This window comes from Coptis chinensis, chromosome 2 (assembly GCF_015680905.1).
Source record: "Coptis chinensis isolate HL-2020 chromosome 2, ASM1568090v1, whole genome shotgun sequence".
NCBI classification, from domain to species: domain Eukaryota; kingdom Viridiplantae; phylum Streptophyta; class Magnoliopsida; order Ranunculales; family Ranunculaceae; genus Coptis; species Coptis chinensis.
The window spans coordinates 40,017,162-40,161,340 of NC_141457.1; the positions used below are offsets into that span (position 1 = coordinate 40,017,162).

Below are 144,179 nucleotides of genomic sequence, written 5' to 3' on the forward strand. Positions count from 1 at the left end.
TCTCTCTCTTTAGTTTAGTATAGTTTAAGTAATTAGGGTTTATAATTGTAGCCTCCATAAAACCTCCATTAAAATACCTTCAAGTATAGATTTGTTGATGACAGTCACATGAATCAAAGCTAAATTCCCATTATAGGGAGTTTGAATGAAGCTTTGAGAGGACTTGATTTGTTAGTATAGATTTGTTGTTTAGGGTTTTAAGTTTATGTTTTTCTTGACTTAGAGATAAGAATAGTTTAACTTAAACTAGAGAATAGTGAGTTTGTCATAAGAATGGGAACAAGCTTCTCTCATGCTAATTAGTTTATGACTAGAGATAGTATAAAGTAATTAGGGATCATTAAAGGTCTAGTCTTTATATTTTAACCTTGTGTGAGAATATCTAGACTAGGGTTTTCTATACAAATCTATGCTAGCATGTTAATAAATTAAAAGTGGATTTTAATCTCTCTCTAGTTTTCTCCATATTTGATTCATCTATAAATAATTACTTTAGTTAATATTAGTATAAGATCAATTGATAGTATTATCTCATAGTATAAATTCACATCCATAATTATTGCTCTCACCATTGTTTTCTTGTGTTTGATTAATTGGATTATATTTAGTCTTGACAGATTAAGAGTGGAACGATTTCGTACTCTATATATTGCATAAATATATATGTGAGAGTAGAATAATTGATAATGTAAGAATAAAGTTAGAGAAATCTAGTAGGATTTTTACGTTTATCAGTACCAAAGTGCGGCATGGTCAGTATATACGATGGTTGAAGATCTGACCAGGTAAGGGCGAAACTTATCCAAAGCATAGACAACAGCTAGGAACTCTTTCTAAGTTATCATGTAATTATGATGAGCATCATTAAGAGTTTTACTAGCGTAGTAAATGAACACTTGTTTGTCATCACGTCGTTGGCCTAGTACGGCGCCAATAGCAAAGTCGCTAGCGTCACACATCAGTTCGAATGGTTGAAACTAATCAGGGGGTTGAATGATAGGAGCAGTAGTTAGGGCAATTTTTATAGTTTCAAAAGCTTGTTTGCAATTGAAATTAAAGTTGAAGACCGCATCCTTAAGCAGGAGATTGGTTAAGGGTTGAGCAACTTTAGAAAAATCCGGAATGAATCGCCTGTAAAACCCGGCGTGGCCTAAAAAGGCATGGATATCGCAAACTATTCGGGGGATAGGTAGAGAAGCAATTTTAACAATTTTAGCTTTATCAACCTCTATCCCGTCTTTCGAAATAACATGACCTAGAACAATTCCTTTGGTAACCATGAAATGACATTTCTCCCAATTAAGTACTAGATTTTTCTCTTCACAACGCGTTAACACTTTAGAAAGGTTAGATAGGCAGTCGTCAAAGGAGTTTCCATAAATGGAAAAGTCGTCCATGAAGACTTCCATATAACGTTCCACCATATCACTGAAAATGTGAAGCATGCAGAATTGGAAAGTACCAGGGGCATTGCAAAGACCAAAAGGCATTCGTTTGTATGCAAAAGTTCCAAAAGGACATGTGAAAGTTGTCTTTTCTTGATCAGCTGGATCGATGACATTTTGGAAGTAGCCGGAATAGCCGTCAAGAAATAGTAGTAAGCATGACCGGCTAAACGTTCCAGTGTCTAATCAACGAATGGAAGAGGGAAGTGATCTTTACATGTTACGGCATTAAGTTTGCGATAGTCAATGCAAATTCTCCATTTCATTGGAATGTGAGTGGAGATGCATTCATCATTTTCATTTCACACAACTGTAATACTGGACTTCATTGGAACAATGTGGACAGGACTAACCCAAACACTATCAAAGATAGGGTATATGATACCTGCATCAAGTAAACGTAAAACTTCCTCCCTCACCACCTCTTTCATGGTGGGGTTAAGGTGACGTTGTGGTTCCCATGATGTCTTTGTGCCATCATCTATATGTATGCGATGCGTACATACACTAGGGTGTATTCCTTTGATATCATCTAAGGACCAACCGATAGCAGAGCGGTGTTCACAAATGACATGAATCAAACACAGTTCTTCGTCGGTAGTCAAGTGGGAAGAAATTATTATAGGGTGACTACCATCAGGATCAAGATGCACGTACTTCAAACCAGAAGGTAGAGGTTTTAAATTCGGAGTTGGAGGATTGGGGATCAAGAATTTGTGAGGGGCCGCCTCTTCAATGGAAAAGAGCAAGTCAGGTTGTTCTGAATCGGTTGGTAACGCAATAGTAGGGTCAAATAGTGGTACTGACTCTAATAATGCGTGGACATCCTTAACGTACGAGTCATCGTCAAACTCAGGATTATCAAAAGAAAGAAATTGGTATACCTCATCTGCGGGAAAAGAGTTTGTGAAATATTCCTGTGCCAGACTATCAACCATGCTAATTTTACCCTCAATGTCAGGATCAGGAAGTTGTTTCATTAAGTTGAACACATTGACTTCTACAAAAAGGTTCCCGAAAACATTGTAATTGAACCATCCCGACAATTGATGAGAGCGTTAGCAGTTGCAAGAAATGGACGTCCCAAAATGATAGGAATAGAGTCACAAGAAACTTCGATATCTAGAATGACAAAATTAACTGGGTAGTAAAAATCTTGGACCTTGACTAGGACGTTTTCTACTATACCCTTTGGGTACTTGATGGAGTGATCCACGAGTTACAGGGCAATTGTAACGCCCGTATTTAAAATACGTAATTATATATTTATTTATTTATTTATTTAAAATTCGCTGGATTGGATTTGGGATATGTGGGCCTGGTTTCTAGGCCCGAGTCTGTGTTGGGCTTGGGTTTCAAACCCAAGTATATAATCACATTGTTCTAGAGAATAGGGTTTTTAGAGAATAAAATAATAAAAATGGAGGCAGAGATAAAAGTTGGATTGCTGGAGGGTGGAGCGCGACGGTTCGGACGATGAGGGATTCGTCTGGTTTTAATACAGGTGAGTAGTTTAGTTTTTCTAGTTCACGGCTACACAGAGATAGCTTCACTGTCCAAAAGTTTTTTCGCGCAGTATGTTTTTCTGTTTTATTGATTCTGCAGTTATTCTATAGTATGCTGCGGCCTCGTCGAATTGTTAAAAATGGTTCATTGTTGGTTTATTGTTTTGGTTGGACTACTGCTGAAACTTTGTTAAGTGTGTTAATGGCATCATCAAGCCAAAAGAAGGAAAATCGTCCTCTATATTATCTCTTTTTTTTCTGAACCTTTACAATGTTTAATACGGTGGTTGGGATGTCGATTTGGGCTTGTTGGTTTACTGGGCTGATGGAAGCTTTGAATAACTGTGTTAATGGCGCCGGTGGTTGGGCTGTTTTTGGGTTTAATTAGAGTGTGGGGCTTTTACCTAGACTACTGTATAGTTGATTGTAGTGTGTGGGGTTGTCGAATGAAGGTTGTCAAAGCTCGGAGAGGAGCATTAATGGTGGCGCGAATTCGAGATTTAGTTTTGAGAAAAAAAAATATATTAAATGATGTGAGGGTTTCGGTTTTGATAATGTTGTGGGGGTTTTTCCCCTGAGCATTTTCGAGTAGATTGGGAGGAGTGGCGATCGGTATTGGCGGTGGCCGAATCGGTGGTGGCTGGTGGAGGAAGAAGCCTGAAGAAGACGACCTGGTGGTCTCTCCTGGGCTTGGGCTTGGGCCGAAATGGTTAAGTTTTGGTTGGGCCAAAACTCTATTAGTTGTGTTGGGGCCGGGCAGAAATGTTTGAGTTTTGTTTGGGCCAAAGATCTAACTTTAGTGATTGGGCCGGATTCATTTCTTTTAATTTTGTTTGGGCCTTTTCCAATTAGTTTTCTTTGGGCCGGTTTCTAATTTATGTGGGATGGTCCTTATGTCCCCAATTGGGTCAGGTGGAATAAATAAGTTGGTTTTAGACTTTTGGGTTATAAGGTTTGGGTTTGGGCTTGGCTAGGGGGTCCGAACCATGACCTTAACCATGACCTTAGCCATGAGCCCATGAGCCATGCACCTTTGACCTTAGCCATGAGCCATGGCTATGACCATGAACTTGTTGAACATGGAAACGACAGTTTGACTTTGACAATGATGTGTTTGACTTTGACAATGACGTGTTGACTTTGACTTTGACCGTTGATCGTTGACTGTGGAATGTTGACTTTTTTTCTAGTTTTTCACATATTTGATTTTATGGACAATTGTAATAATAAAATATTGTCAAGATTGTATAACCTTGTTTGTCATTATCTAATTAAGATTTGACGTAAGTAGTGTGGAAAGCATATAAACATTGGCACGTAACAAGAGGGGAATTCTGATAATAAGAATTTGATATATATGTTTTTATGAGTATTAAACTACATACGGACTTAGATTCATGGACTTTAGATTTTTGTTGATTTGATTGTGGACTGTGGACTATTTAATTATGCTACATTTTATGTTGTAAACTGTATGGACAAATCAAATGCTAAAATGATGTGGAAGCTTATATAAATTTGGTTGTCATTATCTAATTAGGATTTGACGTTGATATTGGGACATTATATAATATGTTGGGATATATATATATTAAATGCAATAGTTGTGGAGAAATAAATGTATAGACACTCCATTATTTTTATCTGTGAGATGCTACTAGGAGGTAGTAGAGTATTTGTGGATATTTCCCACGGGAGTGTGGCATAGTGCAATAATATATTGGCACGTGAAAGAATAAAAGTTGTTATGAGATGAATTGAGATATTTCTAAATATTGTGGCTTAGTGCAATAAGGTATTTGACCTGCACGTGATATAATAGAATTGTTATGAGTCATAAATGTATGACACCTGAATAAATTACGTAACGAAAATCCTAGAACCTAGCTACCACAACTCATGTGAGCGTGTGCAATTTGATTGTCCCTTATATAGGGTGTATATATAAGATGTTGATTGACCCATGTGTTGGGCAATCGTAGCCGAATGGTGGCTTGATTATTCCGTTCACAAAATTAGAACGAGACGCGCGATATTTTATGCCGTATAATGGCAGTACTTACATAATGGCTTTCGTGTGAGGGTTACCTGGTGTGCGGCATCCCGCTCAGGGTAGTTACGCACGGAGTGGTTCATTATGTAAGGGGAGGCATGTGGATGTACATGTTCGGCGTTGGGAAGCGATTGTGGTAGCCAGGGAAACTAGGTAAGACATAGATACGACGTGAATTTTAGGGACACACAAAGAAAGCCTTAATTAATATAATTATGGTAATATGTTGGTTAATGATATATCTTTAGATAGATGATTGTATATGGTTTGGCAGAAGGGTGGATCAACTAATTACTTGTGCAGAGACGACTCACTCTGTAATTGAGCATGAAATGTGGTAAGTATATAATATGTTTGGTTGGTTATTAGTTTAGTTAGAACCTAAGGCGCCTCGTGGAGGAACTAAATGACTTTTTATTATGCGTAAGGATGTTGTATTAGTCGTTGGAAGTTAAGGCACCTCGGGGAAGGAATTAACTGGCTTATGGATTGTGTATGTATATGTATAAGTATATGTTGTATTTTAAAGCTACTCACACCAGCATTTTTATAATGCTGGCCCGATTTGCATGTTTGCTTATCGGGTGTGTTCATTAAATGAACATAGTTGATAAGTCTTGACAGGTTTAGTGTTGAAGAAGGTTGGTTGCTGCTTGTGGTTTGCATTAACATCGCATTTCAAGATAGGTTTTGTTTTCCCTTGAGGTGATATAGATTTTCAGTTGAGACAATGTTATTTGTATTTTCATTTGTAAATTTAATTAAAGAGTTATTGAAAAGAGATTTGTAACCTAATCTTATTTCTGAATTTTTGCAATGAAGAGGACTTTTGTTTAAGTTAAAATTTTTATTGGTTTTTAATTATCCGCATATTTAAACTGTTTATGGGTTTTTGGGAGTTGAGAGTGCGTCACACCTCGAAGATCGAAGAGTCGGGAACAAATATTGTTTTTTCGAATTTTGTCGAAATTCTGGGTGTGACAGCCATGTTGGTAGGTTTTAATTCATGAAGACCTAACTGCTTGAATAAGTAGTAGGGAAGTAAGTTAACACTCACGCCTAGGTCTAAAAGGACGGTAGCGGTATATTTGTCACCCAACGTGTATGGCACAGTTGGTCGACCTGGGTCTTTTTATTTAACCACACCATTGGTAGCAGTAATGGAGGGAAACTGCTCAGTGAGGAACACTTGTTGAGGAACATTCGTTCGTCGTTTGGTGATACACATGTCCTTCAAAAACTTGGCATGCATGGGTAAATACTTAAGTGCATCGAAAAAAGGTAGGTTTATGGTCAAATTTTTGAAGGTTTCTTGGATCTCATTGAAATGCTCGTTAGGTTTGTTCTTTACCAAATGGGCAGGGAATGAAGCTTTTAAGCGGAATTGCACATATGGATTAGTGGCGTCTTTTCCCAGGGATGTGGTTGCAGATTTGGAAGAAACAACTTCGTCCGATATAGGTTGCGAGGTAGTAGTTGGAAGGACGTCAGCCGCGGCTTTCGTCGGTTGAATGTCTGGCATATGTATGTGATTGTCGACGGTTCGGCCAGAACGAAGGGTGGTGATGGCATTCACCTCATCCTGGCTAGGATTACTAGATTTACTAGATCCTGGTGCATTGGTGAGTTCAAAAGCAATGTTTGTGGGCTTAGGGTTGGGAACTGCTTAGCCAGGAAACACGCCCTTTTGACTTTTATCCTGTGCTAATAGCTGAAGAGACTGCTGGATAGATGCTTGGATTTGAGATTGTTGATTCATGTAAGTCAGTAAAGTTTCAGCCATTTTATTGGCAGTGGATTGTGCCAGTAGGACAGCAGGAACTAGTTCACTGTTATTATTTACGGGTTGATTTTGGTAGCCATAACCTGGAGTAGCGGTAACAAGGCTGCGGTTGTTTTGGTACCTTATATTGGCGGTGTTGGGAAACTGACTTTGCCCTTATGGGAACTACTGAGGATTGCCTTGATGGTAGGAATTGTAGTTCGTGGATGGTCGTATAGGAGGTTTGCTGAAACCCGGAGGAGCTGGCTGTTGGGCAGGGGTACGCCAAGCGAAATTCGAATGTTGTTGCCAAGGTGTATTAGGGATGTTGAAAGCAAAAGCCTCTTCAGATGGTTGGGGAGGGCACTCGTATGCCAAAGGGCAATATGAATCGGAGCGCTCAGGATTTAAGTAAAGAAGATATGGGGAAGCGTTGGCGGCCATGACTTGTTTGGGTTTTTGATTGTTCACTTGAACCGAAAGAGTATCGACCTTTTTAGTTAGGGACTCGATCAGAGTTTTTAATTCTGGATCGGGTTTGACCTCGAACATAGACTGTCGTTCATGATATCTAGTGCCTTTGTCCATGAAACAGCTGTCATTCATGATATCTAGTGTTTCCTTTTGATGGTCAGAGAGACCATTAAAAAATGATCAGACTAAGACAGCGGTGTCAAGTTGATGATAGGGACATTCGAGAAGCGGAAGAATTGAATCTTTTGAAGCATCTCTGTAGTTTTCTTCTGAGTATAGAACTTTATCATGAATGCTTGTACGAGCTTGGCCCATGTGTAAAGGGATTGTGGCGCTTCACCAGCGAGCCAAACTGAAGCTTTATCAACTAAGGTGAAGGGAAATAACCTAAGCAAGACTTGTCCATTGGTAACGGTTAGATGGTGGAAAGTGGTGGCCACTTGCTAGATCCTACGAAGGTGATTGTACAGTTTTTCATGGTCTAGACCATGATAAACAGGTAACAATCTGAAAAAGTTTGGCGGAATGCGAAAATCACCTGCAATCTCATCGAGCTTAATGCAGGAAGTAGGTCCTTCTTGTAAGGCAGTATAGAAGTCCGAAAAGGGTTTCTCTACTGTGGGATTTTCCTGGGCGACAACTATAGGAGGTAATGGCAACTGAGATACTTCATGTGGTTGGTTTACGGAGGAAGAACTATGTCTAGGGTATAACTTATGCAGTTGTTTATCGTATTTCCGACGATGATATGTATGTTCTAATTCCTTATTAGTACCAGACCGTAGTCTCATGCAAACACAAATTTTAATTCTATGCTCATAAGGAACGAATTATGACATGAGGATTAGTAATTACTGAAGGAGGAAGGTGAACCACGTCCTCCTGAGCTGTTGCTAACGTGAGTAGGGAAGCTAGGATAACGTGTGAATATTCCAGCAGCCAGGTCATATGAGAGAATTGAGGGAGGTTGTCCGTGCTAGCACGTTCCTTAATTAGATAACCTTAATCTTTCAAGTTTGCCAGACACTGATGGAATAGAAGGATGATTGATGATGGTATATTATGCGATTATTATATTATTTTATTATTAGGATTTTATTTTTTATTTTTTTTAAGTTTAGGTAATTAATGTATTATGGAGAAGGGGGAAAAACACAGGTAATATATTCGAACAACTGTATATGTAGCCTAAACATGTTTTTAGATTAAGAAACATGCAAATAAAGATAAAAAATGCCAAAATAGATGACTAATCATGCAATTAATATTCTAATCATGCAATATTCTAATCATGCTAGTTATACACAGGAAGGCTACACATGCAACCCTATATTACTCATACGTGATTAGAAACACGTCCTACGCATGCAATAATATATAGCTACGCATACATAAAGTATAACCTTCACGTACAACTAGATGCGAGGTCAAGGAATATCGAGAATGAACCCATGCAAAGTAATGCCACGTATGTGAATGGATGTAACATACATATACAAAAATAATCTAAGTAGGCGGGTTGAAATCATGCAGACATCCAAATATATTAGAATCATATTAACCGTATTAACGTCAATATGCAATGATGAACCACACATACTCAGGAAAAATTCTATACATGCAAAGAGTTCTCATGCCAACATATAAATACACGATGGAAAACAGGTTATAGCAATCAACCAAACAATTTCCTCGACAAAGTTTGACGAGGAGTGTAAGAATGTGTAACCTGGAGCTTCCCGCAACTCCACCTATTAGAATTAAGTGACCAAATTAACTCCTGAACTTGTGAATGTACTGGAAGTCAGTTAAATAGGTCCAAAGAGTCCAAAACAATACAAAGAATAGAACTGATTTGGGCCTGAAAAATAGAGTGTTGATACTCCATAGCAGTTTTGCTCGCAACCCGTCAAAGTCTCGTCCGAGACTATGAGATAAGTTTAGTAGTTCAACTTCTTACAGCGTTCTTAGAATGTCCTAAGGATGATAATTCTAATCTGGTTCGCAGGTACCTGTAAGAAGAAAAATAAAAGTCAGTACGAGTAGTTAAGAAAAATGTTAAATTTGCAAAATAAATGAAAAATCGAAAAAAGGAGAGGGTAGGAGAGGGGGGGGGGGGGGTTATCTAGTGATGTATTCCAATTGTTATATTAAATGCCCACAGTCCTTAGGCGTGCAACGGCTTCATTTGAGAATCAGTTGTTTTAGGTTTGTTCTTTCGAGTCCAAAGTCCGTAAAACGTCCAACTAGTCAAGTTACCTTACTCACGTGGGTTGGTAGCATAGATCGAGTAAGGGATCGTCCAAACCTTAGTACTAGACAAAGTTTACAACTTAATTTATAGCTTCAAGGGAATTAGTGAGTAGGATTTTACGTTATTTCTTATGTTGCTCAATTAAAACTTGGAATGAAAGTTAACGTAAAATTACAAAGATTGATTTCTTGGTAAACTAGAGAGAGAGAGAGAGAGAGATACAGGAAGAGGGTTAATCATAATCATGCAAGGTCAGTTACAAATTTAAAGAGTACCTTATCACTACAACTCTAATCCATCATGAGTTCATAGACAACCCCGAAACAGCGTTGAATATTGATCCCTGGTAAGATGTACTCATCTCTGAGTTCATCTCACTAGTATGAGGAGTTGAATTAACATTCCATCTTTAGAATATCACTTCAACTCCTAGTTTAATTATACACCAACTGGGCAAACTAGAGGGCTAACGGCTACCATAGGATCTCATATGACACTTAACCTAGTGTTAACTGGGTCTCACACGAGACTAATCTAGAGTATCAGCACTCCAAACTTGATCAGACTCAGTCATTTTGGGACCGGATGTATAATCAAAACCTATTTTTCTAAGTAGTGATTTTGGACTACTAAAATGCAGCCTGATCCTCACATGAGCATCATTAACCCTCCCCTTGGGAGGGTTTTAGCTCATGGTCCTTTGATAGATTTTATGCCTTACATGTATGAAATGAAAAAGTAAGAAGAAGCTAAGGAAGAATTGGAAATTTAACTTTAAGAAAATAGATTTTATTAGAAGTTCAAGACCTCCTGTATCAACCTAACACAAAAGCTTCAAATGGGAGAAAATACCATGCATGAAAAGTAAACAACGAAAATGGAAAGCAAGAATGAAAAAATGGAATGCACCTTTCTCCAACATCCCAAAAGATATACCCCCCCTCTCTCACGTGCAGCCTTCTCACATTTATTACAAGTTTGTCTTTTTCTTTTCAAATCATCCAAACTTTTTTCACACCTTTTCTAATCAAAAGTCTAGTAATGCATTTAATTTTTTGTCTTATCTTGTTTTGCAAGGTGTCCAAGAGTGCCCATAACTTGCCACTTGTCCATGTAAGATGACTCATCACTTCTTATGGGCCCACAGAGTGGATCCACTTGTTGTGTCCAGTGGCGGCCGGAGATATTAGCATTTTTACAACTTTCTGTCTCTGCGTAGAGCTAGTCTCCCCGGTCATATTGGCAGTTCACTTGCCGAAATTGAAGACCAGGTTTGAAATATGTGGGCTTCAGAAGTTTGTTACATCTTTGCACATGGTCCCGTTCTTAACTGGTTTTGTCCTGTTGAAATCTTCAGCTCTAGTCAGGCTTTGTTGGGCCTCACTGGGGCTGAGTGGGAAGACTTCAAGTATGCATAATATTCTCATGTTTTGATGCAGGTTTTATCATCATATTCATGTTAACTGCGAAAACCTACAAAAGTACAAAAATATAATTATTTCATGATTATTAAACACATAATTACCCAAAATGTTATGTCTCTACGGGGTTTAATATTACAGTTTTGGGTGCATATCAGAAGACTTTTGAAGAAACATTGGACAAGAGTGGATTCATTGAGCTTATGGTGAGGACATGAATGGATCAGATCAGAGAATCTATTTCATGCTTCGGAGAATGTCTCACTCGGACTCTGTCTGAAGAATTGTATCTTGCTTACTATTTCCACTATTTTTTTTGGTGGAAAGTATTTCTTTATGAAGGAGAACACTACCTTTTCCCATGTGTCGAACAAATCGGGCTTCTGTGTTAGAAGCCATGCGTGGCTCTTGCCAGCTAGAGTGAAGGGAAACACACTCAATTTGACTTGAACATCATAAGTGCCCAGATGATTGAATGTACTGTAGACCTCATGTATCCGATGTAGGTGTTCATATAGTAACTCATGTTCGAGATCGTGTAAGATAGGTAATAGATTGAACATGTTAGGTGGGATGTGAAAATCACTATTGAGCTGTGTGAGTGGTATACAAGATGGAGGTCCATCTTGTAACGGTGTGTAGAAACTAGAGAGAGGCTCTTCAGCTTGGACTACTTCATCCGCCATCCTAATAGTTGGGGGATGAAAAATAGGAGAATGTCAAGACCGACAGGCTCTCCTACGTGGGTAAGTTTTAAATACGCTAAGCTTTGTATAGCCTGAGCATAGTCTCATGCACGATTGCGAGACTATTTTAGAATCTATTTACATGCGCACACAAATGTGTTGGATGCTCAAACAACAAAATTTGTTTGTAGCTTTGAAGTTTTTGAAAAGTTTGCATGCAATGTCTATAGATTAGATACTATGCCCTATTTGAATGTAACAGTAGACACAAAACTGGGTTTTGGGAACTACACGCATCGAGGGAGAAGATCGCTACTTCACTAGATGGTGTGTCACCAAGAATCTCACCAACGGTATTTTTGAATGAGGGGAGTGAGGAAGGTGGTTGGTCTACTGGAATCTGGTAGTTTACTACTCTCTTTGTTCGTGTTAGATGTTTGTCCTGATAGATGTGACTAAATTGGCTCTACTTGGTTGATTTTATCTTTTTAATTTGGTCTATGTAACGAACATTTCACACAACGTCCGCTCTAAAGTGGGTCTTAATCCCACTTTTTGTTCTTTTATGGCTCGGGTTTAGCCTTAGCGTTAAATGTAAAGACGAGACTGAAATGTAAATCACACAATCATCCAAGCATGCTTATTAATACGCAAGTATCCTCTTACACTTTGTAGTGAGGAGGTTTAAAAATTACCGCCCAAGGTGTGTGTACACGACCCTTGGGGTGAAGGCGACGTGGTGGGGTTGACGAAGTGTTTGGTATCTTGCGTGTCAACCCACCATTCGAGCTTTTTCTTACGGTTACAAATTTAATCTAACTAAGACCCACAAGTCGGGTAGAAATGTTAGAAAAGCCAATAAATTACAATTGATTGCCTTCGTGGACCTAAAACAACTTTGCCTTCGTGGGCTTAAACTATAAAGCGGTAAATGCGAAAATTAACTACGTTTAACTTAATTAAACAAAATACTTAAAAGTTTGGAAAGTGTTCATCAAAGATTGGAACTTCAAACCCCAACTTGGGTTGTGATGCGCGCGTGTGGTACTACTCTTTCGTGCCACGCACATCCAACCAGTCCAAGTTGGTTGAATCCCCAACTCTTGGTAAGTAAACTTAAACCAAAAGACTAAACTTCCAAAGCTTAAACTATTTTGTGTTTAACCTAATTAATTTTTTTGTGTTTTGTTTTGAATTACTTATATGATATTATCTTAATCTAAATATCCATAAACAACAATTAATGAAAACTAAACCTAAACATGCTACTAAACTAAATTTTTAATTTTTAATCTTGCTGATGTCTTACTAATTCATTTTAGTTAATAAAAAAAATTAATTTTTAAAATGCATTTTTAATTGAATTTTTTATTTTTTTAAAACTCAAAAGCTTGTAAATCTATCTATTTTTTACCTACTAACAGTTAAATTAAAAAAACTATGAAATATTAAAGTGGAATTACATATAAAGATTCTGAGCCAACATAATCTTCAACTGGAAAAAATGAGGTGCGGCACGGGTTAGGTAAGGCGCGGTCGTCGCATGTCATTCGCGTCCAATGGAAAACGGTTCGCGGGTGCAAGTATGGCAGGCGCAGGCACGTGTCCTTTTTCTCCGTTTGCACTCTGTTTTCTACAGCAAGTTCCGATGGGTCTCCTCATGCTACTGTCGGGCTCCATTTGCATAGAAAAGTACTAGAAACACACAGAAACAAAACATTAGTAGCAAAAATTATAAAAAAAAAAAACTAAAAAAAATCGAAATGGAGATTGAGAAGAAGGGTTCAATGGTTGATGATTTTCTCCATCTTCCTCTTCCCATAAGAATCCATGACGGCGGCGCCATTTGAAAAAGAAGTTTTGGTAGTGGTTAGAAGGGTGTTGAAGCTTATCTTAGACTTTTTGTTTAGAGGAAGGTTTGTGATGGATAAAACACTAACTTTTATAACTCTTCTCTCCTAAAGAACATGAAAATGGAAAATAAGGAAATAACAATTTAATTTAAAAACATTTAACCTACTCCTAATGACCAAAGATTAGATCTAGGGTAATGGTTTCTCTTTACAACTTTGGTTTATATAGTACACCTTTTACAATTATACCTTTCCTTCTAGAAATAACTTATGGGCCCTTGACCTAAGCCCACATAAGAGAAGTCTTGATTTTTGCTTTAGGTCCCTGGGCTTGTAGCTTTCAATCTTGAGTCCTTAAGTCTTTGACTTTGACAGTTGACTTGACTTTTGACTTTGACTTTCCGACAACTTTGCACCGAAGCTAGAATCTTCCCAAGCAGCGTAAATAGCCATCCTTTTTGTGCTAAACTGCACGTATTAGGAATATGCGTCCTAAATGGCATGTATCCTGCAAACAGTAGCAAAAGCTATAAGTTGACTGTTCATTAAGCACAAGAAGGACATATATAAAGCATTGTAAAGGTAATAAAACCCACATTTAGGGACTGATCAATGACGCAAAGGAGAAGTATAATCTGAGTAAAGAAATCACACATCCACTTGCTTGATCACCATACCATATCCTAAGTGAAAATTTAGGCCCTATTTGGATAGATATAACTAAAAATTTATACCTATAAATAATTATCCGCTAGTCACCCCACTGAGCCTTTCATTTAGCCTTTTTTGCAACCACGAATCCTTTACCCATCTTTAAAACCAATAAAAATACAAATATGCCTACCCATCTTGAATGAGTCTGAGAAATAGGATGAGTAAGGAAAATAAAGAGAAAGACTTGTGGAAACCAAAAATTTAGTTAGTTGCTTCAAAAAAGAAAAATAAAAGAAATTTCCATCCAAAGAAATGAAAAGAAAAGAAAAGAAAAATATAAATATAAATAAAATAAAAACTCTAAAAAAATAGAATAAAATGAGTCAAAAAGCCAAAATAAAAAGGCTAAGGATGGAAACTAAGTATAGAAGCTAAGTAAGAACAAGGTTCTCTCTAGTTACATGTAAATGAAGACTCTATTATCTCAGACTTGTTTTTTTGAATATGCATTATGTTTCTTCTTAAACCATCACCTCAGCCCTGTATCACCTAATAAAGACATCTAACTCAATTAGGATTAATTTGGTGTGATAGTAAGTAGTAGATGTGATTGATCGACCTCGGCTCCTTTGGACGTCATTGAGATTGTGAGGAAACGTGTGCCCACTGCACACTGGAGTGAGCAAAACTTGAGTGGAAAAATCAAAGTATTTTTGTCTTGCCAAATTGTGAGGACCTACTTAAGGACATTATTTTAAAAGTTTCAGAAACGAACGTGCCATTACATTTCATAACATAGTTTATATCATGTATATGTATCTTTAGATGATTTGATTATTATGTGTGTATTAGATTAGGTTTCAAAAGCATTGTTCTTATTATAAAATTGTTATTAAGATGTATAGATATCTGAGATTAATTAGGAAATTTTACTTTTATCTCTTAGTCATTGTAGTATAAATTAAGTTTGTGAGTATCTTCTTTGGAAAACTCTTAAGAGGCTATAACTCGTCCACTAGGGAATTCCTAGTGGTTTAAGGTCTTATTGCATATGGTCAATACAATCGCACTCTGCGAAATGAGATTAGTTAGGACCCCATTTTTGGCCATTTATTTGTTTTTATTTCCATCTTTGCTTGAGGATAAGCAAAATGTTGTTTGGAGGTGGTGTGATAAGCAAATAAAAATGTAGTTTAAACCCCTTAATTAATAGCATTCTACTTAGGCCAATTATGTTTATAATAAATGAGAGTTAGTACTATTTACATGTTTTTGTGCATTTCAGAACTTGAAGTTGATTAGGTGACTAAAGGCACCACTTTTGCATGGAAAACTAAAGCTTTAGATAGTGGTGAGTATACTTCAAAAAGTTTGTTTAAGAGTGAGGTTCATCCTTAATTCTTTAGAGTTTGAGTGAGGGAGATGTGAAGAAGAAAAGTAGACTCTTGTATGGATTGGAATGGTTTTAAGCTAATGAAAACTTGAAAGTTTTAATTGTTGTATTGAAATGACTTGAAAACATGAAAGTAAAGATTGATTAAAACTTGAAACAAGAACAAGTAAATAATATTGAAGATTGAAACTTGAAACTTGAAACAAGAACAAGTAAATAAGATTGAAATTAGAACAAGTAAATAACAAGTTGATTGAAATAAAATAAAGCAACAAGAAAGTAAAAATATGAATTGAAAAACTAGACAAGAAATTAAACAAACTAAATGGTTTAGATCCTAAGACAATGGATTTTTTTTTTTTTTTTTTTGGAAAAAGCTAGGGGTTAAGGGTACCCCAACCTTTATTTGATCATGATCTCAATTACAACCTACCCTCTTCATCCTCTTTGACCAAAACATGTAACCTTTGGTCTAAAGGGGGAATGAAATATAAAACACTTTCATCTTTAGAATTGCTAAGCTTAGATAAATAATTTGCAGCCTGGTTCCCTTCTCTGTAAACATGTTCAAAGTCCACTAATTCAAACTCTGTAATAATACGCCTGATCTGTGCTATGATATTCCTCTCAGTCCAAGGTGGCTCCTCCTTCAAGTTCAGTATTCGCACAAACCGCATAGAATCAGATTGTACATGTAGTCTCTTTATTCCCATCTGGGCAGCTCCTTGCAGGCCTTTTATGACTCCTAGCAGTTCCTGACGAAGCACTGAGGGAGATTTTGACGTTCCAGTAAACCCAAAGAGGACCTTACCATCTTGGTTTCTCATTAACCCACCATACCCTGCCTTACCGAGCTTCAACAAACCATCTGTGTTCAGCACAGGTACTTGATCATTCGGCTTTGACCAGCACACCCAATGTTCCTCATCTTGCTTATAGTTACCTTCGATTCCTAGCCTTTGTAGCAATACCCGCAACTTATGGCTCTCCTTAACGGACTGCAGTGTTTTTCCAAGATACACTTTCATTTCGTTTAGGATCAGCATACTCAAGATACTTGGTAGTCTTTTCCTACCTTTCTTTATTCTCCAGTTCTGCTCATTCCATATTGCATGGACTGTTGCACAAGTGATGGCCCTCAGAATTTCATTTTGCATCGAGTTCACTCTGCATAATCTCATTAAGAAGTACCACTCATCATGTGATTGCTTCACCTGCCCAGATAGGCCCATAGCTAGCTTGATCCTCGCCCAAACTTGTGTTGAGTACGCACAATCAAAAAAAAGATGTGAAGAACATTCCACGTGACCAGTACACAGACAACAAGTGGATTCATATATGACTTTCTTAAACATAAGTCTATTTTGGGTGGGCAAAGATCCAGAGAAGAGCTGCCAAACAGTAAAAGAGTGTTTGGGCACCGATAACTTACCTCAAACTAGCTTGAACCATTTTACTTTTCCTCGAATTTTCTTAAGAGAGAGATACGCCGATGCAAGGGAGAAGCGACCAGTACTAGTTGGTGTCCAGATGACTCTATCCTCTGTCAAGTAACTGTTTAACTCCGTTTCCATGATCCACTTTTTTAGTTCGCAGCTCGATAATTGGCAAATAACATTTGACCAACTCCCATTTTCGATTATCGATCCAACACAGGCATCATCAGGAATAGAAGTCGCTAGCAGTTCTCTAGCTTGTGCGTTGAAGAATAAAGGACCAGAACACCACGGATCATGCCAGAAGCTCATTTTCCACCCATTTGCAATACTGTATCTCACATTTTTCCAAGTAGCCTCCCTATGTCTGAGGATACCTCTCCACTCCCAAGAACAGTCCTTGGGTTCCTTCATAGTCTAGAAATTTCCACCCTTTATTTGATGCTCCCATGTCCATTTCACCCATAAGCAATCATATTTCTGATCAATCTTGACAACAAGCCCATAGTGCGCTGCTTTATTCCAAGTTCTAGGATCTAGCAGCCCAAGCCCACCTTGGTTTTTAGCCACTCATAGAGTTTCGTGACTCGCATGATGCATCGTTCTCACCATAGAAGGTCCAGCCCATATGAACCTGTTGCATAGCTTTGCCACCTTATCCAGCACAGTTTTCGGTTAAACAAAAGTTTTCGCCCAATAAGTTTGGAAGGAGGCTAAGACAATGGATGGTTTCTCTCTCCCTTGCTTTTAGCTTTTATACCCCTACGTTTGCCTTTTACAGATTTTCCCTTCTCCATTACAAATTGGACACCTCACACTTCACTTTTGCTTTTGCTTTTTGGTTTCTTCTTGACCAAGGTAGGTTTAGGGAGAAAGTCATCATATTTTGAGATAAGGGCCTCCATCTCTGATTTTCTGATTTTTGAGCTTTGACTTTTGACTTTGACCGGTTAAATTTGACTTTTTCAGAACTTTTCCATAGCAGCTACTAGTCTTCATAATAAGTATGATTTAGGCTCCTTTTGGTACTAAGACACAACTTTTATGATAAGTGGTCTGAAATACTCCTTAACTTGAAAAAGGCAATAAAAGCTATAAGCTGTCTTTTTGTTAAGCGTAAGAGGGACTGTAAAGCAGCAATATACGGATAATAAAACGTACATTTGGGAGTTGATCACCACTCCCAAATAGTATTTTGCTTGTCCTTAAGCAAGGATGAGAGAAAAAACTAAGATCATAAATGAGTGATTTCTTACAAGTTATACTAATCTCATTTTGCAGAGTGCGATTGCATTGACAATAATGCAACAAGGCATTAAACTAATAGGAATTTCCTAGTGGATGAGCTTTAAGCCTCGTGAGAGTTTTCCAGTGAAGGTACTCACAAACTTCTTCTATTTAGTACAAAGAGTCTTGTTTCCTTAGTTATTCTCAGAAGTTCATACATCTCATTAGCAGTGAATAAGGACAACCCTTCGAACTTAGAATAACATATGCATAGTAATTTAATCATCAAAAGATAAAAGTACAAAACATGAGCAATGAAATGCAAAAGCAGAGTTATTTCCGTGGCTTTTGGAGAGCTTCCTTAAGATAGGTTCTCACAAGGGTGTGTTGCAATCACAACTGTCTGATAGATTCACTCAAGTGCAGTGGGCACTTTTATTCCTCACATACTCAAATATCGTCCAAAGAAACCAGGGTCGATTGATCCGCTTGGCACTTACTATCACACCATCCTATTCCTAATTGAGCTAGAGGTCTTTTATTAGGAGTTACGGGGCAAGGTTGATGGTTTAGAAAGAAAAAGGAAGGGAAAAACAAAATCTAATAAGTCGAGAAACTAGGTCTTCAATATACTTGTAACCAGGGAATAACCTCAGTTTGTTCTTTTGCTTCTAAATTGTGATACATTCTTTTATCCCTTTGGCTTTGGGACTCTATATGATTTTGAATTTTTGGGAGTTCTAACTTTTCTTTTGTTTCTTTTTGTTTCTAATATCATCTCTTTTTTATTTTTGAAGTTTTGGGAGATTCGATTGTTTTGACTCCTTTGATTTTTTTGTAGTTTTGGTTTTTGATAGATCTTTCTTTTCTTTTCTTTTTGAAGCAAATAACTGTTCTGTTTTTATACAAGGTCTTCTCTTCTCACGATATTACAGAACCAGTTTTTGTAAGCTTTTCTGTTTTGGTTTGACTCCCATCACTGAGGGTGCCTTGCAGGGTTCCATATAAATCCATCCAGTTCTCAACTTGTCAGCTGGGTAAGCTTTTTATTGTGTGTTGTAACGGGTTAGGAATTTTTTGTGAAGAATAAAAAGGCTTGTAGAAAGGGTGAAAGCTTAAGAGGGGTAACTATAGGAAAACTATCTAAAAAGGGCCTAAATTCTCTCATAGGATATGGCGTGGTGATCAAGCAAATAGACGTGTGGTCTTTCTATCCAGACATTCTTTGTGTCATCACTTAATAATCATTTAGATGAGGCTTTTGGCTATATTCTCATAGGATATGGAACTTAATTGTTCTAACCATGGCTTCGGAAACTCATTGTTATATACAAACAAATGTTGATGTATGCCATTCATGAAAAGATACAAAAACTATTTTACGTATATTAGGATAAGTACAAAGAACAAGTCCTTACTCAATTGCTATAATGAGACTTCTAAACTTTTTATTCGTCATAGAAAAAGGAAACAAGACTTTTTAATACTAAACGGAAAAATATTTTTGGTATTTTTCGAAAAAAAAATTAGGAAGGAAGAAATATACTATATAGAAAATGCCTAGTGTTTGCAAAATGTTACTATACAACATAGAACTATGCTTGTCCTCAAAGTATGAAGAGATAAGAAAAGAGATTACCATAGAAACATGAGCAAAAACAGCGATACACCTATATTCTTTTCTTCATGATGAAAATACGCCACCCCAAATAAGTTTGGGGCGTGGGTTGTTTGATATAGAACAAGAAATACATGGTTTATTATACTAGGGATATTTATTCTACTATAAAATCTTTTTGGGTTTTTGTATTTTTGAAAACATATATGAAATGCATGAAAGAAATATCGCAAAATTTTGGCATGATGTATCTGTTTTACCTTCTACTCATAAACCATATTCCACAATGAAAAAACAAAATAAAACAAGCAGATAATATTAAGCATAAAGTTAAACTTCTACTACGTCATACATGTGAAAAAAAAAAATAGAAAAATATATAAATCCAACTATACGGACACTAGGAATCCTAGTCAGAAACTGTTATTGACTCGTCTTGACATCTGGAAGATCCTTTTCCTTGCTGACGTCAAGACCTGGCATGTCTATTACTATGCGGGAGCACGTCTCTGATGCTCTGTAGTGTTTTAGGGACATTGTGCTGAAAACGTCGTTGTTCCTGTTGGAAGGACCGCTACTCCTCTCTGAGGGTATGTTATTCCACTCTGATAGTCTACTATTCCGCTATGATGTTCCATTGAGTTTCCCTTAGCTGGTGAATATACGTATGCAGAATGCTCTGGCCTCCATGGACGAAGCGAATTCCATCCATGGGCTGAGTGAACTATCGAGTGGCATCTTTAGCGAAGTAATCCACCTTCTTGGTCGGGCGTGCTTGCTCAGCGGCTCTAACAGCAGGTGGAAGCCATAACTTCTGGACATAGTGGGCATAGATAGGACATGTGGTAGCATCCTTAACCTCCACTAGGGCATCTGTGGCATGGAACCCCTAGTGCTACATGATCTTGGTGACCAGTATTTGCAGAGGGGCGGTTGACTTCTTCGGTTTACAGAGTTGCTCGAAGATAAAGGAGATGATGTAGAAGCTAATCTTCTACTCTTGAAGAATCCATAGAAGATGAAGCATCACCTTACCTATATCCGAAGACTTGGCCGAACCTAGCAAGGTTGTAGGCTGTCCACTGAGATACTACTACCTGATTCTTTCATAGCGAACTTTGAAAAGCACAGTGAGACTTGGGGTTTTTAACCCCCTCAAAAAGCGTCTCTACCATCATCACGTCGATGGTCTTACCATTTAGGGATTGTTCCATCTAAACATAAGCTTTCAAAGGAATCACCATAACACCACTCACCACCTCCTTGGTGAGCTCTAGCGAGCGGTCATCCTAGACAACCATGAGTAAGAGAGGGAGAATAAGCACGCACCATCCAACAAAACCAAGGGTTCCCATCCTCTTCTTCTAATCCCAGCCTGGAAGTGCGCTTTAAATAGATCAGAATAGAAGAGGTCTTAAAATTTTTGCTCCAGCATGATTTTAAGAACTCAGGCCATTCAGAGTAAGAATTGATGAAATTGGGGTTTCTTGTTGGAATGGGGGTTGAAAATTTGGTAGGCAGTAAAAAAAATTGGATGGAGGTGTGTTGAGGTGAGGTCGTGGTCACGAGTTAGATGAGGGCAGGCGCGAGTCGAGTGGGGCGGCTAAGGTTAAGGATTTTCATGATGGAGAAGAAGGGAAGTGGGCGGTCGCATGTGGTTTGATGGAACGTGCCTCGCACGTGCCTCTTTAAATAAATTAAATTTTTGGCCCAAGCCCAAATGAAATTAGGAAATTGTGATCTTGTTCTCAGTGCCTTGCCAACTTCAAGAGCCGATCCGCACTTCGTTACTCGTTCGATCTTGACCCGTGAGGTACCAAAATGTTCAGCATCGAAAATGCAACGTAACGGTATAGGATACACTCATATTCAACAGTGGATGAAAAATAGATGATGGAAAGAACTGTATAGGAACTGTAGGGAAATATGTACAAATAACAGAAAGAAAATTTTAATTAATTTTTTTGGGTTTTGAATAAGATTGATAGAAATTTTAAAAAGATGGGACATTTTAAGTCAAATCCCCAAGACTTGGAAGTTTTTGAAAACTTGAGTCAATCCCAACCAGATGGCTAGATTACTCTCTTCAGTTGTGCTCGATGAGCAGGTGGCTGACACATGAAAACCGTAAAAACTGAATTATTATGAGGCATGAAGACCGGGGCAAGTTGATGTTTGAGAATTCGAGCACCAGACTTCTCTCATAGCTCATCTTTTACGTGCGTATTAACTCTTACCTAAACCAAGAATTATTTTTGGTATATGTGTCCATATCTTAAGCTACAGTTCTCTAGGAAGCGCTTGCACATAATCATTGAAATGATTCATCTAGTCTTGCTAGGTGGAGGGTTTTTGTTTGCTACAGAAGACATTTTTGAAAAGTTTTTTAGAAACGAGAGATATTGAGAAGAGGAAAATATTTAAACGAGAGGGGAAAGATTTTTAAGATAGGAAATTTTTGAAAATTTGAAAATTTTTGAGTCTTTTAACGTCAGATTCTCGAGACAAAATAGAGAGGTAGAGGCAAAAGATAGAATTAAATAGAGAATAGTATCACTTTGGGTTACTCTATTTGTTTAATTCTCGTTTGGAGACATTGTTTTAGTTGGTTTTCTCATTCAAAATATATCTCTATCCATTATTGCTACATATGATATCCCAAACTTTACAAAAAATGTTATAAGAGAAGAGAATGTTTGAAACAAAAGTTTGTGCAAAACGTGATTAAGAAACATTTGTCAGAGATTAAGTTATGTATTGGACTCTGGGTTGCTTGTTCCATTGCCAATTCACTAAATTAATGCAAGTTCAAACAAGTGCCAAAATTAGGTGAGGCATGTAAATATATATAGCATAGCTATAAAAATAGGATTCAGAGTACACTGTAGAGCATCATAAACATACTCTGACTTAAGTTTGCAAGGGGAAAAAAAATCTCTTTCCATTTACTGTTTGACAGGAATATCCTTGCTAGTTCGCCAGTCCTAAATTCTTATTACGAATTAAGATAGCTTGTTCTATAACCTATCAGTCCCTCGTTCACTTTGTGTTGTAAAGGCAGCTGGTGTTCTTTTGTCACAACACAAGTGATAAAGCTCACTTGAAGCTCGATATGCCTTTGGTTCCTACCTTAAACTGACAAAGCACTTACTATATTCTGACATTTTAATACTATTTACAGAGCACTTAACAAAAACTAATTAATACCATTTTTGACATATTCTAATACATTCTGCAATTTATGACAGTATATACACATACACAAAATATATATTAAAGCCAAAAAATCTTGTCAGTACAAGGATAGTTACGAAAGGTTTAAATCCATAACATTTTTTGGAACCTTTTTATACCACTTCACGATCCTTTGTTCCATTATAGTTGCCCAATCCCAAGCTTCTGTCCATGCAAATGACTCCCACCCTGGAGCAAGTGGTGGAATAGGACTATCATCTTCAAGCACGAGTTTCGTAAAATGTGTGCCTCCTCTAATGTGGCCTATTGCTGCTATCTGAACACGAGTTGGATCAGGAGCAGTCTACAAAGGAAATTGTGACATACATTCTTTCTCTCCAATGGCAACAAGGACACACTGAAAAGTATTAGCGGCTAAAAATCCCATTGAAGGAAATTCAAACCATTCTTCGGGGTTCATCATATATGGAACTGTACATCGTAGATTTGTCTTGATTGCTTCTTTTCGTTCTTCTCCACCCATCATTAAAGTATAATCTGCCTCATGGGAAATCAACTCTGTCAACATAAGAGCCCTCACAGTAATCCATGCATCATTTCCATTAAACCCTAAGCATCGTGCAATCGCGCTAAATCCATAATGTCCATTCGGTTCAACATCTTGCCAATCCACAATGAAGTCTCGTATCAATGGATTTAAGTCACATAACCTATCATCCCAATTAGACCCAATTTCAGGTAAATCTACAAACACTTGAATATGAGTTCTTCTTGGTTTTCTTTTGCATGGTACCAACTTATTGGCTTTACTATTCTTGCTTTATTGAGTAACAATTTGTTCCTCAACTGTTTGTGCATACTCGAAAGCTGAAGGCTCTCTCTTTGTGTCACTTTTATCTTTACAAGTCTTCACACCAATTTTTATTCCAGGTGGCCTACCCCTCACATTGGTGTTAACCAGAGGCTCTCGCATGAAAGTTACCTTTGGATCACCTAGTTCTGCACACTTTTTTAGCATCAAAACCTTTTGTTCATCTGAGAGCGACTGAAACTTCTTCTGAATCTATGCAAGCTCAGGCTGAATATCAAAGGACTGATTAGGAAAATCAATTGGAGTGCTACTAAGCTATCTTCACCTAGGGTGTATGAAAGATAAGGGGATGCTTCCCTTACCAATTTGAACAATTTCACATAACTCATGCGCACAAGGAAGCCCATACATACTCTTGTAAACACAACGACAATGAATTTCATCTGTCCCAACTCTTACAGACCTTATTAGCTCTTTTGCTATCAAATCCAATGCATCTCTAGAAATGTACCCTCTAAGTTGCACATATGTGTTTTGTTTGCAACGATGATCCCAGAGATTCAAGCTCCTATTAAAAGAACTTTCAATTTCTGTCACTTGGTTTGTCAGGAGATTAGTAATCAAATTAAAGTTTCGACAGAAGTTACCATTATTGCTAGAACGCAATTGCCTCTTCAAAGAGGAATACATACTTTCAACTCGGTTACTACTCGAAGTACCAAAATGCATATGGAGATCTATCCAAGCCGAGACAAACCTTTCTTTGTACTTCGAAATCCACTAGTCTTCTATGTATTCCACCACATCATAATGATCTCCGTACTCAAGTTTAAAACAACGTAGGTGTTCCAAGTACTCAACTTCAGTACGAGATGTTATCACTGTTTCGAACATAAACATAAATTGTTCATACTCAACAAATTTCTCAAATGTTTTTTTGGCCTTTGTCTCAATGTTCCTCCTGATGTGAACTCGACACAAGAAGTGTGCAGCTTCAGGAAACACTATAGCTATCGCATTCATAAGTACCAACTCACAATCAGTCGTAATTATCTTTACAGAAGTAGCTTTGTAGTCCAGAATATCACGTAACCTCTTCAAAACCCAGAGGTAAGAATCTTTTTTCTCACTCTCCAAATACCCAAAAGCAATACAGAATGTCTTCATCGTGGATGTGAACCCAACAACTTCAAACAATGGCATCTTGAACACATTTATCTTGCATGTGCAATCCATGACAATGACCTCGGGAAAACACTTTGCCAAATGAATTGATTGGGGATGTGCAAACAACAAATCTCTACATTCACCTGTTACTGGATTATCCCTATGAAACTCTGTGTAACCAAATTCATCTAAATTTCTTAGAAATTCTTGCATTTGGTTTCTTCCACTCAACCAAACCAACTGATTCTTGTGGCAATAATTATATAAAGTGCTTTTGTTTGACAACTTATTGTCATCTCTCTGTTTCAAGAGGGGTAAAATTTCACGTGGTTTAACACCACTTAAGGACAAATCTTGAACAATCATTTTTTCTTCAGCTTTTAACCTTCCGACGAATGCACGACCTATAAGATGCTCCCCAATAGTATGATTATGAGTTCCACATATAACACTCACCATCCATCCACCTTCGTTTCGTAATTCCCCTTTCAACACAAATGGATGACCACATTTCTTGGATTGCCTATATTCTTTCATTTTTTTTGTTCAATATTTTTCGGCTTTTACGGATGGTCTAAATTTTCCACTCCTTTCAAGAACTCAAGAAAACTCTAGGTCTTAGCCCAAGTCCCGAATTATCAGACCTTGATATCACAACCACAACTCCAACAATCATACCAACTGTCGAACACCATCGGATCAACGAGTGACGATCTTCAAAGACCTGCGTAAACCCTTGATTTTAGATACTATTGACGAAAATTTGTTTTTTGCTAAGTTATTGATAAAGTAAATAAAAAATACAAGCTTTCAAATTATTACTTCAATTGTTGTAAATGATTCGTTCATATCGGGATAGCTAATTTCAACATTGTTGTAAAGTTCATCATCGGAATAATAATTTGATTGCAGTAGTGTTAAAGCTGATTCCATGTCACATAGAGAACCTTTAAAGTTATCATTTTGATTTTGTCGGGAGAATTTATCTTGAATGTTGCTTCCACCACTTGAGTCCATTCTTAAAGTGAAAATTTGGTGGGAATAACAACAATTTTGTGGGAGACTCAAGACTAACCTAAGAGAACAAGAGAGGGAGGGGGAGAAATTTTAGAGAGCATGAGTGGTAGGAGTGTTGGTGGAGAAGTAAGTACAGTGAAGAGCTCGTTTGAATTACAATGGGGTGTGGAGAGAGTTTTAAGATTATAATGGTCATATTAACAAAAAAATAAGGTGTGGAGAGAGTTTTTTTAAAGGTATAATTGTCATATTAACAAACAAATGGGGTGTGGAGAGAGCACTAGTTTTTTTTTGTATAAACTTGCCATGTGTAGAGAGACAATCGGGGTGTGACGAGTATTACTACATACATAGTATAGTATGTTCTGCAAAATTTCATAAAGTACATGTGACTTACTACCTGGTACATAAGATTGCATTGTAAAAACATGGATATATGTTATAAAAAATGTCATATACACTACTAAAAAAAAGGGTTTTTATCTCGGTTCTAAAATTGGCCTTATCTCAGTTCAAGTGATAAGCGAGATAATATGTCCCATAAACGAGATAATATATCCCATAACTTAGTTACTACCTCTGAGTATAAATCTGTTATCTCACATCATACTTAACCGAGATAATACATATAGATTTTACGATGGGTAGTGTGGAACTGATATAATAGGAAATTTCATTTATCTCATATTGTTGAACTAATATAATAGGAAATTTGGGTAATCTCAATTGTACTAAAAAACCGATGTAATAAGTTAGTTTTTAGCTACAAACAAATATATATTACCTCGATTCTTATTGGCCGGGATAATAAAATGTAGATTTTATCGCGCTAGAGTATAACCGTTGTAATTTTTTATTTGATTATCTCACTTCATCCGAGATAATTCTACTATTCTAGTTTCCCTTAAATCTCGATCCTGATATCTCGATTGAAATAGAAAAAAAAAAAAAAGAGGACACTTTCAAGACAAAATATTATCTCATCTCTTGGAACTGCATTAGCATAAAAAAGACAATTATACACACTTCCTGAAAAAAAGTATTGCGTTCACGCTCCAACTGTTACCGTTGCTCTTCTACTTCCCTTTTTTTCTTAGCTCTTCCAACTATTTTGCTTAGGGGTTCGGTAATTTCCTTCTTCTTTTCTACCACTTTTGTGTTTATGGTTCTATCAAATTTAGTTCTTTAATTGTTTCGTAGGGTTCTGATTTTTTGTTTTTTAATTGGATATCACTTCCTTAACCTGCTATTAGGCTTCAATTAAGACATTTTTGGAAATTCAGATTTCAGATTGAAGAAAGTTTGAAGCAATTGCCTAAATTTTGGTGCGTGGGTGAAGGTCAGTATTCAAATTTTGAATGTTTGAACAAATTTACATAGCATATTCAAATTCCAGATTTTTCATTAAGAAATATTGCGTATTTATTATATTGAACATAATGTATACTTCATGCTTTATAGGATCCGTTGTCTGTTTTTGGTAAATTGTGTATGTATGTTTTTATAGACATGTAAATGGACAAGCTATGAGTGATCTGCAATTTTCTGAAATTAATCCTTTGACACACTTAAGGTTGAATCCAGAATAGTATTTTATTGGTTGGGTTTAGCAATTTTCTATACAAGGCTCCACTGTTTGGTATAACACTATGTCACTTTCATATAATGGCTTGTGGAGTGAAAGTTCTCTCGTGTTTGTCAAATTTCAAGAGATCAGAAGGGCCAGATTTGGAACTTCTGATCCAAAAATCAGATGACTCGTTCCTATTGTTCTGTACTATCACTAAAAATCTGACGTCATCTGTGATATACTCATATTCGTTTGTGTTCTAGACAGTCCCCAAGTTACAACAAAAACTTCCAAAGAGTACCTATAGATATAGCTATCTAAGCATATCCCCTACAATGTTAGTTATCCAAGGAATTATCTAAGCATATCCCCTACAATGTTAGTTATCCAAGGAATCCATATGACCATATATAGCAACCACAAGTTCCAAGATAGCATTCTCTATCTTATGAGAATCTAAACACACCCACACACACAGACGCCCTTTTTGTCGTCTTCGAAGAAAAGCACTCGAAGATTTATGGAGAAATGTTTAGTGGCTAGTTAAGTACCCAGTTTAAAAGTTGCACCTACCTCTGAAAGACGGTTTTCAGCGATGACTTTTGTTTGCAAGGCAGGCTCCTGGAGAGATCTAGTATACTCTGTAGTTCTTGATCTCAAGAGAGTGATCTTGCGAAGCATGATTATTCACGATCTTCTTGGTACTTCGTACTATAGGATGATATCTCATGTCGAATCAATAAAACAATAGAGTCTGCCTAACCCCCAGCTTACACTAATTTGTTTTATCCAATATTATTTATAGGTGTTGTTTCTGTGGCAAAAACGGTTGGCAAACTAGATTTGTGCAACTAATTTACTTGGCAAATCATCACACAGTCGTAGTGTTGGAGAAATGAAAATATAACAGCGACACTATAGAAGCAAGTTTATTTGCCATACAGACACTAGAAGTCATTGCACGAGTAATTAATTTTGTTGGCGAATCATTTGGTAACAAATAAAATGTCCAGTTAACCTTCATTTCATAGTGCAATAAAATGTTGAAATTTGGAAATGTTCCCACACGATAGGTGAAAAGCCCTTAGGTCATCTATTGGGAAGGTGTGATCCTTCGACTTCAAACCATCTTCCAACACCATATGTCTATGTAGAGATCAGTCATCAGCTATTTGCATGCTATCATCTTAATTTATCCTACTGTTTAAAGAGAAGTTGATATGCGAACAACATATAGAGATCGGCCATCGGCTTGGCTATTAGCAAAGTATGACACGACAAACCAAAAACATCCTATTCTAAAGACCTTGTCGAGAGTCAGAGAACTTCTTGTACATATTATATATTCTAACAAACAAAACATCCCTCCCACCAGCTTACACAAACGCATTTCTGGATATATGATAAATCAAGTCGAGTCAATACGCCTCACTTGTTTACTACCGAGCTTGATGGCCACTATATTACATTACATACAAAGATGCAATCAAAACCTCAAAAATTCTACTGAATTTCTACAATACGAATTGAATACCCCCTTGAAGACTGAATTAGGGCTTCTTATCTTATTATTGGAAAATGATGGTATGAAACAAGTCATCACTAAGATTCTTTCCGGGATTGTTCCATCTTGGCTCGAATCTTTTGTTCCAAAATGGAGGCATCTGTTTCAAGGCTAAACATCCTGTTAAGTGCATGCATGTTTTTGAGGATCTCGCTCAAAGGCCTACTGTTACTCTCGTCGCATCTTAAATGTTCCATGGGACCATGAAGAACTTTGTTCATCATACCACGGCTAAGGTCTTTGATAGCTCTCCTTGTTTTCTTTGGGATATCATGTTTTATCTTTAACAAACATCTTTCCAACTCTGTAATTCTTATTGTCTCCACAAGGGCTCTCAGATTCTTGATGGTGGGAACGGTCTCAAAAGAGTCCATCTTATCTCGAAAGTCATCTAAATGAACTTATCCCCATTAGTTGAGTGGCTTCTGTGTATTTTATTGATTTTCATGGACAATCCAATTCATCCATCTGTGTTATACACTTCTCAATTCTGAGGGATAGTTAGAATCTTTGCTTCGTCTAGAAAAAGAAGACGTGTTTTAGGTTTACTTGGATAATCCTTATTGCACAATGACATTTTGGTTAGCATTTGTGCAAGTCGGTTGAGGTTTAATGACAATATTTGTGCAACTAGTTGTATATATATTAATATAATTAGGTTTTATCATATGGATTAGTTATGGTTAACTAGTATATTTTTTAATGACAATATTTGTGGAACTAGTTGCATCTGAAATTTTCACTTGTTTTACTTAATTAGTGTATAGGTAACATGAATTGGGTAACCACCAGAGAACATGTGCATGGGCCATGGGCAAAGTTAATAAGTTTGGAATATCTTACACCTCTTGCTTGTTGGAATTAGGTGTTGGACATATAAGAGAACCCATTGGTTACATATGAGGGTATCTCTCTTTTGTTGCACCAAAGTAGTGCTGACAGAAGGACATGATGGGTTGCCACTTTTAGTGAAAGGGGAGAAGGAGTATTGAAAAAAGTGCGGGCTAGCAGCAAGAAAAGAATGGGAGGAAAGCTGGAATGAACCACCCAAATGGGAGCTTCTACTTCTTTTTATTCTAATTTTAATTGGTTAGCAATCTGTTACCGAGCTGTTTTATTGAGAATATACACAAACTAGTAGCACAATCTAGATCATCGATGGGATCACTTGTTTGCTTCTGTTGCAAGGTCAGTTGAATTTCAATTTTATTTGTATACGAATATTGGATTCTGGCTCTTTAATTGCTTATTCTTTGTGAGTTTCATTTCTAGTTTGCGGCTTATAAGAATTGAAATCTATGGCTATGGAATTCAGGAATTGCTAGAATTTCTTTTATTGTTAATCCTTAGTATAAAATTGGGCATTTCTTTATGTTTTTGGTTTATGGGTTGTCTGATGTGATGGGCGGGGTCTGATGCTGGGTATACTTTGTTTGTGAAGTTGAATGTGTTTTGGTGCTTTCTATTGTATTTGGTTTGATAAGATTATGTAATTAGTGTATTTATTGGTGTAACTAATGCTTATGATAGTTAGACATTTACAGATATGATGTGAAGTGTTCTGCTTACGTGGCAAAAAATTAAATGCCTCTACTTAAGTGAGAAACTATCTAGTGAGTCTCGAAAGGTAAGAGGAACTACACGTCTTGATGCACGTGAGTGGTTCAATAACATTAATGATTTCTTTTGTTGAAATTAAACTGGGACCATGCCATGTTATTTATGTCGAAATGGTACTGAATATTTATATATTGCTAGTAGTTATGATACCCAGAGAAACTACAGGTTTCCAAAGTGGACATGAAGAATGAAATTGGAGAAAGTTATATTATATTTGAATAATGGTTTATTGTTTGAATAATTATATTTGTATTGTATAAGACATGTATTAGGGTATCTGGGATGTTGTTCATATATAAATCATTTTCTTTTGATTCGAGGATTGGCTACTTGATTTAACTGGCATTTGTCGAGATGGTTAAGTAGCCAGTTCCACGAATCAGTATATCTTTTAGTAGTTGGGTTTACGACTGAGGTTTTAATATATTAAATGGAAGTATATTATTTGATTTTCAGGTTCTGACAGATTTTAAATTTATGAAATGTTGGAAATACAGAGGAAATTCTGTCAAATTTTTTTAGAATGCGATATTCAGAGGTTTTATATTTTAGTTCTAGTTTGGACTCGTGTGAGTCAAACCCTCTCACGTCTTGGTTTATTAGATTGTTGAATATTCGGATTGAGCTATTTTATCTGAATATTCAATTGTCTGAAAAATTGGGGTGTGACACTGATTGTAGTTTTTACTTAATTTCTAGTTAGTTTATTGCCATTGTTACATAAACAAAATTTTCATTAGGTGATATTAACCAACATCTGACATGCAGGTTTTTGCTTCTAGTGCATTGAACACGTCCATATGGGTTAAGTACATATGGGTTAAAGACTAGCTCCCACATCCACAAGAGCTCTCAAGGCACACAAGTTAAAAATGACTATCGAGGTAAAGGCAAGTTTAAAACTCAGGAGGGTGATGAGCGGAAGAAAAAGCCTGATATATCAAATTCATCAAGTGTAGTTCAGGTCACATCTATTAGCTTCTATTAGCTTTTTTGGAAAATATGTGAATCACTTTTTAGCTTAGCTAATTTATGACTTGATGTAACAATTAGTTTTGTTAGTGTTTGACATTGTTCATTCAATTGCTAACTTAATAAAATCAGATTCTTCACAGAAATTTATTTGTGTTGGCTTGCTTTTGTTGATTAGTGTTAATTTTTATGAACATGAAAGGATATATGGTTGTTTGGGGAGTGGTTTGTATTTTCAGGTTGTCAACTTCTCATAATAAAGTGAACAATGCAAGCACAATTGAAAAATAACAAATAAAAAATGACAAACTATGTCGGCTAAATAAAGAGATGAGATAAAAAGTTGTGCATATTATCTCGGTTTCAATAAAAACATCTCAAATTCCTTCTATACTAATTGGTTTCAAACACAATTCATCTTGGTTTTATTCTATATAATATCAGTTTAATTTAGAAAATTGAGATAATATATTTAGATATGATGTCAGACTTCTGAGATAATTTAGTAGCTTATTATCTCGGTTTTATAGAACTCTATTATCTCAGTGGATTTTACCTCGGTTGTTTTTTCCTAGAAAACCGAGGTAAAAACTCTAACATCTCACCTTTTAGCTGTGCTTATAAACCCTTTTTTTAGTAGTGATAGGCTGTAGTATGTAATTAATAGTTCTATAAACAGAAAGTATATCATACTTTGGTGCAATTTAAAACAATTGTTTAGGAGGATATCGTATGTCAATAAGAGTTTTATACATTTAGTAGTATGTCATAAGCGTTATATATGACATACTCGAATGTTATGTCACTTTTTATAACATATGTTAATAAGAATTTTATACATTGGGTAGTATATCATAAGAATCACAGATAGATATGACATTATATATGTCATACTCGAATGTTATGTTACTTTTTATAATATATGCTAATAAGAGTTTTATACGTTTGGTAGTATATATTAAGCGCTACAATCACTGATATATATGGCACTATATATGTCATACTCGATTGTTATGTCACTTTTTATAATATATCCCAATAAGTGTTTTATACGCTGGGTAGTATATCATAAGCTATATAAGCTAAAATCACATATATCATAAGCTATATCATAACCTACATATATAAGCTATTTCATAAGCTATATAAGTTATATACGCTGGGTAGTATATCATAAGCTACAATCACAGATAGATATGACACTATATATGTCATACTCGAAATTTATGTCACTTTTTATAACAAATGTCAATAAAATACGTTGGGTAGTATATCATAAGCTCTAGAATCACTGATAGCTATGAGATATGTCATACTCGAATGTTATGTCACTTTTTATAATATATGCTAGTAAGAATTTTATACGTTTGGTAGTATATATTATTAGCGCTAGAATCACTGATAGATATGACATTATATAAGTCATACTCGAATGTTATGTCACTTTTTATAATATATGTCAATTAGAGTTTTATACGTTGGGTAGTTGGATCACAGATAGATATGTCATACTCGAATGTTATGTTACATTCTATAAGATATGCTAATAAGAGTTTTATACATTTGGTAGTTAAGCGCTACAATCACTAATATATGACACTCATATTCGAATGTTATGTCACTTTTTATTACATATCTAAATAAGAGTTTTATACGCTGAGACACTATATATGTCATACTCGAATGTTATGTCACTTTTTATAATATATGCTAGTAAGAGTTTTATACGTTTGGTAGTATATATTATTAGCGCTCGAATCACTGATAGATATGACACTATATATGTCATACTCGAATGTTATGTCACCTTTTATAACATATGTCAATTAAAGTTTTATAGTTGAATCACAGATAGATATGACACTATATATATCATACTCGAATGTTATCTCACTTTTTATAATATATGATAATAAGAGTTTTATACGTTTGGTAGTATATATTATTAGCGCTAAAATCACTGATAGATATGACACTATATATGTTATATTCAAATGTTATGTCACTTTTTAAAATATATGCTAATAAGACTTTTATACGTCTGGTAGTATTATTAGCTTTAGAATCACTGATAGATATGACACTATATATATCATACTCGAATATTATGTCACTTTTTATAATATATACGTTTGGTAGATATGCCGCTCTTGGTCACAAAAGGGAATCTACTTTTTTTTCTTCCTCAACCTTTATTTTTTCGTATACCGCTCCGCGAGCAAGAAGCACCCCGAGGAGAGTGAGAGAACGAAGTGGGCTATGGTGCACAAGCCTCTAGAAAGGGTGTAGAAAGAGAGGTTGGAAGCTCTTTCGTGACTGGGACGAGGCCATCCAAGCCAAAGAAAAGGGGGTGCCAAACCAGAACCTTGAGGAACCTTTCCGAAGCATTTTTGGCTAAATCCTTTGCTTCTGTAATGAGAGCCATGGGTAAATGAGTGAGCTCCACTTATCATACTAGAATGTTATGGTATTGTTTCTGATATATTCCTCTGCAACCGCTCCAACCTTCTATTCTGTTCATAGTCCAATTGTGATAAGAACAAAGAATGTTCATAGCTCATGACTATGAACAATCAATGTTCATAGTCCAATTGTGGTATGAACAAAGAATATTCATATCTCATGACTATGAACAATCATTGTTAATAGTACGTACAATATAGACTATGAACACTCATTGTTCATAGCTACCGAACTATGAACAATGAGTGTTCATAGCTACCGAACTATGAACAATCACTATTCATAGCTACCGAACTATGAACAATCACAATTCATAGCTCATGACTATGAACAATCATTGTTCATAGTCCAATTGTGGTATGTACATAGAATATTCATAGCTCATACTATGAGCACTCACCGAACTATGAACAATCACTGTTCATAGCTCATGACTATGAACAACCAATCGTGGTATGAACATAGATTATTCATAGCTCATGCTATGAACACTCACCGAACTATGAACAATCACTGGTCATAGCTCATGACTATGAACAATCATTGTTCATAGTCCAATTGTGGTATGAACATAGAATATTCATAGCTCATGACTATGAACATTGATTGTTCATAGTACGTACAATATGGACTATGAACACTCATTGTTCATAGCTACCGAACTATGAACAATCACTATTCATATCTACTTTCCAGTATGTTTATGTTCACACTCCCTTTCTCCCCACGCATTACAATTAAGAATTTGTTTCTTAATCAGGCAACTCCTCATCCTACGAGGAGGAACCAGCAGGTATATTCACAATAATTTTAGATCTTCCGAACTCCTAAGATTATTATAAGTGCTAGAGTCACTGATAGATATGACACTATATATGTCATACTCGAATGTTATATCACTTTTTATAATATATATATTTGGTAGTATATCATAAGAATCACAGATAGATATGACACTATATTTGTTATACTAGACTGTTATGTTATTGTTTATGACATATTCCTCTGTTCGGTGCTGTAAGAACGAACAGATCCATTTATGAATATATCAATGTCACACTAACTGACATATGTCTGCTGATGGTCTTGTCTCATGGTGAGGGACAACCCCAACATCCTAACAATAAGAAACAACAAAATATACAATGCTTGTCAATATAGCGTATAGAATATTGCTCTATTTCATTGATTAAACTAAAGAAAATAAGAAAATAACAGTATAGATACCGCTACAAAATAATTTAGAAACCAGTCTTGAAATCTTCACCATTTTGCGACAAATAGCACATGCTCCACTTGATCTAACTATTACAAAAAGAGGAGCTTTACAAAAATCTTGTTAGAAGATGACAACTGCTCTAAAGCTTAACAGCATTGTACTCCTCTTTTCTAACGTCAACTATCCGTAATACGGAAAAGACTCTCCTGTCATCACTATAAAACTTTCCCACATTGAATTTCTCTGAAACCTTGCTCCCAACCTCATCCACGGGAAACGTTATAAGTTCAACAGGAGAAAAATAGTCACTCTAATGGTACAATCTAAGTTTAGTTTACTCCCTACTAGAAAAATTACGTCGGTAAAAATTGTGTCATACCTTCCAAATCTGGACACCTACACTTTGTGTGCTCCGTAGATCGACACTTGCTACATTGCTTGGTCTTACGAGATCCTCCTGCTCCATTACCAACTTCCACTACGGCCACCAAACAAACAACATTACTTTGAACCCCATGAAAATAACAAACAAGAAACATTTTCTTGTGTTTATAAAAAGAAGATAATGTGCAAAATTATCACTTACATCCAGTATCTCTGTTTAACCCGTCATCATCCTCACTCATATCGGCAACTCCTGCAGCATGCTCGACATAGTTGTGCTTAGCACTTGGACCTGTAAAACAGTGCACCACAATAAAGATATTGACGAATACATATCAGAATCAACAAACTTTCGTAACTATTTAATGTTAATAGACAAGTGACAATATGGCAACGGTATAAGAAATTTACCCCCATCCTTTGGATGCAAAAGTGTACATGTGGGCCTTGTGTGCTCGAGAATACCACAGTGGCCACACTTATTTTTTCTTGTCTCATTCTGACTTTTCAATCTACTAGGTTTATGTGGCCTACTCTTCAATTTTATGTGTGGTGGATCATTAACAAATGGACGATGGGTGGTTTTAGGTGGGGTGAAAGGCATCTCTACCTCGGCGGTGCCTTTAGAAGATGGAATGCCATCCATTGTATCACTTTCTGGTGGAATATAAGGCATTTCAAAGGGAACTTGTGGATTGCCTTCAGAAGCTCTAGAAAAATATGATAACATGGATTTAAAAGCTTCACTATTTTTGGCTGTTTGAGAGGCCCACAAACATATCTTCTTGCATTTCCCTATAAGCTCACTGTGACGAATAATGGAAGCAGCCTGCGAAGAAAAACTTGAATCGTTATTTGGAACGACAGATTTTGCAACTCGTGTCCATCTCCTTTAAAAACAGCTCTAGGGTATTTCACGAAAGTCCTCATGTTTGTAAACTGAAATGATATGTCTACATGGAAATCCAAACGATTGAAATAGCCCACATAAACATCTAGCATCCTGCTCTAAAAGGTTGTATTCCACAGTCGTCTTTTTTTGCCTATTCAGATGACGACTGATGGTGTATACACGAATATTGTCACCCACATCACGTTTATCTTCTGCAGTGTACATCGCTTCCTCCTGTAAATGCTTCATAAAAGCAAGAAAAGCAGCTAGAGTATAGATGGATTCTGCCTACTTTGCATATTCAATCAAGTGGCTACCAATGAAAGGCTTTGTCGTTACAGTCCTTATCTCTTCTTTGCGCTCTCAGTGACGGATATTTGCAACTGCCAATTCCATTTTCCCAAATAGCTCAAACAGCCGCATCCCGGGCTTAACATGATGTCGTATAACAGAGTTAATAGACTCGCAATGTTGGTTGCTTCTGCAACCGCCAAAGAACTCACCATGAAGATACAATTCTGCCCACCTCGCCCGTTTCTTCTGTACCTTCATCACCCATGTGTTATGACTAACTTCGTATTTTTCCACTAGCTGTCTCCACCTTTCTTCAAACTCTCCCCGAGAACGTTTCATAAACATAATAGAGCTGAACTTTATTGCAAATCCAGGGATTTTGACATTGGTGATGCAATTTTTCAATATGTGCCAAGAGCATAGCCGGTGTTTCAAATTTGGAAGAATAGATTTCAAAGCTTTACGAATAGCTAGGTCACCATCAGTAATGACTGATTTAGGGTGTTCACCACACATTGCGCCAATAAATGATTTCAATGCCCACTTATAAGCATCATCGCACTCACTTATAATCAAAGCAAAACCAAAAATTATAGTCTATAGGTGGTTGTTGATTCCAGCAAACACAACGATCGGCATCTGGTACTGATTGCTCCTGTTCGTTGAATCAAACAACAACACATCACCAAAGCTACAATAATCTAGGCGGGAGGTGGAATCTGCCCAAAATAGCCCAGCCAACTGCCCACTCGCATTTAACTCATAGTTGTAATGAAATAAAGGATCTAACTTCACCTTGTCCTCCAAGTTGGCAAGTAGTGTGTTGGCGTCGCCATCAATACAGCGACTTCTCCTCTCTTTTCCCATTTTGTTATACAAGTCTTTTTTTGTAAAACCAACATTAAGGAAACCTCCAGCTATATGTGCATAGTGAACCATCACTTGGCATTTACGAACACCGACATCATTTAGTCACGTAGCAAATTCCAACGCTTCTCGACTCACATTTCTATGTGACCGAAGAAACATTAAACTCGGATGCGGTACAAGTGGATGTGTGTGTTCCCCAATAAACTCTTTCACAGTCCACAACTTTGCTTCAGAATCAAAAACAACAACAATGCGGGATTTACAATTGAACCTAGTGACCTGTCTGGGTGTTCTTTTGGGTGTCATCGATTGGAGTTTATCTGCACGTCGTTCACCTTCGGCTGAACACATAAATCTCCGTTTAGTAGCAACTCCTTTTGAATGAATTCTATAAACATCCTTACGAACATCAAAGCCGAATGATTTGGCATACTCATTATAAATAGTGTAGGCCTCGTCCGAGGTCTTGAACTGCATAGATAAAAATGTTGTTTTGTCTTCTATATAAGCCCTATATGTATGTAACTCTTCAGCATTACTATCACTACTGTCAATATTTTCATTCTCCATCAGGGAAACAGTTGATTCCACATCCACAGAATCACTTTCATCATACGCAAAACTTTCGAAACATAGACTTCTAAGAAACTCTTCGTCATCATCGAGCCTTATTTCATTCGTTATAAGAGCGCCTACCTAAATAAAGAAAACTTTTTTTTAGTACAAACGACCTAAATATGAAAAATTCTAATGTACCTTAAAGAGAAGAGGAAAGATTAAATCGACTTCAGTTATTGGATGATAAACTAACCTCAATGTTCGAATGTATTCAAGAACGTATTCAAGTCGTGTAGTGTTGTTGGTTGATGTCACTCTTTTTTGCTCTACTTCTTTGCTGTAAACTTTAGAGAGTGAAAGAAGTAAATGATTGGGTTGATTGACCATGAATTTAAGAAGAGGTGAAAGGGGTGAAGATTTGGGCGCACAATCTAATGGAGAAGAATAGAAAATACAAGAAATTGAGGACGAATTAAAATATTTGAAATGCCAACGCTACCCCTAGGTGGGCACTTTGGCTACCGGTTACGGGTCGGAAAATATGTGGTCAGGAATCATGCGTAGCCATACATCACGCGCACTGAAGAAACCCTCATATTGTAAAGTAACAAAACCAACAAGAGCATTGCAACAAATGCCCAAGTTAAAGAGTCCCAGTCTGTAACCTCAATTATTCATTCGGACACGATCACTAAATGTATGGTCCAAGTTGCACATTGTGTTGAGGTCTAACACGGCCGCTGAAACCAACTTCAATGTAAACGAGTTGTTTAAGGCTAAGTCTAATTGTGCGGCAAAACACCAAATATCACGGAACTGATGTAGAAGATATGTCTTGCTAACTCTATCCCCATCATTCATTAATTATCACATATCATTGATACAAAAAATTCCAAAATGACAAAGAAGCCTGACTAATACTTTCAAACAAACGCAAGTTCTAGGAACCGTTATCTTAGATCTTTCCAGACTGGGTGTGCAACGACAGGACATATGATTCGGGGGTATAATTGATCTTCTGCAACTTAATGCATTAGAAAAGTTCAACTACCTTCGCAAATAAGAACAATGAAAATCAATATTTTGAAAAAATGAAATAGAAAGTGTTGAATTTTAACGTTCTTTGGCCCAACTGCTAGTGACCTCAATAAGTGCAGTCCCACACTCTCATCTAGCATCAATATAGAGAAGAGACTAGCATCTTGATCGTCAGAACTTATATACGAAGTGAGACGACTTAGCCCCCAAGAAAAGAACAAAAGATGAAACATGTGCCAATATAATTAAGCTAATGAGAACTATTTCATCATTTAGTGTCCTCTATATTGGAAAATATTATTTACATAAGATAATTAACCGAGACCCTCTTCAAGTTTTATTACCGGCTTTCCAAAAGACTCCCCATGGCCATACCCGAGTATTTATTTCCTCTGGAAGGGTTTACAGGGAGCAACAAGGATTAGTATTGTCTTACTTTACAAAACTAACATCCCTGAGTAGAGAGTTTCTGTTAACACTTAAACAATAATCAACATGAGCAGTGAAACACCACATTCCTGAAACACTTTATTTTCCTTACTAGTTCCGGGACACCACCAATGTCAGCTGTTGAGGCTCTCCCGTTGCTTGAGATATACATTTTGTCTGTCATATTGATCCCCCGGGGCCTGGAGAATAGCGTAAATGTGTAATGGAAGTATTAGTCAACCACCATAAAACTATTCTTGGTGATGATCATGCAAATGAAGACAATAGAGAATTCTTTGAAATCTTAAAGTAGATTCAAAGATTACTAGATTAGTAATGATAAAGCAACTCTTCTTACAGCAGCATTCACTGAAGATGAGATCAAAGAAGCTCTTTCGAGATGGATAGCTATAAAGCCCCAAGCCCAGATGGATACACAGCTCAATTCGTCATGTTCAGTTGGTTTGTGATTAGGGAGGATTTCTGTAAAGCCATTATGTATATATGATACATGCATGTACACCCTAAAGGTATCAACTCTACTTTCATGTGTTTAATAACTAAAATTCCTAATCCTTCAAAGGCAGCTGACTAGACTTATTGCCTACTGCAATCGTCAGCTTGAATCAAGCTGCCTTCATACCAAAAATATTCAACAGTGACAATCTGTATATTTCACATGAGTAGAGGAATTTCCAGACTTCACACCCAACATAAAATTCTCCCGATGCTCACTCTCAAAGGTCACAAATGCCCGAGTCACCTTCTCTTCGCAAATGATATTCTTATTTTCTTCAATGGTCATATGAGAAGCATTATGGAGATTTCTTATTTTCTTCAGAGATATCAAGAGGCAGTTGAGCAAAAGGTTAACAAAGTCAAGAGCAAACTACTAATGGGTGGCATGTCACTTGCTAGGAGAAGAGCTATTATTCTAGAAATGGGGATTGAAGAAGGATGTTTCCCAGAGAAGTATCTAGGCGTACCCCTTGTCAAAGGGAAAGTTACAAGAGCAAATGTTTGCTCTTTACTTGACAAAATCAGGAAACAGCTGGCCAACTAGAGAGGCAGATTGATATCCTTCCAAGGAAGATGTGTTCTAATCAAAGCAGTGATTTCTAGTATCCCCATACACAATATGTCAATCTACAAGTGGCCAATATCTCTTATGAAAGAGGTCGAGCGAGCTATGAGCAATTTCTTATGGTTAAGAGATTTGCAAAAGAAGAAAGTTGTTATAATCAGCTGGGATAAAGTCTGCAAACCTTATGAAGTGGGTTGCTTGGGCATTCGAAAACTGAGAGAAGTGAACATGGCAATGCTGATGAAACTAGCATGGTTCTTTAGGTCTGGGTCTGATGCTTTCTCTTCCTTCATGAGACTGAAGTTCCTTACTAAGGAAGGTGCTCTTATAAACTACTACAAGTCATCTTCTATTTGGCCAAGGGTTAAGAAAGCTTTACAGGAGATTGACATAAAATGCCAATGGGTCATTGGAAATGGTGCAAAGATTGATTTGTGGAGGGATTTGTTCAAGGTGGAAACATTCCATTCAGAAGGGTTTGAACTTACCAGACCATGCTCTGAAAGGATGCACTCTTAAACTCGAAAGCCTTATTCAAGGTCCTATTCTCAGATGCCCGGCCCACATTACACATTTGTTGCACCTTGTAGGACTCAGCCTTCATGATGTGAAGAAATCCATTAATGAAGACTACTTGGTTTGGTGGCCCAACATTAAAGGGCACTTCTCTACTCAAGGTGCATTCCAGGAAATCAGATTCAAGAGGCCTAAAGTACACTGGTCCAAACATGTATGGAATTCCTGCATATATCCCAAACACGGAGGTACAGTTTGGAAACTCTGGTCAGAAGCTATTGCTACGGATGAGAACATCAAGAAAAGGGGAGTCACTATCGCGTCTAAGTGTAAACATTGTGGTGCTCAAGAAGAGTCTCTTATTCACCTTCTTTGGGAGTGTGTGTTCGCGAAAGAAATGTGGAATTGGCTAGCCGGAAAATTCAAGTTCAGAGGGACATTCACCAACATGAAGGAAGCCATTAAACTGAGTGCGCCTGAGAGCTGTACATCTATGGACTGCTGCAGTTTTTGAAGGCATGACCAGCTTATGGAAACATAGGAACAAGATTTTCTTTCAAGACAAAGCAGTATCAAAAGCCTTTTGTGAGGGTATTGTAAGATCACATATCATCATGACTTCTTACCTCTCAAAAGGACACACGGATCCGTTTGATGCCGGAATTCTGAACGAATGGGGTATCCATATGAATGTTGCTGCTGCGAGAAGGAGGATTCACTGTATTTGGATACCACCAGCCACAACACAAGTGAAGCTCAACACTAACGGTGTAGCCAGAGGTAATCCTAGGCCTGGGGGTTTTGGGGTCTCCTTTCGCGACCACATTGGCAACTTCCTATACGTTCTGGGTGGAGGATTGGGCAACACTACATGTTATCTAACCGAATGTACATCCATAGTTGAAGGGGTCGAGGCAGCTTTGTCAAGGGGATGGAATAACCTATGGGTGGAATCCGACTTATCAGCAACGGTAACTACTGCCAACTCATTATCTATGCCATAGGAACATCTCAACATATGGAAACTATGCTCTCGTGCATGTGCGTCCTTGCGAGTGACCCATACTTGGAGGGAAGCCAACCAAGCGGCTGACATCATTGCTAAGAGAGTGTCTCGACTGGTTAACAATGAGATCATATTTTGTAATGGCAGACCCCCATGGATATATAAATGGGAGGTGCCTTACGGTTTGTATGTGCGCCATGTATGAGTAACTATGGGAATTAGCACTGCCTAGAAAACTTATAATTCTTTTCCATTCTTTTTAATATATTTTTAACTTACCAAGCAAAAAAAAAATTTTTATTTCACATTAGCTCATGTGAAAAAACATGATAGAAAGGGTATCTCCCCTAGATGTTAATTGAAGGTTGACATTAGTAAAGCTTTTGATACTATGTCAGTTGGACTTCCATTGAAAGCCTCCTTCTGTGTTTCACATTTTCCCATCGCTAGTGCATTGGATTAAGATGTGTTAATCCACACCATAATACTCTATCCTAATAAATGGTTCTCTGGAAGACTACTTTAAAGGAAAGAGAGTATTGAGACAAGGAAGCTCTATGTGCCCTTATCTCAACCTACTGCTATTCTTCAAGGGAGATATGCAGTCCATGCACACTATTAAGGTGATCCTGAACACATTTGTTCAAGTAACGGGACTCAATATCAACAACTCGATCCAAAACTGCTCTAGCCATTGGAGGATTGAGTCATGAAGAAAGTCAACTTTTGGCTAACATCATGGAGGTAAAACTTCCTTAACCTCCTGTCACCTATGTTGGACTTCCTTTAGTTTCTTCTCGGTTTGGTATAAAAGAATGCCAGCCTCTCATTAGAAAGGTCACAAATAGAATTCAAAATTGGAAGTCAAGATGAATTTCTCATGCTGGAACACTTGAATCGATTCACTATGTCGGTATGTCCTCTCATTTTTCCATGTTTACTGGGCTAGGACATTTATCCCATTTTATACTGTTCTAGATGAGGTTAGAATATGTAATAGATTTCTCTGAAGTGATCCTACATATGGAAGGAAGTATGCATCATACAAATAAGGCCAAAACTAATATGAGAAAGAAGGAAGGAGGGCTAGGCATTATGGATATGAGGCTTTGGAATAAGCTAGTTCTTTGTTTTTCTGCAACTAACTTGACTCTTTTTTCGACCTACATTTTTGGAAGACCATATGAGGCATTGTTAATAACTATGACTGAATACAAAAAGATAAAAGAATATTTGAGCACGTATCAAAGTGAGGATTACTGAACTCATCCAAAGAGTGGGTGACATAGTGTTTCATATTCAAGCATGTTACTTATTCAGTTACACATTCTAAAACTTGGTTGGTTCTTTTATAAATTGTGGTTTTAGGGTCGATTGCTTTGGGAGGAACTTTCTGGAACTCCACTTCGTATGCAGAAAATGTGAAGGGGAAAAAAAATATTGTATGATGAAAGTTAATTGTATACTGCGGTATACAATTAACAATTTTAGTAGATATATAGGGAGCATTAGTGACCTGATTAACAATTCCAGTTTGCTATTGAATATCTATGTATATTTTATAGCTAGCTTGGAGAGGCCTAACTATTTTCTAACATAAAGGCATGGATAAATTGCTGGGTAGACTATAACACTATTATATTTTGGGATTCTCGTAGCTTCGCAAGCTGACTTGGAGGATAAAAAGCCATGCATTAGAGCTTGGAGCCCATATAATCTTGTCATCATGTAATGTATCTGTTGATGTTTGTGTCCAAAATCATGCTCTTTTGACAGGTCCCTAGAGAATATTCTGAACATTATCATTCCAATTTCCAAACCCTAGCTGAAAAAAGAGAGCTAACTTTGGCATCAAGAGGAACATCCAAGTGATTCCTAGCTTCAGGCATTTCAATGAGAATAGTCTCATAACATCATTAGTCATACCAAACATGAGTGTTTTCTATACTGGAGATGATGTATTTGATGAACTTCTTAGCAACATATCTGGACTACAAAATATTATTCCAAACCCATGCATGAGCAGTCCTTTGGGATCTTAAGGTTCTAGAAATAGTTATTCTTAATGTGGTTGTTCGATCCATGTCCATGTTGTCCAAAGGGAGTTTTCTTTTAGACACTAGTTTGAAAACCAGTCCAATATATATGCCTAGAGGGAAAGAAAACCACAAGGAATATACAAGCCATCTTTGACAGGACTTTAATATAAAGCTTGAGATGCCAAGTTTCAACAAGCTCATAAGCACACCTATTGCATCCCAATAAAATAGTGGAGTCAGAGAAATAAGAATGCTAAGCAACAGTAGCACCTTGTTTAGCCTTTAACACTATCTCCTCGGTGGTTGTGCCGATGATTTCATTGGAACGCTTCAAACTTACGCAGTAATATCTACCAATAGTATCCTGTCATGCACAGATTAACACATCAGGACCCAAAGATGGAAACCAAGCAAGAGATGATTAACTAACAGTAGGATCACAATCAAGAGGAAAATTAAATCTTATTTTCTCCTCTCATCTTAAAAGTCCAACAAAAATCCTTGCCAACTATCGCCCTTGACACTGTAATCGTACAATTTTTCCTACATTTACATCACTTATTTCAAATTATCATGTGCATTTATTATGAAAATCTAAAATGCTCCCAGGAATAGTACAATTTATACTTCCATCACCCCTTATGGCAAATATGTCATAAAAGTTGACTATTAGGTTTGCAGAGTCCTACTTGCTAGTAGCATTGTCTATGAAAAGACTTCTTACCCAGTCTATGAATATCTTCTTTTATGCCTTTTTGAACTTTTAAAATTAGTAAAATTAGATTGTAGGTTATTGATAAGAGCCCAAAACTGTAGTTTTAACCCCCTTAATAATACTATTTTTAGACCAATTATGAGAGCAATAAATAAGAGTTAATGTTAATTACGTGTTTTTATGTATTTCAAGCATGGAACTCAATTATGTGCAGAAATGTGCCACTTTGGCGATATAAAGGAGCGTTCTGTGATAAAGGCCAAGATTCAAGGAGACAAAGCCTTTATGAAGCCCGGTCAAAAGCTGAAAAGTCAACACGGGCAGAAACAGTGCACAAGGTAGCAGAACTTTCGAAGACCATATCTTTGGACTCAGACCTCGGATTTGGGCCTACCTTACGTCAAAACAACCGGCTCGGAAAAAGCTTTCCAATGGTCCAAGCTTTGACCCAATAAGAGGAGCAAAAGTGGACGAAAAGTCTACTGAAGTCAAAGCTAATTGAAACGGGCTCTGTGGACTGAAGAAATTGGGCTTTGGGCTCGATTTTCCGGCCCAAAATATGAGACCTCAACCCATGCACGAAATTGTGGATTTGGTCTCCTTCTTTACATAAAACAAGACTTAGCTCTTAAGAAAGATATAGTTAGATAGCTTAGAATAGAAAGTAGCCATTAAAATAGCTTGTAGATCTAGTTTTTGAATTGAATTAGTTAAATTAATTAGTTTCATACATTGTTTTAGATTAGTTATTTGGGAATGATTGTTCTTCATTGATTAGATAAATAAAATAGTAGTTCTTGATCATTTCGATTTTGCCATTTAAATTTGTAGATCTAAGTTCAATTCTTGTTGTTATTCCATTCTTAGTATTAATTAGATTTGAAGTATTGCTAGTTAAAATTAGTAAAGTTCAAATCTTTATATTATGTCTAGTTTTAATTCAATGGGAAATGATAGTTTGATGAATCAAGGCTAAACCTCCATGAGAGAGGTTTGATGAAGCCTTGATGAAAACTTGATTGTGTAATATAGAATCGTTGTAAGAATCTATTCCACTCTAGAAGGTCGTTGATTCGCCATGAGAATTGGTTGATGACCTCACATACTAGTTATGAACTGGTAGAAATGCCATGTATAATTAGGGATTAGAACGACCAATTCTTACTGTGAGAACGTAAGAATTGGTTTACAACAAATATACGCTAGTTTATTAAGTTGGATTCAAGGTGGAATCAAATTCTCCTAATTCTTTATCTAGATTCAACTCTTAGCAATTTGTCATTTCGTTATTCGTAGCCTGTTATTTGAATTCACATCGTAGTATAAATTCCACCATTACTCTCATTAGACTTTGGATAGACTCGACAATTGTGGAAAACTTGAATGCTAAAGGACTAGGAGTGGAACGAATCTTCTATTCCAACTCTACGTCAATAGATTCGAGAGTAGAAAAAAAATATCTTTGATAAGTAACAGTTCAGTTTATAGTTTTACTTGCGTTTAGAGTTCATTGCTTTATTCATTAGTAAAACTATTCTTTTTATGTTTATCAAATGGAGCCGCTGCCATCTTAGTACTCTTTAGTATTGTTTTCTGTAGACTTGATAGTTTTTCAAAGTCCCATAAGCCACCCACCCTTGTTTGGGATTCTCACTGTGGTCGTCTATTTCAGCTTTGCAAGTTTCCATGAAAAATTACTCGGAGCGCACCTGCGCCCTGGGCAAGCCAAAGTGGAGTGCACCCTGCACCCACACGCCTGGAATCCCACCCTTTGGATGAGCGCCACCTGCGCCCTACCAAGGCCAACTTGGAGCGCCACCTGCACTCACACGCCTGGAATTCCAACTTTTGCTTGCGCGTGACATGCGCCTTACCAAGGCCAACTTGGAGCGCGACCTGCCCCTGCGCTGGAATCCTACCTTTTGCACGAAAGCGACTGCATACGACTAGGCATATTCTGAGCGCACCCGTGCCTTCTGCTGAAACTGCCCGATTTCCACAAGTTTGTTTCGAACTTCCATTTCTTCAAAGTTTTCAGTGTTCTAACTTGTTATATACACTGAGCACGCGTAAACAAGACGCTATTCATAAGCAAAGCAAGGAGGCTTTCAGGTACTCTTTTCTTCCACACCTCGCATCTTCTGTTAGAGGTTCATATTCCTCCCACCCCGGTGCTTAAACCTCTTCCTCCTGAGTTAAAGTATATTCAACTTGATCCGAAAGGTAGTCATCCGATAATTATATCTTCTCTGTTATCTAAGGAGGAAGAGACACGATTGATCAGGGTGATTAGGGAACATCGCTCTGCGATTGGTTGGTCCCTAGCCGACATTAAGGGAATTGACCTTAATGTGTGCACACATCGTATCCATTTAGAGGATAACGCAAAGACTTCCCGTGAACCTTAGCGTCATTTAAACCCTGCCATGAAAGAAGTGGTTGATAAAACATAAAATTTGATCGTTTACCTACGAAATGAACGATGAAACTCAAAACGTAAGTAAACTAAAACTATCTTATGTGCCTATATTTTATCAAAGATTCTACTCTCAATCCTATGAGATATAGTGGAGTAGATGATTCGTTCCACTCCTAGTCCTTCCGCATGCTGTGTTCTCTACATATAAGTAATCTTAACTAAAAAGTCTAATGAGAGATTTACGAAATGGCAACTAGACTACGATGCAACTACCCACAAGATGCAACTAGTCGACTTTTAGAACAGCTATGGGAATGCTACGTCGATTCTATGATAAGGAGTTAGAGGGGGATTGATTCCACCTTAACTCGACTTAATCCTACCTACGATGAATCGTCATAATCCAAATTGAACTGCTTCGCAGAACAATCTAGTTACTCCTAATTCCTAATTACACATGGCATTTCTACCAATTCATAACTAGCATGTGAACGATTACAACCATTCTTATGGTGAATTAATCATTTCTAGAGTGGAAAAGAAATTATGACGACTCTACGATAATTGGAATCAAGCTTTCATCAAGGCTTCTCAACCCCCTCTAATGGGGGTTTAGCCGAGAATCATTACGCAATCATTCCCAATGGAATTCAAACAAGACATGATATAAAGATTTGAACTTTACTTGTTTAAATCCAATTCAAAACTACTAATGCAATAATTGGATTAAACTAATAATGACAAATAATTAATTTTACGAATTGAAATTAAATAATTAATGGAAATGAAACTAGATTATGGAGAACACTATTTTATTAATCTAATGAATAATAAAACAATGATTCAAATACTAAATTAATAATCTAACTAATCTAGGTCTAGCTATCTACGTAATAAGGGAATTTAGATCTACACAATTGTAAATGACAAGAATCGAAATTGACAAACTAGCTATTTTATTTATCAAACTAATGAAGAACAATGATTCTAAAGATTAATCTAAAACAATAATTGAATTTGAACTAAACTTAATTTTATTACATGAAAACTAGATCTAGACTTATCTATATTTTTAGGGCTAATTAGCTACCTCTAACTATCTACCATTAACAAAGAGCTAAGCTTTTGTTTTTATATATTTTCAGATCTAAAAATCGTGCATGGGCTTGGAACCATGTTTTGGGCCAGAGAATCAGGCCCAAAACCCAATTCTTTCAGTCCAAAAAGGCCTCTTCAGTTGCAGTTGGCTTCAACAGACTTTTTGTCCACTTCTACTCCTCTGATTGGGTCAAGGCTTAGACCATTGGAAAGCTCTTTCCGAGACGGTCGTTTTGACATAAGGTAGGCCCAATTCCGAGGTCTGAGTCCAAAGATATGGTCTTCGGAAGTTCTATTGACTTTGTGCACTGTTTCTGCCCGCGTGGACTTTGACTTTTCATCTTTTGACCGGGCTTTACAGAAGCTTTGTCTTCTTGAAAATTGGCTTTTAATCACAGAACTCCTTAGCAACCGACCTTTGCTCCTTTATCTAGCTAAAAGTGGCACATTTACGCACATAATGGACTTTGAAGCCTGAAATGCATAAAACACGTGTCGGTATTAACTCTTAATTATTACTCACATAATTGGTCTAAAAGTATGACTATTACGGGGTTAAAACTACAGTTTTGGGCTCTTATCAAACCACCCCAAACAGCATTTTGCTTGTCCTCAAGCAAAGATGAGAAATTAGAATAAGTGACCAAAAATAGAGTTTTAACTCTACGGTTTATTTGAGTGCGATTGCATTGACCATATGCAACAATGCCTTAAACTACTAGGAATTCCCTAGTGGGCCGAGTTATAGCCTCGTGAGAGTTTTCCAGTGAAGGTACTCACAAACTTCATCTATACTACAAGCGACTAAGAAATAAAACTATTGTTTCCTTATTCATGCTCTAAATTAACTATACCTCTCACTCAATGATGCATATAGAGTAATCAAAGTCGAAACCTAAGCTAATATATGCATAATAATCAATCATCTACAATAAACATATATACAATGAGTAATACTATGAAATGCCTAGCGGGTTAGTTTACGAAACTTCGAATAAGCGTCCTTAAGTAGGTTCTCACAATAATTGTCAAGATACAACACTCGATTTTTTTCCACTCAAGTTTATTTACTCCGATTAATGCGGTGGGCACACTTTACCTTACAATCTCAATGACAACAAGGAAGCCTGAGTCGATCAAACACATCTGCCACTTACTATCACACTAACCTATTCCTAATTGAGCTAGAGGTCTTTATTAGGTGTTGTGGGGATTAGGAGATGGTTTAAGAATGAAGGAAATGGATATTTGATAGGAGCCCAAAACTGTAGTTTTAACCCCTTAATAATCATACTTTTAGACCAATTATGTGAGTAATAAGTAAGAGTTAATACTGATTACGTGTTTTTATGCATTTCAGGCTTCAAAGTCCATTATGTGCAGAAATGTGCCACTTTAGCGAGATAAAGGAGTAAAAGTCAGCAGAACTTCGAATGCCATATCTTTGGACTCAGACCTCGGAATTGGGCCTACCTTATGTCAAAACGACCGGCTCGGAAAGAGCTTTCCAATGGTCTAAGCCTTGACCCAATCAGAGGAGCAGAAATGGACGAAAAGTCTGTTGAAGCGAACTGCAGCTGAAGAGGCCTTTTTGGACTGAAAGAATTGGGTTTTGGGCCTGATTCTCTGGCCCAAAACATGGCTCCAAGCCCATGCACGATTTTTGGATCTGGATGTATAAAAACAAAAGCTTGACTCATTGTTAATGGAAGTTAGGTTAGGTAGATAGTTAGACCTAGATTAGTTAGCCTCCATTAATTAGTTTTAGAACTTAGTTTAATTAGTTTCAATTCATTGTATTAGATTAAACAAATGAATCTTGTTCTTCATTTGATTAGATCAATAAAGTAGTATTTTTTATCAATTTCGATTTTGTCATTTCCATTTCTAGATCTAATTTCAATTCTTGTTCTTATTTCATTTTAGTCATTAATTTAGATTTCATTATTGTTTAAATTAGTAAATTTCAATGCTTTATATTATGTTTAGTTTTAATCTAAATGGAAATGATTGCGGAATGATTCAAGGCTAAACCTCCATTAGAGGGGGTTGAGAAGCCTTGATGAAAGCTTGATTCCGACTATCGTAGAATCGTCGTAATTTCCTTTCCACTCTAGAAACGTTTAGTTCACCATGAGAATGGGTTTAATCGTTCACATGCTAATTATTAATTGGTAGGAATGCCATGTGTAATTAGGGATTAGGAAGAACCGATTGTTTCAGCGTAGCGATTCAATTCGGATTCGACGACTTCGTCGCCGCTAGTGGATTAAGTTGAGTTAAGGTGGAATCAATCCCCTCTAACTCCTTAACATCGAATCAACGTAGCATTCCCTTAGTTGTCCGATAGTCGAAGTAGTTGCATTTTCGTGGGTAGTTGCATCGTAGTCTAATTCCCCCTTCGTAAAGCTCTCATTGACTTAAGACTGATTTCTTAGACTTAGAAAACAATCCATGCTAGGGAACTAGGAGTGGAACGAACTTCCTACTCCACTTAGTGCAATTCGCATCGAGAGTAGAAGCTTTGATAATTGAGTGTAAAAGGATAGTTTTAGTTTACTTACGCATTTGAATTCATCGTTCATTTCGTAGGAAAACTATACATTTTACGTTTATCAAATGGCGCCGCTGCCATCTTAGTTGCACTTTAGCATTGTTTTCCTTGTAGAAGTAGTCATTTTTAAGTCCCATTAAACCCACCCACCCTTGTTTGTTTCTATACTGGTTTGCCCATTTCAGCGTGACAAATTCGAGAAAATACCGCGGGCGGCGCCGCTCAGGAGAGAGCGACCAGCTAAGTTCTTGGAATTTCGTCTACCAGCGAAGCGCCCGTGCCCATACCAAAGCGACGACGGCTCAAACACTTGTAATTGAATTTACACCGGCGACCAGCCCCATGTGGAGCGACGACCAGCTTAAAACACTGTAATTTGAAAATTACTTTCGCTGACGACCATACTATCGCGGCGTGGTGAGCGTGTTAAATTTTTCGGATTTCAACATTTTTTATTCAAACTTTGATCTTTCATATTTTTCAGCGTTCTAACCTGCTCTATACACTGAACAAGCTTAAACAAGACGCTATTCATAAGCGAAGCAAGGACGCAATCAGGTATTCCTTTCTTCCACACCTCGCATCTCCTGTTAGAGGTTTATACTAGTATATCAGAATTGTTTGGAGTGTTGTATGTTTAGTTAAGTTCGACTTAGTCTTGCATGAGATTAAGGTCCGGCCGAACAAAAACACCGAACGTCAATACACAACAACATCAACAATCAAATCTATCTAGTATACCACCCACTACACCTCTAACTACTATTTCACACACACCTGATATAATGGGGAAGAAAAGAGACTCCTCTCCGGACTTCTACAAAGCCTTGGCGATAGCCCCAAATCTTGCATCGTTCTAGCGGACCAGTGGGGATTTGAGAATCCCTCCAAATATTTTTAATTTGTTACCCGTTTTTCATGGTTTAGACCATGAAAAACCTTATCGGCTACATCGTAGGATTGAACAAGTCTTAACAACATTCCACCATCCTACGGTTGGTGCGGAACAAATTAAATTAAGGGTATTCCCTTTCACCTTAGCCGATAAAGGCGTCTTGGTTAACGCCCAAGCGCCTAATTACGGGGACTCATGGGCTAAACTTGTTGTTTGTTTATGGAACATTTTACCCACCCCTAAAAGACGGATGAGATGCTTTCCAAGATTCATTTCTTTTCGACAAAATCCTCATGAATCATTTCGAGGCTTGGAATCGTTTCACCCGATCTGTTTTATAGAGTGTCCACACCATAACTTAGCGAAAGACACGTTAGTTCGTGCCTTTTTCAAAGGACTTCTACACCACCATAAAGAAGTCCTTGACATAATGAATGGGGGTAGTTTCTTAAGCAAAGGAGCCTCGGAGGCTTATAAATTTTTAGAGGACCAAACTAAGCGAAATAATAATTGGGGGGGTAGTGACGATTACTCCCGCTCCGCTAGTTCTTCTTCAACAGTTAAGGCCGCCGGTATGTTTGAAATTAAACACGATTCCGAGCTTAAAACTCTAATCGAATCACTCACTAAAAAGGTAGAGGCCATTTCTGTACAACAAAAGCCTATCCCCGTCATGAATGTAAATTCAAACCCATGTAGTTTCTGTTGGAGTCCTGAGCATCCCGACTCCCACTGTCCTATAGCCTATGAACAGGCTTGTTCCATTAATAGTGAACCTAACGCCCTTGGAGACAAAATCCCAACTCCGGTTGGAGAAATAACCAACAAGTCACACCTCGAGGTACAATAATCAATATGTTAGGCCAACGAACGGCTTTAACCAAGCTCCACTACGACAAGGGCGTGGTCGGGGTAATTTTAATAATTATAACAACCAAGTGCAACCTCGACAAGGTTAAGCACAAGGTCAAGGTAATTATAATAATTATAATGCTTATAGAGGTATCGTTAGGTCAATAATAATTATCAAAATCCACCCATAAATAATTCGCGTGAAATAGTTCGGTCCACACCACCCGTGACTACTACACCCACACAACGGATCGCCTTGACACCTTCATACAAGTGAGCCAAAAACTTTTTCCAAACCATGGCTCAATCTAACCAACAAGCTTCTACAATCCGTTAATAATTTAACCCAACGGTTGGCTCAAGATAAAGCCCAAACCAAAGGTGTGTTGCCAGTCACGCAATACCTAATCCTAAAACAACAAAACACAGCCTTTGAGGTAACCGATAATACTAGTAATGAATATGAAAATGTAGGTGAGATAAATGCCATCACCACTCTCCGTTACGGCAGTGGTTGATAACAAGGTAACTATGCCTATAGTTACCCCACCGATAACCCCTACACCTACTATTTTACTAGATACCGAAATAGAAACTGAAGAGCCTACCCAGCGTAGAGGTACCCGGTTACAACACAACCTAAGAAACAGAAAGCCACGGTTAAACATCCGGTGATACCATTGCTAAATATAGAGCGAAACCACCGTTTCCACAAAAATTAGCCATGTTAACTAGGGATACAAATTACGAGGAGATTAGGGGCGTTTTTAAGAATCTAACTATAAACCTTCCCTTCCTCGAAGCTATTAAAAGCTACCACATCATGCTAAGTTTCTTAAGGAATTGTGTACTACTAGGCGTAAGACAAATATACCAAAAGCGCGCTTTTAACAGAACAATTCCCAACCTTATCGAAAATAATGGAATTGTTAAGTGTACAAGGACCACGGTAGATCCCTATCATCATACAATGCACCTTAGGAGATTCCTATGACGACGACGGCGTTATTAGACACGGGGGCTAGTGTTAACTTACTCCCATTTTATTTGTATAGACAAATAGGTCTAGACAAGATGCAACCCACTAAAATGGCGTTGCAATTAGCTGATCGGTCTATTAAGTATCCTAAGGGTGTAGTCGAAAATGTCTTTGGTAAAAGTTGAGGGATTTCTACTATCAGGCTGATTTTGTAGTCCTCGTCTGAAATTAAGCTAACGACTCTGTCCCGATCATTTTAGAGGCGTCCTTTCACGGCAACTGCCAATCGCTCATTAATTGCCGTGATGGTTCAATGTCCATGTCTTTTGGCCATCTTCTTTGTTGAAGTCAATGTTTTTAAAACAAGGACCACGGTTACCCGATTCGTCTATGGATGGAGAGGTCAAGGCATGATCGAGAGCTTAAGCCGAGATTATTTCAACAACACGTTCCACGATAGTCATATGCCCAAAATTCTTTCCTTTGGAAAGTCGGACTCAACATTTTCATCCCTACACTAGTCGATGCACATATTATTGATGAGGCCGGGATAGATGACTTTCTCAAAGATGTAGAGGACTACCATAGTAATGTGGATATGACCAATCTAGATGAGGAATTGATGAGTTTTTTCGAAAGTAGGTGACAATTCACCCTATCAAGAACTAACTTGCACAACATCCACCTCGATTCCCCTCCTTCCACCCCTTTCAAAGGAATCTCGAGTTTGCACTCGATCCTTTTGTTTCTCCTGTGTTCTTCAAAATTTTTTAAATCCTCCTAGCAAACAGATACTTGAAGGACAAACTATTTGACACCTTCATTTTCAGAATTGAGACAGTCCCTACACACACAATGAATGAGTTCGATTGCTAAAACCACATCCTCATTGTGTAATGCCGCTGTCTTTCTACAACTTATCCATATCCACCATATTCTCCACAACCATTCACTTTTCCACACTTATTTACTAAAACACCCACTCATTCAAAAATGAAAACTAAGGTGCATGATAGGTTACATAATAGGGTTATCCGACTTCGCTTTCATTTCACTAGGTTGAGTCATAGGGAATCTTGGTGTTTCATTGTGTTTGGATATGTTTTTGTGATATTTATTTATGGAATGATCCACAACTATTTAGGTTGTTGATATATGATCAACCGCATGTTCATACATATATTTTAGATAAAGTCTCGAGTATCGACTATAAAGCGACTCAATTTCTGTGTTTGGTGCACTTCCTTTCACTTTAATATATTGGTGAGTGCACCATTAAGGTAACCGGCCCTCCCTATGGAGTGTGTGGCTGTAAGTACCGGATCCTAAGTCCACGGTTCACATAGTTCACGTTTTCCACTCTTGCATGTTTTTTCGGATTTTTGAGTCATGTTTCTCTATGGTGTGAATTATGTCTTTATTGCTTATTGTTTTCCTTCTAAAAAAAAAAAATAAATAAATAAATAAAAATAAAAATAAACATAGTAATCTAGGAAGTCTCGGGAATCGATCATAAAAGACCATTTGCTAAAACAAATTTTCTAAGCCGTTGTAAAAATTTGTTTGGGGTGGGTGTTATGTTTTCCATTACTAAAAGGTTTTATGTCCCATTAGAGTTGCTTAGGCCGTTTTATTGTATTACGATTCGGATTGACATAATCTATTAATTTAGAGTTCATTCGTTCGCATAATTTACGTCATGCACACACTTCGAGGCATTTTCCACTATCTCGTATGTCACCTGAAGTCAGAATAGAGTGTTTTATGGATCATTGGATAGGAAATTCTCTCCTGATCATTTCCATATCTCATTCGCAAAAATCGGACCGGTAACGGCGGGAATTTTGAATTGAAGTTAAGCGAAAAAATCAAAAAATCAAAAATTTCGATTTTGGGCTTGGGCTAACCAGCCCGACGACCCACGGGCGCCTTTTACCTTTAGCAACAGTTCATCGTTTTTTTTCCTCCATTCCGCCATTAACAAAGCTCCAAACCTAAACAAAATAAAAATTAAAAAGAAAATACAATAAACCCACGCCCAAAATCAAATCCTAACCCCAAATCTTCTCTAAAACCAAAACACCACAACCCCCACCGATTTAAATCACTAAAAACCACCGAAATTTACAAATTTTGGTGCTGCCGCGACACCACTCCACCACCACCACTGTTCTTTCAGTCGGTCAAGTTAAACCACCACCACCACATCATATTTAAACCCCCACTCCATTCCAAACACTAGATGGCTCAACAACGCCAATTATACCGGAGCAAGTTTTTCATGCCGACCACGCCGTTACGCTTTTACGGTGACGAAATGGCTAGTAGGGACTGGAGTAGTTTATGGTACTCGACCGAAGCCTTCTACCATGAAGACTTGGTCCGACGGTTCTACAACACCAGGGAGTTGGAGGGGAGTAGGATTTTTGTGTTGGTAAGGAAGAAGAGGAAGGAGTTGACTACGGGACTGTTGGCTGAGATTCTAGGCATTCCGCCTAGAATCCATCTGGATGCCACTTTACAGGAGCCCCAATTTGACGGGGTAGAGCCTTTGATGGGCGTGACTGTCATCAATGGGAGCTACAATACAAACTCCCATTGTGTACGCCAGGCATCCCTCAGGACCAACCAGCTGGCTACAGCTCAGTGGATTGGTCGGAATGTCCTAGGGAAGGACAAGGTCAGTGACATCGACCGCCTCGCCTCCCACATCTTATGGGTACTCCGGGCAGAAGCGCACGATTTCTGTATCTTGGAGTTTTGCTGAGCATGATTAGGGGTCGGAAAGTCTTTGGCACCTCTTCCGTGTTAATTACCAAGATCATCTTTGAAGATGAAAGTAGCTCCGGTGGCCCGATAGGATTTACATTACCCGCACCGTGAACCCGCTTATCTATGGGAGTGTGTCCAACAACGCTGGATATTGCCAGCGGATAGGGAGCGGGATGAGGTAGAGGAGGAGGATGAGGATGATTGAGGAGGAGGATGAGGGAGGGCGTGACTTGCTTTGATACGGATGCCTTCGGAGGTGTGTTGTTCGATCGTAACGCATGGCTATGCTTCATAGGGGCATCGTTCACTAAACACTATCTGTCGCGGACCTCGGACTCGACGGCGACTATTCATCACAACCGAGATCCGCCCGAGAGAGGATGAGAGATGGGAACAGCGAGGCTGAGATGGAGGCCGGAGCCGGTTTAGAGTGGACATGCTTGCACGCTTCCCACCTCATACGAGACTTCGCTCGAGGACACAAACTACGAGGCATGCATGGCCGTCGATTTAAGGACGACTGCTCTTTGGACCTTCGGAAGCCCGGGGAGCCACCACTAGAGAGTGTGCCCTCCGCCACCGGTGGCGAGGTGTTTAGAGAGTCCGAGGATTGATAGTGGTTGTTGTTTTATTTATTTTTGTTGTTTTATTGTAATGTAACTTTTATTTTCGTATTTTGAATTTTGTAGGAAAGGTACTCCGAATGAAAATTTTAATATAAGGGGTTATTTTCAGTATGTGTGGTTGTTTCATATTGATCCCACCTTCCCAACTTGTTTGGGGGTGGTTTTATCAATTCAAGCTTTATTTTTATATAACCCTAGTGTTAGAATTTATTGCGGAGTAAGGTGAAAATATGGCCGTTTAGGCATATCTATGAGTGAGAATCATTGTAGGATTAAATCTAGATTAAATAGGTACATTCAATCATAAAATAAACCTAAAAGATACTGGGTTTGAATTAGAATCAAGAAAATGAGTTGTTTCCGTTTTCGGGTTTGGAAATTTTAGGATTTCCGGAAACTGCCGTAAATACTTTTTGGCAAGTTCCCGATCCGTTTTAGCAACTTAAAACCTATATAAACTTGATACAATCTATCCTCACAACTCACACTACACCTAAACTCCATCACGCACCTTTCACACCCGCGATTCCCACGTTTCGTCTCCATTTTTGCAAATCTGCACCTTTCGGGCCAGCATGGCCCGGACAGAGCTTCAGCGCCTACACTTCCTGACGAAAATTTTACTTTCGAGGCCGCCAGCAAGGCAAAGCGGCGACTTCGGCGCTAAAACACTGGAATTCCAAAATACAAAGAGCGCGACTCGCGCCCTGCCTTCCGTGGACCAGAAAAATTCCAGTTTTCCGCGAGTTGTGCCCGGTTGTTTTGGTAATTTGTTCGAGGCGTAGTTTTGAGATGACATCTCCTATAATAATACCGAACGATCTTTTGAAGATTTGTTCCAAAGCACTACTTACGGTGCTTGGTTTTGTGAGGTGATCACATCGTTGGTGGGAACCTCTTATGGTAAGACGATGAAATTTATTCTCCAAAGACTTGCATCTTATTTTTATAATAACCGCATTTTCTTTGAGAGACCGGACGGAGAACAAGTGTTCTCCATCAACATTGACGATGAACCAATGGAAATTACCGTGTTCTTGCTAGCATTTGTTCTTGGACTTGCTATGCATTTGAGATACAAGACCCATGGTGCTATGGGTCGATAATATGCATGTCTACACTTATGAGTCTTTGCACGAGGCTTATGGGGCAGTGCATTTTCGTGATTGAGGACCAAGGGGACTATAACGTTGCCCTTGGTAAGCTTTGTCCATGAACATAGGAACTGTTATGTTTTGGATTATGCTAAACATTTTAGGGAATGGCGTTTTCTTACGTGAATGGCGCCACTTGCAAGCGTTTTTCCTTGCTTTAGCCACGGGACGCCCGGTTCTATGACCTTCGAGAACTTTGATGTCTAGTTTAGCACGAGCCCATACCATGAGGCATAAGTACCTTCTTATGCCCGTTCTAATTTCAACGTATTATGCTATGTTTCTTTCCTGTTTTTTTGTACACGTTTCACGGATTGGATTAGGGTAGACACGGTGTGACCCACCAATAGTATTATTCGATCTTTCCGTGCAATGACTTGGCAAGGGTGGCGGATACAACCTCACCGGGTTGCACCCTACACCCCCATCGGACCAAGTGGCACTTAATAGGTTAGCAACCATAGATGATAAATGGCGTGAAGCCGGCAAATTATCATAGCATGGCAGGGCGCTGAAGGAGCCTCACTTCTTTATAGAAGTAGAGGATGACGAAGATGACGAATAACGCTGGGAGTGGAGGTAAGTTTTAGTTTACGTTAGTGTCCGCTTATGTCCCAAGCAATTTAATTCTGTTAACCCCATAATGGGTGGAACTCTTATAGAGTTGCCGTCGGTTTTATTTCCTATATTAGCACGTTCTAACCTTGTTTTGCGGATGTTTCCGAATTTCACGCTTCAATCAATGGTTTTTTTCCTACCCTCTTTATTTAAATGCTTTGAGGACAAAGCATGCTTCTTGTTGGGGGGCATAGAAACACGTGTAATTAAGACATCTGCTAGGATATAAATATGTATAATATGCATTTGTTTTCTAGTTAAAATTTCAAAAATTCAAAATATAAATAAATAAGTTATGCTATACACTTAGGAATATTGGTATTGTTTCTTTCTCCATGCTCTTAACAATCTAGAAGTCTCAATGTGATGTTAGCGTCGAGAATAATTGTTAGAAACTTAGGTTAATATATAGGTAATAATCTTTACATCTATCTATAAATATATTACATGAGTATCTATGATTGTTAGCAGTAAGTTTTGAAATCTAGGCTAGAGTACTTATTCTACAAATCCCGTGAGAATATAGCCTAAAAGCCTTATATGAGTGAAACATTTGAGAAATGACACAAGGGAGAAGTAAAATCCGGATAGAGAAATCACACGCCCACTTGCTTGATCACTAAACCATATCCTAAGCGAGAATTTGGGCCCTCTTTGGATCGATATAGCCGAAATTCAAACCTATGAATTATTTTTCCGCTAGTCACCCCAATTGAGCCTTTCATTAGCCCTTCCATAAACCACAATTCCTTTACCCTGTTACAAAAACAAAACAAAATAAAAAAAAAAAAAAAAAATAAATCAACCTACCCAATTTAGAATAAGTCTGAGAATAGAATGATGAAGAAAGAAGAAGAGAAAAACCTGTGTAAACAAAAATTAGTTAGTGCTTCAGAAAAATAAAGAAAATAAGTTTCCATCCAAAGAAAAGAAAAATAAAAATAGAAATAAAATAAAAACTCCAAAAATAGAATAAAAGGGAGTCAAAAGCCAAAGAAAAAAAAAAAAAATATGGCTAAGGATGGAAACAAAGTGTAGAAGCAAAAGAAAATAACAAGGTTTTCTAGTTACATAATATGAAGACTCTATTATCTCAGACTTGTCCTTTTGAATATCCATTTCCTTCCTTCTTAAACCATCTCCTAATCCCCGTAACACCTAATAAAGACCTCTAGCTCAATTAGGAATAGGTTAGTGTGATAGTAAGTGGCGGATGTGTTTGATCGTCCGGGCTCCCTCAGGTGTGTCATTGAGATTGTAAGGTAAAAGTGTCCACTTGTATTAACTTTGGAGTAGCTTTTAAACTTGAGTGGAAAAATCAGAGTGTTGTTTCTTGACCATTATTGTGAGAACCTACTTAAGGGCGCTTATTCGAAGTTCTAAAACAAACCCGCTAAACATTTTATAGTACTACTCATTGTGTATATGTTTATTGTAGATGATGGATTATTATGCATATATTAACTTAGGTTTCTGACTTGGTTATTCTTATTCAATTGCTAGAGAGATGTATAGATAGTTGAGCATGAATAAAGGAAACAATAGTTTTATTTTCTTAGTCGTTGTAGTATAGATGAAGTTTGTGAGTACCTTCATCGAAAAACTCTCCGAGGCTATAACTCGTCCACTAGGGAATTCCTAGTGGTTTAAGGCCTTGTTGCATATGGTCAATGCAATCGCGACTCAGCTGAAACGAGTAGTTAGAACTCCATTTTTGGTCACTTATTCTAATTTCTCATCTTTGCTTGAGGACAAGCAAAATGCTGTTCGGGGGTGGTTTGATAAGAGCCCAAAACTGTAGTTTTAACCCCTTAATAATCATACTTTTAGACCAATTATGTGAGTAATAAGTAAGAGTTAATACTGATTACGTGTTTTTATGCATTTCAGGCTTCAAAGTCCATTATGTGCAGAAATGTGCCACTTTAGCGAGATAAAGGAGCAAAAGTCAGTAGAACTTCTGAATACCATATCTTTGGACTCAGACCTCGGAATTGGGCCTACCTTATGTCAAAACGACCGGCTCGGAAAGAGCTTTCCAATGGTCCAAGCCTTGACCCAATCAGAGGAGCAGAAGTGGACGAAAAGTCTGTTGAAGCGAACTGCAGCTGAAGAGGCCTTTTTGGACTGAAAGAATTGGGTTTTGGGCCTGATTCTCTGGCCCAAAACATGGCTCCAAGCCCATGCACGATTTTTGGATCTGGATGTATAAAAACAAAAGCTTGACTCATTGTTAATGGAAGTTAGGTTAGGTAGATAGTTAGACCTAGATTAGTTAGCCTCCATTAATTAGTTTTAGAACTTAGTTTAATTAGTTTCAATTCATTGTATTAGATTAAACAAATAAATCTTGTTCTTCATTTGATTAGATCAATAAAAGTAGTATTTTTTTATCAATTTCGATTTTGTCATTTCCATTTCTAGATCTAATTTCAATTCTTGTTCTTATTTCATTTTAGTCATTAATTTAGATTTCATTATTGTTTAAATTAGTAAATTTCAATGCTTTATATTATGTTTAGTTTTAATCTAAATGGAAATGATTATGAATGATTCAAGGCTAAACCTCCATTAGAGGGGTTGAGAAGCCTTGATGAAAGCTTGATTCCACCATCGTGAGATCGTCGTAATTTCCTTTCCACTCTAGAAAGCGTTTAGTTCACCATGAGAATGGGTTTAATCGCTCACATGCTAATTATTAATTGGTAGGAATGCCATGTGTAATTAGGGATTAGGAAGAACCGCATTGTTCTGGCGAGCAGTTCAATTCGGATTACGACGACTCGTCACTAGTGGATTAAGTTGAGTTAAGGTGGAATCAATCCCCTCTAACTCCTTAACATCGAATCAACGTAGCATTCCCTTGGTAGTTCGATAGTGGACACTAGTTGCATTTCGTGGGTAGTTGCATCGTAGTCTAATTCCCGCCAGTAAAGCTCTCATTGACTTAAGACTGATTTCTTAGACTTAGAAAACAATCCATGCTAGGGGAACTAGGGTGGAGCGAACTTCCTACTCCACTTAGTGCAATTCGCGATCGAGAGTAGAAGCTTTGATAATTGAGACTATTAAGTCTAGTTTTAGTTTATTGATCAGCATGGTTAAAACCAGTTTTGGGCTCTTATCAAACTACCCCTTAAACAGCATTTTTGCTTGTCCTCAAGCAAAGATGAGAAATTAGGAATAAGTGACCAAAAATGTGAAGTTTTAACTACTCAAGTTTCTCAAGCTAGACAGACAATTATACGCAATACCAATGCCTTAAACTACTAGGAATTCCCTAGTGGACGAAGTTATAGCCTCGCGAGAGTTTTCCGTGCTGAAGGTACTCACAAAACTTCATCTATACTACAACCACTAAGAAATAAAACTATTGTTTCCTTTATTCATGCTCTAAATTAACTATACCTCTCACTAGCAATGATATGAAAATCAAGTCGAAACCCAAGCTAATATATGCATAATAATCAATCATCTACAATAAACATATATACAATGAGTAATACTATGAAATGCCTAGCAGGTTCGTTTCAAACTCGAATAGCTGGCCCTTAAGTAGGTTCTCACAATAATTGTCAAGATACAACACTCGATTAATAATCATACTTTTTAGACCAATTATGTGAGTAATAAAGAAGAGTTAATACCGACACGTTTGTTTTACGCATTTCAGGCTTCAAAGTCCATTACGCTAAAATGTGCCACTTTAGCGAGATAAAGGAGTAAAAGCCAGCAGAACTTCAATGCCATATCTTTTGGACTCGCAGACCTCGGAATTGGGGCCTACCTTATGTCAAAACGACTGCCTCGAAAGAGCTTTCCAATGGTCCAAGCCTTGACCCAATCAGAGGAGCAGAAATGGACGAAAAGTCTGTTGAAGCGAACTGCAGCTGAAGAGGCCTTTTGATCGAAGACTGGTTTTGGGCCCGATTCTTCCGCCCAAAACATGGCTCCAAGCCCATGCACGATTTTTGATCTGGATGTATAAAAACAAAAGCTTGACTCATTGTTAATGGAAGTTAGGTTAGGTAGATAGTTAGACCTAGATTAGTTAGCCTCCATTAATTAGTTTTAGAACTTAGTTTAATTAGTTTCAATTCATCAGATAGATTAAACAAATGAATCTTGTTCTTCATTTGATTAGATCAATAAAGTAGTATTTTTATCAATTTCATTTTGTCATTTCCATTTCTAGATCTAATTTCAATTTTGTTCTTATTTCATTTTAGTCATTAATTTAGATTTCATTATTGTTTAAATTAGTAAATTTCAATGCTTTATATTATGTTTAGTTTTAATTTAAATGGAAATGATTATGAATGATTCAAGGCTAAACCTCCATTAGAGGGGTTGAGAAGCCTTGATGAAAGCTTGATTCCACTTATCGTAGAATCGTCGTAATTTCCTTTCCACTCTAGAAACGCTTAGTTCACCATGAGAATGGGTTTAATCGCTCACATGCTAATTATTAATCGGTAGAAATGCCATGTGTAATTAGGGATTAGGAAGAACCATTGTTTCTCACAGAAAGCGCTCAATTCGGATTACGACGACATTGCCGCTAGTGATTAAGTTGAGTTAAGGTGGAATCAATCCCCTAACTCCTTAACATCGAATCAACGTAGCATTCCCTTTAGTTGTCCGATAGTCGAATAGTTGCATTTTTCGCGGGTAGTTGCATCGTAGTTCAATTCCCTCAGAAAAGCTCTCATCGACTTAAGACTGATTTCTTAGACTTAGAAAACAATCCATGCTAGGGAACTAGGAGTGGAACTAACTTCCTACTCCACTTAGTGCACCCGCATCGAGAGTAGAAGCTTTGATAATTGAAAGTTAAAAGTCTAGTTTTAGTTTACTTACGATTTGAATTCATCGCTCATTTCGTAGGTAAACTATACATTTTACGCTTATCAAAATGCCGCCGCCATCTTAGTTGCACTTTTAGCATTGTTTTCCTTGTAGAAGTAGTCATTTTAAGTCCCATTAAACCCACCCACCCTTGTTTGTTTCATACCGTGGTTGCCCATTTCAAGCGCGACAAATTCACGGAAAATACACCGGAGCGCCCAAGCTTCAGCGAGAGCGACCCACGCTAAGTTATCGAATTTCGTTTACCAATCGAAGAAATACCGCGTTCATACCAACCAAGCCGCACCCACGCCAAACACCGTAATTCGAATTTACACCGAAATACCGCCCCTATTTGAGCGACCACGCTTAAAACACCGAATTTGAAAATACTCGAGCGCCGACGATCAAGCTTCTACGCGAAAGAGCGCCGCTCGGTTAAATTTTTCGATTTCAACATTTTTTATTCAAACTTTGATCTTTCATATTTTTCAGCCGTTCTAACCTCGCTTCTATACACTGAACAACAAGCTTAAAACAAGACGCTTATTCATAAGCCGGGCAAGGACGCAATCGTATTCCTTTCTTCCACACTCAATCTCCTCGTTAGAGGTTTATACTAGTATATCGTAATTGTTTGAGTTGTTGCATGTTTAGTTAAGTTCGACTTAGTCTTGCATGAGATTAAGGTCCGGCCTAACAAAAACACCAACGAAATACACAACAACATCAACAATCAAATCTATCTAGTATACCACCCACTACACCCTCTAACTACTATTTCACACACACCACCGATATAATGGGGAAGAAAGAGAGACTCCTCTCTCGACTTCTACAAAGCCTTGAGCGATAGCCCCAAATCTTGCATCGCTCTAGCAGACCCAAATGGGATTTCAGAATCCCTCCAAATATTTTTAATTTGTTACCCGCTTTTCATGGTTTAGACCATGAAAACCTTATCAAATTACGCGCCAGTAGGATTGAACAAGTCTTAACAACATTCCACCATCCTACTGGTTGGTACCTGAACAAATTAAATTAAGGGTATTCCCTTTCACCTTAGCCGATAAGGCTGCCCTTGGTTAACTGCCCAAGCCTAATTCTCAGGGACTCATGGGCTAAACTTGTTCAAATTGTTTATGGAACATTTTACCCACCCCTAAAGACGGATGAGATGCTTTCCAAGATTCATTTCTTTTCGACAAAATCCTCATGAATCATTTTCAGAGGCTTGAATCGCTTTCACCGATCCGCTTATAGAGTCCACACCATAACTTAGCGAAAAGACACGCTAGTTCGCGGCTTTTTCAAAGGACTTCTACACCACCATAAAGAAGTCCTCGACATAATGAATGGGGTAGTTTCTACAAAGGAGCCCCTGAGGCTTATAAATTTTTAGAGGACCAAACTAAGCTTAAATAATAATCGGGGGTAGTGACGATTACTCCCGGCCCGCTAGTTCTTCTTCAACAACTAAGGTCACGTATGTTTGAAATTAAACACGATTCCGAGCTTAAAACTCTAATCGAATCACTCACTAAAAAGGTAGAGGCCATTTCTGTACAACAAAAGCCTATCCCCGGCCATGAATGTAAATTCAAACCCATGTAGTTTCGGCTGAGTCCCGAAAGCATCCCGACTTTAATCGGCCCTATAGCCTATGAACAGTGCTTGTTCCATTAATAGTGAACCTAACGCCCCTTTGAGACAAAATCCCAACCCGGGTTGAGAAATAACCAACAAGTCACACCTCAAGGGTACAATAATCAATATGTTAGGCCAACGAACAAATTTTAACCAAGCTCCACTACGACAAGGACAGGGTCGTGGTAATTTTAATAATTATAACAACCAAGTGCAACTCGACAAGGTCAAGCACAAGGTCAAGGTAATTATAATAATTATAATGCTAATAGAGGTATCGCTCCGGCCAATAATAATTATCAAAATCCACCCATAAATAATTCACGGAAATAGTTCCACCACACCACCCGTGACTACTACACCCACACAACCGATCGCCTTTGACACCTTCATACAAGTGAGCCAAAAACTTTTCCAAACCATGGCTCAATCTAACCAACAACAGCTTCTACAACTCCGCTAATAATTTAACCCAACAGTTGGCTCAAGATAAAGCCCAAACCAAAGGTGTGTTGCCAGTCACGCAATACCTAATCCTAAAACAACAAACACAAACTTTGAGGTAACCGATAATACTAGTAATGAATATGAAAATGTAGGTGAGATAAATGCCATCACCACTGCTCCGGGCAGAGTGGTTGATAACAAGGTAACTATGCCTATAGTTACCCCACCAAGAGTCCCCTACACCTACTATTTTACTAGATACCTAAATAGAAACTCAAGAGCCTACCAATCGAGAGGTACCCGCCATAACACAACCTAAGAAACAGAAAAGCCACGGTTAAACATCCAGTGATACCATTGCTAAATATAGACGTAAAACCACCGCTTCCACAAAAAATTAGCCATGTTAACTAGGGATACAAATTACGAGGAGATTAGGGACGCTTTTAAGAATCTAACTATAAACCTTCCCTTCCTCGGCTATTAAAAAGCTACCACATCATGCTAAGTTTCTTAAGGAATTGTGGTACTACTAGGCGAAGACAAATATACCAAAAGATTTTTAACGTAACAATTCCCAACCTTATCCGAAAAAATAATGGAATTGTTAAGTACAAGGACCCCCGGTCGCCCTATCAGATAATGCACCTTAGAGATTCCTATACGACGATCGCAAGTATTAGACCGGGGCTAGTGTTAACTTATCCCATTTTATTTGTATAGACAAATAGGTTCAGACAAGATGCAACCCACTAAAATGACGCTGCAATTAGTCGATCGGGTCTATTAAGTATCCTAAGGGTGTAGTCGAAAAATGTACCGGTAAAAGTTCAGATTTCTACTATCCGGGTTGATTTTGTAGTCCTCGATACGTAAGTCGCTAACCACTCGTCCCCATCATTTTAGGGCGCCCTTTTCCTCGCAACCGCCAATGCGCCATTAATTGCCGTGGATGGTTCAATGTCCATGTCTTTTGCCATCTTGTCATTGAAGTCAATGTTTTTAAAACAAGGACACAAGCACCCGATTCGCCTATGGATGGAGAGGTCAAGATGATCGAGAGCTTCGCCGAGATTATTTTCAACAACACGCTCCCCGATAGTCATATGCCCAAAATTCTTTTCCCTTTGGAAAGTCGACTCCAACATTTTCATCCCTACACTAGTCGATACACATATTATTGATGAGGACGGATAGATGACTTTCTCAAAGATGTAGAGGACTACCATAGTAATGTGGATATGACCAATCTAGATGAGGAATTCGATGAGTTTTTTCGAGTAGGTGACAATTCACCCTATCAAGAACTAACTTGCACAACATCCACCTCGATTCCCTCCTTCCACCCTTTCAAAGGAATCTCGAAGTTTGCACTCGATCCTTTTGTTTCTCCCTGGTTTTCATAATTTTTAAATCCTCCTAGCAAACAGATACTTCGTAAGGACAAACTATTTGACACCTTCATTTTCAGAATTGAGAGAAGCCCCCTACACACACAATGAATGAAGTTCGTGCTAAAACCACATCCTCATCAGGTACAGTGCTGTCTTTCTACAACTTATCCATATCCACCATATTCTCCACAACCATTCACTTTTCCACACTTATTTACTAAAACACCCACTCATTCAAAAATGAAAACTAAGGTGCATGATAGGTTACATAATAGGGTTATCCGACTTCGCTTTCATTTCACTAGGGTTGAGTCATAGGAAATCTTGGTGTTTCATTGTGTTTGGATATGTTTTTGTGATATTTATTTATGGAATGATCCACAACTATTTCGTTGTCGATATATGATCAACCGCATGTTCATACATATATTTTAGATAAAGTCTCGAAAGTATCCGACTATAAACGACTCAATTTCTGTGTTTGGTGCACTTCCTTTCACTTTAATATATTGGTGAGTGCACCATTAAGGTAACCGGCCCTCCCTATGGAGTGTGTGGCTGTAAGTACCGATCCTAAGTCCACGGTTCACATAGTTCACGCTTTCCACTCTTGCATGTTTTTCTCGGATTTTGAGTCATGTTTCTCTATGGTGTGAATTATGTCTTTATTGCTTATTGTTTTTCCTTCTAAAAAAAAAATAAATAAATAAAAAAAAATAAAAATAAACATAGTAATCTAGGAAGTCTCTCGAATCGACTTTAAAAGACCTTATCGCTAAAAAACAAATTTTCTAAGCTTCGTTGTAAAAATTTGTTTGGGGTGGGGTGTTCGTGTTTCGCATTCTAAAATGTTTTATGTCCCATTAGAGTTGCTTAGGCCGCTTTTATTGTATTACGATTCGGATTGACATAATCTATTAATTTAGAGTTCATTCGCTCAAGATAATTTACGCCATGCACACACTTCGAGGCATTTTCCACTATCTCGTATGTCACCTGAAGTCAGAATAGAGTGTTTTATGGATCATTGATAGGAAATTCTCTCCTGATCATTTCCATATCTCATTCGCAAAAAAATCGGACCGGTAACGGCTGGAATTTTGAATTGAAGTTCGCGAAAAAATCAAAAAATCAAAAATTTCGATTTTGGGCTTCAACCCAACCCAACTTCATCGCACTAAGCCAAGGCCTTTACCTTTAGCAACAGTTCATCGTTTTTTTCCTCCATTCCGCCATTAACAAAGCTCCAAACCTAAACAAAATAAAAATTAAAAAGAAAATACAATAAACCCACACCAAAAATCAAATCCTAACCCCAAATCTTCTAAAACCAAAACACCACAACCCCCACCGATTTAAATCACTAAAACCACCGAATTTACAAATTTTGGTGCCATACGACACCACTCCACCACCACCACTGTTCTTTCAGTCGGGTCAAGTTAAACCACCACCACCACATCATATTTAAACCCCCACTCCATTCCAAACACTAGATGGCTCAACAACGCCAATTATACCGAGCAAGTTTTCATCGCCGACCACTTCGCCCGCTTTTACGGTGACGAAAATGGCTAGTAGGGACTGAGTAGTTTATGGTACTTCGACCAAGCCTTCTACCATGAAGACTTGGTCCGACGGTTCTACAACACCGTGGAGTTGGAGGGGAGTAGGATTTTTGTGTTGGTAAGGAAGAAGAGGAAGGAGTTGACTACGGATCGTTGGGTCGAGATTCTAGGCATTCCGCCTAGAATCCATCCGATGCCACTTTACAGAGCCCCAATTTGACGGGTAGAGCCTTTGATGGGCGGATCGCCATCAATGGGAGCTACAATACAAACTCCCATTGTGTACGCCAGCATCCTCAGACCAACCAAACCGGGCTACAACTCGCTGGATTGGTCGGAATGTCCTAGGGAAGGACAAGGTCGCTGACATCGGTCCGCCTCGCCTCCACATCTTATGGGTACTCCAGAGCGTAAGTACGATTTCTGTATCTTGAGTTTTTGCCGAGCATGATTAGGGGGGTCGGAAAGTCTTTGGCACCTCTTCCGTGTTAATTACCAAGATCATGTCAAGATGAAAGTAGCTCCAAATACCGATAGATTTACATTACCCCGCACCGTAACCCGCTTATCTATAGGAGTGTGTCCAACAACGCTGATATTGCCCGGATAGGAAAAGTGATGAGGTAGAGGAGGAGGATGAGGATGATTCGAGGAGGATGAGGAGGACGGACTTGCTTTGATACGGATGCCTTCCAGAGGTGTTGTTCTGATGCGTAACGCATGGCTATGCTTCATAGGGGCACGCTCACTAAACACTATCTGTGCAGGGCTCCTCCGACTCGACAGCACTATTCATCACAACTTCGAGATCCGCACCCGAGAGAGGATGAGAGATGGGAACAGCGAGGGTCGATGGAGGCCCAGCCAGCTTAGAGCGGACATGCTTGCACGCTTCCCACACCTCATACGACTCGCGCTCGAGGACACAGCCATTTAGGCATGAGCCGCCGCCGACGGCGACGACTCACTGCCGACCTTCGAAGCCCAGAGCCACCACTAGAGAGTAGCCCCTCCGCCACCAAAGGGCGAGGTGTTTAGAGAGTCCGAGGATTGATAGTGGTTGTTGTTTTATTTATTTTTGTTGTTTTTATTGTAATGTAACTTTTATTTTCAGATTTTGAATTTTGTAGGAAAGGTAATTCAATGAAAATTTTAATATAAGGGGTTATTTTCAGATGTGTGGTTGTTTCATATTGATCCCACCTTCCCAACTTGTTTGGGGTGGTTTTATCAATTCAAGCTTTATTTTTATATAACCCTAGTTTAGAATTTATTATGGAGTAAGGTGAAAATATGGCCGCTTAGGCATATCTATGAGTGAGAATCATTGTAGGATTAAATCTAGATTAAATAGGTACATTCAATCATAAAATAAACCTAAAAGATACCGGGTTTGAATTAGAATCAAGAAAATGAGTTGTTTCCGCTTTCGGTTTGGAATTTTTAGGATTTCCTAAACCCGCCAAATACTTTTTGCAAGTTCCCCGATCCGCTTTAGCAACTTAAAACCTATATAAACTTGATACAATCTATCCTCACAACTCACACTACACCTAAACTCCATCACGCACCTTTCACACCCGCTGATTCCCACGCTTCGCCTCCATTTTTGCAAATCTGCAACTCGAGCTTCCTTCTTCCAGAGGAGCCGCCGCTTTACCTACACTTCGACAGAAAAATTTACTTCGTGAGAAAACAAGGCAAGGCAAGCGCACTTCGCTTAAAACACCGAATTCCAAAATACAAAGAGCGACTCAGTTAGCTCTGCGCTTCTTCCGTGGACCGTAAAATTTCCAGCTTTTCCGCCAGAAGCAGTCCCGGTTGTTTTGCAACCGTTCCAGAGCGTAGTTTTGAGATGACATCTCCTATAATAATACCGAACAGTCTTTCAAGATTTGTTCCAAAGCACTACTTACGGTGCTTGGTTTCATGAGGTGATCACATACGCTGGCGGAACCTCTTATGGTAAGACCGGGATGAAATTTATTCTCCAAAGACTTGCATCTTATTTTTATAATAACTGCATTTTCTTTGAGAGACCGGACGGAGAACAAGTGTTCTCCATCAACATTGACGATGAACCAATGGAAATTACCGTGTTCTTGCTAGCATTTGTTCTTGACTTGCTATGCCCGCCGAGATACAAGACCCATGGTGCTATTGGGTCGATAATATGCATGTCTACACTTATGAAGTCTTTGCACGAGGCTTATGGGGCGTGCATTTTCCAGATTGAGGACCAAGGGGACTATAACGCTGTTCCTTGGTAACCCGGGTCCATGAACATAGGAACTGTTATGTTTTGGATTATGCTAAACATTTTAGGGAATGGCGCTTTTCTTCCGCGGAATGACGCCACTTGCAACGCTTTTCCTTGCTTTAGCCACCGGACGGGTTCTCTATGACCTTCCCGTAACTTTGATGTCTAGTTTAGCACGAGCCCATACCATGAGGCATAAGTACCTTCTTATGCCCGCTCTAATTTCAATGATTATGCTATGTTTCTTTCCCCGCTTTTTGTACACGCTTCACGGATTGATTAGTAGACACGGTGTGACCCACCAATAGTATTATTCGATCTTTCCGCAACGACTTCTTGGCAAGGGTGGCGGATACAACCTCACCAAAGTTGCACCCTACACCCCATCGCACCAAGTGGCACTTAATAGGTTAGCAACCATAGATGATAAATGGCGGAAGCCCGGCAAATTATCATAGCATGGCAGATCGCCGGCGGAGCCTCACTTCTTTATAGAAGTAGAGGATGACGAAGATGACCTAATAACAAATGGGAGTGGAGGTAAGTTTTAGTTTCGTTAGTGTCCGCTATGTCCCAAGCAATTTAATTCTGTTAACCCCATAATGGGTGGAACTCTTATAGAGTTAAGCGCCGCTTTTATTTCCTATATTAGTACGCTTCTAACCTTGTTTTGCGATGTTTCAATTTCACGCTACTTCAATGGTATTTTTCCTACCCTTTATTTAAATGCTTTGAGGACAAAGCATGCTTCTTGTTTGGGGCATAGAAACACGGTAATTAAGACATCCGCTAGGATATAAATATGTATAATATGCATTTGTTTTCTAGTTAAAATTTCAAAAATTCAAAAAATATAAATAAATAAGTTATGCTATACACTTAGGAATATTGGTATTGTTTCTTTCTCCATGCTCTTAACAATCTAGAAGTCTCAATGAGTCGCTTAAGGCCGTAATAATTGTTAGAAACTTAGGTTAATATATAGGTAATAATCTTTACATCTATCTATAAATATATTACATGAGTATCTATGATTGTTAGCAAGAAGTTTTGAAATCTAGGCTAGAGTACTTATTCTACAAATCCTCGTGGAGAATATAGCCTAAAGCCTTATATGAGTGAAACATTTGAGAAATGACACAAGGGAAGTAAAAACCGATATAGAAATCACACGCCCACTTGCTTGATCACTAAACCATATCCTAAGCGAGAATTTAGGCCCTCTTTGGATCGATATAGCCGTAAATTCAAACCTATGAATTATTTTCCCGCTAGTCACCCCAATCGAGCCTTTCATTAGCCCTTCCATAAACCACAATTCCTTTACCCCGCTACAAAAACAAAACAAAATAAAAAGAAAAAAAAAAAAAATCAACCTACCCAATTTAGAATAAGTCCGAGAATAGAATGATGAAGAAAGAAGAAGAGAAAACCTGTGTAAACAAAAATTAGTTAGTGCTTCGTAAAATAAAGAAAATAAGTTTCCATCCAAAGAAAAGAAAAATAAAAATAGAAATAAAATAAAACTCCAAAAATAGAATAAAAAAGCCAAAAGAGTCAAAAAATATGCCAAAGAAAAAAGAAAAAAAAAAATAACAAGGTGGAAACAAAGTTACATAATATGAAGAAAATCAAGGTTTTCTAGTTACATAATATGAAGACTCCATTATCTCAGACTTGTCCTTTGAATATCCATTTCCTTCCTTCTTAAACCATCTCCTAATCCTCGTAACACCTAATAAAGACCTCTAGCTCAATTAGGAATAGGTTAGTGTGATAGTAAGTGGCGATGTGTTTGATCGACCCCGCTTCCTGTGTGTCATTGAGATTGTAAGGTAAAGTGTGCCCACTGTATTAATCGGAGTAGCTTAAACTTGAGTGGAAAAATCGAGAGTGTTGTTTCTTGACCATTATTGTGAGAACCTACTTAAGGACGCTTATTCCGAAGTTCTCAAAACAAACCCGCTAAACATTTTATAGTACTACCTATCAGGTATATGTTTATTGTAGATGATGGATTATTATGCATATATTAACTTAGGTTTCTGACTTGGTTATTCTTATTCAATTGCTAGAGAGATGTATAGATAGTTGAGCATGAATAAGGAAACAATAGTTTTATTTTCTTAGTCGCCAGTAGTATAGATGAAGTTTGTGAGTACCTTCATCGAAAACTCTCACGAGGTTATAACTCGGCCCACTAGGGAATTCCTAGTGGTTTAAGGCCTTGTTGCATATGGTCAATGCAATCGCACTCAGCTAAACGAGAGTAGTTAGAACTCCATTTTTGGTCACTTATTCTAATTTCATCTTTGCTTGAGGACAAGCAAAATGTCGTTTGGGGTGGTTTGATAAGAGCCCAAAACTGTAGTTTTAACCCCTTAATAATCATACTTTTAGACCAATTATGTGAGTAATAAGTAAGAGTTAATACTGACATGTGTTTTATGCATTTCGTGCTTCAAAGTCCATTATGTGCAGAAATGTGCCACTTTAGCGAGATAAAGGAGCAAAAGTCGCTAGAACTTCCGAATACCATATCTTTGGACTCAGACCTCGAATTGGGCCTACCTTATGTCAAAACGACCGGCTCGAAAAGAGCTTTCCAATGGTCCAAGCCTTGACCCAATCAGAGGAGCAGAAGTGGACGAAAAGTCTGTTGAAGCGAACTGCAGCTGAAGAGGCCTTTTGGATCGAAAGACTGGGTTTTGGGGCCCGATTCTCCGGCCCAAAACATGGCTCCAAGCCCATGCACGATTTTTGATCTGGATGTATAAAACAAAAGCTTGACTCATTGTTAATGGAAGTTAGGTTAGGTAGATAGTTAGACCTAGATTAGTTAGCCTCCATTAATTAGTTTTAGAACTTAGTTTAATTAGTTTCAATTCATTGTATTAGATTAAACAAATAAATCTTGTTCTTCATTTGATTAGATCAATAAAGTAGTATTTTTATCAATTTCGATTTTGTCATTTCCATTTCTAGATCTAATTTCAATTCTTGTTCTTATTTCATTTTAGTCATTAATTTAGATTTCATTATTGTTTAAATTAGTAAATTTCAATGCTTTATATTATGTTTAGTTTTAATCTAAATGGAAATGATTATGAATGATTCAAGGCTAAACCTCCATTAGAGGGGTTGAGAAGCCTTGATGAAAGCTTGATTCCACTATCATCGAGAATCGTCGTAATTTCCTTTCCACTCTAGAAACGCTTAGTTCACCATGAGAATGGGTTTAATCGCTCACATGCTAATTATTAATTGGTAGAATGCCATGTGTAATTAGGGATTAGGAAGAACCGATTGTTCTCAAGAAAGCAGCTCAATTCGATTACGACGACTTCGTCACTAGTGGATTAAGTTGAGTTAAGGTGGAATCAATCCCCTCTAACTCCTTAACATCGAATCAACGTAGCATTCCCTTTAGTTGTCCGATAGATAGTCGACTAGTTGCATTTCGGTGGGTAGTTGCATCGTAGTCTAATTCCCCTTCAGAAAGCTCTCATTGACTTAAGACTGATTTCTTAGACTTAGAAAACAATCCATGCTAGGGAACTAGGAGTGGAACGAACTTCCTACTCCACTTAGTGCAATTCGCATCGAGAGTAGAAGCTTTGATAATTGAGACTATTAAGTCTAGTTTTAGTTTACTTACGTTGTGAATTCATCCCACATTTCGTAGGTAAACTATTCATTTTACGTTTATCAATATTCAAAAAGGACAAGTCTGAGATAATAGAGTCTGCATACTATGTAACTAGAGAAAACCTTGTTATTTACTTTTGCTTCTACACTTTGTTTCCATCCTTAGCCATTTTTTTTTTCTTTTTCTTTGGCTTTTGACTCCTTTTATTCTATTTTTTTTTTTTTTTTTTTGGAGTTTTATTTTATTTCTATTTTTATTTTCTTTTCTTTGGATGGAAACTTCTTTTCTTTATTTTCCTCAAGCAATTAACTAACTTTTGTTTACACGTGTTTTTCTTCTTCTTTCTTCCCTCATTCTATTCTCTCAACTTATCTAAATTAGGTAGGTTGAATTTTTATTTTGTTTTGTTTTGTAACAGGGTAAAGGATTTGTGGTTTATGAAAGGCTATAGAAAGGCTCGTGAGGGGCTTACTTAGCGGAAATAATTCATAGGTTTGAATTTTTGGCTATATCGATCCAAAGAGGGCCTAAATTCTCGCTTTTAGGATATGGTTTAGTGATCAAGCAAGTGTACGTGTGATATCTCTATCCGGATTTTACTTCTCCCTTGTGTCATTTCTCAAATGTTTCGCTCATATAAGGCTTTAGGCTATATTCTCACAGGATTTGTAGAATAAGTACTCTAGCCTAGATTTCATAAACTTACTGCTAACAATCATCGATACTCATGTAATATATTTATAGATAGATGCAAAGATTATTACCTATATATTAACCTAAGTTTCTAAAAATTATTCTAATGCAAAAACTACGTGAGACTTCTAGATTATTAAGAGCATAGAGAAGGAAAACAATACCAATATTCCTAAATGTATAGCATGAACTTATTTATTTATATTTTTGAAATTTTGAAATTTTTACTAGAAAACAATTTCATATTATACATATTTATATCCTAACAGATGCCTTAATTACACGTGTTTCTATGCCCCAAACAAGAAGCATGTTTTGTCCTCAAAGTATTTTAAATAAAGAGGGTAGGAAAAATACCATTGAAACGCTGCGGAAATTCGTGAACATCCGCAAAAACAAAGTTAGAACGCACTAATATAGGAAATAAAAACTAACTCAACTCTATACGAGTTCTACCCATTATGGGGTTAAGAAGAATGAAATTGCTTGGGACATAAGCGGACACTAACTAGAATTAAAACTTACCTTATCTCCCGCTTTATTCGTCATCCTGCTCATCATCTTCTTCTATAAAGAAGTGAGGTTCCTTCGCGTCCTGCCATGCCATGATAATTTGCCAAGCTTCCCGCCATTTATCATCTATTATTGCTAACCTATTAAGAGCCACTTGGTTTGACGGGGTGTAGGGTGCAACCTGATGAGGTTGTATCCTCCACCCTTGCCAAGTCATTGCACGGAAAAGATCGAATAATACTATTGGTGGGTCGCATGCGATTAACGTCGTAATCCAATCCGTGAAACATGTACAAAAAATAGGAAAGAAACATAGCATAATACGGTAAATTAGAACAGGCATAAGAAGGTACTTGTGCCTCATGCTATGGGATCGAGCTAAACTAGACATCAAGGTTTGGGGAAGGTTATGATACATACGCCCCGTGGCTAAAGCAAGGAAGACGCTGCAAGTGGCATCATTCACAGAAGAAAAACACCATTCCCCTAAAATGTTTAGCATGATCCAAAACATAACAGTTCCTATGTTCATGGACAGGCTACCAAAGGCGACGTTATATTCCCCTTGGTCCTCGATACGGAAAATGCCTGCCCCATAGGACTCATGCAAAAACTCATAAGTGTAGACATACATATTATCTACCCAATAACACCATGGGTCTTGTATTTCAGCGGGCATAGAAAGTTTAAGAACAAATGCTAGCAAGAACCTAGTAATTTCCATTTGTTCATTATCAATGTTGATGGAGAACACTTGTTCTCCATCTAGTCTCTCAAAGAAAATGCAGTTATCGTAAAAATAAGATGCTAGTGTTGGAGAATAAAGTGCATCAGGTCTTACCATAAGCGGTTCCCAGCCAACGTATGTGATGGCCTCGCGAAACCAAGCACCATAAGTAGTGCTTTGGAACAAATCTTCAAAAGACTATTCCGGTATCAATGTAGGAGATGTCATCTCAAAATTACACTCTGGAATAGCTGCAAATGACCCGGGAACAACCCACAGAAAACTGGAATTTTTCGGTCCACGGAAGTCGTATGCGCGAGTCGCGCTTTATACTTACGCTGAAAAGGCCTCGATGATTTTGGAATTCCAGTGTTTGGCGAGAAAGCGCTCCGCATAAAAATTCTGACAAATGTGTAGGGCGAAAGTGCGCCCTCTCGAAGCGCAGCGTGCTCGAGGTGTCAAGATCGAAAAATTAGGCGAACGCGGGGAAACGTGGGAGTGAAAGGTGAGTGATGGAAGTTAGGTGTAGTGTGGGTTGTGAGTGTAGAATGAATGAAGTTTATATAGGTTTTAAGTTGCTAAAACGGATCAGGAAGTTGCCAAAAAGTTTTTACGGCAGTTTCCGGAAATAATAAAATTTCCAAACCCGAAAACGGAAACAACTCATTTTCTTGATTCTACAACAAACCTAGTATCTTTTAGGTTGAATTTAGGATAGAATCTACCTATTTTATCGAGATTTCATCCTACCATGATACTTATTCATAGATATGCCTAATCGGCCATATTCTCACCCTGGCTCCGCAATAAATTCTAACACGAGGGTCATATAAAAATCATGCTGGAATAGATAACACCACCCAAACAATTTGGGAAGGTGGGATCAATATGAAACAACCACGCACAATGAAAATAACCGCATTATATTAAAATTTTCATTCGAAGTACATTTCACTACCAAATTCAAATTACGGAATTAAACTTACATTAAAATAAATAACAAGAATGAAACTACAAATAAAAAAAAACATCAAACTATACTATCCCTAACCACTTCGGTCCTGGTAGCGGAGGGCACACGCCGAGAGATGGCTCCGAGCTCCCCGAATCGGGCCGGCACACCATTCGCCTTTCGATGACGACGCCGCGTGCCGATGGGTGTGTCCTCGGAAGGAGAATCCTCGTGAGGTGGGAATCGTGCAAGCATGTCGTCCCGAATCGGCGCTTGAGCTTCTAGCTCGGTCCTCATCTGTTCCCACCGCCGTCCTCCCGGGATCGGGATCTCGGTTATGATGGATAGTAGCCTGTCGAGTCCGGAGGTCTTCGCAGATATTGTTGAGTGAACGCATGCCACGATGAATTACGGCCATGCGTTCTGCATCTGACCAACACCTCTCCAAGGCATCAGCATCAAAACAAGTCAAGTCCTCCTCATCCTCCGAGGCATTCTCATTTCCACCATCCTCCTCATCCTCTTCTCTATCCTCCTCGTCCTCTTCTCTATCCTCAGGCAACCTCCAAACTCGTTGGACACAATCCTTATAGATCCGAGGATTTCGGTGTAGGGTGATGTAAATCCTATCAGACGCCGGTGTTGCTCTCAACTTTAACATGGTCTTGGTTATTAAAATAGGGAGAGGTGCCATCGACTTTCCCACTCCCATAATCATGCTAAGAAAAAACTCTAAGATACAGAACTCGTACTTCTGCTCCTGGAGTATCCATAAAATGTGGAGGCAGTTCAGACCGATGTCGCTGACCTTCTCCTTCCCCAGGACGTTTCGACCAATCCACTGAGCTGTAGCCAGCTAGTTGGTTCTGAGGGATGCCTGACGAACACAATGCGATCTCGCATTGTAGTTCCCTTCGGTAACTGTCACGTGCATCAACGGCTCTACCCCATTATACTGGGACTCCTGTAACGTGACATCCGTGATTGATTCTAGGCGAATGCCGAAATCTCAAAATCAATAACCCAGTAGTTACTTCCTTCCTCCTCTTCGCCACCATAACAAAAATTCTAGTCCCCTCCACCTCCTTCGTGTTGTAAAACCGTCGGACTAAGTCTTCGTGGTAAAAGGCTTCAGTCGAGTACCACAAGCTATTCCAGTCTCTACTGATCATTTCGTCACCATAAAACGGCGTGAAGTGGTCACCAGTAAATGCTTGCTCCTGCAAGATTTGACGTTGTTGAGCCATTGGAGTGTTTGGAATGTAGTGGGGATTTAAATGGGATGTGGGGTTGGAATTTAAGTCAACCGGATGAAACAACAGTGTTGGTGGCGCGGTGGTGGCGCGACAGCTTGAATTTTTGTAATTTTCGGTGGTTTTGGTGATGTAAGTTGGTGGATTTGGTTTTAGAGAAGATTGGAACTTGATTTGAATGTGGGCGTGGGTTTAATTAGGTTTCTTTTTAATTTTTTTTTTTTTAGGTTTTGAAGCTTTGGTGGTCGTTAATGGCGGATTGGAAGTGAAGAACGCGACTGTTGGTGCAAAGGTAAGGGCGCGGGTGCGCTGCAGGTGCGCGCGGGTTGGGCCCAAGCCCAATTAGAAATTTTCGAATTTTTCGTTTTTTCGCCCAACTTCAAACTAAAATTGCCGCTTCGTTACCGGTCCGATTTTTGCGAATGAGATATGGAAATGATCAGGAGAGAATTTCCAATCCAATGATCCATAAAACACTCTATTCCGACCGTGGATGACATATAAGATAGTGTAAAATGCCTCATAGTGCGTGCATGACATACGTTATGCGAACGAATGAACTCTAAATTCATAGAATATGTCAACCCGAATCGGAATACAATTAAACGGCCTAAGCAATTCTAATGGGACATAAAACATTCTAGGATCGAAACATCGAACACCCCACCCCCCAAACAAATTTTTATAACAAAGTTTAGAAAATTTGTTTTTAAAATGGTCTTTTAAAGTCGATTCGAGACTTCCTAGATTACTATGTTTATTCTTTAATATATATATATATATATATATATATATATATATATATATATATATTTATTTATTTTTTTATTTATTTATTTTTTATTTTTTTATTTTTTATTTTTATTATTTTTATAAATACGGATTAATATATAGAAAAATAATAAGCAATAAGGACATAATTCACCCCATAGAGAAACATGAATAAAAAATCCGAGAAAACATGCAAGAGTGGAAAACGTGGACTTAGGATCCAGTACTTACAGCCACACACTCCATAGGGAGGGCCCGGTTACCTTAATGGTGCACTCACCAATATCTGGAAATGAAAGAAAATGCACCAAACACAAAAATTGAGTCGTTTATAGTTAGATACTCGAGACTTTATTTAAACATATGTATAAACATGCAGTTTATTATATATCAACAACCGAAATATTTATGGATCATTCCATAAATAAATATCACAGAAAACATATCCAAACATAATCAAGCACCAAGATTTCCTATGACGCATCCTAGTGAACTGACAGCGAAGTCGGATAGACCTATAACGTAACCTAGCATGCACCTTCTTTTTCATCTTTGAACGAGAGGGTGTCCTAGTGAATAAGTGTGGAAAAGTGAATGGTTGTGGAGAATATGGTGGATATGGATAAGTTGTAGAGGGAAAGCATGTAGACAATGAGGATGTGGGTTTAGCACAAAACTCATTCATGGTGTAGGTAGGGACTGTTTCAAGTCTGAAAATGAAAGTGTCAAATGCTTTGTTCTTCTGAAGTATTTGTTTACTAGGTAGATTTAAAAAATTATGAAGCACAGAAGAAACAAAAGGATCGAGTGCAAAGTCGAGATTTCTTTGAAAGGGTGGAAGGAGGGGAGTCGAGGTGGATGTTGTGCAAAGTAGTTCTTGATAGGGTGAATCATCACTTGCTCTAAGAAACTCCTTGAATTCCTCATCTAGATTGGTCATATTCACATTATTATGGTAGTCCTCTATATCTTTGAGAAAGTCATCTATCTCGTCCTCATCCATAATATGTGTATCGACTAGTGTAGGGATGAAATTGTTGGAGTCTGAATTTCCAAAGGAAAGAAATTTGAGCATATGATTATCAGGGAACATGTTATTAAAATAATCTCGAGCGAAGCTCTCGATCATGCTAACCTCTCCATCCATAGACGAATCAGGTAAATGTGTCTTTGTTTTAAAAACATTTACTTCAATTGCAAGATGGCCAAAAGACATGGACATTGAACCATCGCGGCAATTAATGAGCGCGTTGGCGGTTGCCGAAAAAGGACGCCCTAAGATGATCGGGACCAGTCGTTAGCGACTTCATGACGAGGATGACAAAATCAGCCGGATAGTAGAAATCCTGAATTTTTACCAAAGACATTTTCAACCACACCCTTAGGATACTTAATAGACCGATCATCAACTAATTGCAACGCCATTTTAGTGGGTTGCATCTCGTCTAGACCTATTTGTCTATATAAATAAAACTGAGTAAGTTAACAAGAGCCCCCGTGTCTAATAACGCGGTTGTCGATAGGAATCTCCTAAGGTGCATTGTGCAAAGAGGGATCCACTAAATATCTTGTACTTAACAATTCCATTATGTTCAGATAGAGTTGGGAATTGTTTGAAGAAAGTCTTTTGGTATATTGGTCTTACGCCTAGTAGTACACAACTCCTAAAGAAACTTAGCATGGTGTGGTAGCTTTTTAATAGCTTCGAGGAAGGGAAGGTTTATAGTTAGTGATAAATGTAAAATGAATAGTCTACCTACGAAATGAACTATGAATTCACAACGTAAGTAAACTATAACTTATCCTTTTACGAGTCTATTATCAAAGTTTCTACTCTCGATGCGAATTGCACTAAGTGGAGTAGGAAGTTCGTTCCACTCCTAGTTCTCTAGCACGGATTGTTCTCTAAGTCTAAGAAATCAGTCTTAAGTCAATGAGAGATTTACGAAATATTAAACTACGATACTTAATTAAGATGATTACTAGAAATTAACTACAAATGCTATGGAAATACTATTGTTTGACTCTAGATAAAGGAATTAGAGGGGAATTGAATCCACCTCGAATCTAACTTAATGACCTAGCATAGATTGTGGTATCTCGATTCTTACGTTTTCACGGCAAGAATTTCGAGTCTAATCCCTAGTGTTCATGGCATTTCTACCAAGTACTAACTAGCATGTGAGGTCGCCCACCCATTCTCATGGCCAAACACGACCTTCTATAGTGGAATAGATTCTACAACGTTTCTATACTAAACAACTAAGTTTTCATCAAGGCTTCATCAACCCCTCTAATGGAGGTTTAGCCTTGAGTCATCAATCTAACATTTACCATTGAATCTAAACTAAACATAATGTGAGAAATTGAGAATTACTTAATTTAGCAATAATGAATCTAATTTAATGGTGGAATAAAACAATGACAAGAATTGAATTTAGATCTAAAATGGAAATGACAAATTCGAACTTGATAAAAATACTACTTTATTTATCTAATCAATCAAGAACAATGATTCAGAGATTTAATCTAAAACAAGAATTTAAATGGAGCTAAAACTTAATTTAATTAAATAAACTAGATCTAGAATTCTATATCTTAATTTAGGTCTAACTAGCTACCATTGACAAAGAGCTAAGCTTTTGTTTTTATACATCCAGATCCAAAATTCGTGCATGGGCTTGGAGCCATGGGTTGGGCCAGAGAATCAGGCCCAAAACCCAATTCTTTCAGTCCAAAAAGGCCTCTTCAGCTGCAGTTGGCTTCCACAGACTTTTCGTCCACTTCTACTCCTCTGATTGGGTCAAGGCTTGGACCATTGGAAAGCTCTTTCCTAGCCGGTCGTTTTGACATAAGGTAGGCCTCAATCCGATGTCTGAGTCCAAAGATATGGCATTCGAAGTTCTCACGACTTTTGCTCCTTATCTCGCTAATGTGGCACATTTCTGCACATAATGGACTTTGAAGCCTGAAATGCATAAAAACACGTAATCAGTATTAACTCTTACTTATTATTCACATAATTGGTCTAACCGTATGATTATTAAGGGGTTAAAACTACAGTTTTGGGCTCTTATCAAACCACCCCCAAACAGCATTTTGCTTGTCCTCAAGCAAATATGAGAAATTAGAATAAGTGACCAAAAATGGAGTTCTAACTACTCTCGTTTCGCTGAGTGCGATTGCATTGACCATATGCAACAAGGCCTTAAACCACTAGGAATTCCCTAGTGGACGAGTTATAGCCTCGTGAGAGTTTTCCAGTGAAGGTACTCACAAACTTCATCTATACTACAACGACTAAGAATTAAAACTATTGTTTTCCCCTTCATGCTCAACTATCTATACATCTCTATAGCAATTACATAAGAATAACAGTAAAAAACCTAAGTTAATATATGCATAATAATCAATCATCTACAATAAACATATAACAATGAGTAATACTATGAAATGTTTAGCAGGTTTGTTTCGAGAACTTCGAATAAGCGTCCTTAAGTAGGTCCTCACATAAATGTCAAGACAAAAAAAACTCTCTGATTTTTCCACTCAAGTTTCAAGCTACTCCGATTAATGCGTGGGCACACTTTACCTTACAATCTCAATGACATCAAGGAAGCCGGGTCGATCAAACACATCTGCCACTTACTATCACACTAACCTATTCCTAATTGAGCTAGAGGTCTTTATTAGGTGTTGGGGGATTAGGAGATGGTTTAAGAAGGAAGGAAATGGATATTCTAGAGGACAAGTCTGAGATAATAGAGTCTTCATATTATGTAACTAGAAAACCTTGTTATTTTCTTTTGCTTCTATACTTTGTTTCCATCCTTAGCCATATTTTTTCTTTTTCTTTTCTTTGGCTTTTTGACTCCCTTTTATTCTATTTTTTTTTTTTTTGGAGTTTTATTTTATTTCTATTTTTCTTTTCTTTGGATGGAAACTTCTTTTCTTTATTTTCTGAAGCAACTAACAATTTTTTTGTTTACACAGGTTTTTTCTCTTCTTCTTTCTTCACTCATTCTATTCTCAGACTTATTCTAAATTGGGTAGGTTGATTTATTCTCTTTTTTTTTTTTTTTTTTTGTTTTTGTTTTTTGTAACAGGGTAAAGGAATTGTGGTTTATGGAAGGGCTAATGAAAGGGCTCAGAGTGGCGACTAGCGGAAAATAATTCATAGGTTTGAATTTCTGGCTATATCGATCCAAAGAGCGGCCTAAATTCTCGCTTAGGATATGGTTTAGTGATCAAGCAAGTGGACGTGTGATTTCTCTATCCGGATTTAACTTCTCCCTTGTGTCATTTCTCACATGTTTTTTCATATAAGGCTTTAGGCTATATTCTCACAGGATTTGTAGAATAAGTACTCTAGCCTAGATTTCAAAACTTCTTTGCTAACAATCATAGATACTCATGTAATAAATTTATAGATAGATGCAAAGATTATTACCTACATATTAACCTAAGTTTCTAACAATTATTCTGATGCAACAGCTACGTGAGACTTCTAGATTGTTAAGAGCATGGAGAAAGAAAACAATACCAATATTCCTAAGTGTATAGCATATATATATATTTTTTTTTTTTTTTATTTATATTTTTGAATTTTCGAAATTTTAACTAGAAAACAAGTGCACATTATACATATCTCTATCCTAACAGATGTCTTAATTACACGTGTTTCTATGCCCCCAAACAAAAAGCATGCTTTGTCCTCAAAGCGTTTAAATAAAGAGGGTAGGAAAAATACCATTGAAACGCGGGAAATTGAAAACATCTGCAAAAACAATGTTAGAACGCATTACTAATATAGGAAATAAAACCGACGCAAACACTATAAGAGTTCCACCCATTATGGGGTTAACAATTAAATTGCTTGGGACATAAGCAGACACTAACTTAACTAAAACTTACCTGCACCCCAATATCTACTCGTCATCCTCCTCTTCTATATGAGGTTCTTTCGCATCCTGCCATGCCATAACAACTTGCCACGCCTTACGTCGTGTATCATCAACTATTGCTAACCTCTCTAGTGTTATTTGGTCTGATGGGGTGTAAGGAGCAACCAAATGTGGTTGCACCTGCCATCCCGGCCAAGTCATGGCTCGGAATGATCTTACCACACGATTGGTAGGTCTCATGATTTCGACCCTTTTCCAATCGTAATGCGTATCTGTATCATCGGTAGGCAAGCGCCGTAAAGCGGCAAACCAAAACAGGCATAAGAAGGTACTTATGCCTCAAGGTATGGGCTCGCCTTCGTGAGTAACAACTAAAACTTCGGGGAATGTCATACCTCGGACGTCCCTCGCCTAAAGCAAGGAAAAACGTCACCCGGTATTATTGGCGAATAAACTGCCGTTCCTAGAATGTTCATCATGATGAACAACATGGTTAATGCCTACATTCAGGTGATAGGCTACTCGAGGCGATGTTATATTGGTCTTGGTCCATGATCTGAAATACCCTCCCCATAATACTCATGGAAATAGGCATATTCATATAGGTATGAGTTATCATCATATATCCCCCCGTGTGCATAGGGATTCGTCGTAATGGCAACCCCGAAACCAAAGCTATCAAGTGTTTATTGAATTCCATAGTTGTACCATCAATAGTAAGGGAAAATTTTTGTTCTCCTTCTTGGGTACAAAAAAAAAATAATATTATTATAGAAGAATTCAGTTAGCTTAGGTGAAAAAGAATCGTCATCACTCACCAGAAGATGCCGCCATCCTAATTGCACGATCCGCTCGCGGAACGATGCTCCATAGGTATAGGTTCCCATCAAGTCTTCAAAAGACTGTTCAGGAATCACTATAGGTGGTGTCATCTCAACACTACTTGTAGAATAGCTGCGAAAACCTGGAAGAACCTCGGAAAATCGAAAATTTCGTGATTCTTTGGAGAGGCGCTGGCGCTTATAGAATTCTGAGCGTTTTAGTCGCTCTTTGGTTTTTGAAATTACAGTGTTTTTAAGCGGGTCGCTTTTACTTGAAGCTTGGCGCTTCTAGTGAATTTTCGATTCTGATAAAGTAGGGCGAAGTCGGCTCTGCTTGAAGCGTGGGCCAGAGGGTGCAGAAAAGTGAGTTTCTAAGAAAAAAACAAGAAAAAACTAGAAAAAGGGCTGGAGTGAAAAGTGAAAGATGATTGTGGGGTGTAGTGTGGGTTGTGAGTGTAGTATGATGGAAGTTTAAATAGGTTCTGGGTTTCCAAAACGAATCGGCAAGTTGCCAAATTGTTTTAAGGCAATTTCGAAATAGAGAACCGCCAAACCCAAAACGGAACTAACCATGTCTTTGATTTCCTAACAACCCTGGTATCTTTTAAACTTGGTTTAGAATAGTAACTTCTAAACTCTCCTACATATCATGCTACCGCTACAAAAAAATCATAGATATGCCGGTATCGGCCTAATTTTCAACTTTTACTCCAAGACAACTATACGAAAGATAATCAAAATAAATTATATTAAAATAATATGAAATCCAAGCAATCGAAAATTAACAACTTAATACTCAATCTAACTACTGAAATAAAATTCCACTAACAAAACAATAAAAACAATGTAATTAAAGGACCTGTTGATGGTGCACACCTAAGCGTGAAGAAGATGGTCCCCGAGATGGAGATCGGCTCTGTGGTGACGAATGGCTTGAGCCATCCGGCCTCTTGGCGGCGACGCTCATGCCTCTCAGACTCAGCTGAGACAGACTCATCCACGAGTGGCATGCGTCGTAGCATCTCTATCCTGAACAAGCGCTGTGCTTCCATCTCAGTCTTGAGTACGGCATACTGGGCTTGGTGATTATTGTGGATAACCTCCATGTTAGACAAGATATCGTCCTGACCCTTTACGAGCATTTCAACTATCGTCTGAAGGTTCGTTTGCTTATTTCGAAGCACGATTTGTCTATGTCTAATGTCTTCACAGATATGATAACCGCATCGCAAACCGGTTTGCAGCATTATCATTCGCTCTAAATTAGAAGTATGACTATCAAAATTATCCTCAACCAACCATGTCATATCTTCCCCTACATTATCCGACTCAACTTCCTTCTCTGCAGACAACGGCCAAGTCTTTTGGATGCATTCCTTATAAATACTCGCATTAGAGGGCAATTTGATCTTAATAGGAACAGATCTAGCGACGGCTCTAAATGAGAGCATAATCTTAGTGATCAATACGGGAAGAGGCGCCAGGCTCTTTCCCACTCCTCTAATCACATTCAAAATTAAATCAAGGATGCAGAAATTATACTCCTTCGTTTGCAAATTCGAGAACGTCACGGATTAATCGAAGTCCGATGTCGTGACTTTGTCTTTCCGAGGGCGTTCTTACCAATCCACCGGCGACGGCCGGTTGATTGGTTCTCGAATCGTCATGCTGCGAACGAATGAGATATCGTGTGTATTCACCCTCTATGACCGTATCTTTCATCAAAACAGGAACTGCGGTATTCTTGGATTCCCGAATGGTGCGTATCTAGGTTGGTTCTGGGGGTGATTCCTAATAGCTCGACCAACAACCGTCTCAGTAACTTCCCTCGCGTTCTGCTATCCTAATGAAAATCCTATTTCCCTCCACTTCGTTTCTTATAAAACTGTTCTACCAAATCATAGTGATAGAAATCCTCATCGTCGAATACCACAGTCCGTTCCAATGTCTCTTAAACATCTCCGGCGTCATAAAATGGCGCCAAACCGCTCGGAAAAAACGCGTTTTCCGGCAGAAATTCTCGTCGTTAAGCCATTGAAGTTATTTACTGATTTGGGGTTTGTAGATGGTGGTGGATGCGAGTTTGATGAACTCTAACTAAACCAACAGTGGTGGTTATGGTAGGTACGACGGTGGGTATGAAAACTTGAATTGGTGGATGGTTTAATGGTGGAAACGGTTGGATTGTGTGGAAGATTGGTGTTTCACAATGGGCGTGGGTGGTCTTCTTATTGTGATGTATTCTATTTTTATTATTTTCTTTTTTTTTTTTTTTATTTTGGTTGATAGGGTTTGGATTTAACATTTGTGTCAAGCGGCTGGAGAAGAAGAAGATCGCGATTTGGTTTTGGAAAGGGGGGCGCGAGCGCGCTCTAGGTGAGCGCGAGTCGGCCCAAGCCCAATTCGTATTTTTCGACTTTTGTCGATTTTTAGCGCAATTTCAAACTAGATTTCCCGCTTCGTTATCGGTCCGATTCTTGCAAATAAGATATGGAAATGATCAGGAGAGAATTTCCAATCCAATGATCCATAAAACACTCGATTCCAACCGGGGGTGACGAATAAGATAGTGGAAAACGCCTCGTAGAGCGTGCATGACGTAAGTTATGCGAACTAATGAACACTAAATTAGATGACGTCAACCCCAATGAACTATACTAATGGACCTAAACAACACAACTAGAAAGTTCGAGCAATCCGGATGGGAAGACTGATTTCCCACCCCCAAACAAATTTTTAACCACAAAATTTGTTTTTACAACGTCGTGGATTTAAAAGTCGATTCCCAAGACTTGTTGGATTGCTATGTCTATGATTTTTATGAATTTTAATTTATTTTTATTTGTTTACTATAAGAAACACGAAAAACAATAAATACATAATTCACTTCATAGAGGAACATGACTCAAAAAACGAGAAAACATCGCGAAAGTGGAAAAACGTGAATTATGTGAACTGTGGACTTAGGATCCGGTACTTACAGCCACACTCCATAGGGAGGGCCGGTTACCTGAATGGTGTACTTATCGGTATATGGAAATGAAAGTAAGTACACCAAATGACAAGGTCGATCCTCATAGATGTGGTCCTGTAAAAGGACTTCCTCCACATCGGGGGACAAAAGTTCGTGAAAATGTTTTAACCGTTGACCATTAACTTGAAAGGTAATCACTTTGTCATTGGGATTTACCAAGGTAATTGCCCCGTAAGGGGTGACTTGATAACGAGAAAAGGACCGGACCAACGGGTTTTAGTTTCCACAGGGAAAATATGTAGGCGGGAGTTGTAAAGCAAAACCTTTTGTCCGACCACAAACTCTTTTTCACGCGGGATATGCTTATCATGAACACGTTTCATGTTGGCTTTATAATCCTTCAGCGAGATCGTAAGAATCGCTCAGTTTCTTCAAGCTCATTTAATTGTAACTTGCGTTTGGCCTTTGCCTCATCAATATTGAAATTAAGGCTTTTATAGCCCACGAGCCGCGGTGCTCTAATTCAACGGGCAAATGACATGGTTTCCCAAATACAAGTCTAAAGGGGAGACATACCTATAGGAGTTTTGAAAGCAGTTCTATATGCCCATAAGGCATCCGATAGACGCTTGACCCGATCTTTCCTATCGGGGTTTTCATCGTTGTTTCTAAAATCTTTTTGATTTTCCTATTAGAAACTTCTACTTGTCCGCTTGTTTGTGGATGATAAGGAGTTGCTATTTTGTGTGTAACTCCATACTTTTTAACTAGGGATGCAACAACTCATGTTGCAAAATGTGTTCCCCATCACTAATGATGGCTTTAGGAATGCCAAACCCGACAGAAAAATATATTCTTTAATAAAAAATACAACCGCCTTATGGTCATTGCTACTCGACAAGCTAGGGCCTCTATCCATTTAGACCGTAGTCCACGGCAACTAGAATATAAATATAACCGTGGGAAACAGGGAACGGGCCCATGAAATCAATACCCCAAACATCAAAAATTTCTACTATTAAGATTGGATTTAATGGCATCATATTACGCCGTGGATTAAGCCCAAGTTGTTGGCAACGAATACAGGTCTTGCAATGCACTTGGGCATCCTTAAAAAGGGTAGGCCAATAAAATCCACATTGAAGAACTTTTAGCGGCTGTTTTCATTCCACTAAAGTGGCCACCACACTCTTTGTCATGGCGAAGGATAGAACTTCATTATATTCCCATTGGGAATGCAACGCAACGAATAATAATCTGATCCGCCAATACTTAAAAAGGTAGGGCTCATCCCAATAGTATAACTTGACTCGCCAAGAACTTCTTACGTTCATTTCTTGACCAATTATGAGGCATAACATCAGCCGCTAAATAATTTCGATATGTCCGCGATACCATGGTGATGAAAAAATAGCATCTGGATGCTCATCGGGGAAAAGAGTCGGTATGGACTCGGAATCACTACTATCGTCATTTGTAAGTCTAGATAAGTGGTCGGCAACTCGTTTTTGACCCCTCTTTTGTCCTTTATTTCTAATGTGAACTCTTGCGGGAGAAGAATCCATCGGATTAATCTCGCTTAGCATCCTTCTTTGCAAGAAGGTACCTAAAGTTGCATGGTCCGTGTAAACTAAAGTTTTAGAACCAACCAAATAAGGGCCTAAACTTATCTAAAGCATAAATGACAGCTAAAATTCTTTTTCAGTAGTTGTGTAAATTCCGTTGAGCGTCGTTTAATGTTTTACTAGCATAATAAATAACAGTGGACTTATTATCTATTTTCGTCCCAAAGACGGCACCAACTACATAGTCACTAGCATCACACATGAGTTCGAAAGGTTTTGACCAATCGGGAGGTGTATAATAGGTGCGATGGTTAGGGCGGCTTTTAAGGTGTCAAAAGCCTGTTCTGATTAAAATTAAAATCAAAGATTGCATCCTTCAAAAGCAAGTTAGTTAAAGGCCTAGCTATTTTGAAAAATCTTTAATGAACCGCCTATAAAACCCCGCATGGCCTAGAAAGGCTCTAATCTCACCTGACAGTCCGTGGTTTAGGTAAATTAAGCTATCTTATCTAGTTTGGCTTTATCTACTTCGATGCCATCACTAGATACAATATGACCTAATACTATGCCCTTTTTGACCATGAAATGACACTTTTCCCAATTTAAAAGCGAGGCTCTTTTCTTCACACCGTGTCAAAACCTTAGACGGGTTAGACAAACGATCGTGAAGGAGTCTCCATAGATAGAAAAATCATCCATGAAAACTTCCATAAAAGCTCTACCATGTCACTAAATATATGAAGCATACACATTTGGAAGGTACGGGGAGCATTACAAAGGCCAAAAGGCATTCGTTTATAGGCATATGTTCCGAAGGGACATGTGAAGGTTATCTTTTCTTGGTCATCAATATCAATAATAATCTGAAAATAGCCGGAGTAGCCATCCAGAAACAATAAAAGGCATGACCAGCCGGGCGTTCAAGCATCCGATCTATAAATGGTAAGGGGAAGTGATCCTTTCGTGTCATAGCATTTAAACGTCGTAATCAATCTGATTCTCCATTTCATAGGACCTTGAGTGACAACGTAGTCACCCTTCCCCGTTTCGTACCATGGTAATTCCGACTTCTTAGGAACTACATGAATGGGACTTACCCATTCGCTATCGGAGATTGGGTATATAATACCCGCATCGAGTAATCAAAGACTTCTTCCCTAACCACCTCTTTCATGGTAGGGTTCAAAGCGTATTGAGGTTCAGCGAAGTCTTGGCGTTATCCTCCAAATGTATCACGATGAGTCGCGGACATTAGGGTCGATGCCCCCTAATGTCGACTAAGGACCAACCAATCGCGAGACCGATGTTCCCTAATCACCCTTATTAACGATGTCTCTTCATCTTTAGTTAACAGAGAAGATATAATTATCGGGTGACTACCATCGGATCAAGTTGAATATATTTTAACTCGGGGAAGAGGTTTAAGCACCGGTGTGGACCGGAATCGTCCGTTGATGTTTCATAAGTGTCCTTATCTTGCGTAATGAATACTTGCTTAGGTAGCAAGTCTTCATACTCGATATATGGAGCAACCGACGGGTCTACAATTGGTGTGGATTCGGGGATGGTGTTGACCTCCTCTAAGTAGGAATCATTCACAAAATCGAGAAGTTCAAAAAGAAAGGAATTTGTACATATTGTTTTCGAAACGTGTTGTTAAAATAATCTTGAGCTAAACTCTCGATCATGCTAACCTCCCCATCTATAGAGCGAATCGGTAACTGTTTCATCATTTTAAAACATTTACCTCGGCGAAAAGATGGCCAAAAGATAAGGACATCTTTCCATCGCGACAATTTATAAGTGCATTGGCGGTTGCCAGAAGGGGCCCCCTAAGATGATCGATGCGAGTCATTAGCGACTTCGTATCGAGGATAACAAAATCAGCGGGATAGTAGAAATCTGAACCTTAACAAACACGTTTTCCACTACACCTTTAGGATACTTAATTGACTTTGTCCGCTAATTGCAACGTTATTTTTGTAGGTTGCATTTCTGTGAACCTATTTGTTTATACAAGTATCACGGGGAGTAAGTTAACACTTTCGCCCCGTCTAATAAAGCGATTAAATCGTGTGGGAATCTCCTAAGGTGCATTTTACGATGGGGCGACCGGGGTCCTTGTACTTAACAATTCCATTATTTTTTCGATAAAGTTGGGAACCTGCTCGGTTAAAAAGGCGTCTTTGGGTATGTTAGTCTTCGCCTAGTAGTGCACAACTCTTTAAGAAACTTAGCGTGGTTAGGAAGCTTTTTAATAGCTTCGAGAAAAGGGAGGTTTATCGTTAGATTCTTGAAAACGTTCCTAATTTCCTCAAAGTTTGTATCCCTAGTTAGCATAGCTAATTTTTGGGGGAACGGTGGTTTCGCTCTATATTTCGCATATTGCTCTACTTGCTGTGTAACCTTGGCTTTCTGTTTCTTTGGTTGTGATTTAACTGGTACCTCTACCGTGGTAGGCTCCTCAGTTTCTATTTCGGTATCTAGTTCGATATCTGGTGTAGGGAGTACTGATGGGGTAACTACAGGCGTAGTTACTTTGTTATCAACCACTCTTCCAGAACGGAGAGTGGTGATGGCATTTAGGTCACCTACGATTGTAGTTTCCGTACTAGAATTACCGTTTACCTCAAAGGCTGTGTTTGCTGTTTTAGGGTTTGGTATCGCTTGACTTGGAAACACGCCTTTTGGTTGGGCTTTCTCTTGGGCTAACTGTTGTATGCCCTGATTTATGGATTGTAAGATCTGTTGGTTTGATTGAGTCATTGTCTGGAAAAGTTGTTGGGTAACTTGTATAAAGGCGTCTATACGATCCGGTTGTGTAGGTGTAGTAGTCACGGGTGGTGCGACTGGAACTATCTCTCGTTGATTATTTATGGGTGGGTTGTGATAGTTATTATTATTAACCGGAACGATACCTCTATTGGTATTGTAATTATTATAATTATTCTGACCTTGTGCTTGACCTTGTCGTGGTTTAAGCTTTGTTGTTATAATTATTATAATTCCCTTGACCTTGTCCTTGTCTAGGTGGAGCTTGGTTATAATTGTTTGCTTGCCTAACGTTTTGATTATTATACCACGGGCGTTACTTGTTGATTATTTCTCCAACTGAAGTTGGGATGTTGTCTCAAGGGCGTTAGGAATAGGATAGTTATTAATAGAGTAAACATTATCTTGCTCTAGTGGTTGTTGTTCATAAGCTAGAGGACAATAATTGTCGAGTGGTCTCGGACTCAAACAGAAATTACATGGGTTGGAGTTTACATTCATGACGGGGATAGGCTTTTGTTGAACGAAATAGCCTCTACTTTTTAGTTAGAGATTCGAGTAAATTTTTAAGTTACGGATCGGTTTTATTCTCAAACATACCGGCGACCTTGATTTGAAGAAGAACTAGCGGGCCGGGGATATCATCACTCCCCATTATTATTCCGTTTAGTTTGGTCTTCTAAAATTTGTAAGCCTCAGAGGCTCCTTTACTTAGGAAACTACCCCCATTCATTATGTCAAGGACTTCTTTATGGTGATGTTGAAGTCCTTTGAAAAAGGCACGAACTAACGTGTCTTTTGCTAGGTTATGGTGTGGACACTCTATAAGGAGATCGGTGAAACGATTCCATGCCTCAGAAAATGATTCATGAGGGTTCTGTCGGAAGAAATGGATCTTGGAAAGCATTTCATCCGTCTTTAGGGGTGGGTAAAAATGTTCCATAAACAGCTGAACAAGTTTAGCCCACGTGTCCACAGAATTAGGCGCTTGGGCAGTTAACCAAGACGCCGCCTTTATCGGCTAGGGTGAAAGGGAATACCCTCAGTTTAATTTGCTCCGCACCAACCGTAGGATGGTGGAATGTTGTAAGGACTTGTTCAATCCTACACATGTGCTGATAAGGTTTTTCATGGTCTAACCCATGAAAAACGGGTAACAAATTAAATATGTTTGGGGGGATTCGAAAATCCCCCACTGGGTCTGCTAGAACGATGCGATTTAGGGCTATCGCTCAAGGCTTTGTAAAAGTCGGAGAGAGGAGTCTCTCTTTCTTCACCATTATGTCGGGTATGGTGTGTGTGATAGTAGTTAGAGGTGTAATGCGTGGGTGGTGTACTAGATAGACTTGTTTGTTGTGGTGTAATTACGTTTGTTGTTTTGTTCGACCGGACCTTAATCTCATGCAAGACTAAGTTGAGCTTAACTAACATGCAACACTCCAAACAATTCGATATACTAGTAGAAAACCTCTAACGGAAATCGCGAGGTGGAAGAAAAAGAATACGATAAGCGTCCTTGCTTAGCTTATGAATAGCGTCTTGTGTGTACGCGTGTTCGGTGTATATAAAGATTAGAACACTGAAAAAGCTTGACAACTCGAAGTTCGAATCAAACCTGTGGAAATCCTGAATTTTCAGAGAAGGGGCGCGGCGCTTCGGTATTGAAGCGCTAAAAAGGCAATGTCGAGCTCGATAAGATAGCGCTGGTCGCGCTCTCTTTGAAGCCTTGGCCTTCTCTTGTAAACGAATTCCATAAGATAGCGCGGGTCGCTCTCTTTTGAATGCCGCCCTTCGATTATATTTTCTCGCGGAATTTTTCCAAAACTGAAACGGCAACCACAGTATGAATCAAACAAGGGTGGGTGGGTTTAATGGGACTTAAAAATAAATACTTCTACAAAGAAAACAATGCTAAAGTGCAACTAAGATGGCAGCGGCGCCATTTGATAAATGTAAAATGAATAGTCTACCTACGAAATGAACTATGAATTCACAACGTAAGTAAACTATAACTTATCCTTTTACGAGTCTATTATCAAAGTTTCTACTCTCGATGCGAATTGCACTAAGTGGAGTAGGAAGTTCGTTCCACTCCTAGTTCTCTAGCACGGATTGTTCTCTAAGTCTAAGAAATCAGTCTTAAGTCAATGAGAGATTTACGAAATATTAAACTACGATACTTAATTAAGATGATTACTAGAAATTAACTACAAATGCTATGGAAATACTATTGTTTGACTCTAGATAAAGGAATTAGAGGGGAATTGAATCCACCTCGAATCTAACTTAATGACCTAGCATAGATTGTGGTATCTCGATTCTTACGTTTTCCGCGGCAAGAATTTCGAAGTCTAATCCCTAGTGTTCATGGCATTTCTACCAAGTACTAACTAGCATGTGAGGTCGCCCACCCATTCTCATGGCGAAACACGACCTTCTATAGTGGAATAGATTCTACAACGTTTCTATACTAAACAACTAAGTTTTCATCAAGGCTTCATCAACCCCTCTAATGGAGGTTTAGCCTTGAGTCATCAATCTAACATTTACCATTGAATCTAAACTAAACATAATGTGAGAAATTGAGAATTACTTAATTTAGCAATAATGAATCTAATTTAATGGCTGGAATAAAACAATGACAAGAATTGAATTTAGATCTAAAATGGAAATGACAAATTCGAACTTGATAAAAATACTACTTTATTTATCTAATCAATCAAGAACAATGATTCAGATTTATTCTAAAACAAAAATTTAAATGGAGCTAAAACTTAATTTAATTAAATAAACTAGATCTAGAATTCTATATCTTAATTTAGGTCTAACTAGCTACCATTAACAAAGAGCTAAGCTTTTGTTTTTATACATCCAGATCCAAAATTCGTGCATGGGCTTGGAGCCATGGGTTGGGCCAGAGAATCAAGCCCAAAACCCAATTCTTTCAGTCCAAAAAGGCCTCTTCAGTTGCAGTTGGCTTCCACAGACTTTTCGTCCACTTCTGCTCCTCTGATTGGGTCAAGGCTTGGACCATTGGAAAGCTCTTTCCAAGCCGGTCGTTTTGACATAAGGTAGGCCTCAATCCGATATCTTAGTCCAAAGATATGGCATTCGGAAGTTCTGCTGACTTTTGCTCCTTATCTCGCTAATGTGGCACATTTCTGCACATAATGGACTTTGAAGCCTGAAATGCATAAAAACACGTAATCAGTATTAACTCTTACTTATTATTCACATAATTGGTCTAACCGTATGATTATTAAGGGGTTAAAACTACAGTTTTGGGCTCTTATCAGTTAGTTTCTTGAAAACGTCCCTAATCTCTTCATAATTAGTATCCCTAGTTAACATGGCTAATTTTTGTGGAAACGGTGGCTTTTGTCTATATTTAGCAATGGTATCACCTGGATGTTTACCCTTGGCTTTCTGTTTCTTAGGTTGTGTTGTAACTGGTACCTCTACAGTGGTAGGCTCTTGAGTTTCTATTTCGGGTATCTAGTAAAATAGCGGTGTAGGGGACTCTTGGTGGGGTAACTATAGGCATAGTTACTTTATTATCAACCACTCTGCCAGAACGGAGAGTGGTGATGGCCTTTAGCTCACCTACATTTTCATATTCATTACTAGTTTTATCGGTTACCTCAAAGGTCGTGGTTTGTTGTTTTAGGATTAGGTATTATGTTACCTTGAAACACACCTTTGGTTTGGGCTTTATCTTGTGCCAACCGTTGGCTTAAATTATTAACGGATTGTAGAAATTTGTTGGTTAGATTGAGCCATGGTTTGGAAAAGTTTTGGCTTACTTGTATGAAGGTGTCAAGACGATCCGTTGTGTGGGTGTAGTAGTCACGGGTGGTGTGGAACTATTTCGCATTAATTATTTATGGGTGGATTTTGATAATTATTATTTTTACGAGCGATACCTCTATTAGCATTATAATTATTATAACTACCTTGACCTTGTGCTTGACCTTGTCGAGGTTGCACTTGGTTGTTATAATTATTAAAATTACCCCGACCGCCCTTGTCGTGGTGGAGCTTGGTTAAAACCGTGCGTTGGCCTAACATATTGATTATTGTACCCTGGAGGTGTGACGTGTTGGTTATTTCTCCAACCGAAGTTGGAATTTTGTCCCCAAGGGGCGTTAGGTTCACTATTAATGGAACAAGCCTGTTCATAGGCTATAGGACAGTGGGAGTCGGGATGCTCAGGGCTCCAACAGAAACTACATGAATTTGAATTTACATTCATGACGGGGATAGGCTTTTGTTGAATAGAAATGGCCTCTACCTTTTTAGTGAGTGATTCGATTAGAGTTCTAAGCTCGGGATCGTATTTAATTTCAAACATACCAGCGGCCTTAACTGTATTTGAAGAACTAGCAGAGCGGTGGATATCGTCACTACCCCCCCCTTTTGTTATTTAAGCTTAGTTTGATCCTCTAAAAATTTATAAGCCTCGAGGCTCCTTTGTTAAGAAACTACCCCCATTCATTATGTCTAGGAGTTCTTTATGGTGGTGTAGAAGTCCTTTGAAAAGGCACGAACTAACGTGTCTTTTCGCTAAGTTATGATGTGGACACTCTATAAGGAGATCGGTGAAAGCGATTCCAAGCCTCCGAAAATGATTCATGAGGATTTTGTCGAAGAAATGAATCTTGGAAAGCATCCCATCCGTCTTTAGGGGTGGGTAAAATGTTTCATAAACAAATGAACAAGTTTAGCCCACGAGTCCACGTAATTAGGCGTTTGGGCGCTTAACCAAGACGTCGCCTTTATCGGCTAAAGTGAAAGGGAATACCCGAGTTTAATTTGTTCCGCACCAACCGTAGGATGGTGGAATGTTGTTAGGACTTGTTCAATCCTACGATAAATTAGCGATAAGGTTTTTCATAGTCTAAACCATGAAAAACGGGTAACAAATTAAAAATATTTGGGGGGATTCGGAAATCCCCCACTGGGTCTGCTAGAATGATGCAAGATTTAGGGCTATCGCTCAAGGCTTTATAGAAGTCAGAGAGAGGAGTCTCTCCATCTTCAGGCATTATATCAGGTGGTGTGTGTGAAATAGTAGCTAGAGGTGTAATGGGTGGTATACTAGATAGAATTGTTTGTTGACGTTGTTGTGTAATTACATTTGGTGTTTTTGTTCGACCAGACCTTAATCTCATACAAGGCTAAGACCAAACTTAGCTAATTACGTCAACACTCCAAACAATCCTGATATACTAGTATAAACCTCTAACAGGAGATGTGAGGTGTGGAAGAAAGGAATACCTGATTACGTCCTTGCTTTGCTTATGAATAGCGTCTTGTTTAGGCGTGTTCAGTGTATCTAACTAGTTAGATACATTGTTGAATACCTGATTGCGTCCCCGGCAGCGGCGCCATTTGATAAAACATAAAATTTGAATGTTTACCTACGAAATGAACGATGAAACTCAAAACGTAAGTAAACTAAAACTATCTTATGTGCCTATATTTTATCAAAGATTCTACTCTCAATCCTATGAGATATAGTGGAGTAGATGATTCGTTCCACTCCTAGTCCTTCCGCATGCTGTGTTCTCTACGTATAAGTAATCTTAACTAAAAAGTCTAATGAGAGATTTACGAAATGGCAACTAGACTACGATGCAACTACCCACAAGATGCAACTAGTCGACTTTTAAAACAAATATGGAATGCTAATCGATTCTATGATAAGGAGTTAGAGGGGGATTGATTCCACCTTAACTCGACTTAATCCTACTTACGATGAATCGTCGTAATCCGAATTGAACTGCTTCGCAGAACAATCTAGTTACTCCTAATCCCTAATTACACATGGCATTTCTACCAATTCATAACTAGCATGTGAACGATTACACCCATTCTCATGGTGAACTAATCATTTCTAAAGTGGAAAGGAAATTATGACGACTCTACGATAATTGGAATCAAGCTTTCATCAAGGCTTCTCAACCCCCTCTAATGGGGGTTTAGCCGAGAATCATTACGCAATCATTCCCAATGGAATTCAAACAAGACATGATATAAAGATTTGAACTTTACTTGTTTAAATCCAATTCAAAACTACTAATGCAATAATTGAATTAAACTAATAATGACAAATAATTAATTCTACGAATTGAAATTAAACAATTAATGGAAATGAAACTAGATTATGGAGAACACTATTTTATTAATCTAATGAATAATAAAACAATGATTCAAATACTAAATTAATAATCTAACTAATCTAGGTCTAGTTATCTACGTAATAAGGGAATTTAGATCTACACAATTGTAAATGACAAGAATCGAAATTGACAAACTAGCTATTTTATTTATCAAACTAATGAAGAACAATGATTCTAAAGATTAATCTAAAACAATAATTGAATTTGAACTAAACTTAATTTTATTACATGAAAACTAGATCTAGAATTATCTATATTTTTAGGTCTAACTAGCTACCTCTAACTATCTACCATTAACAAAGAGCTAAGCTTTTGTTTTTATATGTTTTCAGATCCAAAAATCGTGCATGGGCTTGGAGCCATGTTTGGGCCAGAGAATCAGGCCCAAAACCCAATTCTTTCAGTCCAAAAAGGCCTCTTCAGCTGCAGTTGGCTTCAACAGACTTTTCGTCCACTTCTGCTCCTCTGATTGGGTCAAGGCTTAGACCATTGGAAAGCTTTTTCCGAGCCGGTCGTTTTAACATAAGGTAGGCCTAATTCCGAGGTCTGAGTCCAAAGATATGGTCTTCGGAAGTTCTGTTGACTTTGTGCACTGTTTCTTCCCGCGTGGACTTTGACTTTTCATCTTTTGACCGGGCTTTACAGAGGCTTTGTCTTCTTGAAAATTGGTTTTTAATCATAGAACTCCTTAGCAACCGACCTTTGCACCTTTATCTCACTAAAGTAGCACATTTCTGCACATAATGGACTTTGAAGCCTGAAATGCATAAAAACACGTAATCAGTATTAACTCTTAATTATTACTCACATAATTGGTCTAAAAGTATGACTGTTACGGGGTTAAAACTACAGTTTTAGGCTCTTATCAGTGGTCAGGGAAGAAGTCGTACGGTTACTTGATGCGGGTATCATATACCCAATCTCTGATAGCGAATGGGTCAGTCCCATTCATGTAGTTCCAAAGAAATCAGGGATTACCATGGTACGTAATTCCAAGGGTGAATATGTTGCCACGCATGGTCCTATGAAATGGAGGATCTATATTGATTACGGACGCTTAAATGTCATGACACAAAAGGATCATTTTCCTTTATCCTTTATAGATCAGATGCTTGAATGTCTAGCTTGTCATGTTTTTTATTGCTTTTTGGATGGCTACTCTGGCTATTTCCAAATTATTATTGATATTGATGACCAAGAAAAGACTGCCTTCACATGTCCCTTTGGAACATACGCCTATAAATGAATGCCTTTTGGACTTTGTAATGCTCCTGGTACCTTCCAGCAGTGTATACTTCATATATTTAGTGACATGGTAGAGCGTTTCATGGAAGTGTTCATGGACGATTTTTCTATCTATGGAGACTCTTTCACTGAATGCATGTCTAACCTTTATAAAGTTTTAACGCGATGTGAAGAGAAGAGTCTCGTTTTAAATTGGGGAAAATGCCACTTCATGGTGAAAAAAGGCATAGTACTAGGTCACATCGTATCTAGTGATGGCATCGAAGTAGATAAGGCCAAACTAGATAAGATAGCGACTCTACCTATACCATGGACTGTCCGTGATATTAGAGCATTTCTAGGCCATGCAGGTTTTTATAGGTGTTTTATCAAAGATTTTTCGAAAATAGCTAGACCCTTAACTAATCTGCTTTTAAAGGAGGCCATCTTTGATTTTAATTTTAACTGTAAACAGGCTTTGGAAACTTTGAAAGCCGCCTTAACTTCTGCACCCATTATACAACCTCCCGATTGGTCTAAACCTTTCAAACTCATGTGTGATGCTAGTGATTATGCAGTTGGTGCTATCTTGGGACAGAAACTAGATAATAAATCCACCGTTATTTATTATGCTATTAATACTCTAAACGTTTCTCAAAGCAATTATACAACTACTGAAAAAGAATTCTTAGCTATCGTTTATGCTCTAGATAAGTTTCGTCCTTATTTGGTTGGTTCTAAGACTCTAGTTTACACGAACCATCCAGCCCTTAGGTACCTTCTCACAAAGAAGGATGCTAAGTAGAGGTTGATCCGATGGATTCTTCTCTTGCAAGAATTCACATTAGAAATAAAGGACAAACAAGGGGTCGAAAATGTAGTTGCCAACCACTTATCTAGACTTACAAATGACGATGATAGTGATTCTGACTCCATACCAGACTCTTTTTCGGATGAGCATCTGCATGCTATATTTTCTGCACCATAGTATGCTAACATCGTGAATTATTTAGCGTCTGATATTATTCCTTAAGACTGGTCAAGAAATGAACGTAAGAAGTTTTTAGACATAGTTAAGCTATACTACTGAGATGAGCCCTACCTTTTCAAGTATTGTGCGGATCAGATTATTCGTCATTGTATTCCCCAGTGGGAATATAATGAGGTACTCTCATTCTGCCTTGAAAAAGAGTGTGGTGGCCATTTCAGTGGTATGAAAACAGCTGCTAAAATTCTACAATGTGGGTTTTATTGGCCTACCCTCTTTAAAGAAGCTCAAGTGCATTGCAAGGCGTGCATTCATTGCCAACAACTTGGGCGAATCACAAAGCGTAATATGATGCCATTGAATCCAATCATGGTGGTAGAAATTTTTGACGTATGGGGCATTGATTTCATGGGTCCCTTTTTTAGTTTCCCACGATTTCATTTATATTCTAGTTGTCGTGGACTATGTGTCTAAATGGATAGAGGCCATGGCTTCCCATAACAATGACCATAAGACAGTTGTGTTTTTCGTAAAAGAATATATTTTCTATTGATTTGGCATTCCCAAGGCCATCATTAGTGATGGAGGAACACATTTTTGCAACAGAGTTATTGCATCACTAGTAAATAAGTATGGAGTTACATATAAGGTAGCAACTCCGTATCATCCACAAAGTAGCGAACAAGTAGAAGTTTCTAATAGGGAAATCAAAAAGATCTTGGAAACAACTGTAAATCTTGATAGGAAAGACTGGTCGAAGCATCTATCTGATGCCTTATGGGCGTATAGGACTACTTTCAAAACTCTTATAGGTATGTCTCCCTTTAGACTTGTATTTGGGAAGCCTTGTCATTTGCTCGTTAAATTGGAGCACCGTGCTATGTGGGCTATAAAAAGCCTCAACTTCAATTTTGATGAGGCAGGTGTCAAGCGCAAGTTGCAATTGAATGAGCTTGAAGAAATCCGTAGCGACTCTTATGATCTCGCAAAGGATTATAAAGCTAACATGAAACGTGTTCATGATAAACAAATCTTGCACAAAGAGTTTGTGGTAGGTCAAAAGGTCTTACTGTACAATTCTCATCTACATATTTTTCCAGGGAAATTAAAAACCCGTTGGTCTGGTCCTTTTCTAGTTACTGAAGTCACCCCTTACGGGGCAATCATCTTGGTAAATCCCAAGGATAACAATACCTTTCAAGTTAATGGCCAACGGTTGAAACATTTTCACGAGTTATTGTCCCCAGATGTAGAGGAAGTCCTTTTACAGGACCCTGTCTATGAGGACTGACCTTTTTCATTGGTGTACTTCCCTTCATTTCCATATATTAGTAAGTACACCACTCAGGTAACCGGGCCCTCCCTATGGAGTGTGTGGCTGTAAGTACCGGATCCTAAGTCCACAGTTAACATAATTCACCTTTTCCACTCTTGCATGTTTTCTCGGGTTTTGAGTCATGTCCCTCTATGGTTTGAATTATGCATTTAATGCTTTCTTGTTTTCTTATATTAAATTTTATTCATAAAAAATAAAAAATAAAATTGTTAAAATCACAAACATAGTAAGTTAAGAAGTCTCAGGAATCTGACTTTAAAATACCCACTTTTTGAAACAAATTTTCTCAACTCTGTGTCTAAAATTTGTTTGGGGGTGGGGTGTTCGTTCCATCCTGGATTATTCAACTCTCCAGTTGTGTTGGTTAGACCGTTTAATTGTATTACAATTTGGGTTGACATTATCTATGAAATTAGATTTCATTCGTTCGCATAACTTACATCATGCACGTACTACGAGGGGTTTTCCATCTTCTTACATGCCACCAATAGTCGGAATAGAGCGTTTTATGGATCATTGGATTGGAAATTCTCTCCTGATCATTTCCATACCTCATTCGCAAAAATCGGCCTGGTAACGAAGCGGCAATTTAAGTTTGAAGTTGCACGAAATATCAAAAAATCAAAATCCGAAAATCAAGTGGGTTTGGGCCCAACTTCGCGCGCACGTGCGTCTCTTTCCTTCACACCAACAGTCGCGATTTCATCTTCTTCAAACCGCCATTAACACACTACAAACCTTCAAACACCTAACCAAAAAAAATTTTAAAAATAAGAAACGTAAATACACCCACGCGCAAAGTTAAAACCCACCCCAAATCTCCTCCTAACTACAACCACCACCACCTCCACCAACTTAAACAATCAAACACCACCAAAAATTCAAAAATTTTGACTGCCACCACCACCACCACACCACCTGCCGTTATTTTTAGTTAGGGTGTTTCAAAACAAGTCCCCTATCTTATTCAAACCCAACATCTTATAAAAACTCCAATGGCTCAAAGACGTCGGATATTGCCGGAGCACGCTTTTACTGCCGACCACTTCGCGCCGTTTTACGGTGACGAGATGGTTAGGAGAGACTGGAGTGTTTTTTTGTACTCGACAGGATTCCCAGTTTACTGATGTAGAACCTTTGATGAACGTGACTATTGCGGAAGGGAACTACAATGTGAGCTCGCATTGTGTTCGTCAGTCGTCTCTCCGAACCAACCAGTTGGCTGTAGCTCAGTGGATTGGTAGGAATGTCATAGGGAAGGAGAAAGTCAGTGATATCAGTCTGAACTGCCTTCACGTTCTATGGATACTCCAGGAGCAAAAGTATGAGTTTTGTATTTTGGAGTTTTTTCGTAACATGATTATGGGAGTTGGAAAGAGTATTGCACCTCTCCCTGTTTTGATAACGAAGATCATGATAACCTTGAAAGCGACTCCGAGGTCTGATTGGATTTGCCTGAAGGAGCACCGAAATCATCATATTTTGGAGGTTGCCTGAAGAGAGGGTAGTCGAGGAGAGTGACTCGGAGGATGAGGATGACACGGCATGTTTTAATGCCGATGCTTTGACGAGGTGTAGGTCGGATGCAAAATGCATGGCTGTGATTCACTGTGGCATGCGTTCTCTCAATACTATTTGTGAAGACCTCCGAACTCAGCAGGCTACCATACATCATAACTTCGAGAATCGTGCCCGGCGCAAGGATGAGCGGTGGGAACAGACGAGGGCCGAGATGGAAGCTCAACGCCAGTTCCGAGACGACATGCTTGCACACTTCCCACCCCAGGGGGGTTCTTCTTCGAGGAGCGACCGTGGAGGCACGAGCGTCGTCGCCGCAAGACGGATGGCTCTGGCCCATCGGAAGCCCAAGGGCCATCTGCTTCTCGAGTGCATTCCACTACTAGCAACGAGTGGTTTAGGGATCTAATGAGTTGATTTGTTTTATTGTATTTGTTTTTATTTAGTACGGATGTAAAAAGATTAGTTCAGTAATTAAATTTGAATTTGATTGTCGTATGTTATTTGGAATTCAATTTTAATATAAGTTGGTTAATTTCGAATTATGCGGTTTTTCTATCATTAATCCCACCTACCCGAATTGTTTGGGAGTGGTATTATTTAGCCTAGCATAATTCATTATATGATCATCTATTTTAAGAAGTTGTTTTGGAGTGAAGGTTGAGAATATTGTCGATATGGGCATCGCTATAAATAGATATTGTGTTCGGATGAAATCTCGATAAAATTAGGCAGTATCTAACCTAAATTCAACCTAAAAGATATTAGGTTTGTTTTGGAATATAGAATATGGGTTGTTTCCGTTTTCGGTTTTGGAAATTTTATTATTTCCGGCAATTGCCTTTAAACTTTTTGGTAACTTCCCGATTCATTTTAGCAATTTAAATCCTATAAAAACTGCATTATTTCTACACTCACAACCCCAACTACATCTCACATTCATCTCTCACGTTTCATTCCCACTTTACCTTATTTTTCCTTTCGCAAGACTTCACCCTCACAGGCTCCCGAGAGCACACAAAGCCTTGATGGGCGCCACCCCCCCTCCTTGATCGGAGGAATTCTACCCTGAGCGACCTGCTTCTCCAAAGACAAACCCTCGAGCCACCTACGCCCAAAACACTGGAATTCCAGTTTTCATCTTGAGTGCACCCCACGCCCATCCCAGGCTAAAGGTGAGCGCACCCTGCGCCCAATTGCCTGGAATTCGAAACTCAACAGAGCGCACCTGCGCCCTGACCCCTGTGGGCACCAAAAAATTTCAAGTTTTCTAAGGGTTGTTCCGGGATAGTTGCAGCTGTTCTAGAGAGTAGTTTTGTGATGACTTCTCCTATAGTAATACCGAAGCAGTCTTTCGAACACTTGTTGGGGAGCGAGTCTTATGGACATTGGTTCCGCGAGAGGATCATGCAGTTCGGATGGAGGCATCTTCTGGTAAGTGAAGACGACTCGTATTCACCTAAGCTTACTGAATTTTTCTACAATAATGTTAAGTTCTATTGTAACCAGGATAGAGAACAAGAATTCTCCGTCACGATTGATGACACACCCCTAGAATTCAATAAGTATGTGGTAGCATTAGTTTCGGGAATACCAATACCTGATCATATTCACACGTGGGGATATATGACCGATAATTCATACCTCTATGACTATACATATTTCCATAAGTATTATGGGGGAGGGGTATTTGGTATAATGGACCAAAGGCGTTACAACATAGCCCTTGGTTGCCTGTCCCTAAATGTGGGCACCACCATGTTATTCATCCTCATGAATATTCTAGGAGAGTGGCAGTTTACTTCTGCAAATAGTACCGCTAGTGACGTTTTCCTTACTTTAGCTGAGGGACGTCACCGATATAACATTCCTCGAGTATTAGTGGCTAGTCTTAAGAGAGCCCAAAGCATGCGACATAAGTATCTTCTTATGCCTGTTTTGGTTTGCCGCATCATGCTCAGTTGTTTACCTGAATTATGTACCCAGTTCACGGATTGGAAAATGGTTGAAGTCATGAGACCCACCAATTAGGCGGTTCGCTCATTTCAAGTAATGACTTGGCCGTGATGGTAGGTGCAACCTCATTTGGTTGCTCCTTACACCCCATCAGACATAGTAACACTAGAAAGGTTAGCACAAGTTGACGACACACGGCGGCAGGCTTGGCAAGTTATCATGGCATGGTAGGATGCAAAGGAACCTCATCTCTTTGAAGAGGGAAATGAGAAGGAAAATGTTTAAACGGGAGTGCAGGCAAGTGTTAGTTTCAGTTAGTGTCTGCTTATGTCCCAAGCAATTTATTTCTCATTAACCCCATAACGAGTGGAACTCTTATAAAGTTGCATCAGTTTTCTTTTCTATATTAGTATGTTATAACCTTGTTTTGCAGATGTTCCAGAATTTCATGCGTTTCAATGGTATTTTCCTACCCTCTTTATTTAAAATACTTTGAGGACAAAGCATGCTTCTTATTTGGGGGGGGGGGGGCATAGAAAAACGTGTAATTAAGGCATCTGTTAGGATATAGATATGTATAATATGCACTTGTTTTCTAGCTAAAAAATTCAAAAAATTTAAAAATATAAATAAAAAGTATGCTAAACACATAGGAATATTGGTATTGTTTTCTTTCTCTATGCTCTCAATAATCTAGAAGTCTCACGTAGCTTTTGCATTAGAATAGTTTTTAGAAACTTAGGCTAATATGCAGGTAATAATCCTTGCATCTATCTATAAATATGTTACATGAGTATCTATGATTGTTGGCAGTAAGTTTCTGAAATCTAGGCTAGAGTACTTATTCTACAAATCCTGTGAGAATATAGCCTAAAGCCTTATATGAGTGAACATTTGATAAATGACACAAGGGATAAGTAAAATCTGGAAGGAGAAATCACACATCCACTTGCTTGATCACTATACCATATCCTAAGCGAGAATTTAGGCCCTCTTTAGATCGATATAGCCAGAAATTCAAACCTATAAATTATTTTCCACTAGTTGCCCGTCTGAGCCTTTCTTTAGCCTTTCATAAACCACAAATCCTTTACCCTGTTACAAAACAAAACAAAATAAAAAAAGAAAAATCAACCTACCCAATTCTTTGAATAAGTTTGAGAATAGAGATGAAGAATAGGGAAGAGAAGAACCTTTGAAATCAATAATTTGTTAGTCGCTTCAGAAGAGAAATGTAAGTTTGCATCCAAATAAAAAAATAAAAAAAATATATAAAAGGAAATAAAGAGTTAGAACTACAAAAATAGAATCAATGAGTCAAAAGCCAAAGAAAAAAAATATATATATGGCTAAGGATGGAAACAAAGTGTAGAAGCAAAAGTAAAGAATAAGGTTTTCTCTAGTTACATAATAGGAAAACTCTATTATCTCAGACTTGTTCTCTTTGAATATCCATTTCCTTCCTTCTTAAACCATCTACTAATCCCCGCAACACCTAATAAAGACCTCTAGCTCAATTAGGACTAGGTTAGTGTGATAGTAAGTGGCAGATGTGTTTGATCGACTCCGGCTTCCTTGTGTGTCATTGAGTTTGTAAGGTAAAGTGTGCCCACTGCACACTGGAGTAGTGAAACTTGAGCGGAAAAATTAGAGTGGTTTTTGTCTTGACATTTATGTGAAGACCTACTTAAGGACGCTATTCCGAGTTTTCATAAATGGACCTGCTAGTTCATCTCATAGTATTACTCATTGTAAATATGTTTATTCATAGATGATAGATTATTATGCATATATTAGCTTAGGTTTCGACTTGATTATTCTGTGTTCATTGCTAGTGAGATGTATAGATAATTGAGACATAGATAAGAAAACAATAGTTTTATTTCTGAGTCGTTATAGTATAGATGAAGTTTGTGAGTACCTTCACTGGAAAACTCTCAAGCCTTGTTGCATATGGTCAATGCAATCGCACTCGGTGAAACGAGATTAGTTAGAACTCCATTTTTGGTCATTTATGCTAATTTCTCATATTTGCTTGAGGACAAGCAAAATGCTGTTTGGGGGTGGTTTGATAAGATCCCAAAACTGTAGTTTTAACCCCTTAATAATACTACTTTTAGACCAATTATGCGAGTAATAAATAAGAGTTAATGTTAATTATGCGAGTAATAAATAAGAATTAATGCTAATTATGTGCTTTTATGTATTTCTGGCATGGAACTCAATTATGTGCAGAAATGTGCCACTTTGGCGATATAAAGGAGCAAAGGGGTTGGTTGCTAAGAAGTTCTGTGATAAAGGCCAAGATTCAAGGAGACAAAGCCTTTATGAATCCCGGTCAAAAGCTGAAAAGTCAGCACGGGCAGAAATAGTGCACAAGTCAGCAGAACTTCCGAAGACCATATCTTTGGACTCAGGCCTCGGATTTGGGCCTACTTTACGTCAAAACGACCGGCTCGGAAAGAGCTTTCCATGGTCCAAGCCTTGACCCAATCAAAAGAGCAAAAGTGGATGAAAATTCTGCTAGTCAAAGCTAGTTGAAACGGGCTCTGTGGACTGAAGAAATTGGGCTTTGGGCTTGATTTTACGGCCCAAAACATGAGACCTCAGCCCATGCACGAAATTGTGGATCTGGTCTCCTTCTTTACATAAAACAAGACTTAGCTCTTAAGAAAGAGATAGTTAGATAGCTTATAATAGAAAGTAGCCATTAAAATAGCTTGTAGATCTAGTTTTTTAATTGAATTAGTTAAATTAATTAGTTTCATACATTATTTTAGATTAGTTATTTGGAAATGATTGTTCTTCATTGATTAGATAAATAAAATAGTAGTTCTTGATCATTTCAATTTTGCCATTTAAATTTGTAGATCTAAGTTCAATTCTTGTTGTTATTCCATTCTTAGTATTAATTAGATTTGAAGTATTGTTAGTTAAAATTAGTAAAGTTCAAATCTTTATATTATGTCTAGTTTTAATTCAATGGGAAATGATAGTTTGATGAATCAAGGTTAAACCTCCATTAGAGGGGTTTGATGAAGCCTTGATGAAAACTTGATTGTGTAGTATAGAATTGTTGTAAGAATCTATTCCACTTTAGAAGGTTGTTGATTCGCCATGAGAATGGGTGGACGACCTCACATACTAGTTATGAATTGGTAGAAATGTCATGTATAATTAGGGATTAAAACAACCAATTCTTACCGTGGGAACGTAAGAATTGGTTTACAATAAATCTACGCTAGTTTATTAAGTTGGATTCAAGGTGGAATCAAATTCCCCTAATTTTTTATCTAGATTCAACTCTTAGCAATTTGTCATTTCGTTATTCGTAGCTTGTTATTTGAATTCACATCGTAGTATAAATTCCACCATTACTCTCATTAGACTTTGGATAGACTCGACAATTGTAGAAAACTTGAATACTAAAGGACTAGGAGTGGAACGAATCTTCTATTCCAACTCTACGTCAATAGATTTGATAGTAGAAAACAAATATCTTTGATAAGTAACAGTTCAGTTTATAGTTTTACTTACGTTTAGAGTTCATCGCTTTATTCATTAGTAAAACTATTCTTTTTATGTTTATCAGTTATCTAGTTGGTTACAGTTTGTGACCTGTGCATATATTCATATATTCATATATTGGAAACATAAAATGATGGTTATAAGCAAAGTTCCCTTTTCTACCATGTCAATATATATATATATATATATATATATATATATATATATATATATATATATATATATATATATATACATAAATAGCACCCATCAACCCATTAACTTAATCAATATGAGATGCCAAAGCAACACGCACCCAAGCAACAATGCCTAGTTTCTCCAACTTTTGTACTGCATCATCGACATCAAAGTCACATTTCTCACCAAACTCGTTCATTATTAAGTCTTCACAACGCTGGTCAAGATCCTACATGTCACATTAACACAACTCACAAGTTAGCATACTTCCAAAGACCCCATAACACATTCTAAACTAACAATGGAAACAAGGATGGCGAACAAACGTTTCATACTTCTCTCGTAGCTTTACCCTGTTCCATCAAAATATAGAATGAAAGAATCACCTCTTTCACCTGGAAGTTCAAGTTATTTCGACCGTTCAGAAAAATATATTGTCGTTCAACAGAGGTTTAAAAGTCAAGTTCACAACTACCTATCCTCCTCAAAAGTTCAATCAGTAGTTGTCAAACCATGAGGGAAGAATTTCCTTAGCTTTTAAAAAGTTGAATTGATCCATATTTGAGGAAGGGCACTCACTTTTTTTTTCTTTATATAATAAAAATAATAAATAAATAAATAAAAGGTTAAAGTTAGATTGACAAAACCGCTAAGCTATTACATCACTACCCAGCCTAGGTAACCAAGAGCATGCATTCCTAAAAGCCGTTTTCGATTATTGTGAATCTAGTACTAATTAGCCAAAAAGAAAACAACTAGCTACTTACTTCTTGTTGAATGACATCATCACACAAGTGAAGAAGGGTGCCCCTCCCACTATCCAGTTGTTTATCATACATAGATTGTGTGATTAGATTCTGATACATTGCCATGTTTTGCTGAAACCTACAATGACATCAAACGTTAAACATGAGCACTCAGAGGGAACACATGCTACTACTAGAAAATTAGGGCACCTCACTAAAACCATTAGGATAACAGTACATAGAACATCACGTGCAGTTGCGAGGACCTTCTCACACTTTTACACAGGGCCCATTCAATTTTAGAACCGCCTCTGGACTTTCTGAGCGAGGGGTAGTCCACTGAGATTTCTGACATTAATCAATTGCTACACTAATATAATGATGCATAACGTGGGTAGTGCACAAGAGGTATTGTGTTGTTCACAACAAGCAATACCTAAAAATATGAAAATAGTGTGGCTACTATACAATAGATTACTACGAAAAGCTAAATCACATTGACAAGGATACGTTGTCGGTGTCCGACACCTATGTGAAACCTATACGGAAGAGGACACAACTAACTAAAAATATTAACAAAACTAATTCTTGGGCCCAAGACCTTCCAAAGCGCCTCCTTACAAATATATAACTATGAAAGTGGCAAATTATGGAGTTGTGACTGTGTTAATTGAATTATTTTTTGACTATTTTCAAAAGAAACCCTAGTTTAAAATAGTTATGCACGTGTTCGTGTGTCTGCGTGTCCAACACGGATTTTTTTAAGAATATGAAGTGTCCATGCTACTTTAGACAAAAAGTAGGGATGATTATAACCGTTGAGATGTTTGTTATAGTCCCACATTATTAGATGTGTGAAGCCTTGCATTATTGTATAAATGTTGTTAGGCCTCTCCACTTATCACCAATTGGTTAAGTTGGATGATCATAATGTTTAACATGATATGAGAGCAGGATATTGTGTTTGGCTCAAAGGGCTCGTCTACTTCACGTCACCCAAGTGTTAGGACTCAAGTAATTCCACACGTCAGGGGGCGTGTTGAGATGTTTATTATAGTCCCACATTGGATGTGTGAAGCCTTGTATTATAGCATAAATGTTCCTGGGCCTCTCCACTTATCACCAATTGGTTTTAATTTGGATGCTCATAATGCTTACAATAACACCGTGACAATATTTAGGATTTAGGTGATGGTCGAGTAAGACCAAGATATGACTTTAGAACCTAATTCCAATGCTTATGTCAATTTCAGGATTCGATAACCTTGTTCCTCGTGAAGAACATGAACTCTCACACAATAATTCACATAGAGAAAACCTTTCTCTAAACTCATACCTTATCATTCATCAACTCTAACTATGGCCAAAGCCCTGCAACTCAATTTATAACCTTATACTACTTTGACAATAGAAATATATTCTAAAAACCAACTCAAATCAAAATAGATACATTAAAATTGTAATTAAAATAACCCAAAAAAATAAAAATAGCCTAAAACACTCTAAAACACTAATTAGACTCAATTCCTAAAAATCCATGAAATTACTAGCTAATATTAATAGTAACAAAATTGGGGATGATTAACTCTAGGATGTGTCATTAGATTTCTAGCAAACAAGAAACGGAATTGAAACTTTACTGCTATTAGTAACTATGTTTCGGCAACAGCTGTTGTTAGTTAGATTGAGATTAACTTGGAAAACCGAACTGTTCACAATAATTATGTTCCATTCCTTAGTTATAAAAATAATGTTAATGCTCCCTGGCCACAACTAAAATATTGATTAAAATGTTGTATCAAAAGAACATAAAGATAATAAGTTATACAAAATAAAATTATACTACGTTTATTACAAAGAATTTGTAGCAGCATCATGATGATATTATCATAGTGCCATTATTCTAATTGATTGATGAAATCAGCAAAAACGAAAAATAGATAACGCATCTAATTTTGGATAAGTAACACTTACGTGAAATAAATCCTAGCACAATAGCCCATAAGCCCAGAGAAAATGGCAATAATGACCCATACATCATCTTTTGGACTTTTGAGGGAGCTGATAAGTGTAAACTAGAAACAAAGGAATGAAAGATGAACAACAGTCATTAAGTACTATGTGTGAGTGTGCAAAGTAGGATCTTTTTTTTGGGGGAGCGTGCAATAGTCATCAAGATTATTGTGAAGTGCTTACCAGCCCAATGGCAGCAGAAGCAAGGAACTGAACCCAGTCTATTGTGGTTAAGCTTGGATTTTTCTTCTCTGGCTATTAGGAAAGACATAAATTTAAAAAAGTAAGAAGTAAACAAAATATAGAAGCACAAGTAAGCAGTATTTATACAACTACACTTACCAAAACTATTTCCATATCAGCCATTGGAATGTTCCTAAAATGCTTCACATATCGTTCTCTTTTAGCATCATTGCTTGCTCGTCTGCAAACGAACACACTTTCTTAATCGGAATGACATTCGCATTATGTTAAATAGTGTACAAATTGGGACCAGAAACCACCATTGAATTATTAAAGTCACTAAATTAATAAGGGAACAGTCACAATGAAAATTGGTGTTCAAAATCTAGTTCACAACATAAATGAATACTTTGATCATAATCACCTAACTTCTATAAATATTAAAAATTATGATATTGAGTAATAGAGTATTTTGGATTGTTTGATACTTATTTCGGATTGGGACTCCTTTTATGTCTACATAGCCCTAAAAAATGCAGAGCCTTAGAACTAATAGGAAAAGAAGACCTTCCTTTCTTCCAGAAAGACACTAAATTCTTATAAGATAGCACCAAAATTTTCTTCCAGAAATACATATCCTAATTTTTCTAAGCATATCGATCTCTTGGAAAATAGTCAAACAAAATAATCAGATAAAAGTAAAAAATACTAATACCTGTATACAACGATAATTCTGTCAAAGGTTGGTTCTTGTATTGTGACCTTGTTAAGCAGAGTTTGCATGCTAAATGTTGTAAATAAGTAATCAAAACATGAAAATAGAAAAAGGTGCTAAAAAAGTAAAAAGTATAAGAAATTTGAACAGTAGTCAACATAACAATCAAGTTCATCCCCAAAACTGAAAAGTTGTTAAGATTTTAAGCATCTATAATTTAAATAATACATGTGAAAAAGGAACGCATACATTGTAACAATGAAGATTTCTCAGAGCATCCAAATGATATCTCATAAAAGATCTATTTATCAAAACAAATCAATATAACACTCAATATAACAAAAACTTTTATAAAAGTGTAGGTACGATATTCACATACATACTCTCACTATATTACTTATAAACATCTCCATTTTTATAATTTTACTTGTGAAAAGAGGCCAGCAACTGACAAGATAGACTTTTCTTTTATCAAAAACACCATGTCAGATGTTGTTAAAGGTTCGGAAGAGGTAAAGAGCTATTTTCTTTTTTAGTCCACATGTTGGGCTCAAGTTACACCGCATGTGAGGATGCATGTTAAGATATATAGTCCCAAATTGGCATAAATAACCTTGCATCATACTATATAAGTCCCGCCACCCCTCCATTCAATTGATTTTGAGTTGGACACTCCAAACTTAAGAATGATAAAACTACTTAAAAATGATAAAATTACTGCCTTTACCAAACTTTGATAGTAGGCAAGCCCAACTTCAAGTCAAACTTTCTGAAAGAATGGTCCTAGAGTGGAATATTTCTTGTGAGTAATCTCTAAGTATTAAGAAGTTCCAATGGTTTTCAAACACAGTAGTTTAATTGAATCCATAAACATAATAATGGTGTGTATACAATTACTTTTATGTATAGCACATGTGTCTTTAATGACAATAAGCATAAAGTTTTAGGGATATCCAACTAATACTGTAATCTTTTAGAATCGGTAGAATATTAATAAACAGAATGCAACCAGAGTTCCATATTTTCAATGCGGATACGTTCAACACATAATTCTTCTTGGTCTCCTTCAATGATAATTTCATCAGTTTTCTTTGGATCCTTCTGGTGTGCCGCTCTTATTTTCCTGGATATAATACGTTCTATTCTACAACTGGAAAAAGGGAACAAGAAAAGGGACCCAAAGATAACATGAAAACAAAGTTTTCCATGTATATAAAGAAAACAACAAAGAATCAAATTTCACATAAATTCCTGAATCGAACGAATTGTCTAGATATTTCAATAAAGTGCCAAACTAGCATTTGCAAAATATAGTTTTCCATGTATATAAAGAAAACAACAAAGAATCAAATTTCACATAAATTCCTGAATCGAACGAATTGTCTAGATATTTCAATAAAGTGCCAAACTAGCATTTGCAAAATATACAATTTAAGTATGGAAACTAATATAACTTGACTTCCCTGTTCTGTTTCAAACCTTACTCAACCACCAATCTTTATATCACAGTCATGAAAAAGATAGTTTAAACATACAAACAAAGAAGAGTAGAAGAAAGACGAAAGTTCTGATAAAAAGTTTCATCTTCAAATACTGATGTTTTCCAACTTTTTGCCGAGATGACATTCCAAGGGTCTAACAAGTAGCAAAATTAGTTACTATTTCAACAGAATTAACTCCCACCACTGACATTCTGTGAGAAATCACCATTTCAACATATTTTAGATGGGTGAACTTCAAATATTTTGCTCGTAATCAAGATGTATTGTATTAGAAATTTGATGTTTTGTAACTTTTTACTTCTTAAAACATGGTCCAAAGCATGTTCTGTTACATTTTCAAAAACACTTAAAACATTCAATTCCAAACGTATTAAATTCATGTATTAAGGGTGGTGTAGGATATACATACCAATGAGGTTGGCGAGAGAGATAATAAGCCTAGGCTTCAATATAGGAATAACATATTCCCGCTCCAACCGAATCACATCTTTCTCCTTCTTCTTCTTCTTGTTTTGTTCCATTTTTTTCATACACACAACACACACTTACGATGAGATTAACAGTCTGTTTCTTTGTTTGTTTTAAGAGGAGAAAGATTTCATGCTTGGTGTTCAAGAAATGGTTTACTTACACAGTTACACCTTCTTGATTCTTCATTTCCTTCTCTTCACTCAAAATAGTAATACGATGTTTTAAACGAGAGAGAGAAAGGCGATTACGTGTCATTTATGAGAGAGAATAAATAGACTTGAAACAGTTACGTGGCACACACCTTTGGTGTTATTAATTCCAAAAAAAAAAAAAAAAGGTTATGTTTGAGAGTCCTAATTTGTTCACCAGCGGCTACTCTGGTGAAATCTACCAGCGCTGTATTATTAAAACTCTCTGTTTTTTCTTTTTTCTTTTTTACAAAAACAATATATCTAAAAAACAAAAAAGGTATTAAACTATTTTCTCCACGATTCTCTCCCCATAACATGGTCGTACTCTCTATCTCTCTCCCACTTCCCTACTCTTTCCCTCAAACTTCTTTCTCTCTCCAATTCATCTTCTCTCCTCTCCAGCAAAGAAAACCCAATTATGCTACGGAAAAGAGGAACCTCTTTATTAAGTAATTCTGTGCTCTCAATCTCTCTCTGTCACCAACATAGCTGATGTTATGGTGATGCTTTCTACTCCCTTGTTGCTGCTCATTGATCTTTGGTTAGTAGTTCAGGTACAACTAATTTGTAAATGTGTGAATTAATTTAAATTTATAAGTTAGGGTCTATGAATTTAGGAATGGTTAATAATTGGTGGGTTTTGGTATACTTGTAATTAATTTATGATATCAATTTTTTTTATGCTTGTTTCTGGGAATAATGCGACACCAATTGAAATGTTTCATATTCAAAAGAAAAATATGATTATCAATGAGTGATTTTAAGTTATCTTTTTATAACTTGGTGTAGTTTAATGATGAGGCTGTTTGATTTCTTACTGTTATATTTATTAACAATGCTGCTTATAGAGTTTTTGGTGAAGCTACTGCTACTTTGAATTTCCTTTTTATTAACAGTGCATAATTTTAAAAGCTTGTTTGCTTTACACTTCCAAGAAATGAGTGGGAAATGTTGTTGTTTGGTCTTCTGAAATTCTTTGAAAAGCTTGTTCATGGTAGCCCATATGCATCTGTTTCGATAATTCACCCTGATATTAAATTCTTAGAATTGGTTATGTGATTTAAACAGTGATTTCTAAATGGATCTTTAGCTTAAAAGGCAAAGCGCTTGGGATCAAAATGCAGCACATTTATATCCCAAGAGATGGTGGTTAGAATCCACTAAGATCGTTAGAGTTGAAACAGATGCAAATTGGTATTGATTCCATGTATTTGGTTTCTTGTGTCTTCTTCTACGTCCCCCAAGTCGTGTTAGTTCTCTTCACAATCAGTTTAACTTAACTCTCTTGAATTTGTCCCCATTTGAATATTCTTAGTGCTCAAGCTTAGAGCTATTTGTAGCCAATACCTCCATCTCCAAATAGCTTATGATAACACTAGTTGAGCCAAAGTCATACTATGTTTGGTGCTCTGAACTGAACTATGGCAGGAGCCCTAGCTTGGCAGCTCTTTTTTTCAGCCATATGTTTTACAAGAATTTGACACTATGCTCTCAGTTTTCTTCTCCTATTATCCTTGCACATTCTTTTCAATCTGTAACATATAATCAAAAGGCACTCCCAGCGTGTGAATAGTTTATGTGGTTATCATTCCTTATGTTGTACTGACAATGCTGTCTATCATCTCGTACAGAAAGTTGGCTTCACTCATCAAACAAGCAGTTCAAGTGTATAACGCCTAAAACTGGGGGCGAGCATTGGTCGACATTGAATAGTTGGAGTACCTATCCAACTACCATAGAACATGGTTGTTTCTCTAGTGAAATGCCAACAATTGGGGGCGAGTGCAATATATTTAAGGCCTAAAAGTTTCTCCATTTCATTAGTATTGAGTGTTTTCATACCACCGGTGTTGCCTGAACTAAGCAGCGAACAAAAACAACGATCAATATTTCATGGATGTACAAACAGCCTTAGGCATTCATGTCAAACAAACAACCTTTGGTTTCTTTCTTTTCACAATCTTCACCTCCGTCTATAACTTCCACTGTCGCATCCTTTTTTAACAAGTTTTTTTATTATTCTTCACCACAATAAACTAGTTCCATCCGGCAAAGAGGGGGCAGTATATGTGCCACCATATCTGCACCCCTATAAACAACCATCGTTAGGTACCATTATAACACCACTCACTACTAGGCACGATGCCCAAAATTATGGCATGCCAGTGCCGCCCAAAATTATAGCGTGCATGCGCTGCCCAAAATTATGGCGTGCCTGCCCTGCCCAAATTTATAGCGTGCCTGCCCTATCCAAAATTATGGCGTGCCTACGCTGCCCAAATCTATGGTGTGCCTGCCCTGCCCAAAATTATGGTGCCACAAGCTAGATACAACAGGTTCAGATTTAGAAAACATATTTGTTAAGATATGCTTCCATATTAAAATTTTACATAATTACAAAAGATTTTCTAGCAATTAATGAAATGATATTTCTCATTATTATCCAATAAATACCCCTTTCCTTTGAAACAAAGAACTACGTTCATTTGAGAGACTTGACTCCAGAGAATGATTTGGATACGTAAGCAGCCATTGAAGGTACAGTCTCAACAATTCTACAACAATCTCCCTAACAAGATCGTTAGTGTGTTCGGGTGAGTTCTTACCCAAACATAATTGGCGCCGTCTGCGGTTCTTATCAACAGGCCCTCTTCCACGGTTTTTCTTTAAGCTCCATTAATGGCGACAACTACAAAATCTCAAGTAAACAACCGGACAAGAACACAACAATCCGATGGAAACAACTTAGCAAATCTTGAAGATCTAGTCAATCAAATTCTACCATACCAAAAGGCATCACATTTGCAGCTTCAAATACCACGAAAGCCCAGATCTAAACTTCCACGGTCTCACTAGCCAATATCTTCAACTCTCCTCATAATGGCACAATTTTGCGAGATGTTGATCTAAAAAAAATATGGAGACAGTTGATAAAAGCCTGACCCTAGAAGTGCTGCGTCAAAAGCTCAGAAAAACAAAGAAACTTAACGACAACTTGCAGAAGCAACTAAACAAAGTAAGACGAAAATGTCAACTATCAACAATGGCGAAAACACAAGAAAATTTCCACAAGTGCTCCAAGACGTTATCAAATCTCACACCCCTACTGAGAAGAACACCGAAGTCAACCATGGCGAAAAGCCGAATGAAGAAGTTCAACAAGCATATATTCAAGTTTCAACTAGAAACCGCGTCGCACAAACATAAGTGGTTTCATATGCCATAGTTCCTATAAAAGTGCTCTCTCCCAACATATCTACAACTTTCAAGTTCAATCAGTTGTTGTTACTCGATCTCATACAAACAAGCAAACAAGAGTTCATAAGTCTAACACAACAACTCGCTGGATCAAAAGATTATAATTTAAAAGACACAACTTTTACATCCTCCAGCATCTTAACAATGTAGATCTAGACTTTTATAGTCTCAAATTCCATTTCTTTTGTTTTTTGTTTTGTTTTGTTTTTTGGTTTTTTATCCCCAGGCTTCAGGGATGGAATAATGCTTACTCAAGCAAATTACTATCCACGTCAATCCAGATCCAAAAGTTTACAATCTTAAAGCAACTCATGGAGGAAGAAGTTAACTACCTAACAAGGAGGTGCTACGACAAACAAACGTTTTTCATAAGCAGCAGTAAAAACTGAGGATGAAGAATATGGACAACACAGAGAGCATTTAGATTGTATGCACACCATAATGTCTAGACTACCTATTGTATAGGAATAACGATGTATAATGGAGGAAGATGACACATGGCTGGAATGCAGCAAACCGATATAGAAGATGTAAAGAAAGACAGCCTAGAATGCGACCACACCGAAAAAACTACTCCCCAGTTCGACAACATAACCCATATTATCAGCACAGATCCTGTAGTCCAAGGATTCAGTGAAATCTAGAAGGAATTGAAGCAATAACTGGGGGCGACCACACCATGAGATGCAGCATAGCGAAGTTACCCTTAAAGTCAAAAATCAAGAAGTCGCAAGAGCACCATTCACGAAACAGCAAATCAAAGACATTATCAAGAAAACAATGAGCAATGCGGGTGTAGCTGAAATACAATGAAAAGACCTTGTAGTAAACGAAGATGTCATTAGGTGATTTTCTCTGAAGATACAAAATGCAGAACATCAAGAAGGATTCAAACCGGATATTCAAGAAATACCTTGTCTCACCACCAATCTTGGCCAGCCCAGCTACAAGGCAACCTGTTGGAGCTTACTTCGTCGCTATAGATACTGCAATAAGTGTAATATTGTTCGTCGATGGAGAAGACGGTCGTCCGATCTTCTTCATTAGTAAGACACTAACGGGGGCGGAAACCAGATATTCGAGAATTAAAAAAAAATCACTCTAGCATTGGTTCATACTGCCAGACGCCTTAAGCCGTACTTCCATGGAAAACTGGTTAAAGTATATATGGAGTATCCTCTTCGCAAAGTTTTCCGAAGTGCTCAGGAACCAAGCAAACTCGCGGAATGGGACATCTACTTGAGTGCTTATAACATTACCTTCGAACCTCGCATTTCAAAAAAGGGTCATGCACTTGCATCCCTAATGACATATTTCCCTATCAATGATTTCGTCCCCGAAATCAACCAAGACGAAGGTATCTCTAGTGAATCTGCCATAGTTGGGGGCGAGGAATCCCCGCCAAAGCATACTGACTCTTCATCCGATTCATGGATTATTTACACAGATGACTCACATAACAAATCTGGCTCTGGATTAGGATGTGTTTTTTATCAAGCCAGATAAATCGACTATTGAGAGCTCAGTTCGTTCTAGGTTCAAGGCCTCTGACAATGTAGCAGAATATGAAGTCGTCCTTTACGCCATGCGCATATCTTTGGACTTAGCGGATTCAGTAAAGAAAGTCATCTGTGTTTGGGCGAGTTCTAGCAAATGAACTGCGTCCAATTTTCTCACCTCGCCCGTTCGCAAAATGGGGTTTAGACATCATTGGGCCTTTCCCTAGAGCTTCAGAGAATGTCCATTTTTTGCTGGTTGCTACTGATTACTTTACCAAGTGGGCAGAGGTACAACCCTCAGTGCACATACAAGCTTTCGATGTGAAGCGATTCCTATGGAAGGATATAGTGTGACATTTGGGTGTCCCTACCAAGTTAATATCAGACAATGGAAAGCAATTTGATGCAGAAGAAATACACAAATTCTGTGCTAGTCTCCATATTCAACACAATTTTTCAACACCCTATCACCCTCAAGCGAACGGGGAAGCTGAGGCGACAAACAAGTCAATCTTAGCAATCTTCAAACGTCGACTCGAGCAAGCCAAAGGAAAGTGAACAAGAGCGCTACTAGCCATTCTATGGGCATATAGAACCACTCCAAAGCGCTCAATAGGACTGTCACCATTTAACCTGGCTTTTATACCAGAAGCCGTATTACCTACTGAAGTTTTTGCTGGGACAACCCGTACTGCTGCTTTAGACGATGGTATTAATGACGAATTACTAGCTCATTCGAAAGCCAATGTAGATGAAGTACGTCAAGAAAGTATTGCTCATCTGCTCCATTACTAGGCAACAATGAAGAAGTAATATCACAAGAATCTTCGCTTGAAAACTTTTCATCCGGGCGACTGGATCTTATGCAGAAAATCCAAGATAATTGATGTAAGGAAACTAACTAGGTGAAAATTGGGAAGGACCTCAGCATAGGCGAAAAAGTCGTGGAGTTTGCATTTTCAACACCTCTCTCCATACACCAAAAAGTCACGGAGTTTGCATTCGTAATACCTTACTCTGTACATCACCAAGTCATGGAGTTTGCGTTTTTAACACCTCTCTACATGCACCAAAATGTCATGGAGTTTGCATTTTCAACACCTCTCTTTATGCACCAAAAAGTTGTGGAGTTTGCGTTTTCAACACTTCTCTCCATGCACCAAAAAGTCACGGAGTTTGCGTTTGCAACAACTTACTCCGCACATCACCGAGTCATGGAGTTTGTATTTGCAACACCTCTCTCCATGCACCAAAAAGTCGTGGAGTTTGCATTTTCAACACCTCTCTCTATGCACCAAAAAGTCACGGAGTTTGCGTTTTCAACACCTCTCTCCATGCACCAAAAAGTCACGGAGTTTGTGTTTGCAACACCTTACTCCGTGCATTACCAAGTCATAGAGTTTGCGTTTACAACACCTCTCTCCATGCACAAAAAAACTTCGTGGAGTTTGCGTTTGCAATTCCTCTCTTCATGCATGACCAAGGCATAAGGTCCTCGCCTACTCCATCTTCAAGTCCAAGGTCTTCTATTGCGTCTTCCAAGGCACTTGGAAGCAATGTCCCGCAAATCTCTTTCTTTGGGCAGAAGTTGTACAACGAAGTATAATGTCGTGAACATCAAGAATCTCTTTATGTTTACAACACCTTACTCCACTCATAAAAAATCATTAGTGAACATTTGCGACCGCTTACCCTATACATCAAAAGTCAAGAAGTTGTCCTTGAAGAAAATTGAAGAAATATTGAAATGTTGATATTACAACAAAGCTCAAGTTTCACCAATATTTTATACACATCTTAAAACTGAGGGCGAGCATTGGTCGACATGGAACAGTTGGAGTACCTATCCAACTGCCATAGAACATGGTTGTTTCTCCAGTGAAATGCCAACAATTGGGGGCGACTGTAATATGTTTAACGCCTAAAAGTTTCTCCATTTCATTAGTATTGAGTGTTTTCAAACCACCGGTGTTGCCTGAACTAAGCAGCGAACAAAAACAACGATCAATATTTCATGGCTATACAAACAGCCTTAGGCATTCGTGTCAAACAAACAACCTTTGGTTGCTTTCTTTTCACAATCTTCACCTCCGTCTATAACTTCCACTGTCGCATCCTTTTTGAACAAGTTTTTTTATTATTCTTCACTACAAGGAACTAGTTCCATCCGGCAAAGAGGGAGCGGTGTATGTGCCACCATATCTGCACCCCTATAAACAACCATCGTTAGGTACCATTATAGCGCCATTCACTACTAGGCACGATGCCCAAAATTATGGCATGCCAACGCCGCCCAAAATTATGGCGTGCCTGCACTACCCAAAATTATGGCGTGCCTGCCCTGCCCAAAATTATGGCGTGCCTACGCTGCCCAAAATTATGGCGTGCCTACCCTGCCCAAAATTATGGCGCCACAAGCTAGATATAGCAGGTTCAGATTTAGAAAATATATTTGTTAAGATATGCTTCCATATTAAGACTTTATATAATTACAAAAGATTTTCTAGCAATTAAGGAAATGATATTTTTCATTATTATCCTATAAATACCCCTTTCCTTTGAAACAAGAACTACGTTCATTTGAGAGACTTGATTCCAGAGAATGATTTGGATACATAGGTAGCCATTGAAGGTACAGTCTCAACAATTCTACAACAATCTCTCTAACAAGATCGTTAGTGTGTTCGGGTGAGTTCTTACCCAAACACAACCCGGTTATGAACATTGATTGTTCGTACCCACAATAGGTATGAACATTAGCTATGAACATTGATTGTTCATACCCACAATTATGAACATTAGCTATGAACAATGAGTGTTCATACCTATTTGAGCTATGAACAAGCATTGTTCATACCTATCTATGTATGAACATTGATCCAGTTATGAAAATTGATTGTTTATACCTACCCATGCTGAACATCAGCTATGAACATTGATTGTGCCTATGAAAACATGAACCCAAAACATATGAACAATAACTATTCATACCCAAAACAGATATGAACAATCATTGTTTATACCCCCAATTATGAACATTAGCTATGAACAATGAGTGTTCATACCTATTGGACTATGAACAAAACAGATATGAACAATAAATGTTTATACCCAAAACAGATATGGACATTGATTGTTCATACCTTCTTTAGGTATGAACAATCCGTGTTCATACCCAAAAAAAAACATGAACTCAAAACAGATATGAACATTGATTGTTCATACCCAAAACATATATGAATAATAAATGTTCATACCCAAAACATATATGAACATTGATTGTACTGTTCATACCTATTTAAAAAAAAACATAAACCCAAAACAGATATAAACATTGATTGTTCATACCCAAAACATATATGAACAATAAATGTTCATACCCAAAACAGATATAAACATTGATTGTTCATACCTACTTAAAAAAAACGTACATGAACCCAATCAAAACAGATAAGAACATTGATTGTTCATACCCAAAACATATATGAACATTGATTATTCATACCTACTTTAGGTATGAACAATACGTGTTCATACCAACAAAAAAACATGAATCCAAAGCAGATATGAACAATAAATGTTTATACCCAAAACAGATATGAACAATACGTGTTTATACTTAAAGTAGGAATGAACAATACGTGTTCAACAGTAAAAAATGAACAATCATTGTTTGATTAACGTTAAAATTTTAGAGGATTTTGGTGGAATCAAACCACCATCACCTTTGAATATCTCTAAAGTGCTCGCCCATTTAAGCTAAAGATCCACCAGGGTTTAATTTAAAAAATAAAAAATAAAAAATAAAAAAATGATAATGGTGTGATACTTCTTCATCTTCGATGTCTTTGATTTTTTGGATAATGGTTACCAACTTTGTTCAACTTCTTTAAAATAACTGAAGCTTCGCACAACTTCGTTTATTTCTCAACTTTGGTTTTGGATTTTCTCTCTCGCAATTTCATTTGATTAAAACAGGGAAGAGATTCGATTTGTAGTTTGATGTTTGATGAGGTGCGTCATGAATCAAAAAGTCTGGTCTGTTGGAGAAGAAGGGGGTTTTGGGTTTTCTCACTCGTAATTTTGTTTATTAACAGGAAATGATAAAAGTGGTATTTAAAAAATATAAAATAAACCGGGCCAACTTATTTTGTCTTTGAGGGTTATTAAAATCAAGAAATTGGGTTCATGAGCTATTTCATTGATGAAAATGGTTTTGTGAGTCATTATAAAAAAAAACTTTGTCCTCTAGAATTGTTTTGAATCCAAAATGGGCCTTGGACCAATTTCTTGTATGTTTGAAGGGTCTCGATTCTCTTTAGTCGGGCAGTGGAACCTACCCTGACTGTTGACCTTTGAATCTTGATCCCCAAGTTTTCCGCTGCCTTTGGGTAACTCTTCTACTCTGCCCTTTTTGTTGGGAACTTAAGCCCTCGAGAACACTCCCGTCATATCCGTAGTGAAAAATTAGTGAAATAATTAGCATTGGCTGTCGCCATTAGGGCACTTAACCGGCCTGCTCTTCTGGTGTAGTCCTTATTTTTGGAAAAAGATCATGGAAAATAACAAGTTCAGCTGGGATAGACCATGCTGCAGAAATAGATTGTTGACAATATCGAAAATCAGGTGAAGAAAATTGTGAAGGAAATACGGCAGCAGATTGGCCAAGAAGTAAGATCAGAAGTGGCAAAAGGAAATAAATTAATTTGACAGTTTTACTTTTTTTATACCAATTAAATTGGATCGTAGTAGAAACTATATGTAATGACTATATTCCTATCGAAAACAAAAACTTATTTAATGACTATCAGGACTTTCTAGTATAACAGCTGACAAGCCTCACACTTGCATGCCTACCCCTTGGCTCCAAGTGGACTGACCACCATGTTAATTCCTTTTTGTTCCCCCTTCTCAACCATGTCAGTCATGTTTCTGTATTTGTACCTCCGCGCCACATACAGAAACACACAGAAGTTAATAACACTCAATACTGTAAGAAGCCAGTAAAGATAATCAAATCTACCAGTATTTATGTTCTGTGACAGCCATGATGGCTGTCCTTTGCTGGAATTCCCCGTGACAGATTTGACAATGTTATTCAATAGAGTCGCAGCAAAGCATCCTAAACCGCCAGCAAGAGCAGCATAAGCAGAACCTATACTTCTCATAGCATCAGGAGATTCCTGATACAGGAATTCTAGAAGTCCAACAATGCAAAATACTTCAGCTATGCCAATCAGACAATATTGGATCAACAGCCAATATGCACTCAGGTTGGGCATGGGAGTTAGGAAAACAGACTCATAACCTTGTTTGATAGCATAGTTTCTTCTGTAGCTCTCAAAAATTGCAGCCCATGCCACAGATAGGATTGATACTGCCAAACCAATTCCAACTCTCTGAAGCTGAGAGGCACCATGAGGGTGACCAGTGATGCGACGGGACAATGGAACAAAGATGGAGTAATATAAGGAGAGTATAAGAAAGATGCTTATTCCTGGGAAGACAGGCATACATGTGACTGGAAGTTTTAGACTTCCCATGTGGGTGTTCATTGTATATGCCTGCTGAACCGACAGTGTGAGATACTCTGTCAAGACTACATTCAGCATTATCGTGCAGGCTGGTATGGGAAGAAGTTTCAAGAGTATCTTGACTTCTTCTACTTGGGTTACGGTGCAAAGCTTCCAAGGATTTGGATCCACACCATCCTCTTTCAATTGCAACGCTGCTTTGTCCAAACACCTATAGAACAAAATACATTCTCAGAGAAATAATTGAGTGCAAATGTAGATCGAGGAACAAATTCATAAAATATAAACATACTAGGTACAAGTAAACCAACAAAAGTATCGTAGTGGATAAGGAGTAAAATTGATATGCCTTGTAACTTTGTACTGAAAAGTTAGGAGTAGCAAAGCAACTCAGGTGGTCACCCTCTTTGAACAATCAATTGCATGCATGCTCGACCTGTCATGTCATGAGTACATTGAAATAATTGACAGAGGAATTGTCATCACAAACCACATGTTATTGATCCTCGCAGATCCTCCAAGAGGAAACAGATTTGTCAAGCTCTGGAAAAGGCAACAGAGAAAAGAGCTGGGCACCTAACAATACACAATGGTTTAGGTCTTGGTTCTAGATGTCTGTGATGTTTATAATGTCCATCTACACAGTGATACAATGGCTGAGGAGAGGATTAGGGAGTAATGGTTGATGATCGCAAATGGCACTTATTAGCCAAAGATTTGTCTGTGACAAAACCAACACAAAGAAAAGACTTCTCCCAAATGATGTCAACAGACACTAGCAACAACGAAAAATAATTTTGATCAAAAGTCATGGGTGTAGCTCCATTATGAATTTCACAGAACTTGGATATATAAAATTTTCAAACAAAAGCCTTACTTCTGATCACCTGGATCTCCATGAATTTCTCTTCAGATGTTAAGGGACATCTCGCGAGGCTCATTTATTTAGGAAGTTTCTATTATGAAAAATCTTGTTATTTTCTTATATATATTGGAACGATACAAGGCCGAAGCTAACTAAGGCCGTATCCTGTTTTTTCTCTCTTTTTTCTTCAAACTTGCTTCTCCAATAACAATAGTACAATTTATATTCTTGTACTATTCATGATTCATGTTGTTTATTGTAGTGGGAGCTCTTCCATGCCATACACCTTTTTCAGCCAATACCCAGTTAAGCAGCTAAAGTATAAAATGGAAGAGGGATAAAGGATTGCAGAAAATACCGTGTACTGAAAGATGTCAGGTTGTTCTGCAGATTCTAAACGGGTTGATCAAAGACTTATATAAATGAAAGACAAAGTCAGTACATACGTTTCAGTTAGGAGAAATAAGGAAGACGACACTACATCTGCTAAGAGTTTTTGGGGGGGCAATTGGCACAAGTTTCGGTACGTAATACTGGACTGCAATTTGCTCCTCGAAGATCTTATCAAATGCATGTCAGTTTCTTGATGTAGAATAATAAGGTTTCCATTAGGATTATTTTGTTTAGGTTCTATGTTAATAGAATTAGAAACTTGATTTATTTAATAGTTTTTTTACTCCTGTTTCTTGCTTATCAAGTTGGGGTTATCTACTGTAGTTTGTTTACATTCAACCAATCATCAATCAGTCAAAATATCTAATCTCCTAAAAAGTAAAAACCTATTCTTCTCCTCTATATTCTACAATTCTTGTTATTCAATCTTTTTCTTCTCTACTCTACTTCTCCCTTTTGAGGATCTCTGAATTCCTTCTTCTAAAATCTACACCTTGTTCCCCATTATTATGAAGATGCAAGACAAGTGTTGTATGCCTCATCCAAGCACTATGTTAATTTTTGGCACCTCCATCCTTTATTACCTTCACGTAGTCTGAAAACCACCAAGGCTGTAACTAGTGATTATTTTTATTTAACTTACAGACAAAGGAAGCAGGATAAGGAGTCTGCAAACTAACCTTGCAAAGCTGCATAACCAAATGTGGTCGTGCCTCAAAACTATTGAGTGAAAATTTAGCATGCTTTGATAAAAAAGTTGATAGGCGAAGAGCTGTCAAAGTGGCACCTTGATTTTTAGGGTCAGGCCATTCAATTTTTGTGTGAGTGTAGGTAGGTGGAGGGTTGTTTAATCTCAACCTGCGCCCTTATCTACCTCTGGATTTCGCCCTCGGTCAACCAACATATTGATGTGTTTAGTCTTAATTCCCTTTTCTTTTTCTTGTTTTTAAGTTCATCTACTTAAGTTGAATGGTGTAACAATACAATTTATAATGATTCTCTTTAATGATTATTTAAAAGTTTCCAAACGATGATAGTATGTGGTAAAAAACCCACCCCCTCGTAATCATCCCTCCATCTCAGGCCTCACCCCTGAAGGCTTTGTTTTAGGGGTTAACTAGTATTACCCCCCCACAGATGAGCCAATTAGGATTTCTCCCCCCCCCCCCCCCCCTAGATGGGAAATTAGGGTCTCCCCCCTAAACACACGGTCAACTTGGTTTGACCGTTAACTTGCAAGTCAAACAATTGAAAATTACACAAATGCCCTCATTGTTTTCAGAAAGAAAATGTTCAATTTTAATTAGGTGGGGGCATTTATGTCATTTTCAGTTGTTTGACTTGAAAGTTAATGGTCAAACCAAGTTGACCGTGTGTTTAGGGGGGAGACCCTAATTTCCCATCTAGTGGGGGGGAAATCCTAATTGGCTCATCTAGTGGGGGGGTAACACTAGTTCACCCTTGTTTTAGAGGAAAAATCCCTTCGAATACCGATTCTCAACTCAAATGAGGGTTGGACTGTCTTGATCATATACAACAATTGCTTTATGACATGAGGGTCAGGCTAGTCCCAGGCTCCCAGCCACAGCCTATATCAGCCATACCAGATCAATTACTGTTCTCGAAGATCCATCAAGAACCTCCTTAGCGGTATAGATTATGGCCAAGCATTTTAGAGGGATGCTAATAGGCAACTCAAAATGAGTTGCAAATACCATCTCACTTGAAACTTGTCTTTTATGAGACACTCAAGTGCACTCAAATTTTATGAGAAGGAATATTTACAGCTCATTTGTGAGTGGTCTCTTAGCACTTCTAAACATATAGTTAGCTAAATTGTATAGTCTTCATGGAGAAATTCTGTGAAAGGTAAATTTTCACATGATGCGTAGATCTTGCGAATAATAAGAGAAGATTGTAAGGAGAACGGTGTACCTGAAATCATCAGTGTGAGTTATCTTTCCACTACCCTTAATGGAAGATCTTTTGCCTGGAACCTCAAATAAGCCAATGAACTCGCTGCTAGAGAAAGATTTGTTTCGCTTCCTATAGGCAGCAACCAGGACCTGGGCAACGCGCGTCAAAGGGCTCCCACCTGGCAATCTGTGCCGGTATAAAGGTGTGCCTACGAAGAACACCATATTTGAAATGCCCATAGCTATGGCTAATGAACCAAATGCAGAACCCCATCCATGTTTCATTTGAATATAGACTACTGCAGTAAATGCCACAATCGCCCCAATGGTGACAGAAAGATAGAAGAAATTGAAAAACCTATCCAAGTGATTCTTGTAATCTGGACTCCTTTCATCAAACTGATCAGCCCCAAATGAGGAAACACAGGGTCTTATGCCAGCAGCCCCAAATCCCGTAACATATAGGACTGTGTAAAGGTAGTGCATCTGCCATGGTTTCGCCTGCTCACAATTTCCCAAAAGTAGTGACAGCTGGTCACAGTGATCTTGGCTTGGCAAGAATATGTTCATTGTGGCACATAATGTTATTCCTGTCAGACCCTGCAAAATCTAAAGTCAGCATCTATGCCTAGAAATTAGGGAAACCACTGGAAGCTGAGTGTGCTTCATGCAGGTCCTTCAGTAGTTCAGTGTATCAAGGTAAGTATCCAATGAATTTCATTGTAATTTGTGTGAAGTAGATATCTATGTGAGTGGTAAGATACAAATATCAATTCTTCGTTGCTCAACATGCATTGGAAAGCCTATACTTCTAAAACGTATTCCATGCATGACACTGGTATCCATGAATTGCTCCTCGATCTTTTACTTACTATGATCAGAAGAATTCAACTCATGATGTAGGTATATAACCAAGAGAATACGCAAACAGAATACAACTCTGACATCTCAAAAGCCGGAAATGTCAGTAGCCATCCATGACTCAGAAAGAAGTAACATATAACTTACATAAATCTATTCTCATATTCTGAATTTTGGCACTCGTAAATCCCAAGTCTCAATGCAAGTCCTTCGTGGAGAACTAGCCAACATATAATCATCCTCTTTAGTGGCCAAAAGAGAAGAGTATATGGTGTTCGAACTTTAGTTTTTGTATGACTTTGAATTTATTACGAGTGAACAGAAGGCCCATCCTTGAAGGAATTCATCACCAAGCCTATGCCTACACTTAACAAAGTCAACCCTCACTATACTATCAATAAAGTGCAGTCCTACCCACACTTACATTTGTTTCACGTTTATTGCACGAATCCTCGTGCAGGTTCAATGTCAAAATTTGTCGTGGTGTTCAAAAGTACAAGCTGTAGATACTAACTGGGCGGCTATACACTTCTAATCAATTAAACGTATAAACTAAATACAATCTTCAACATTATCACACTACGAAAATGATCCTTTTCCTTTGGAACCTAAGTCAGGACCTCACAAAAACGAAATATGGTGATGAGATAAAATGGATGTACGACTGTTGGGACATAGCATAGACACAGTCTCTCTAACAGCCTTGATTGTATTTTATTGCATTTCCAACATTAAATAACTTCAAGGAATAACAAAGACACATTAGTATATTTTCCTCAGAGGCTTTGATTACAAATCTTACCGTGAGATAGATTGTTGTGAAAATAGCTATTGTCCAGTATCGACCAAGATATGCATCGGCAAGAAACCCACCAAGAACAGATGAAGCTTGTGATATCCCCAAGAAGTTGTTCACCGCATTTGCAGAACTAGAAAATGGTTGATGCATAATGTAGAACATGAAAGCCACCATATTAACAGAAAGACCAAAATAAGCCATTCTCTCTGCCATCTCGTTCCCTGCACAAATAACGAGAACAGTCAAGCCCCAAAAGCTTAAATAGAAATGGTAAGAGACAAATGTAGGGCGAAATGCAGGTCTCACTTGACCATTATCCAAACCAACCAAAGCTTACAACTCAAAACCAACTGGCTATGACTGGAGACGCCCCATGAACGTATATATTATCTATCAATTACGGCTTTAAACACCAACGTCTCATTATACTATATATCTCAACAAGCCCCTCACGTGTAGCGTTACTTGAGCCTAACATGTTGAATACTATTAATGGGTGGCATGGAGTGAACGGGCTGTTGGGACAAACTGAAATACTCTGCTTTAAACCATCTTAAACTTTGGAATATGCAACTCAAAACCATTTAGCTATGAGGGATCAGCCCTAGGAATTTATATTTCATTGTTAAAGGCTTTGAACTCCTGTTGTGGAATAATGCTATCTCAACAGAACTTTCAACAAAATGGGGTGCATGCTAAGTAACATGGGCACCAGTATGTGTCGGTGTAAGGGGCGGGTTCAGGTTTTGGACATGGGTATGGTGATGGGGACAGGAATGTGTGTGCGTGTTTCTAGCTTATAATACTTGTTTGATACACTGTGGAACAAATATGGATAACCTCGAAAAGTGCATAATACTTGTTTGTGGTGCTTACGGTAGCATCTTATGATTCCACAACCTTGCTAATTTGCAATGCATGTCTTTCTATTTATCCAAGGGAAAAGGGCACGGAAACAGTAAAAAAATCCAATTAGAGAAAACTAAAAGTTCAACAACTTTGGGCTACAAAATTAAGAAAGATCACCACAATACTGATTCGTAAAATCCAATGTTGTGACCTCACTTGAGGACACAGGACAACTGTTGGTTTCCCCTACTTGTTTGCCATGGATTCTTTTACATAGGTTGAATATGGTTTGTAAGAGCATATAGCTTGATCTGAATTAATATAAGTTGAATATAGATGTATAATTCTAATCTGAATGGTGCATCGCTTTTTCATCAATATTAACATTAATTTGATGGTAGCATTTTTTTTTGGCTCGAGTGTAGTCAAATCTCCTAGCAGTCATTCAATTTTACAAGAAATGAAAGTTGTTTCGAGTAATATGAAATAAACCTCATTTGTATTTGGATAAAATATTGGATTTCAGTTTCACATAGTAATCACAATCTATAAGGGTCATATATGGTTCAAACAATTGAGATGTCAGTTGGATTCAAAACCGGATTCTAATCCCACAAACAACTTGAATGGACCTGGATCTAAGTGAGTGGCGTTCGATCACATAGGAGAACTTTGATGGGTAAACCTTAATAATTTTTACTGGAGCATAATCGCCTAGAAAATAAATATGCACACACTAAAAACCTTTCATGGGAAAATCCACATTTGAGTGGGGGTGGGGTATTACTGGAGGAAGTAAACTAAAACTTTAAACTCAGCAAAAATGGAAACGAAAAGAGAAGTTATCTGTACCAAATATGAAGAAAGCAGCAAGCCAGCCCCCAGTTCTGGACAAATTAGTAATGGGTTTGCCATGGATGTTAACAGGAGTAGTACCTCCACCACCAACATAACCGCCACTAATGGCAGTCCTCCTATCATCACTCTCCATGAAATATATTCCCAACTTCTTTCTCCTTACTGAATCACAAGGAGTAGGAGTCAGCGTATTACAAGATTCTTTAGGTGACTTGATTTCCCTTGTTTCCATACCTCTCTAACAAACTCTAATATCTTCCCTCCAGTGTGCAAAGTGTTTCTATAACACACCACACCAATGATCAAACAGACCAACAATGTACCACACACAATGGTTAGAAAATGGTTTAGCAAATATCAAAACCAAGTGTTGCATACTTGTACTATGAATGCATGATTATAATAGAGTTCAACTAACAAATAAAACGGTCCAAGGCAATTAATACAAGTACGGATAGAGAGTATGAGTAATTGAGTGAGTGGGCATTTAATATATACCTATGAAGTTGGTTGGTTGTTGAAATGGAACCGGCTAAATAATATCTTTCACTTGATATCCAGCTTATCGACCCCATCATTTTCCCTGTTCAGAATTTAGAGCACACAAGATAATGATTGAAAAAGTTCGTTCAATAATGCGGGTGGTGATATTAATAAGGGGCGCCCATTAATAAGCTAGATATTTAGATTTTTTTCGAACCACTTTTGCTCCAACTAACACACTAGGCCACTATCCATCTAAATTCTCACTTTCTAGTCAATATATTACCCAAGAATGGATAGATGTGGATGGGTCATCTATCTTTCTAATCTGTTTAGAAAATGCTAAAAAAATAAAAGTAAGGTGGAGGCACATTTGTCACATACTAACTGTATTCTAATACAGTTAGAAGTATTAGAATACAGTTATATCTTTGATATATCTACGCAGCAAAAGTAAGAGCAACTTCAAAACTCTTCTACGCCCCCATATAGAATGCATATTGACTTGTTACGATGAAAACTCTTCTATCAATTTAGAGTTAATGGGAAAACGAGTTGTATTAAAATGCTGAGTCTAGTTTCCAAAGCTGCTAGCATGAAATTTGTTCCACGAGACTTGGACGTGCTTCCTGAAAATTAGTAATCCTGTATCACAAACTCTATTCTACTTGAGAACAATGAAGTGTGATTTCAATCATTTTTATCTTCTTGATTAGTATAAATCTGTCTTTAGTGAAGCTTTGATGAGTACTGCATGATTCTGTCTACATCATGAATTGCACTTCAAAGTTCAAACAACCCACGTCTAAGAAAGGCCATTGCCTCATGCAGTTCGACTTGCTTCCATCTCGCCCAAGGACTAGTTATACCTCTTGGCAGCCATGTGCGGTCTTTTGATGCGTCCCCATAGACTACAGTTTTGGCATGGGCCATGGTCAAGTACATTTTGTACTGAGATGACAAGCCTTCTGCCCATTCACGCGACTCCTTGTGCATGAAACACGATTCGTTTCAGTTAAGTTCAAAATCATTTCATTTAAAGCGCCTAAGTTTCTCATATAGAGTTTCCATCATTGTGTTAACGTAAAAGAAGATTTTCATTCACCACAAATATATTTGAGCAGACTTCTCTCGTTTCATTTTTTGGAGCCAGCTAAACTTAAAACAAGTGTTTTGCTATGGTGGCTCCATATTTTTAGTTAATAATTCCGGTTTACTCTGTCTACTTTGTGTACCTTCCTCACAAATATAGTAGACTAGACTTGCATTGTACTCTCATCACATCAACATCTGATAGACTTATAGTACCAATGGAGGTGCAGAATTCAATCTCCAAAAGCAGCGGATGGTAGCAGACCAAATATAAGTTTGGGGAGTTTACTTAAGTCGAATTCCACGACCCAATGGAATTCATAGGGTATTCCTTTTCTTCTTTTTCCAGCAATCCAGCCATAGCTCAATCATTATTGTTCTCGTTCTAATAATGTACTCTGTAATCTGTATAACCTAATTTGTATTGGCTAGTTGCTTATGTTACACAACACAAATGAAGGCAAAGTTATATAGAGAGTGGCTCCTTTCAAAACAACATTTTGGGGACTTCTCACTTAGCCCTCATTAGCTGGTTTATGAGATTCCGACCTTTTGAGATTAGTGGGGCAGATGATGTCCTGATTGGGACCTAGAACTAAAGCGCTGGGCATTTAGAAGGCACAGATCTAATGGCCATACATCCTCAAGGTCTGTAAATTTGAGAGGTTCAGTAATTCCATATGAGTGCACCAAAAGGGAGACGAAGAACTCATTTGATAGTTTGTGTCGTTTCTGACAGACTATGTTTCAGTGGCGGCACGACCACAAATGTTTTTGAATAATAAACAAAGTTGTCATTACTAAGAAATCATATGAACAAAAGTACAACATGACGCTAAAACTTCAAGTGGAACACCCGGAGTCGGTTCTAATACCTGCACATCTGGTATCTCTTTGGACAAAAGTTCCTGCACATTGATTGCCAACGGTGCTGTCATTTAACAGGTAAATTTAGAAAGAGGCTATAAGAATAATGTTGGCCAGGGATTACAAAATCAACATGAATAAATAAGTATGACCAGTCCAACACTGATTCAAATAAAGAAACTAGAAACAAAAAACTAAACGCAGAAAGCAAGAAGTGAGTGTACTCTGGAGTCTGGAGTACTTAAATTGTTCAGAACTAAAACAGTGAAGTAGAATAGTAAATAGCTATAATGGGTATTTACGTTTTCTCTTTTCTTTTCAGTAACACCCAACTTTGTAGTGACAGAAGTCTAAACTTACATCACATTCAAATCTTTTTCAACAAAATAGAACATGTCAAACTGAAAGTAATTCATGTCCATACACCAACAAAAAGGAAAACAAGTATGTATAATCTGGAGAAACCAGAGTAGAGACGGGAATTACAGAATGCCCTTCTCAGTGTCATAAGTGTTCCTCCGTGCAACATAAAGATCCTGTGAAGTTACTTAAACCAATGTATGAGCAAATGATCATGGTTTCCTTTGCAAGCATACACATACCTAAAGGACAATATCTTCGTTATGCATATTCCACCATAATCAATAATTATAGTACTTACAGATCCATACTCGAGGAGAGAGAGCTGATTGAAGATCATTCTGAAGCTATAAGCCGATTTTCGTTAAAATCGACCGAAAATTTGACTTTCAAGGATGAAAGCGGATACGGTAAATATGAGTATGTCACTTTGTATTGATTTCACAATGATAAGTAATGGCAACCTTGGCTGTTAGGGGTAATGGCAACTCATATGCTTCCATAGTAATAAAAGAATATCAACTACCGCCAGGAATGGAAAATTTTCTTCTAGACCCTAATGATTGGTTCCTACCTCTTAAAGACTCGACATTCAACAAATCCCTATTTCCTTCTAGGTGAATTTCGAAGTCCAAAGTCCCTTGAAAACTCTTTTTCTTTGTGGTGTGCCACCAAACAAATCATCAGCACTAATAACCTCATTACGAGGAAATCGAACATGAACTTTGCTCTGTGTACTTCCAATAGGGAGTAAGTCAATCAGTCACATTATCATCGTATCTTGTTCCTTGGTAGGTTTTGTGCTCCATTGTACTTTGCTTTGGGGGTGTTTAGGTAGGCCCAGGTCAGTCAAGCAATTATTAGCTCCCTCGTTTGAGAGGGTGGAATCCTTGGAGATGAACTGGAGTAAGCTGGAGAATTTTTTGTTTGTTGTTATGTGAGGACTCTCGTTGGAAAAGGAAGTGACTAGAAGAGATATTTTTTAGGGTTATAGACAATGTCTTTGGAGGAGATATTATGTTTCAATCAAAACTCATCTTAAAAAGGTCAAATATTTGGGCTGCTTTCTTTTTTGGTAGCATCATTTGGGATTTCATGATGGGCAGCTTGTAGCTTTGTATTCAATGGTGTTCTTTTGCAGTACTTTTTGTTATTGACTTTTCTTTGTTTTTTGTTTTCATTTTTGTATTATGAGATATAGTCCCACGCTCTTACTCCCACTTACTTTCTATTGATTCATATAGTAAAATATTTTACCTCTAAGCAAAAGATGTTTATTAATATAACCAAAAGTCCAAAAGAGATTAGATTAATAATGAGCCACTAGTAACATAATGTCCTAACAAAAGGCCCCAGTAAACACATCCCAAACCCAGTCCCCGCATTCTAGCTTCCTCAGCTTAGAAACTGGAACCATAAACCCTACCAGTCAACAACCCTCCTGTTCATCTTTCTTACGAATTGTCCCTGTTGACCCCCACTACTGTAACATCAGCTAGCGCCAAGGAACCAACTACCTAAACCGCAAGTAATAACACCTTCTACTAGCACAAATGGATTAGGGCTAGTCGCTACTTTGCTCCGGGATTGACTAGCGACGAATTTCTGACTTAATTTCCCTGGCAAAGTGTGAAGTCCCGGTCCTCTAAGAGATCAATGAAATTAATTAAGTGATTCTCCCAAATCAGATTTTTTTTCCTTTCCTAACATATGCACCACATATGATCAAATAACAACAAAAAAAAATGTAAATTCGAGATAAATATAAGGATCATACATCTATCAATAGCAAAGTTACAAAAGTAAAGTTTTATATCTAAGGTGTGTTACACAACAGAGAGAGAGAGAGAGAGGTTTTATTTTTAAAAAGTGCAACAGAGTAGCTGAGCACAAATAACATAACACACACAAAAAACGAACAGCAAAATTATCAAAACCAAAATTCCATCGCTATTTTGAACATGTGTGGGTAAAGGCATACCAGTACCAATAAAGAGAAGAAAAAACCTTATCGGTCTATCATATTATATCAAGTGGGCAGCAGGGGAAAAGATTACATGCAGAAAGCGTCAGGTGTCGTCGACCTCAATGCACTCCAACCAAACACTCAATTTCCAAAGTTTGAGATTCCCAATTTTATACTCAATCCGTCTTGAATAATTGATGACCCAGTGAAAATTGTTTACAGATCAAGTTTCAAAGGAACCAGATATGCTAGGCATTGGTTAAACCTACACCAAGCTCCTGCAGTTGTGACAGAAACCGAAACTAGTTTGTCTCGAATTCTTTGTGCTCTAGTCTTCATTGGAGTTATCAGTACACGTATAGATTGTCTCAAAGAGGAGTCACTCAATAATTGTAGATTATCGAGTCCAAATAAAAAAAATCTTGGAGTGCGAAGTATTGGGCAGCCTACAAATAGTCTCGATGATCCCGGTGAGTAATTTCTGGTTTCAGTTGAATATATTGACTCACTAGCTCTATAGCTGGTAAGTGGTTTATAACTCTTCGTTATAGCCAACTATGTTAGGTGCATTGAGTTGATATTGGAAATTACACTTGCATGTACTATTCTACTATATTTATACATCAAATCTCTCATTTAATAATTATACTCATTATGTTTATTTGGAACCAAAAGCATATAGGTTAGTTTTCCATCAACCAGGTTTTTTTGGCTTGTGACATCAACCACATATTTCACTTTTGTATTATAGTTATTTTGTGGTCAATGAATTTGCAGAAGTTTATTTAGGACATATTGTGGTTAGTTCTAAAAATTGAGCTACCATTAACAGTTTTTTTTTAATTTATACTAACCTGAAAGAAAAGGAAGAGAAATTAAATTTTTTTTAAAAAGAAAAAGAAAATATATGAATTTTTATTTAGTGGCTTATGACATCAATCACATATTTAACATTTAGATTAGTTATTATTGTGGTTAAACTAGTTTTAAAGGTTGAGCTACAATCCCTAGTTTTTTATCTCAAACTGAGATTATGTCCTCAAAGTAAAGGAAGCCAAAATACATATGAAATATAAAAATTTATAGAACTTTGGATTTCAGAATGGCACAATTTTAGTATTTCACACGGTCACACATCAATGCACAGAACATTGTAGACAAACTAATCTTGATATAGCTTCACACACGACACACAAGATATATCAACCAAACCAACTTCCGCTTTAATTAATTTAAACTTAATTTGCATTTCCAGTATCTTTGTTCTTTCGAAACTTATTTACAAACCATTTTCAAAGTTTGGTTCAGAGTTTCAAGGAGAATACCTTAAAAATGGCTGGCAAATGTTTAAGTCAAAGCATACACTGGATATGCTTCGAACGAAAATTCAAAGCAAGCTAAAGTTTGGTGTCGTTTGTTTAAATTGTTCGATATGATGTACGGGATTGCGGTTGTTGCAGTTATGAGAGATGTACCAGGGAACTAGACAGAAGACAGAGTGTTGTTTTCACCAATTTCAAACATTCAATTATCACTGGAGAGCTTTGATTGTAACATGTGAAACGATAGATAAGCAGAAAATATAATTTAAGGCACAGTTCTCATGACGATGTATGTCAACATACAATAGCATTAATGGGTCAAATGAACTAAAAACACTAGTTAAATTTACCTGCCCAAAAGCGTTGCAGAACTCTAAAAATTGCAAAACATCCTCAGCAGGTAGCTCAATGTCAGCTATAGTGGTTAAATTCATGTTCTGATGCAAGGAAGTACCAGCATCAGGTTCATTCTTATGTCTATAATTGGTTATCAGCATTGTCTTGCCTCCAAGATTATCTATTCCACTATTCTTATCACAAGCATGGAATGACATATCCGTTTCATCTGGTTCCTCTTCTTTCTTGATGAGCTCTGTAGAATTTCCCTCAGAGATACAATTTTGAGAATCCTTACTATGAGCTATTTTATGTAGTGCCTTGATAAGATCCAAACAGATATTACTGCAATTTTGAGGTTTCTTATCAACACCAGCCGTTTCATTCATCTTCTCTCCTTCATAAATGGAATTTAAAGAGGTTTCAATAGATTCACAAAGTCCCTCTCTATTTTTCTCTGAATACGCACCATTATCCTGCTCATTAACGTATCTATTGGCCCGCGCTAGTCTTTTAAATTCTCTACGCTTTATCATACGCATCATATCACCACCATCAGACCTTTCGCTTTTCATCTCTTCTTCATTCAGTGTAATGTTAAGATCAATTTCACATCTCACATTATCTTTCTTACTTCTTTTCTTTCCCTTATCCACATTGCCATCTCTATTACTTTCTTCAAATTGTTTCCGCTTATATTTCCTTTTCTTCTTCACATCACTTGGTGAACTCAAAGACTCTTCTCCTTCAGCAACCTTTTCCTGTACAACCAGTATCACATTGCCAAACAACAACTTATATATAAACAAATCAACAACCACCTAGGATAAAACACACTACCTTTCTCCGTGAACCATTAAAATTATCAGGGCCAGTAACAACCAGCATGTCCAAAACCGACTGGAACCCAGTTGCCTTAGCAGTATGAACAAGTATACCAGTTGGTTGATGCCCTTTCTTCTTCCTAAACAATCAAACAAAAAAATTTAATACTACTTCAAAAAAATGCTAAACAAATTAACCAAACAAACAGAGTTCACTTACATGCAGAAGCTACAATTGCAGATTCCTCTACATTTAGGACATTTCCAATTCTCTAACCGCTCCGCCTCCTCCGCTTTCTCCCCATATCTTCCACAAACCCAACACAAATTTCCATCAAATCAGCACAAATTCAACTCAAATGCAACAAATGGAATTAATATACCCTAACCCTAACCCTAACCCTAACCCTAACCTGTTTAATAAACATTTATGACAAAACTTAATACTACAGCATCGCTTTTCGTCAATCTGCCTCTTGCAAACAGCAACAAAATCCATTGTTTTTTGTCGACACTACATATCATAAACAAAGAAAAAACATTCAGTCAATAAAATAAAATAAAAAATATCAAATTTTGATAATAATAATAATAATAATAATTACCTGGTGACATGTTTTGCCGTTTTGAGAATCGAATATTCTACCTCCACGTATACGTACACCTGGACAGCTGTTCCGTTTACTCGTGGGTGGAGACTCATTCTTCTGCTTCTTCTTCGCCTTCTTGTTGTATTTTCTCTTCTTGTTTTTGATATTGGGGTTTGTGAGTATCTCGAGGTTGGAAGGAGGGGTTAGGATTACTTTGGAATATATGTCTTGGCTTGGAACCATTTTGACTGATCTGTTTTTTTGGAATGGAAATGAGGGGAGTACTAATAATGTGTGAATTGTGCGGGTGTTTTTTTCGGGTTTGGCGCTGAAAAATGAAAATAAAAAATTGGTGTGTTTTATTTTTGAGTGAAAATTAAAAATTTTACAGCGCGAAGAATGAGAAATGTGAAATGGAAATTTTGGATTCCCGCCACCTGGATTTAACTTACTTTTAAGGTGCGAGTGTGAGCTGTGTTGCACATGCTGAAAACACCATGGTCATCTTACGCAATAAAAAAAGAGTCATTTGTATCCTAAACCCACCGAATTAATTAGATTGGGCAGCCTCCAGTCAAAACCAAGCCTACTAACCAAGTCCAAAACAATACCCCCAAAATGCATACCCGTTAAAACTTTTCTAACCGTTCTAACCTATCTCATCTCTAGCCGCAACAAAAAAAATAAAAATAAAAACATTTCGAGTTTGGGCAACCGCCATTGTTGTTAAGAAAGTGAAGTTTTTCTCTTGCTCTCATCTAATTTGAGTTTGGGCAACCGCCATCGTTAAGAAAGTGAAGTTTTCTCTCTTGTCTTCTCTTCTCTCGCCAACACGTCATTGTTAAGAAAGCAAACCATTTTCAATAAGTCATTGTTATTCTCACTGTACTACAAATTTGTTTTCTATCTATTCTATTCGTTTTAATTAATTTTATTCAATTTCATTTAGAATGTTTATGAGCATATTGCATTGAGTACGTGTTGAAATCAGTTAAAAATAGAGATGAGTGTTTGTAGTATTTGAGTATTTGTGTTATTCAATTATCTGTCTTAGAATGTTTGTATTTTGTGGCACTTGTAATGTCGATAGAATTAAAATTTAGCTCGAAATGTATAAAGCATTGTAATTTAGCTGGAAATGCATAAAAATTTGTATTATGAAACACTAGTTTATCCGGTTTACTTTCGCCGAGTTAGTTTATCGTCTTTAAGAATCTTAACATTGTATGGAAACCGATTTACGGGCAATATATCTGGTCGAATACGTTGGAATGGTGAATATATGGATGCTTAGTTTGTTGGTTAGTTTTAGAATCTTCGATTACTTGATTTGTCGAGAAATGAGTATTATGGAAGTATATTTTGTGCATTGTTCAAGCATTATTTTAAGACTAGGTTCATTTGTCTTGAACATAGCAATTTATCTAATTTGACTCCATTATTCATTGGAAATTGTTTGAATTTAATGGGGTTATTTGATTTTTCTTTTAATAATCTTAGTGGTAGTTTTTGTTCACAGATTTGTGATATACCAAGTATGCCATTTATTTCGTTGCGAAGAAATTCTTTAGTTGGAGATGTTAGGGAACAAGTTTTAGTATGTTAAAGTTTGGAAGTTTTGGAATAGACGCATGTATCTGGTTGCCCTGTATTCAAGTAGTGACTCAAAAAATCATGAGTAGGACTATCAACTAAAGCAGAGTAATAAGGAACTGTAATAGTAGTGTTAAAAATTCCGATACGAATTATCCAATTTGATTTAGATTTGATTAAACTTATTATAGTTACTAATACTTTTTTTTTTCTTTGTAGCAATGGTTTCTCAATCAAAGAATGTCAAGAATGTAGCGAAATCTACATTCAAGGGTGTGCAGAAGTTGTTTGGTGGTTGTGGTTCCTCTTCGGGTTGCGGTGACGTACCTGAGCCTGAGAAAAAGAGAGTTAGGGGGTCGAATACATCGGCTTCAATTCGTAGAGGTGATAGAAAAGTGCATGATGTGATCCTACTAATGTAGGTGATGTAAATTTAGGAGAGAAGAAGGGGAGTGGGCACCTCGGCATGTATCAGTGCGTAAAGGGGACCACAAAGAGGTTGCTGAAGTTCTGAGTAATGTAGGTGGTAGTGATAGTGATGCTGAGAGTGAGAGTGAGGGTAATATTAATGTAGATTTAAATTAAGATGTAGATGTAGATGTATATATGGATCATGGGAAGAATATAGTTGAAAGTGATGGAGATGGAGATGATGATGGGGAAGACTTAGGTGAGGAGGGAGATGATGGGGAAGAGTATGACGATGAGGAAATATTGCTATTTTCATCATTCATGGAAAAAAATGTTTGGTATAATTTTAATTAAAATGCTTTTAAATAGGGAGTAAGAGGACTGAAAGACATTTTTCACTTCAAATCGTTAGTGTTTATATAGTTAAGACTGGATTTAAGTTGGTCGGCTAAGTGCTGCATATTCCCTTTTTGTGATAGTTATTTGTTGTTCTATTGTTCATGGGATTCACTTGAATTTACCTGAGAACCTTTGTCAGCGGAGACTAGTGTCATGGTCATGTGAGTTAAGGATGAGGAAAGTGTTGAATTGAGCCAACACTTCAAAGTTATCATTGCTCGAACTTTCATGCTAAAAAAAAGCTGATAAAGTTTTTTGGATTTGTGTGGCATTGGTTGTATGGATTCTTAGAAACAGGTTACGTAGCTGAACATAATATCTTCATATGTTTTATCTACTAATTCGCAGCATTTTACACTTTGCTTATGCTACTAGAATTCTAGAAGAGTCTTTTAATTTATTCGTTCCTAGACATTGTTTATTGCCTTCAAGAAAGAAAAGTTTTTGTGTTGGTTGGGCATGCATCCTCCATAACCTGTTCCATCAATCCTCTGGCATCAAAGGAAAAAAACGATCGAGTTGTTACCATTTCAACTTTCACCAGCTAAACCAGATTCGAGAGCAGCACTCTGAAATTTCTGAATTGGAAAACTTTTTTCTGGAAAGTTGATATTTCCCCCTGTTTATCTTTTTAGTAGCTTGAAAAGCAAAGGTGGTTCAAGTTGTAAGTACCCTTCGTTCTGCACTACAGTACACGTGTCCATACACCAGGTCGTTCTCAATCAGCTTGTACCACTCTATAAGAGCGTACCAACGACCCGACCCTAGGTCGTCCCAAGAATCAGTTACAGCCATATATGTAAGCAAATCAACTAGTGCAATCTTGGAGCTCAGTTAACGCACCAATCAAGGAAACATTAACTTTGTAACATCAGAGTAATGGTGAATCATCAAGATAGCACACAAGATGGATCTACACTTCATAACGGCCTGGAGCAAATAAGGAAAGTCAGCTCAAACATCTATAAGTAGAGAGAGATGAACTACGTAAGGCTTGATTCAAGTTCACCCCAAGAAACTTGATATGTAGGCAACTCTTATCCCAAGAAGAGTGTAGCCATTCCCTATCACACAATCATTAGGTCGTTGTCCAGTAAACACCAAACATCTACATTGGCGCCGTCTGCCGGTTCATTTCCTTCAGAAAAGAACACACACTCTTTTCTCAAGCCCACGAAGCTGGTCAGAAAAACCACTATGGAGAACGAAGCTTTAGAATGGTTCTACACGCTCATTCCTAACTCAATCAGCAACTTCGACAAGCTAGTTGAGACATTCGCCGCAGAGTTCATCCACAATAAGAAGAAACAAGCCGATCTGGACTCCTTGTTTCAACTAAAGCAAGCACATGGCGAGACAATTCGCGAGTTCCTAGGATGTTTCAAGAAAGAGCTCCTCTCAATGGAGCTAGGCTTAAAGGATAGCTTTGCAACGTCTGCATTCAC

At 37.8% G+C, this 144,179-nt stretch overlaps 4 protein-coding genes across 6 annotated transcripts; all 4 read right to left on the reverse strand.

The window, feature by feature from the left end:
- Window positions 1-37,018: 37,018 nt before the first annotated feature.
- LOC147516019 (protein FAR1-RELATED SEQUENCE 5-like) lies at window positions 37,019-37,465 on the reverse strand. Its single transcript, XM_086593139.1, has one exon. It carries the CDS (start codon window positions 37,463-37,465, stop codon window positions 37,019-37,021), a length of 447 nt encoding a protein of 148 aa, XP_086449265.1.
- A 7,008-nt stretch (window positions 37,466-44,473) lies between these two features.
- On the reverse strand, window positions 44,474-112,985 carry LOC147516020 (uncharacterized). Its single transcript, XM_086594528.1, has 7 exons — window positions 112,940-112,985; window positions 112,781-112,852; window positions 112,559-112,659; window positions 110,606-110,723; window positions 110,174-110,233; window positions 109,957-110,067; window positions 44,474-44,853 (listed from the first exon to the last, which is right to left on the reverse strand). The coding sequence occupies exons 1-7, from the start codon at window positions 112,961-112,963 to the stop codon at window positions 44,743-44,745; spliced, it is 597 nt and encodes a 198-aa protein (XP_086450654.1). The 5' UTR covers window positions 112,964-112,985; the 3' UTR covers window positions 44,474-44,742.
- Window positions 112,986-125,100: 12,115 nt separating this feature from the next.
- Window positions 125,101-133,192, reverse strand: LOC147516021 (Major facilitator superfamily protein). Of its 3 annotated transcripts, XM_086588724.1 has the most exons (5): window positions 132,990-133,122; window positions 132,486-132,771; window positions 130,788-131,005; window positions 129,144-129,724; window positions 125,101-126,161 (listed from the first exon to the last, which is right to left on the reverse strand). In XM_086588724.1, the coding sequence occupies exons 2-5, from the start codon at window positions 132,721-132,723 to the stop codon at window positions 125,270-125,272; spliced, it is 1,929 nt and encodes a 642-aa protein (XP_086444850.1). In that variant the 5' UTR covers window positions 132,724-132,771; window positions 132,990-133,122; the 3' UTR covers window positions 125,101-125,269. The 3 variants fall into 3 exon arrangements, with proteins under 3 accessions (XP_086444850.1, XP_086444851.1, XP_086444849.1); XM_086588725.1 differs by lacking the exon at window positions 132,486-132,771 and having other exon boundaries at window positions 132,990-133,192; XM_086588723.1 differs by lacking the exon at window positions 132,990-133,122 and having other exon boundaries at window positions 132,486-132,856.
- Window positions 133,193-134,763: 1,571 nt separating this feature from the next.
- On the reverse strand, window positions 134,764-140,708 carry LOC147516022 (uncharacterized). The gene is made up of 6 exons (XM_086588726.1): window positions 140,347-140,708; window positions 140,155-140,255; window positions 139,962-140,048; window positions 139,758-139,881; window positions 138,932-139,678; window positions 134,764-134,974 (listed from the first exon to the last, which is right to left on the reverse strand). The coding sequence occupies exons 1-6, from the start codon at window positions 140,572-140,574 to the stop codon at window positions 134,867-134,869; spliced, it is 1,395 nt and encodes a 464-aa protein (XP_086444852.1). The 5' UTR covers window positions 140,575-140,708; the 3' UTR covers window positions 134,764-134,866.
- Between the last annotated feature and the right edge of the window lie 3,471 nt (window positions 140,709-144,179).

Coding starts and splice junctions, on each gene's coding strand:
- LOC147516019 (XM_086593139.1), bottom strand. CDS start 37,465: ATGTGTGGTGAACACCCTAAATCAGTCATTACTGATGGTGACCTAGCT.
- LOC147516020 (XM_086594528.1), bottom strand. CDS start 112,963: ATGGCTGATATGGAAATAGTTTTG. Junction 110,234..110,605: donor ATGATGTCATTCAACAAGAA/GTAAGTAGCTAG, acceptor TTGAACTTCCAG/GTGAAAGAGGTGATTCTTTC. Junction 44,854..109,956: donor AACTAGGCATTGTTGCTTGG/GTGCGTGTTGCT, acceptor TGTGCATGACAG/GATACTATTGGTAGATATTA.
- LOC147516021 (XM_086588724.1), bottom strand. CDS start 132,723: ATGGAAACAAGGGAAATCAAGTCACCTAAAGAATCTTGTAATACGCTG. Junction 129,725..130,787: donor TCACAACAATCTATCTCACG/GTAAGATTTGTA, acceptor TAGATTTTGCAG/GGTCTGACAGGAATAACATT. Junction 126,162..129,143: donor ACTCACACTGATGATTTCAG/GTACACCGTTCT, acceptor TTTGTTCTATAG/GTGTTTGGACAAAGCAGCGT.
- LOC147516022 (XM_086588726.1), bottom strand. CDS start 140,574: ATGGTTCCAAGCCAAGACATATATTCCAAAGTAATCCTAACCCCTCCT. Junction 140,256..140,346: donor ACGGCAAAACATGTCACCAG/GTAATTATTATT, acceptor TATGATATGTAG/TGTCGACAAAAAACAATGGA. Junction 134,975..138,931: donor TCTGCAACGCTTTTGGGCAG/GTAAATTTAACT, acceptor ATCAATGTGCAG/GAACTTTTGTCCAAAGAGAT.